This window comes from Manacus candei, unplaced genomic scaffold, assembly GCF_025592945.1.
Source record: "Manacus candei isolate 608988 ecotype Guabito, Panama unplaced genomic scaffold, ASM2559294v1 h1tg000024l, whole genome shotgun sequence".
Lineage (NCBI taxonomy): Eukaryota > Metazoa > Chordata > Aves > Passeriformes > Pipridae > Manacus > Manacus candei.
The window spans coordinates 6,035,017-6,159,512 of NW_026138072.1; the positions used below are offsets into that span (position 1 = coordinate 6,035,017).

Sequence of the window (124,496 nt, forward strand, 5' to 3'; positions counted from 1 at the left end):
ACAGGGTTAGTGATTTAAGACAAAAAAAAGCCTCTTTTCAGAGTCAGTACTGAAACAATGTGACACTCTAGTTTACTTTTAGGACAAAAAACCAAGGACTTGATCAGTTGGCTTCGTTTAATATAAAGGGTTTGTTTAATATGTATCGAATTTTAATATGACAGAGAACTTGACTTCTGGAATCTGAAGAGAATCAAAGTACATTTGCTCCTTGTATTGTGACAGTCAGCATTTTGATTTCTGGAAAAATCTGCAGTCACTCTGCTCAAGGTCTACTGAGAATTGAGACTAGTTGTGGTGACAAGGTGTCATCAAGCTTGGCACTTCCACAGTAGCTAAAGTTCTGCTCTTCTTTCAAGAAACCTAAAGACTTTAAAATACCTTTCACAAAAAAAGGTATGAGGTATTTGCCTCATATGTTTTACTCCTCAGGAAGACAGATTTCAATGAAGGAAGAAGTTTGTAGAGGAAGGAAAAAGCTACTGTTGTTCAAAAACATTCAAATGGTGAGTATTACATCATTATGAAGTAACAAGATAAAAAGCTTCTATCAAAAAATACTCCTTTTGTTTCTTTGATTGAACCATTTTGTCAAAAGCTCCAGAAAATTCCTATTGTTAAGTGTTCTGAGTTGAAGAAATTACTGTGTTAGCTCAACAAGAAGAGAACACACGGCTTAGAATATCTACCTTCTTGCTCTTTTGACGAATCAATCAAAATTCCACTCTCTAGTACTCTGAGTGCCTTTGTCTTGAGCCAAAGTATTTATAAAAGAATGCGCTTTTATCATGAGGTGCTATACCACACCTTGGAAAACTCAGACGGTGGGATTACAGACTGCTCTGACTCTCAGTGATGAACACACTACCAGATCCTCATGCAGGATCCTTTCATTATATTCCTGGACATGTTGCTTTCTGCTCCAAGTCTTTCTTTGGCTCCTGGCTCCCAATATATTACCCTTTTCAGCTTTTGTTTTGTAACTTCTGTGAGCTGTAGAAACTCCTTTGCTTTCACAATTGATAGATGGATAAAGTGGGCCAGCAGCTGGGCCCTCAAAGGGCACCTTGGGGGTCAGTCTCAAGAGGTGATGCAGCTGCACATGAGGCTGGGAGATCACAGAAAACCTTGTTGGACTAGCCAGCCTACAGCTCTGGGGCTCAGATAGACACATACAAGCACTAAAGGCTCTTCTTCATCTTGCTTCAGCGTACAAGCGCATTAGTGAGGAGATACAAAAAAACCAATTGGAAACAACGCAGATAAATCCTAGTTGCACACCATTTTGCAAGAACAATATTTTTAGCTTCAGGTCCAAAAGTAATAGTCCTTTAAAAAAAGCTTTCCTCAAGGTTTGCCTGACCAGTGATGTCAGAGAAGTATATTTCTTTGCCAGAATACTTAGTTCACTATATCCTCATCCATATGACACAGCAAAGCCTAGGAAAGTACCCTCTTCTCCTTCCAAAAGGCAACACTAGGCATTCTGGGGCACCTCCATGTGATATACCTGAAGTTACCAGTAATTTTTTGCAGAATTCAGCTACCAAGTAATTGGGAATGTCCTAGAAAAGGGTGAAGAGCAGAGGAGCACAAGCAATACAACTCCTTGTGCCAAGTCAAGCTATCTCATCTATTCAGTGTTGATATTTCACCTGTGACAGCGCTGGAGGCTTCTTCAAGAGCGCACCAGGAAAAAATTAGTTTTGTAAAAACATGGAGTGGGAAAGTGGGAGCAAGTTAATATATCTGCCATCAGATGTAGTCACAAGAAATAAGTAAGCAATCTAAATGCATCTATATCAACTTAAAACTACTTTATATCAGTTCTTTCCAGGGTGTGTCAGCTTCATATGATGAATTACACAATATTTTGTAGGAATAATCTCTAACAAAACCCCAGGGAGACATCTGGTAAATCTACAACTGAATAAGGTGTTACAAAAGTTGAAAAAGCACCAAAGAGTTATTGAAACCTCAGACCACACTAAACTGACTGAAAAAGAATGCAAGGCATATCATTATTGTTAAGAACTAGCAGCTAATTACTTAATGAAAATCAGACAGTTTATGTCCTGTGGGTACCTTCTAAGAGTGTAGGCCATTTTATTTTGTTCAAATAGTCTTTGGAAGAAAAGTGGTCTAGTTTTGTTCTGCGCTGTCCCACTTATGGCAATGTTATTTCAATAATAGCTCTGACAGATTGGTGGATGCAGTGAATCAATGCAGTTCTAAGGCTGTCGAAAGCCCTTCATGTTGCCTGGCAATTCAGAGAGCAGATGTCATTCTGCAGCTTATTGTTTCTTTCTCCAAGAATACAATTCGTGATTCAGGAAGTAAGACATTTCTTCTATGACAGTGGACAATTTTCTTAATGGTGAACAAAGAACCTCTCAGAACTTGTTTTTCTTTTATGTCAGACTTTGCCAGGCATAAAAAAAGAACAAGCATACAAGAATTTTATGTGCCAGAAATGTGAATTAGAAACTTCAGAGTGGAAAATGCAGTGTTATGCAGATGAGGGCAGGACTTTTCTACAAACACGTGCTTTTATGGTAAAAGAGGTAAGGTAATCTTTCTTTACTCTGCCAAATAAAACAGCAACCTCATGTTCTGCAAAGGTTCCCAGACTACAGATTACTTTAGAAACTTGGTGAGTACTTTAACCAGTTCTGGAAACAAGCCCCTTGTATTTCTCAGGAACACCCACCTCTCCTGCAACAAGATGAGTCAGCCAGCATCCAGGAGACTCATTCCAGGAATCTGGCCCACTCAGAAACTCAGGAAGGAAGCACAGGAGACTGACATTATCTTGATAAAAGAGAAAATAGTGGGCAAGTACTCCAGACAGTCTACACTGACCATTAAACAAAAGGCCCTAAAATTACCAGGAACTGCTCTTCAACTATTTTCCTTAATGAACTATACAGGTTACTAAAAGAGACTTCTGCCCCCACTTTCCTGTCACTGATATCACAGTTTCTCTCATTTAAGTTGTGCATCAGGCTTGTTTCAGACTCAACCCTTGTCACAACTGCGGGTGGATTTCTGATGCCCAAAGACCGGGCATTTGTATTCATCTCCTATCTTACTGCCAATCAGTCATTAAATCCCAGGACAGAAGCTGTAAAAGCAGTGATGGTAGCATCACAACTTGTGTTGGAACTTTCCAAACAATGAGTAATTGTCTGGACAACTGGCAACTTTAGGTTCAGTATTTCTCTGTCTGGTGGGACAGCAGGAGAGCAAACTGGCACAATGCTAGTGTCAAGACACACCAACAAGAGTCAGGAGCCTTCTACACAAAACTGTGTACAAGTGTACTCAAGTATGACCTAAGGCTGACCTGAGAGAAAGCTGAGCTAGTCATTTTAGGAGAAATATAGGTAATGCCCACTATCTTTCACTGAGGGACTGTAATCTCAGCTGTCTTTGTTCTCCTTGGATTCTCTAGTGGCATTTGATATCTACTTGGACAGGCCTTGAAGTAGCACAGAGTCCTTGGGATTGCTCTCATGACTGCCCATTGCTGGAGGTAGTATCTAGCAGATACTGTGCCTCTCACAAAATATTTTTCAGGAAAAAATAAGTATTCTGCCTGCTTCAGTCATTTTGAGCACATCACTTCATTGCTATGTTCTCTGCACTGGGTGCTGCCAATTGCCATTTCCACACTTACTGTTCCCTCTGTGAAGACAGCTACCTGGCTCAGCTAAAATAAGGGCACCAGATAAATGCAATAATCCTTATGAGCTGCTAAGGAATCAGACATAACAGATGGGAAACTGGTTTCTTACCCCATGGAATTCAGGGGGATTTCTGAGTTTTTCATATCCCGCAACAGAGAAACAGGACCTTTCAGGGATTTTTGTGAAAAATAAGGTACCTCTGCTCACTGTAGAATAGCTACTAATCCACTGGCTCAGACATTTGCCAAGAGCTGTGGAGCAGCCAAAATGAGTTCTCACTTTCCTTAATTCAGAGTAGAGAGCTGAAATCCCTCTCCCACATAAACACAGAGTATCAACTATTCCAGGAGAATTTCTGCCTATTCTGTATCCATCAGCTCCCTATCTGGGTATGAACAATCCTTCCTGTCCAAACCATTACGTTTCTTTGTAGAACATGTAGGTGTCCAAAATTAGCTTTTTCCAACAGCAACTGTGTCACTGGCCATGGAGGTCCTTCCTCCATCCTTTCCCCTTCCCCATGGCTATTGCTGAAAAGTGTAACATGCTACTAGAGAAATTTCTAGAGATGTCTCTCACTAGTGGTCAAAACTAAGAGCAAAACTCACTGGAAAATCCTGATCTGAACATACACAGCCCAGTATATGTCTCTCTCTTTTTTTTTCTTCCCCTCCCCTCCCCTCCCCTCCCCTCCCCTCCCCTCCCCTCCCCTCCCCTCCCCTCCCCTCCCCTCCCCTCCCCTCCCCTCCCCTCCCCTCCCCTCCCCTCCCCTCCCCTCCCCTCCCCTCCCCTCCCCTCCCCTCCCCTCCCCTCCCCTCCCCTCCCCTCCCCTCTCCTCCCCTCTCCTCCCCTCCCCTCCCCTCCCCTTCCCTTTCTCTTCCCAAACCTTCCCTTCCCTTTCTCTTCCCAAACCTTCCCTTCCCAAACCTTCCCAAACCTTCCCTTCCAAAATATTCCCCAGCCTTCCCTTCCTAAACCTTCCCTCCCAAAACCTTTCCTCCCCTTCCCTTCTCTTTTATCTTGTGGTGGGTTTTTTTGTGCCTTTATTAATGCTCAGAACACAAAGACACATCATAGCTGGAACCCACATGAAAACCTGATGCCCTTCAGCATCTGACTCTAATGCTATGACATTCAAGTGCAAGTTAAATAAAAGTTGAAATAACTGACTGCAGTAACGGAAAAAGGCAGGAGAGGGACAGTTAAGATTTAAAATAAAACCAACCAAAATGCCTAGCAAAACCAGCCATATTTGTTTGAAATAATTACCTAAATAAGCAATAATTGTCAGTGACAAACCCCTGTAAGAATGTCAGTGGGCGATGATATCTATGTGGAATTCTACAGAGAATGATGCATCAAAGGTGAGAGGGCAGACATGGGGACAGGGTTGCAAGCACAGTAAGGACAACAGCCTATTCCTCAAATCACAAAGGACAGCTCTCAACATGACCATTATTACCACTTGCAAAATTGTTGTTGTGCCAACAGAAAATCAGCTGGCAGCAACTGGTAAAATGATCATTCACCGCAGCAATTGACAAATACAAGTGAAAATGGATTTCTAACTCCATCGCTTGCTTGAAAGTTGCTTTGGGTAAGTCAGAGCTTTGTACAGACTTGCACTTCCTTGTGTGTGCTCTCCCCCTCTCACCTCTCCATTCTTGGAAAAAAAACCTGAGAGGTGTTTGTGAGAGTTGGCAGGCTGCCTAGCCACCCTTGTGAAAATGGCTTGGCAAATTTGAGTTGAGCACCAAAATGTTTACACAGGGACTGCTTCTACTTAATGAACTGCTTGATACCCATTGCATGCAATTTCTCCGTACTCAGGGTTTAACTGAAGGACCACATTCTGTATTTTGATAACAGTAAATCACCAACATGGAACACTTCAACACTGTAAAAATGTGGAATGTTGACCTTCATGATGAATAAAGCCCATGTGGTTTTAATACAGGAATGAGCAAAAGGGAGGTGAACAGCACTGAGGAATATCCTTGTGTTACGGACTAATATACTGCAAGATGTTACTTGCTCTGAAACTACAGTTGTCCCATCATTGATTCCTGGTTTCAGTTAGACTTTTACTGAAATTCAGTAAACTTTTCTTGCTTGCTCCTGCACTGAGGCAGACTGACCTAGCCCATTGCAAGTAATTTCTTTCTCTTTTTTTTTTAATCAAACTTGCACCAAGTCATTGGATTCCCCCCAGCTTTTGCCCACAAGACTAGTATGTTGTAGCTCGTGAAGTAGAGTCTTTCAGTCCCAAGTGCCATGACACTGATACATCCCTCAAACTACACATCATTGAGGGTGAAAACAGATGCCCCTGATGCGTCTTCCTTGCTCACCTTTTCTTTCCTCCTCCTTCCCAGTTTCTCACTCTAACCTTATCTGATTTCGAGAGCTGGGATCTGCTCCTGGGAGCTTTGCTCCAGGCACAAACAGCAAACCATTGTGGTACAGGGAACCCTGGACTATTATTCCCTTCTTCCCTTTACACATCCCTGAGATTGTGTAAAAAACTCACCTGTCATCCTGGCAGCTACCTCTGATACAGAACCCAGCTCCTGAACAGGCTGTCCCTAGCCATCACCACTGCTGGACAGTCTCCTAGTGCAAGGAGGAGACTCTATGGCAGGGCTTGCCATCTGCCCTGCTGCCCAGACCCGGACACAAGGAACTATTGGAGCATTAAGCCCACATCACCATTATCCTTGCATGATTAGGACTCCCACAGAGGCAGAACAGCACTGCTGCCAAGAGCCCTGCAGGCCAGACATCATGTGACCATATGCCTGGATAGTGGCTGAGTGTGGGGAATAGCTCCTCACTAAGAAACATGCTTATGATCAACCACTCTCCACACTTTCCCAGCAGGGACTGGCACTCCCAAACTCTGCAGCAAAGCTGCCCCATGGGTGCTCTCTCACATCCTTCAGGAGGTAAAATGCTTAATGAGCTGAAGCTGCTGAAAGCTGCTGCACAGCAGGGACACACCAGGCAGCTCCTACCAACAGGAGCCAGAGCACCCGGGGGGGCTGAAATGCCCAGGCAGGTGGAGGAGAGTGGCTTTTCTGCTATCACCATTAGGGCTGAATGAGGACAGTGGCCTGATTCCAAAAGCTCTGGACTGTGTGCTTTCATATTTGACCAGCTCAACCCTCTGCACCTGCTTTCCTGAATGGCCTAATCCTGCACCAGTGCTCTAGCAAGTGCATCAAAATACATCACCTCGCTGGTAGTGGTTAGCACCAGACGGGAGTATGGAACATTTTACTGCTTCAGACTAAACACTTAACAACAGGCTTAAATGATTTGTGAAACTGGACATTTGTACTGTGGAACAGTACTTTTTTAATGCACTACCTTTCAATGTGGAAAAAAAATAGCACTATGAATGGCTCCTGCTGCAAGAAACTACTCAAGGGAGCCTGCAAACCATTTTAACTGAATCAAATAGGGTGTTTTTTCTTAATGGAATGCCTCACTACCTTAGCAAAAGTAATGTGACTTCACCAATGGGTAAGTGTATATAAAAGCCTAATGTAACAATATTTTCAGAGTGGGGGAAAAGACATTTTTAAAGCTATCTTGGAAATGTTAAATAGAACATACTCGTAGCAATTAATTTTTAATGTTTTTCATCTTATTTCTTCTGAAATATATCTATTCCTACAACCAGCTGTTACGACCCGCCCCAGGAAAAGGGGAGGGGGGATAACCCAGGTTTTTATCAATAATTCCCTTGGGGTGGATTAGAGTGAAAAGACACTGAATAATTGGTATCTGAAAGCATATATTGATAAGGTTTATTTTAACAATTCTGTATCAACAGGTATGCTAGCATTTTGGGTGTTGTCATGTAACAATGTGACATAGAGATAACCTTTGGAGGGGGAGAAAATGCATAGGGGAGAGAAAGACAGGATAAGAGTAAGGGAGAGTAAGGAAAAAGAAAAGATGAGAGTGGAAAAAACATATATAGTCACCGCCCACGGGGTCCCACAATGACACTTGGTAGTTGCAGCTTCCATGTCTGTCAGTTGAAGTGGTGGCCTTGATCTGCTGGGGGTGAAGGAGGGAAGCCCACACACGCCAAGAAGTTATGAGTTATTATATCCATGGTTAGTGTCACCTGCCATGCCTCGAGCCTCCCACCTCTCCTGGGCCTGCGCAGAGTTTCTGTATCTGGCCTGGTTCTTGTCTTTCAAGATTGGCAGAGGGGGGCAATGGCTTTGATGGGCCATCAGAGGTCCTGCCTTTTCAGGGCTTGACACCTTCAGCACTGGAGGGAGGGATGGGCCCAACTGCCCATCAGAGATACAAAGCAAAGGTCAAAATCCTGCAAGAGTCTCCTAGAATGCATAAATCATCAACCATTTCAGTCTCTGACACCAGCTGACACAGAAAAACAGAGAACAGCCCTAAGGATATCTACACATATGATTTCCACACACAACCGCCTGGAGCAGAGGCGTTAAACTTAAAACCTGCTATAGCAGTCCACTCCACTTAGAACTGGCAGCTGGATGAGTTGCTTTCTAGGTAGTGATCTGTTCCCAGCCTTCCAGGGGAGAGTAGGAAGGACAAGGCTCATTAGCTCCCCTGGTAGGAGAAAGGTAATGGAAACCCAAGGGTATATTCTGCACCTGCGCTTCGTAGGTGCACGCACCAAAAGCCCAACATTTTGAGACTGCAGAGCTGGAGTAGGTACAGCAGTCAGCAGCTCTGCACAGGGAGCAGGTTGCACACAGCAATTTCACAGCCCCACCACTGCTGCCTGTACAGGAGGCTGGCTGACTCCTTGTGTTTTTGGACCACCCACCAGCTCAGGCAGAAGTGGAAAAGCCAATTGCCACAGCAGGTTTTCATTTTATGGCTGAGTTAGGCAGCTACCACTTCCTCTACACTGAGCAGTCACAGCACTTGTCCAGGATTCACTTCACTATTTTAGGTATCTGCTTTAAGACAAATCACACCTAGATCCCATCTTTCTCCCCTAGCCAGAGAAGGAGCTTTGACTACTTCAGATGCAGGTAGCGAGTTACTCAAACTGATCCCACCCTAGACATCGTTAACCTCCCTGCTTCAGAACTCAGGCACACAAAATGTGCCACTAAACTAAGGGGCAAGCCTGAGCTACCAGGCCAGAGATGACACTTTAGACATAAAGGAATTTGGTTAAACCTTGAGTAAAAAGTAAAATAGGGAAGTGCAAGGCTGTGCAGCCTCCTTGGTTGCCTGGGATGGTGTGCACAACTGCAGGCAATGTTTGCTGTGATCTCTAGCCCTGTTGTTCTCTGTCATCCCGTGAATGAAGTTCCCTGGACATTGGTTTGCTAAAATTTTGCTGTCGCATAGCCCAGAGCTCACATTTAGTAAGATTAGAAAATGTGTGCCTCCCTATTGCCCCCTTCCCAAAAGCAACTGTGTTGAAAGAAAGAAATGGTACTGAAGAGGTGTGATTAAAATCTAAAATCTCATCTCATGGATATGCTCAGTTGCTTCAACTTCTGTGTCCTAGCAGTCAGCAGTTTTTCTTTTTTTATTTTTTAATGGACAAAAATAAACCTTTTTACAAGGAAAAAAGAATAACATTCAAAAAAGTCAACATAATTTCCACAAAAAAACTCCACCAAAATTCCACTACAAATCCAAAATTTTAATCTCAATGACCCTTTTTACAAAGAGATTTTATACATTGACTGTACATATTCACAAAAGCAACAAACTAAGGCATATTCTCCATAGCCATGTTTATAAATTAAAAACTTTGAAAAGCTATGTGACTTATCTCATGTAAATCTTGTCAAGATATAGGCAGTTAAAAATTTTAACCGTTTGAATTACTTCTGCATGTAGTGGATGGTCAGTTTATACAGTTATCATGAGTATGAGCTAAATTAATTTCAAATCACTGCAACAAATACTCTGGTAAGAGCATGAAGCTTAAACATTATTTTAAAGGGCTCATTAGAAACCCAACATTTTGCTTATAATTAAGAAATGTTAAAGATACTACATTCCTTACATATCAAGTCTGAAAGTTCAGTATGTACACAATCTACAGTCTTGTCCTTACAAATAGGAAATAATTTATCTGTGTATCTCACACAAGACTAGTAGCTGAAGGGAAGCTGAAAGACTATTTTGATTTGGCCAGAAAAAGGAGAAAAAAATCCCCCGAACAGCCATCCCACACATACTGCTATCAGAATTCTGTATCCCAAGAGCTGCCATTTTGGCCAATCTCCTTGACTAATTCTCTTTACACCCACTCATGAAGTCCCCACCAGTACGTTGCTGTTTACAGCATCTCTCTTGAAATGGAATTGCTTGGGTCTCTAGAACTGGCAAGGCTGCTGTTACAGAGAAAACTAATTAAGCAGAAGAATTGTGCCCTGCAACGCATTACAGTTTGCAGAGAGAAAAGAGCTCTGAACTAGACAGACTGTCACACAATAAAAATATAGACATTTTTTTCGTTTTAGTTTTTGAATGAACTGTAGTGCTTACTGAAAAGACAAAACTGATCAAGAGACATCTGTGACAAATTTAAAAGCCTACACTGGCTTTCTTACAAAGCTCTAACCAGCTACTTTCAATCCAGAGATGCAGTGCTTGCTAGTCAAGTCTCTTGTCCCGACAGCAACCAATCAAACTTCTCCATCCACTACCAGTCTTCTATGATTTTGACTTAACAGTTTTGCAGCATATGGTATTAGTCTGTGCACAGGTCAAGCCTGTTTCACAAAGGACTGTTACGAGGTACTGAAATGTTAGCATTGTGCATCATTTTAATCCCCATAGCGCACATGCTTTTCAACAATCCCCTTCAAAGACAAATTTTCAAAAATGCTAACAACCGAAAACACAAAACCCAAGTGTGTTCATTAAAGCTCGATAAAAAAAATTACCTTCTTCTCATTGCTTTTCATTTCTCAACTGCAACAAAGGGCAACAATGTTTCTTTTCAGACTTCACAACTGGACTTCTGCCATTTTCAGACAGACACAAGAGTATACCTACTCACATACAGTAACATGATTACAGTAAAATCAAAAACCACAAAATAAAATAATGGTGAACATTCCATAAGCAGAATTTTAACTTTTGGTAAACATTTCTCTAGGGTAAAGGCAAAACTATGCTGTACAAAATCATGTTAACATCTGCAGTAATAAGCCTTGTTTAGCTTAGCCTCAAGCTTAGTGTGCGGTCAGCCTTAACTATGCAATTTCATAAAAAAATAAGCAGACGGAAGATTGTAAAGCTGTATGTCTTCTCTACTTCTACCCATTAGCAGATTCTTCCCTTGCAAAACAACATTCATGTGAAAAAAATTTACTGTGGCACTCAGCTGAAGGCAAACACACGTGTATGGGCAACAAGAGGTGTCAAGGTGACAAACGATTGAACGAGCTGCTTTCTTCTCCATGCGCAGCAAGCTTGAGCGTTGTCAGCTTACGAGGGGGGTGCTGAGGGCTCTTACGAAGGTTGTCATCCATCTGCAGAGAAATAACGAGAGCCGGATCTGGCAAGCAGTAGAATACAGATTATAGCATTAGTCTTATTTGTCAGGGCTGCCATCATTAATGCTGGTTTGGGATACCTTTACCCTCTTACTTTAGGACCAGTCAAAACTGGTGCTTTGGTTTCTTTCCTCTCCCAAATATATGCTTGTTTTAGAGCTGCTATTCATTCCATTACATATGGTGCATCAAACCTGTGGCAAATGGGTGTGCTTCTGCTCAAGTCACTTTGTCAAGATTACTGAAGGAAGCAACACTGCTACCTGTTCCTAAGAGGTAAAATTTTGTACAATAGCCAAATGCTGCTAGAATGGAGATCAAGAGTCAAACTGCTAACATCAATGGATGCTTTTTGTATGTTCAACACCATGCAAGAATAAACCTTTTCAAATCAGATATATTCTGGAGGCACTGAGTAAATTTTTATTAGTTACAGATTACAAAAAGCACTTAATAAAGAACTGGTGATAACAGTTTTTCAAAGACAGGTTAAAATTAATCTCTGAATATAAATAATTAACATTTTCATAGGCAATCAATCTAATGCCCTATATGTAATGTGGTCTCAAAAGTTTAGTTAGTGCAGAATAAAACACAGCATAGGGGAGATCTGTGGAGGCTGTGTGGTCCATCCCATTTCCTCAAGGCAAGATCGCCTTTACTTCAATCATGCCTGACAAATGCTTGTGTAACACATTGTTTAGAAGTTCAATAGCCACACTTCAATGCCAGAAAGAGGATCGATACCTAATGCTACAGAAGCTGATCATAGTTAATGATCTACTTCATGTACTAGTCTTTTTCAGGAAGAAATGCCTTCTATCTTTCCAATCAGAGTGTTCTGTCTGCATGAAAAGACTAAGTCTTCACAAGTATTTTTTGCCTAAGTTGTACAGTTTTCAGCAGGTGCTGAGTGACAGCCTTAGAAACAAAGAACTTAAGAAATAAAAGCAAGATGTAGAAAAAGCAGGAGTGTGACTACAGGTTAGTTACTACCGCATGCAGCTGGGAGCAAGGAAACCCAGTGATCAGTCTTAATTTGCAGGATGATTTCTGAATTTTGATCAATACATTTGCCTCCTCCTCTGCTGAGGAAAGATACCATCCCTCTATTGGTATGCACACCTGCAAGACAATGTTCTTTTGGCTGTATTAAAAACACTTTTTTAAGTACAAGGCTTCATTAATTACTCCTTCCAAGTAATGTAATATTCTTCCTGCCTCTCTACACAATGTAACTCAGTAGAAAAGAAGCAAAGTCCATTGTACAGTTGCAGTTGCCATGCAAGAATATCTGTGAACAAGTAACCACAAAAAGCAGAATAATTAGAGACTGAAGCAAAAGTAACCTTTTCAATCAAGTTGGATTCCTTATCTACAAGCTGTGTGAGTTTCTGCAGATTAGCATCTGCTGTATCCTGTCCAGCCGGAGAATGGCCTGGAGAGTGAAGGCAAAAAGACGAAGAGTGAAAAGGTATTTACAAAAGCTTTTAAATCCTTTCAAAATAAACACATATTGGAGATAAAGTTCATGCAGTATTTTCATGCAAAGAAGAATTTAAGTGAAAAAGCCAATCTGTGTGAGAAAAATAGTACTAAGCGTGAGCCATAAGATTTTGCCAATGCTTGACAGAATCTAAAACTGAGTATTTACCCTTGTTTTTAATTTTCAATCCTTTCTGCTGAACTTCAGAGGTTTCTCCACTTCCCACAAAAACGCTAGCATAAACTAAGTAAAACCTAATCTGCCTTGGCTCGCAGACGGAATCCTGGAGTACTAATCCCAACAGAAGTATACATGACAAAAAGGGGAAAAGAAACACATCTTACCTGAGACACTTAATCTGAAGTAGCAAGTTAAAATATCATCACAGAATCGACACAGATTGGTAAGCTGTTTCAAGTGCTCTTGTAATTGTACCCTGGGGAAGCACACTTTATAAACTGGTGCAAGGAAACCAAACACAAAGGCATCCAAGGTGGTAGGCCTAAAAAGTGACAAAAGAAAACATCGAAGTGACTGAGGTAAGACAGTTAAGACTTTTACAACTTAACAGTTTTCTGTGTATGTCAAACACAGCTCAGGACAGAACATAGCTCTTCTGTGATTCCATCTTTGCCTATCAACCTGGTAAACGCTTTGTAGCAGCTATCCACTCATTTCAGCACCTCTGAACTAGAGATGTGCTGGCAAGCTGAAACACTAACTTCAGCATTAAAGCACAGGCATGCTGTGACATACACTGATAAACAAGCCACTCTAAAATGCATTTCTGGCACCACAAAAGTCAAGTTATATGCCAGGGGACCAAGATCCTCTCTCATGGAGTTGTCCAATTTCAGCAACTAAAGGCACAGATCATCCATTTTAGGACCTGTTGGCACTATGTTCTTGGCCCTATCTGTTTCCTGCTCTGCATATATACCACAGGAAGTGGAATGTTCCCAGACCTACGCTCCCCTCCCATAGGGGCACTAGTAATACATCAAGCCTAAAGCATTTTTTGTACATACAAAGACAGGAGGTGACTGTGGCTAGAAAAGGGTTCTCTAGTGCACCTCACATTTTCTTAGCAGCTGTGGGCAGCATCTGCCTCTCTGTGGAAAAATGCTGGATATGGGAGATACCACATTGCCTCAGTCTGAAGATCTTGTTTGTGGCCTGTTTGCTCATTCAGATTTATCTGAAAAGCAGTGTATCAGACATGAAACTACTGTGCACCACTTTTAAAATTCTGGCAGGTTAAATAAAAAAGAGTTCAAGTGCTCAGAGAGTCATATGGTACGTGTTTTATTAGTCATTACAAAAAACCCCCAACCAAACAAAAAAAAACCAAACCACACTCACGTATCTCCAAAGAAAAACTGAGATGTTCCCAATCTCTTCGACAGGAGATTTAGGCACTCCTTGGCATCCCTGTATATCTGATGAAACACAAGACTGTCTAAGAGCCTTAGGTGAAGCAAGGCTGGTATGCACAGCACCATTCATCAATCGGCAGTGTGCTAGACTGTTTCAGTTTTTGCCTTTGACAGAACCAACTTACAAATTCTTTACTACACAACACATACCTGTGCTTCCACTTCAGTGAGACTGTAGAGTGGAGGCCCTCCCTTGGTCAGCAAGATCCTGTTCAGTGCTTCCCTGGACATCTTTCCAGGAAGATACAAACTCAGTGGGAAGGCAATTCTTGAGGCAAACCATGGCTTTGTCACACTGCAGTAATTTTCGGCCTCAATCCAGAAAGTGTGCAGCTATATCAACACGAGGAAAAATATAACTGAAATTTCAATGAGAACAGTAGACATCTCATAAAACTTGCCATATAAGACTTCTGTCAGAGAAGCAGAAGAACCAGGATTTATTCTAATTTAAGGCAATCAGGCTCCATAAATTTATATACTAATCCTTTGAGTGGAGTGTATAATTAAGGTGATAGCTACCTTCCAAATAAAGAAAAACACCAAAGATATGAAAAATATTATGCATCTGTATAATATTATGTATGTACTATGTACAGATACATACACTGTATACTGAAAATATATTACAATAAAAGTTGCAGACATACGGGAACAGGTTTGGAATTTCTTAAAATTTGGTTTGAAATTACATATAAATCTTAAAATAAAAGATAGTATGAAATGATGACTTTGAAACCAGGGTCAGCTGAAGAGGTAGCTTATCATATCATCTGGTCAGAATATTTTTTCTGTACAAACTGAAACCAAAGTCATTCAAGGGGATTCAATGTCTGTGGATATTATAGCTCTAATGTAATTACACTGAAATGGTGAGAGAATGTGGTCATGTGTTATTTAAAACTGAAAAATTAAACTACTGATGGGCATTTAAATCTACCAAAGTTCTAACTGAACAGTTCAAAAGCCTTCCAGCTGTGTGGCTCTCCTCAGACATATCAAATCTTATCAAAGCTTTTTCAAGAAAATCAAGTGAAACAAAACATGGCCACAATAAGCTGTTTCAGGATACTGTTTCCCCCCAAAAAAACCCCGAAAAACCACCAAAACCCCCTAACAAACAAAAACAAACAAAAAAGAAAACCCACCAAACCCAAACAACAACCAAACAAACAAAAACCCAAACAACCACAAAACAAAACAAATAAGCGCCCATCGTGTTGTCCCTCGTGTGTGTCCCCCCCCCCCATAAGTGTCCTTTTAAAATGTCTTTCATAAATTTACTATTATTACTTGACATCCCACAAACACACACTTCTTTCCTTTTCAAATGATGCTAGGCAGTATTTCCAAAAATTGGACTAACAAAGCAAATACATTCCAGCCAGGACTGTGGCAGAGAGACTTCAGTGTCTCTCATGCTGGGCACCTCTTGTAGCATTCAATTCCAAATATTCTGACCATTATAAAGTATTTATCAATATTTACCAGAGCTGGAAGCAGTTTCTCTTCAAGTAGTGCAATATATGCCAGTGTATCAGCTCCTTGTTTTGCAGACAATTCATAATCCGCATTATACTTCTACGAATTAAAAAAAAAAACAACCACACAACACTAAACCCAAAACCCTAAAAATAGTGTTACACGGAACCTTTCAAAAAAATGATCAATGTAAAGTTACTTCAAACTTAACAGCTATCAAATCAGTAAGTATAAAAACACTTTGGGGGACAGAAAGCGGGCACTCACTAGAATATCTTCTCTTATTCAGGCCAGCTATGTCAAACCTTGTTGCATCTCCCTTTTCCACTTTCCCATTCTTAGATCTTTGGGCCCTCCTATTCCCAAAATAACTCGTGCCTCCTTCCCATTTGTTTCCAAGCAAATATCCAGCCATACAGAGGCAATTTTTCAGTGCTTAGGGATGTAGCAAACCTCTGTTAAGTCCTCATCTTTATTTCTGAAGAAGTATCTGGCACTTCAGATGGTGTAAGCATAAAGAAAAAGGCATGCATTCCCATATTTTGCTTTTAATTAACATTTTAAAAGTTAAGGGACCAAATGCACAGCTAAATTAATCCAGTTACAGCTGACTGAGTTTTTAATTCTAACACTGGATTCCTTTAAGATACATTAAAAAGGCTGATAAATTTTGGGAGGACTGAGTAGATCTGTTTCATTAATTTATAAAGAAAGGGTCAGTACTGATACTTCAAGATGTAATTGTTATACTTTAACTCAAAGAGGGTTTTTTCCCCAACACTATGGAATCTTTGGTATTCAAATGAATACCAAATTCAAATTCAATTCAAATGAATACGAAACTTAACGTATTTGAATTTCAAAACAGCTATTTGAAATCTCATCTCAAATGCAGTTTTCAGATTCTGGTTTTTTTCCCCCCAAAGATTTAAAGTGTCACTACGGCATTGATCAGATCATCTGACTTTGTAGGAGGTGCATTTGTAATGTAAAAGCAGAATAGTGGTCTAGAGGACCACCCTGGAAATAAAAAGATGGTGCCACGGTTTACTAGACATCTTTATACTTCATGAAAAGAAAAAATCACACAGCTTTATTCTTTGGAAATAAAACATTAAGAGATCTACAAAAGGCAGTAGGTGTGGATCAAGAAATGCCTGCAGACATTTTTACGTTACAAGCTACAGATAAACTACACAGATTAAAAGTAATGCTGTATTATCTTTCAGAAAAAAAAACACTGGGAAATCACTACCCATTTAAGCAGTTAAACCTAGGCTGTGATATCCTAGGTCTAAAAAGTCATAATGGCATTAAAGATGTGATAATTACAAGCAGAGTGCTCAGCAACAAACTGCTCAGTTAAGGACAGGTTTTTGTCCTTTTCAATAAACATTTTTTCATGCCTATTTTTAATCTTTCACACAACTGACAATCAAACTTCAAACTGCAATTTCTTACCCACCATTTTGCAATTCTCATGCATATATGAAAAACAGAAAAGCACTGGGTCTGAACTGAGTTTCCGGACTTCGGAAGCCAGTATCAACGTATACCGCGGGGACCTGCAGAGTCACTACTAGGCAAAGAAAACAAATCTACCTGCTTTCTTAAGAAGTTTAGTATTTTTGCTGGCTGAGAAATCACCTTGTCTTCTGATATGAGGACTGGTATATCTCCTAGAGGGTATAAATAATACAGTCAACAATTTATATCACAGAATCAGCTGGCTTGCAAAAGACCTCTGAGATCATCAAGTCCAACCCTTGATCCAACTGCCGTGGTTACTAGACCATGGCACCAAGTGCCACATCCAGTCTCATCTTAAAAACCTCCAGGGACGGAGAATCCACCACCTCCCTGGGCAGCCCATTCCAATGTCTGATTACCCTCTCTGTAAAGAATTTCTTCCTCATAACTAACCCAAACCTCCCCCGGCACAGCTTAAGACCATGCCCTCTTGTCCTACTGACAGTTGCCTGGGAAAAGAGACCAACCCCCACCTGGCTACAACCTTCTTTCAGAGAGTTGTAGAGAGTGATGAGGTCTCCCCTGAGCCTCCTCTTTTCCAGGCTAAGCAACCCCAGCTCCCTCAGCCTCTCCTCAGAGGACTTGTGCTCCAGTCCCTTCACCAGCCTAGTTGCTCTTCTCTGGACCTGCTCCAGCACCTCAATATCCTTCCTGAACTGAGGGGCTCAGAACTGGACACAGTACTCAAGGTGTGGCCTCACCAGTGCTGAGTACAGGGGCAGAATCACTTCCCTGGACCTGCTGGCCACACCGTTCCTGATCCAGGCCAGGATCCATTGGCCTTCTTGGCCACCTGGGCACACTGCTGGCTCATGTTCAGCTTCCTGTCAATCCAGACTCCCAGGTCCTTTTCTGCCTGGCTGCTCTCCAGCTATTCTGTCCCCAGCCTGTAGCGCTGCAGGGGGTTGTTGTGGCCAAAGTGCAGGACGCTCCACTTGGCCTTGTTGAACCTCATCCCGTTAGAATCAACCCAACTCTCCAGGTCCCTCTACAGAGCCCTCCTGATCAGCCTTCCAGCTGATTGACACTCCCCCCCAACTCGGTGTCATCTGCAAATTTGCTAATGGTACACTCAATCCCCTCATCTAAATCATCAGTAAAACTATTAAACAGAACTGGGCCCAACACCGATCCCTGGGGGACACCACTAGTGACCGGCTGCCAAATGGATGCAGCCCCGTTCACCACCACTCTCTGGGCCCGGCCCTCCAGCCAGTTCCTAACCCAGCACAGAGTGCCCCTGTCCAAGCCGTGGGCTGCCAGCTTTTTCAGGAGTATGCTGTGGGAGATGGTGTCAAAGGCTTTGCTGAAGTCCAGACAGACCACATCCACAGCCTTCCCCTCATCCACCAGGCAGGTCACCTCATCAGAAAAGGAGACCAGGTTGGTCAGGCAGGACCTGCCCCTCCTAAACCTGTGCTGGCTGAGTCTGATCCACTGTCTGTCCTGTAGGTGCTGTGTGACTGCACTTAGGATGATCTGCTCCATAACCTTGCCAGGCACTGAGGTCAGGCTGACAGGTCTGTAGTTTCCTGGCTCCTCCTTCCGGCCCTTTTTGTGGATCGGTGTGACATTCGCCAACTGAATGAGTTCTAACATAACTAGAAAGCAATCAGGCACTTTATGTACTTTCCTTTTCTCAATACCATGCTCTGATCTTCCTAACATGTAGACATGAAGTTTTACACAGCAGGGGAGCTCCACCAAGGTCAGAAGTATGCTTAGTCTACCGTGGCCATCACTAATAACAGAACATAAAAAATGGCAAGAAAAAATCAGATTGAAGCCAATGTTTTCTGCTAGGTACTCAGTACTTTGAGAACCAGGCTACTTGTCTGGAATTCACAAGTTCATCTTAAGACAAAAATTCCAACTCAGTCCAACTGCCTCCTCAACTCATTCACCTCAGGGCCTCTTCCTTCCACTCCAGTTTTTTTCCTGCCCTTCCCCTCCAAATCCATTTTAACCACCTGTTTTGTCTAGCCTTGCTACAACCACTGCCCAAGCTACCACAGCATAACCATGAACTACTCAAGAACTAAGTATTTCCTTTCTGCCAGAACTTTACTGGAAGCCTTTACTCATGAGATTGCCAGATCAAAGTGTCTGTAACAGGGGCTATCTTACAGCACATTCACAACATAACTGCCTCAATAAGCCCAAAAGGATTGTGCTGCTAACTACTATTAAAGTATCAATAATCACCAACATTTACTATTTGGATTGATTTTTTAATGGGTTTTATGTATTTTTGCTATGAGGAAAGCCACCAAACTCTTAGCAAGTACACCCAGCTAGTTCTTGGTGTTTGCTCCTAACAGAAAACAACACACTGAAAAGCAAGAGCCAAAGGATCAACTTCTGTATGAATACAGTAATGGCTAAACTGATGATGTGGTTAAGTATAAAGGACAGAATACTTTAACTCTGCAGCGATGTTACCTCTGAAATACACCAAGACAATAACTTAAACGCTGAGCAAACAAGCAATGAGTAGGAGCATCCAACACAAAGAAGTCATCTCTGACACCTCGTATTCCATTTTTTCTGAGTCAACCACTCTAATTCAGCACAGTGCTAAACATCCCAGCTAGTGTAAGGTATACTTGTTGAAGCTCACATTGCACTTACAACTATACCAGCCCCTTAAATTATGTATAATTAAAGAGCTATTTCCACATACAAGTCTGGTTACTATCATTATAAATATGCAAAGTGCTAAAAACTTAAAAATTTGCTTTCAGTATACCATCAATTTAGACTGCCTGAAAGAGTTATGTACTTGGCACTACTGCTTTGTTGACGGCCTGCTGCTTCACCCATATACATTTTAATAAATTGAAGCACTTTACTTATGTCTTCCATTATTTTATTCCCACAAATTCATCACACTTGATCCTGTGAAGTCATTTAACTGGGACAGGCTGCACTCATTAGCACAAGCCCAATGCAAATACAGAAACTGGAACGTTTATCTATAGTGCAGCTGTAACTAAAAGAATACAGACTGCAAAGATGGTACCTTTTGGAGCTTTCCAGGACCTACTTATAGTATTCACTGTCAGGGGAGCACCAGAAAATTTGGCGTAAGCCTGCAATAAAGATTGGGAGAGACAAGGGTTAAGTTCTGTCACTATGGGTAAGAAAATTGTAAGACAGCACTTCAGAAGTTGTTTTAAACCTCTTCGGGCACTGAGGACCGACTAGCAGCAAGTGCGCGGAAAGGCGCGATGGGTTTCGATAGGGCTTCCTTGCCCTAACACGACTCCAGGGAATGCCGCGCATAGGCCCTGCAGCCGCCGGGAAGGGCTCGGCCCCCGGGGGAAGGGCGGCAGCGCCCTGGAGAAGGGCTCGGCACCGCCGGGAAGGGCGGCAGCGCAGCCTGCGGCTTTTGTGAGGCACGAGCCGGGCCGCGCCGCGCGCCGAACGCCGCGCCTCCCGCTCCCGGCCTCTCCCGCGGGAAGGAGCCCCGCGGACGGCCGTGCCGGTGGCAGGCAAGCCCCTGGGCGCCGCCGCTTCCTCCCTCCCTCCCTCCCTCCAGGGGCGGGCGGCTGCCCGTTACCATGACGGTGAGAGACTCCGGCTGCACGGACGGCAGCCCCCAGTCGCCTTCCCAGCACCTCAGCTCCATAGGAGCCGCCATCTTGTCCGCCGACTGTCCGGGGCGGCGCTGCTGCCGCCACACGGAGACACTCGAGCGGAGCGGGAGGAGGAGGCGCCGCGGGCGGCGAGCTGCGGGCACCGGCGGCACGGCGCTGGGGGCGGAGCGTGTCCCGACCTCTGCCGGGCGGTGCCACGGGGGCTAGGGGGCTAGAGGGGAATCACGGAAATCAGTTGGGTTGCAGAAGACGTGTGAGATCGGTCGGGTCCAGCCTATGATCGAACACCACCATGTCAACTAGACCATGAGTGCCACATCCAGTCTTTGCTTAAACACTTCCATGGACTGAGACCACCACCTCCCTGGGCAGTTCATTCCACTGTCTAATCACCCTTTCTATGAAGAAATTCTTCCTAATGTCCAGCCCAAACCTCCCCTGGCGCTGCTTAAGACTATCTTGTCCTGTTACTCCTTGCCTGGGAGAAGAGGCCAACCCTCACCTCACTACAACCTCCTTTCAGGTAGCTGTAGAGAGCGATAAGGTCCCCTATGAGCTTCCTTTTCTTCACAATAAAAAACCCCAGCTCTCTCAGCTGCCCCTCATAGGACTTGTTCTCCAGACCCTTGCCCAGCTTCATTGCCCTTCTCTGGACACACTCCAGCACCTCAATGTCCTTCCCGAATTGAGAACTATGTCCTCTCGTCCTGTCACTTGTTGCCTGGGAGAAGAGGCCAACCTCTACCTGGTTATAACCTCCTTTCAGGTGGTATCCAGGTAGGGGTCAACCTCTTGGGAAGGGACATAGACAGCCCCACAGCCATGACCCTCTGAGGAAATGCCACCCACTCTGCGGCACCATCGCTGTCCTCATGAAACACTTTTGGTACTGCCTGGCTGAACCCTTACCCTCCAACCCTTTTACTACACATAGTGGTGCTACTTTACACAGGAGCAAAAAAAAATTGTGACTCTCCATCAAATGTGAGGAGCAGTTGTCAGCAATTTGGCTTTAGAAACAGTGAACTCTGATCATATGTTACCGATTTTGACCAGGTTATAATGATAACCTATTCAGTGTGGGTTCTACTGTGGGCCTTTGAAGATCTCAAGCTGTCAGGCTGTTTGTTCCAGAGCTCATGGAGACGTGCTACAGCACATCTAAACACTAAGTCAAGTTTCCATTCCTCCCACACATGGAAAAAAATACCGCACACACTGACTTTAAAAAAACCCTGCACCGACCACCCTTATTCAGGTATTCTATGCATAAAGAGGAGAGTGAGGGCAAAGCTTCATTTGTCCTTCTTCCCTTCCAGATCTGTGATTTCAGATTCACCTGAAATTTGTGGAAGAAAGTGTCATAAGACCTATGACACATAAAACATATGATCTGAGATCATTTAGCTTCATTTTATGAGGAACATGGGAGAAGAAATACATATCCACTTTTTTTCTCAGTAAAGCATACCACTGGCAATATTAACAGTAGCTAATTTTTTTTTAATGGATAGATTACATTTTTCCCAATAAAGACATACTTAGGATAAATATTCTTAAGGACACTTGTCATATATTTTCCTCCCTAAAGGCACCGGCTGACTTCTCTATCTGTTCAGGTACTTTGCTTTGGCCTGTTCACAGTGACTCACTGAGATGCACATGCTCTGGAGAGAACAGTGGCTCCTAACAGCTGTGATCCCAAACATCTATTTCTATAAGGAATATTTTCCCCAGGGCTCATTAGTGAGGCCAGCTCTGTTTAATACCTTCATCAACAACCTGGACAAGGGGATCAAGTGCACCCTCAGTCAGTTTGCAAGCTCGGTGGGAACGATGATTTGCTGGAGGGTAGGAAGGCTCTGCAGATGGATCTGGACAGGCTAGATCAGTAGGCCAAGGTCTATGGTATGAGGTTCAAGAAGGTCCAGTGCTGGGTCCTGCCCTTGGTTCACAACAACCTATAGGCTGACGGCAGAGTGGCTGGAAAGCTGCCCAGCAGAAAAGGACCTGGAGGTGCTGGTCAACAGTGGCTGAATAAGAGCCAGCAGTGTGCCCAGGTAGCCAAGAAGGCCAATGACATCCTGGCCTGTATCAGAAATAGCGTGGCCAGCAGGACCAGGGCAGTGATTATCCCTCTATGTTCAACATTCGTGAGAATGTGCCTTGAATCAGGTGTTCAGTTTTGGGCCCCTACTACAGGTGCATCATTTTCATGCTGGAGCATGCCCAGAGAAGAGCAATAAAGCTGGTGAAGGGTCTGGAGAACAAGTCCTATGATGGGCAGTTGAGAGAGCTGGTATTGTTTACTGTGGAGAAAAGGAAGCTTATGGGGGACCTTATCACTCTCTACAGCTACCTGAAAGGAGGTTGTAGCAAGGTGTGGGTCGGTCTCTTCTTCAAAGAAACAAGTGATAGGACCAGAGGAAATGGCCTCAAGTTGCACCAGGGGAAGTTTGGATTAGATATTACGAAAAATTTATTTGCTGAAAGAGTTGTCAAGCATTGGGACAGGCTGCCCAGGGAAGTGGTGGAATCACCATCCTTGAAAATGTTAAAAAAACCCTATGTGGATGTGGCACTTGAGGACACATTTTAGTACTGAACATGGTGGTGGTAGTGGTGGTGCTGGGTTGATGATTGGACTTGATGATCTTAGAGGTCTTTTCCTAAGAAAAACCTAACCATTCTGTGATTCTATGAGCCACCTTATGGCTCTTCTTAAGGCAGGCTGAAAGAAGGCTTAGGAGGTAAGTAGGGAAGTAAGCTTTGCATTGCCTTTAGGCCAAATTTATCTCTGTGGCTTTGAGGGTTCCAGAGCAAAGATGAAAAAAAAGGCAATCTGCATCTTCCCTCCCCCATGTCAGGAAACTTTTCCTCTTGGTTGCCTAAGTGGAATTCCTATTACTGTAAATGAAAAGTAAATAGGTGCATTGAGGATGGATATATGACTTGACTTGAAAAAGTGGAGCTTCAATTTGTGTTTTGGAAAAAGCAAAAAGTCTTTTGAAACCTGTCTTTGAAACTTGTAGCCTTTGAAACCTACAGTTTTTCTTCTGAAAATGAGGCAAGATCAAACCCATAAGTGTTGACATAAATATGGAAGTATGTGGTTTAGAGCTGATATTTCATTTGCATTAGACTTCTATATCTTAAATGCCCACAAATCCTGATTTTTAATCATCCATATAATTCCATCAAAACAGTGAGTCTCATGATGCATATTAGGAACAAAACATGAAAGGTGAATTAAGCAGCAGGGATTCTGTTTTATTTCCCCTACCCCATTACTTGGAATTTGAACAAGTTACAGACTCTTCTGTAAAGTGCAATCTGTAATGTCTGCAGCTTCTCTGTATTCTGTATGCTTAAAATCTTATTGACTTACATAAAGTAAGCAGGTCAAACATTTTAATGTTTGAAGTTTTCTGTCAAATTCCATATGAAAAATTAGTCATATATTTATAACTTCCTTACCAAATGTGACTGGAATTATGAAAGTTTCTTGTAAACAAAATGTCCATTAATCATATTTTGATTCCTGATTCTTATTCAGGATATTAACCTCCAGTAAATTAAGCCGGAGTTTGTACTTCAGAGGATACACAAGAGTGAAAAGGCAATTGCTAGTATTCCATTGTTTTTATTGAAAATGTTGATTAGAAGGTCAAATAGCCCCTTCCAGACAGCAGATAAACATTGTTTTGTGAAATCCCTTAAAGAAGGCTATGCTTGAGCACAAAATCCCCTTCAGTCTGTAACATACTCCACGAATAAAACTCAACATAGAAATGAAAACTGAGAAAATTACAGTGACATTTATGTACTGAGTAAATTCTCCTAAACACGGACTTAAACTTCTGGTTTTGTACATTGTGAACTGGTTCCCTTCTGTCATATTGCATTGTGCCTCATGGTATGTTTGTGAACATGATGCTTCCTTGTGCATTCTTTGTGGGTAAGCTCAAGGAATAAGCAGCTGCAGAGCAAGAACAGAACATGGCTCTCACAGATCTAGCACTAACAAATGTATAATGCTACGAACAAAATCCTCCTCCCATAGAGTTGATCAGCACCAGTGCAAGAGACTCCTCTGTAGTTAAATCAGAAGTGATAAGTTATAATTACCTAATAAATATTTTTTTCAGATAAGGAAATCTTTCAAGAAGACATTTCAAATGTTTTGATAAACTCAATTAAAGTACATAATAAATGGCTGCAAATTACTGATAGTGTTCCCCTTACGCTTTATGTTGATGAAGGACTTTTTCCTAATAAACAGTACAGCAACATCAGTGCTGCTCTAGATCCATGTATTAGCCTCTGTAGGATCTGTACTGCCTCCATCCTTTAAGTTGGGGACAAATTCTGAACTAAAACTTCTTTCTAGGGAGCTTGTGGCACTGTAAGTCCTTCCTTGTTTTGTCCCATGTCCTTGCCTCCTGCTCTCCCGCTTCCAGCCTCCCTCTTTCTCCTGGTTCCACAGCACTCTGCACTTGATGCTCTGTTTTTCTCACTCCCCAGTGCAGCTCCTGGCCAGCCCTTTGACACCACCATGTCCTCCTGTTACTTCCACTGCAGGGGCAAGGATAGTGGGAGTGAAGCCGAGGTGTTTCTTGTTTTGTAGAGATATATTTAGAAGAGCAGTGGGGTGAGGAGGAGGAATAGCACCATGCTGGGACACGGTGGATGTGGTGAGCACCCTTCTGCCTGGTGACGGGCAGAGGAAGAAATGAACAACTGAAGGACTGGGTCAACACTGCTACATGGATAAGCTAAGAAGCTGGGTGTGTTATAGGGGATATACCATGTGGGGAGGACAGTTGGAGGGCATATGAATATAGGCCAGCCAAAGGTATTTGAAAATCTCACTGTGCCTGTGCTGGAGAGCAGCCCACAGCTTGCTCTGTGCAGTGGCACAGCTGCTCCAGCAGACGCTGCACAGCATGCTCGGCAGTCCCAGCCCTGCAGCACGCTGTGTCTTGCCTCACATACAATGAGCCCCCCAGGGGCTGTTCTCTGTGGTGCTCATTAGCTGTATGCACCAATCCTGATGTGACACAACATTAATCAACACTACTTTGCTCACTTAACATAAAATTTCCCTTCTATTGTTGCCCTACTTTTTATGATGTAAATAATACCAGACAGCTCCAACTTTTCCAATTGCATGTGAATAGCAAGCGGTGAGGAGACCAACCATGGCTTCCTGAGTTTCTGATGTGACAGGTTCATCCACAGGGCTGAGGCACAAAGGGAGGTACAGGACAGAGGGCTGTGCAGCAGGTTGGGAAGCCCACCATGTGCTGGTATTTCTCACTAGCTCCCTTTTACCTGTGCTGGTGTTTCTCACTAGCTCTTCCCTTTTATCTGTGCTTTCTTAACATCAGCATTGCAGAGGCTAGACGTTTTGAAGTAGAGGACAAACAATGGGATGATGACATCCTGAGGGCACACACAATGCTGAAAATTGTGGTAGTTGAAAGAAGAAGGTTGGGGTTTTTTAAAATTTACTTTGGTTACATTATTTGGTTTGGGGGTTTGAGGGTTTGATAAGACAAACAAGCTTCATCAGTGATGTCAAACTAGTCAGTCTGAGCACTGCCAATGCTCCTAAGCTCTTTAAGTGAAATAGAGGAGCAGATAACTCACTTTGCTAGTCACAGTCTTCTAGAAACCCAGTTTGCTCCAGTCTGCAATCTGCATGACCCCTTTTAATGCCATTCTTCAGTTAGGAAAAGTAGTGTGTTTAAATTCCTACCAAGACCAAGTCTACACACCAGAGCATTCTCATTTGTTTTGATTTAGCATATGCATGAGAGAGAATCTGTTCTAATATACTCAGAACCCCCTAACAGTTGAGACTCAACACCTGATCTGCTGAACAGGCAGAGAAACTTGTGAGAAGGCTTTGCAAAGACAATGGCTGTATTATTGACAGAAGACACATAAAGGTGTGGTTACACAGAAACATAGAGGAACATAGAAAAAGAGGTCAAAGAAGTTTTAAAATATAATGATGGTTACATTGTTGGAGGTGCCAGCCTCAAATTTAAGTGTCCTGCACTCAGCAGAACTGGATGAATAAGGCTGCATTATCTTCATGCTTCTAGAGCTCTCCTACTTCCCTCACCAGGCTGGTGGTTCCCAAATGGGCTGCTGCTGGACTCGCTGTCCCTCCTGAACGGACAGAACTCTTACTGGCTCTCAAAGAACACCCAAATCACTTCTGGGCCCACCTTTATGTGACTGGTAGTAAGCAGAGATGCTTATTAACAGTTGGGGTTGATGATCTTAAAGGTCTTTTCCAACCTAAATCATTCTGTGATGCTATGAATTCAAAGCGATTAAACACATTTCAATTTCCAGGACTCCTCCAAGGGCAGACTCCAGCCACGGTCCCCAACAGGTGTTGATTTTGGGGGCCATCGACAGGATCTCTGGCTGTGTCCAAGCTCCGCCACCCCCACCGATGCCAGTTGTTCCCGGCTCGGCCCCCGACGGCGCGCTACCGCATGGTCCATCCCAGCCCTTGGTCATCCCCGCCGCGGCCCCCGCCCGCCTCCCGGGGTAGCCCCGGCCAATGGTCCTTCGCCTGGCGCCGTCCGTGCCCGGCCCCGGGTCCGCCCCGTTAAACGGCGGCCCCGGCGCGGAGCAGCGCGCCCTCCTCGCCGCCCTGCCCGGCCCGCGGCCGCCATGGGGTGCGAGCGCGGCGCCGCGCTGCTGCTGCTGCTGCCGCTCGCCCTGCAGCTCTGCTCAAGCCGCGCCGCAGCGCCCGCCCCGCGAGGTAAGGGGTCCGTTCCCCCGGCTGCGGCGAGATCTCCTTTCCCCTCTTCCATTCGAGAGTGCTTGCAGCGTCCCGTCCTCTGCCCTCTGACGGGAGCCCTGGCTGGTAGGGAACGGGAACACCTCTACAGGTGCGAGAGAAGCCGGAGCCGTCGGGGCGCGCTCTAGGAGTCGTCCCGGCGTCGCCCCGCCATGCTGTGTCCCGCGCGAGTGGCGGTGGTGACTGGAGGAGGTCGCGTTGCAGCCGCTCCCCTGTAGTCAGCAAAAAAGTGTTTTTCTAGGGGTGCTGGTAGGCGTGTGGAGCGTCTGAAGAGCGCTTTTTCCGTTGCAGGTTCTCATGAATGAAAAGTGAATTGCTAAGCCGGGAAAACTCGCCGGGAAAACTCTACTACTTAGTAAAGTGCATAGAAAAAGTGATACTTCTAAGCCCAGCATTGCTGTGGCAATATTATGCACACAGTAGGTCAGGAGCCGCTGTATTCTAGAGCTTGAGTAAAATGGGTAGTATCACTCTCCAATTGTGCAGCCTGTGACTGGATCCAGCTCGGCTACTGAGAACAGCGGGTAGTATAACTTAGTGCCACTCCCGGAGCCTTAAAGCTGCTCCTGGTTCTCTCTGCGTTTTTAACACCTTCGTTTGCCTTACCAAACGATGTTTGAGACTTTAATCGTTTATTCCTTACTTACGCAGATCTAAAAGACAGCCAGTTAAATTCAGCTGCATTTCCAAAAAGCCTGTTAAAGTCCTTTATGATGTAAAAACGTTTCAGAAAATTGTTGCATTGAGAAGTTGGATATTGCCATATTTTAAAAAAAAAGGCAGGTTTTTAACGGGTTAGAGGCAGTAGCCAATGAAAAACCCCACTCAGCGTGTGATGTTTTCAACTTCTTGAAGCTGGTCAGAAACTATTGCTGGGGGGGGGGGGGGTAGGGTTTCACTCCAGGTGCCTAAGCCGTCATTAATTACCTTGAAAACTGCTGAGCAGCAGTGAAGCAGTGTTTATGTCTGCAGTTATTATGCTAGCTGTGACTGGAGAACTAACTTGGATGTTCTCAAAAAGCTGGTGTGACGTGGCAACACAGTTAAGGGAAAGAAGGGGTGTTTTAGTTTGAGCTCCATCCTCTCCTGTGCCACTAAATTCAGTCCTCCATGCTTCGTCCTCCTAGGGCTTCTCATCATGTCTTTTAGTTTTCACCTAAAGAGCTAGACTTGATGTTTTGGGGCAGATCTCCAAAGAGTGTTTTGCTACTGTCTCATGGTGTAGGTCATGTCTTGTTAGCATTTTCATAGGAAGGTGAGGAGCCCCCTTCTAAAAAACACAGAAAGAAGGTGGGGGAGAGAATTCCTGGTCTGTCTCACAAGTGGCCTCTGTTTAGCCTGGTGAGAATGCAAGCTTGTACTCAGAGGCGTGGTGCGGCATCACTCTCACCGCATGAATTGAAACCAGCTGCTTATGTCTTTCAGCTTCAGCAGTCCTTTTCTATCTATTTGCTCTCAAGTCTGCCTTTCCAGGGAGAGGAAGGAAGAGATTCTACAAAATATGAAATCTGAAATCCATGTGGATCTTTTTTACCTGTTCTTTCCAAACAAGCAATTGTCTCCCTAACACCTAAGAGTTGTCTCTCTGCCAACTCTCTAAGGATGTAAAATAAATTTTCATAACGCCATTGCTCTTCCACTAGCCACATTTGCTATCATGTGTGTAAGCTATGCTTAGATGGATCTGGTTACATACTGCATCTACATACCGTAGATTGTGAAGGTATCCCAAGAAAGGGTTTGATAACATGGCTGAGGAAATGTACTTTGTAGAATGCAACTACCAAACCAGTTTGAGTAATCATTTAAATATGCAAATTTCAAAAATTTCAATAAATGTTTTCCATAACATTAGACAGATGTTTCCCAATATTTTGTCATTACTTTTATAACATTTTTAAGTGCTTAACCCTTGTATACATTAATTAGTATCACAAGAATTGATATAAATTCAGCCAATAGACATAGAAGAACTGGACATAATGTATAGCTATATTCCATGCTCTCAAAGGCTTAAGTATTGTATTTCATTGCTCTGGCAGAGAAAACACAGCTGTATTTTTTGAATGGCTATGACTTGTAAAATGCTGTTGTAAAAAGCATTTTTACTGCATTTTACTGCAGGGGCTTGGATGAGTTAAGTCTTATACAGGTAGAGGCTGTGATCTGAAAAAAATCTCTCTTCAAAAAAAGATGCATTTCAGTCTCTTGAGTGGGTGGGCGCTTGGTTTGCTCTCCTTGCAGTAAATGTGATGAAGTATCCAGCCTTTTGCATCTGTTGTCTGGGTTACTGGAGCAGTAATTGTCCTGGGATGCTGTAAATGTGAACTGAATGAAAGAGAAGTCTTTTGACGAGGTCCATCCTCTAAGATGTGTTTCTTACTTGTTTGACTACAGTATTAGTAGTGCGTGCAAATCAAGTGCCTTACATTTTTTGTGTTGTGTTCTGAAAACTCATGAGAGTCATGAGATCCTTGGACTCAATACAAGTATAGACTTCAGTGGTGGTTTGTATTTCAATGGCTTCATGAGATAAAGGGAAAAATCTCCATTTTTGTCTTTTTGGGAATAACATTAGTGTGTAAATGAATGGGTGCTCCAGAATGAGCAATAGAAGCATCACAAAACCATGCTCTAAGTGAACAGGGTTTCCCACAGGTTTGTGGGTAGGTCTATGTGCCCATGGGATTGTCCTCCAAGTGCTCTTCAGTCTTTTCCTGCTTGTATTGTGTGGAAACTCTGGATCAGTAGGATGGCCTCATCACTTCAGTAGATGATGACAGCTCTGAGGTCATGCTGTGTAGACAAGACTCACCTGCACTGGTCCACTGTTTTTTCAGCCTAGGAAACTAAACTTAGTAGTACAACCACAAACTTGAATCAAGGTAAGGCACAATGTGCTGTCGTGTGCCTTTGCCATCTGCCTGGTGTTGTGGCTCTTCTCTGGTAGCAGCTCGATGGTATTGTGCTGGTGTGGGAGAAAAATATGGCCCAGCCATGACAGGCGTATGGAGTGGCAGTGGTATACAATGGCTAAGTATGCCCTTATATTTAAATGACACTTGTGCATATTCATTTATCAGACTTTGCAAGAATATAACGTATATACTACTTTAATTGCAGTGGGTTGAAACAGGAGGTAATCAAGAAACGTAATGGAATAGTTTAATGAGTTTGGAAACATCATGGATTTAGGAACATTGAGGAAAACCCTGGTTTGTTGTTTTAGCGTCATAAGGGACATTTCTGTCGTATGTACAAGTATAACCATAGACTCTTTGCTGATGCATTGAGGAAAAACTGAAATAAAAATTTGAAACAGCTTTCACTATGCCTTTGGAGTAATTTTTTTTTGTCAGACCTGTATTTCTTTGTTTTCTACGCTAGAGGAGAAAGATGAGTCTTATTTATATAATATATCTTCTGAAGAGTCAGTGAAATGAGAAAGAGGTTGTGAACATAATAATGCTTACCTGGCTTTTTAGCATTTTAAATGGTGCCCTGTAAATACCATTAAAGGATAAGTATTCCGGAAACCTGTCTGAAAATTTTAATGCTGAATCCTTTGTCTAATTGATACATGAATACAAACATCTGGATTTATGAAAGCAGAAATAGGTTAAAAAGCTTTCTGTTGAAGTGCATCCTCAGAAGAGAAGAATTTTAAGAGATCTACCTGAAAATATTTAAGCATCTCAATTTGAAGACTAGATATTTCTGTGTTAGTAAGTTATAAATAATTCCTTTGGAAAATAAAAGTTGCTAAAATAGTACCAGTTGCAACAAATTCTAGATGATATTTTGGTAGAATCGTAGGATAGTTTTAGCTGGCAGGGACCTTTAAAGGCCATCTAGTCCAAACTCACTGCCATGGGCAGGGAGCAACCAGGTTGCTTAAGATATCCCTTCCAGAGCCAGGAGTTGAACTACATAATCTTTAGACTTGATCATCCTATTAATAATTTTTTGGTTTATACTAATTTAGGTAGGTCAAAGCGCTCATATGAAAATAGAAAAGAGTGTGTGGTCTCCAGTGAGTGGCTTCAGACCACATTCTTCTTTGTTCATTATTATATTTAAATTGCTGTTCAAATTTGCTTCTTTTTTTTTTTTTTTCCCCAGTTTTTGATCTTCTTCCATATTCCAACAAAAGAGTGGTACCAAACTTCTTGCAACAAGCATTTGGGGATCCTACATTGAATGAAGTGTACTTGCTCTCAACCTTCAAACTGCAGCCAAAGAGCACAGCCACCGTTTTTGGCCTGTATTCATCAGCTGACAACAGCAAGCATTTTGAATTTACGGTAATGGGACGGATGAGTAAAGGTGAGTTGTTTGGAATATGTGTGGTAAAACTAGTGTTGGATCCATAGTTACTGGAGTGTCACAGATGGATGTTGACAAATGTGTGATTAACCTTTGTGCTTGAGTCATTCCTGTTGCATGCTATCACCTTTTACATCCCTTCTTACTCCTGTTTTCATTTCTTTCCTTCTCCGTGGTGCTGCTCTCTCCTGGCCAGGGGAAGCTTTACTGGACAATCAGCTGGTATCTCCACTTGGCTGTGGTATTTGCTCTGAGCAATGCTAAAAAAGAAGGAAAAAAACATGGAGTATGGAGAAAGGAGTCAATTTTGGTTGTTTTTTTTTCCTTTTCTTTTTTCCTTTTTCCCCTTGGGCCAGTCACTGGTTCTTATTACACAGGAATTCGAGGGACACACACACATGCTGCCTCGTGCATATGAAAGGCAGGTTCTTGTTCTGCTGACCCTGGAGGTTAGATGTGACTATGAAAGACAAACATTCCCAGCACTTACAGAATCTTTTGGGTGAATTAAAGTGTTTGTTCTCTATTGGAATCCGTTAATCAGGAGTCAGAGTCGAAACTTCAGCCGATTTTTAGAAATAGAGAGCTTTCACTAAACCAGATCTAGGATATACTCCAGTTTTAAGGTTCAGCAAAAAATTGTTGAATTATGTACATTATTGTTGCTCCACTGGCTTCACCACTGCTATGATAATATGCTACTGCAAGTGTTGTAATTGGGCAACTGAGTCCAATATACTGTGAAACTCTACTGAGAAAGTTCACTATATGCATAGGGAAATTATTCAATATGCTAAAGAAAAGCACGCCTTTTGGTTGGCAATTGTAAGGGAAGGAGTTAGATAAAACATTGGTAGTTTTATCAAAATCCTTCTGAGATCAGGGAATAAGAGCTGTGTGTGGGTTGACAGTGGGTAATACATGGCCACAAAGCATTATCAGTAAGTGTCATGCAATTCCTAACACTGACTGACTTATTTGCTGAATAAATGGTAGATAGCACATACTCCCTCTCTCCCTCTCTCACACACGATTATATGTGTAAATGTTGTACATATATATAGGAATGCATACGAATGTGTCTCTAAACGTAAGAATTTGAACATATCAAACTCTTCTTTTGATTTTCAAAAATACCTGCATGTTTGATGGTTATTGATACACTTTAACACACTTAAGAAGCTTTCTGATGGAAGGTAATGTGGCTTCTTTTGGTTTTGTTTTTGGTATACTGGTTTTTGAGAAGCTTCTCTGACAGGACAAACAGTGGCATATAGAAAGGCAGTGTGAAGCAACTTGTCCTGTCAGTGACTGGTGTTGAGTAGATGTAACATATCTGATGTAAAGGACTGACCAAAGAGAGGAAAGCTTTTTACAGCAGGACTGTTTCATGGATCTCTTTGCCTCCTTATTACCTTAGAGCACCTTGTGCAAAGCATATGCCAGTGTTTTCACTTGTGATTTCTCCAAAAGCGTCAAGGATTCCATATGGCTACTTTGTACAATAAGTTAAAACGCATCCAGGAGATTGTTGTGTGAGCTGAAAATACGGAGTGTGGGAGCTGTTTATGATCCTCTCAAGACTGGTCATCATCACTTAAATGATGAGCCAATGTTGGCGTCTCAGCAAAATGCACGGTCCAATTACCTACAGTTTTGGAAGAATGCATAAGTGCATTACTTCTTCTGCATGGTATTTCCAGTTATGCATCCAAATGTGATCTCAGGAGCTCAAAGCACGCCTTAGTTATCCTTTACAATGTTCTGGTTTTGTTGTTGTATACCTGATAATAACATCTTTACAATGCCTAAATGTTTTTAAAAGCACAGGTATAAATTACTGAGTAGTGGCTCAACTTGTTTTGGCTAGACCAATGTGCTTTCCAGAGGCAAATAGCCTCTGGAAAATCCATTAATTTCTTATCTTTTTTGAATGATTTCTGTATGGAGAAAACAGCAGTTAATGCATAGAAGTGTTGTAATTTACGAATTCTGTGAAGCAGCTCCTACTTCCTAGTAGAAGTGGTAGTTTAATTGAAAATCTGTTTCTTAAGCAGTACAGGTGACACTCTCATGAATATCTAAAATATTCAAGCAGCAAACATGTACTGCAGGGGTGTGGATGAGTTAAATCTTATACAGGTGGAGACTGTGATCTAAGAAAAAAAATCTCTCTTCAAAAGCCTACTCTGGTTTAACAGATGGATATTTGGCTTTGGCTGAGGAAAAAACGGTTGGTCCTCCTTCCAAGGCTGATTGCTCCTTGTCCTGAAACTATTCTGGCAGGGTCCATTCTCGGTCCTGCTTCCATCTCCTCTTTCTTTATCTAGGCTACTGTTGTGTTTGGTCACTCTGAAAGCAGGGCCCAGATCCAAAGATCTTGCCTTTTATATGACCAAGCATGCATAATATTTACATAAATAAAATGCCTGAAATCTACTGTGTCTTGCCTGATGTTTGAGTTTGCCAAGAAATGCTACCTTTTAGCAAGTTACTGGTGACCTCATGCACCTTTGTGGAAATCTCAGGTCTGGCAGTGTTTTGACATAGACAGCAGAGAAAACAATCTGATATTGATCACAGATGGTAGTGCTAGTGCTGAGGCTCTAGCACTAGCATAGATTTTAAAGATGGGGATGTACCCTGCCCCATTCATGCTGGTATAAATCTGGGGTTTTTTTAATCATTAAACTGAGCAATTAGAAAAATTGTATGGAGCATGTGTGCAGTAACTCAGGTCACCAACAAACAGAGGTATCACAACATCAAAGAAGTTACATTAATAGCGGGGAGATGGGAATATAATTTGTTAAATGAATAGAAATGGAATGGTTTTGGTAAGTAGGTGTTATTAGCTCCGAAGATAGAGCTTTTCCTTCGACTGTATCCACAATTTTTAGTTGACCTAGTGTCAGGCCATTTGTGAGCTTTCACTTGATGCAACAGTAGCAGCCTCCTGTGAACTTCAAACAGATGTTCACAAGAGCCAACACTTAACTTTTTGGATGCCTGGCAGCTGTGCAGCTTGACTCCTCATGCATGTAACTCTTACTAACAGGAAATAAGGGATGTGCAGGCTGGTGATCAGTGGGATCTTTGAAACGGGGTCTGTCTGATATTTTAGGGTAGTTATATGCTGTCCAGATGCACTCGGTTCCTTATTTTTGCAGATGTGCAGTCAGAGAGCCAGGGAGAGATTTTGTGGAGAGAACTAGCTAGCTGGTCTAAGAGATTTAGCTTGCAGATCCTAGCTTACTGATCCAATTTCCTTGGGAAAGGGATGGTTTTTCAGTATTATGCAGCAAATATTTTTTGTAAGAGTATTTGTTGGTTTGCTGTTGTGGTCTTTCACAGCGTGTTTTACTTAATAAAATGAGAATTTTTATTGGATTTTGAAAGCATTCACTAATACTTTTAAAAAGAGTTGAGAGGAGGCTTAGTCATCTTTAGGGGTGGGATATACCTTTTTTGCATGATATTTTATTTGTTATTTTATTTGTTTTTACTAATTTATACTCTATGGTATGTATTACTTTGCATTACATTATTTTGCATATTAGACATACTATGCATGTAGGAATTTTTGACATATTATGAATGTGTGAAGTACATAAATTTTCATGTCTTCTCCCATACAACCTCAACCAAGCCATCTACAGATCTAGGCACATTCCCACATCAAGGACTGGCTATGTCATGTTCTAGGAATAATCCCACTAGTTTAAACTAAAACCTACAAAATGTTAGCTTTTGCATAAAAACCTTCTCAATACGAGGAACATCACAGGACCTGAAATCCATTCTCTAAGGACCCCTGCATGATATTTTATTTGTTTTTACTAACTATTTGTTACGGAGAAGAACAGGTTATTGGCTTGGGATCATGCTTCCTTTGCTTTCTTTAATTATGCATTTGGATACACTGTTAGATGGCTTCACTGACTGCTATATGCATCACTGAGACTGATTTTTCTAGTTATACATTTCTGCTACAGAGTACTTCTAAGTCTTTAAGATATATACATGCCAAAGTGCTGACTGCAGGCTGCCTGCAACACCCTGTAACTTTACCTCTTGTATTTTGGCACATTATGCTCTGTAAAGTGACACTGGTTAAGCTAGTTAGAGAGGCCAGGCAAAGAAATGGCAAACACTGTGCAGGGAGCAATGCTTTACAACTAGAGTGTCATGCAAGAGTCCTGGTAGTGCTGCTCTGAGTTGATGTCCCATTTATTATTACATTATTATTATGTCTGCATATGGGTTGCATTTACAAAAGCTGACATTTGGTAAAATACTAGGGCAATTGCAGATTTCCACAGGATCTTCCTTGATCAGCCTTGGATGTCTGTTACCCTCTGACAGTCCTTCTGTGTATTTTGTCCTAGTGGTGCTGCGCTATCTGAAGAGTAATGGAAGGTTGAATTCTGTGATCTTTAGCAACATCCAGCTGGCTGATGGGAAGCCCCATGCTGTCATCTTGTGGCTGAGTGGTCTGCAGCAGGGATTGAGCACAATAGAGTTGTATCTGGACTGCCTGCAAGTAGGTGCCATTGAGGACCTGCCAAAACCATTTTCAATGCTGTCTGAGAAGTTGGTGATAGTTGAGTTGCGCATTTTCCAGGAGAAACCACAGGTGAGCACGAAACCCAGGAACAGGCTGAACACTTTGAGGGATCACCAGCAATCCTGGATCGCTGAATTCAGATCTCAGCCCTTGCAGCAGCCAAGCTCTGTACAATAGTGCTTCAGTAATACTTGACTATTAAGTTGTGAAATAAATGTAAATATAACTTCTGTGGAACAGGTGAAATCTTAGCTTACCTGAACCCCGTAATAATTATGCTATTTGTTTTAAACACAGTTTTTAGCTTTTTAAGTGAAAAACAAAAAATTAGCGCGTCCTTCACTTCCGTATAGGTGTTTTTTTGGGGACTGGACTTTTTGCAAGACTTAGCTGGTACAGTAAGGGCAGATTTTCATCAGCTGTTCAGTATGAGCAGTGCTTGACTGAGTATGGGGCTTTCCTCTTCGTAATAAGCCACAGGGACTAAAAAGACAAAAGAAAGGGCGTACTCTCGGGGTGCCAGAGTGCAATCCTCGTCTGTTTGACTACAACAGCTTTTCTTCTTCTGTCTGCCAACCAGGAGTTGACACAGCTTCCTGTCATCTCCCTATCAGCAGTCCAAGATAAACAGTGACTCCCACAGCATCTTTCATCATCATTAATCCAAAGTATGTAAGGCAGTCTGCCCCCTTTGTGTCATTGCAGGCTTGAAAATAAGCTTTTTTGTATGTAGAATAACTGAGGTGCCCACATTCCTGACATGAATGTATACCTGTTTGAGAGGAGGGGAAAAAAGACTGCTTTGGATTCACTTTAAAAAAAATCACATGCCACAGATATCTAACTATGTGAACTTCCTAGTATGTGAGATCATATGAATTAAACAAAAAAAAAATCAAAATAAAACCATAGCTATGGGGAAATCTTCAAAGCAAAGATTAGGGATTTTATACACTTCAGATGATGACGGATGACCCTTAAGTGAACAGTGTAGAAGTTCTGCATGCGTAGAAAATGGAATCTCTCTCTTAAAAAAATTAATTTACTTTGTCTGATATTTCCTATTTTTTTCATTGTTGTACCCCAACTGTGAGCTGTGTTTTTTTTGTGAGCTCAGGATACACTAGATGAGCTGAAGCTGGTAACTGGAGGAACCCTTGCCGAAGTGGGGAACCTGCAGGATTGTTTTCTTCAACAAATTGAGCCTGTACCTCAGTACACTGGTAAGACCTGCAACCAGGAATTAAAATTGTTCCTTACAATACCAGTGCAAGGAAGCTAATATGATGAATATTAAAAATGTGGAGCTTTATAGTCAAGTAATAAAAATTATTTGACTGAATTATAGACATGATAATTTCTGTCAATGTTTTAGAAATACCTCAGTTTGAAGAGAAAACAGTCACTGTTGCTATTGATAAAACAATGAATTGCTGTCCTAGTGAAGAAGTGATTAAAGAGCTTTTTAACCTAATTTGGAAGGCAAATTTTTGTGATGATGATCTGTCTGTGTCAGCTTAATAATATTTTAAGTATTCAAATTGCAGACAATTGCAGACATAAAGTAGTCCTAAATGTGATACATTCATACCGGCTTTATGAAAATAGGTAGATGGATGGCGTAGCAAGACCTGTCCATGTACTTATCCTCATGGCCAGTATTCATCTTTTGTTGAGCACTGGACTGTCCCCAAGAAGGGAGGAGCAAGGTGTAAAGAAGGGAGGAGCAAGGTGTAAACTGAAGAACATGTTTGTGCTACAGCTACAGAACCTGTATATCCATGTGGGAAGAGCCATTGCAAGGCAGCCACTAGTCCTGCCACAAGTTAGCCGAGGCTTTTATCATCGGCTGGAGTGGACATGTGATTTAAAACCAATTCCTTTTCTGCCTGTGCTGAGCATTATAGACACTGAGCTGGGAACAAGGAGGAAAAGAAGGACCTGAGGCTACTGTAATTCCTGCAGGTCCCCAGGGTCTGCATGCAATCCCCTATGTTAGGCAAGAGTGCTTCCTGACATCTGGACACAGAAAACGTGAGCTAGACTGCCCCATCTGCAACCCTTTGTAGTTCCTGTCCATCTGCCTTTCTGCTGTGGGTGTGAGGGAGAACGAGTTCATGCTTTGTGTGCAATGTGTTAATATGTGACAACCATGGGGAGAAAACTGAGATCAAGGTTTGAAATAGGATCCATGAGAGGTTCTTTTCTCTCACACCCTTTCCTGTCCCCCCTGCCAAACTCATACCCTGCAGTATTGCTGGTTTTGATAAGAATAGAGACAAGATACAAAACTTTTATATGAGAGCATCCTGAGTAAGTCACATGAATGTAGGCATCAGTGGTGTGCAATGACAACAAAATCTGGTTTACCTTTTAGATATGTAAATCCTCCATTGCATATACTTCTATTTTCTTGCTTCTTAGCATGCATACACTTAGGTAAAAAAACCCCGTAGTTTTATCCTCAACTTTCTCTTTTTCACTAAATCAACAGGCATTTGAACACAGAAGGGCAGAGTAATTCACTGTTTCCTTCTGCAAAATCTCACAGCTCTCTGAATGAGGTTCCAGGTTACAGCTGCTTTCTCATTTGTAACGTTTTGCTCAGTAATCAATAGTGCAAATGGTAGCAATACAGACAAATACTCTCTTTGTGGCTGCCTTCACATGGCTTAGCCTCTCAAATTCAGTTGCTTATAACGTTCAAGTGGAATTAGTATAATTAATAATAATAAAAGACAACTCACATGAATACCTTCGAAGTTTACATAACCAAATATACCAAAGGAAAAGGTTCAGATGTTCCAACAGCAATATTAGCTCAGCTGCCTTGTACTTTGTATGTTCTTCATGATGCCCTTTAATGGGAGCAATATATCAGATAACCACAGTTTTGCCTTCAGCCAGAAAAAGCTGGAATGCAAATGCTTAGCTGTATAGCGGTGTAAGACGTATGTATCTTGGTAAAAGTGTGTGCTTTCATATTAATTGGAAAATCCTTGGACCTGAATAGCTGTACGTGGCTTTCACTGTGTGCCCGATTATTGCTCACTGCTTTGGCAGCAGCATCCCCTCCATGTTCAGTCTGTGAGGCTGAGACACCTAAGCAGTGTAGATGAGAATATGATGATCAGATGCAGCTTGAACCCGTGTATTTGGATCTTCCTGTTTGGGTAGGAAAATAGATTGTAAGATGCGTTAGGTTTGGTAGATGAGATTACTATGCTGCATGTAATCATCACAAAATCATTCAGGTCAGAAGGGATCTTTGGGGATTATCTGGTTTGTGTAGGGTACCTGAACCTGAGAAAGTGTAAAAAAAATTAGCTATGTTGCACAAGACCAAAGATTCTTTTAACCTGTCTATTGTTAGAGACAGTATGTTGATATAGGTCCAAGGGCAAGAGTGTAAGGGAGTGGAGTTTTAGTGTGGTTTTCTCTGCATACTCCCCTATTCTCCAGCAGTTCACTTTATTCACAGTTCTCAACTCAGAGATGAAGTCTCTGTGTTTTGTACTGAATATGTTTTCTTCAGTGTATCTGTCCTGTCAGTTTTGAATGCACAGTCAAGATTGTCTCCTGGCAAGAAAGTTATCACGTTTGAGGAGATACCTCTTCCTGTTTACTTAGAACCTGCCTCTTCCTAATTCCACATGCAACTTGTATGTACAGCTTCTTTGGTGGAGGATTATAGACTGACAGGAAACTGTTCTCTTATCAGCCATCATCCATACTTTAATCATGGCTGGATCTCTGGCCAAGTAACCACAGTCCTCCGGAGTTCAAGAAGCTGGACAATGCTCTCAGGCACATGATGTGATTCTTGGAGTTGTCCCATGGAGGGTCAGGAGTTTGACCCGATGATCCTTATGGGTCCTTTCCAACTCAGAATGTTCTATGATTCTACAAATATCGTTCTCTTTCAATGACACTTCAGGATTCTGACTTTGCCAGATGGGGGCAAGTGTGTTCTTGAGCCAGTATTGATCCCAAGAAAGCTAGAAGAAATATCTTTGAGGCATTTCATGGTGGCCTGCAGTTAAATGTCTGTGCATTTGCCCTGCTTGGGCCAATTAGCAGTGCAGTGGAACTAGTTACCTGCTCTAAATCCAAGGTCCTGTACTTGAACAGGTTGCCCGAAGAAGCTGTTGATGCCCCATTAGGAAGTGTTGAAGGCCAGGCTGGATGGGGCTTTGAGCAGTCTGGTCAAGTGAAACATGTTCCTGAAGTGGCCAGGGAATTGGACTACATGATCTTTAAAGGTCTTTTCCAAACCAAACCATTTTATGATTCTGTACTACGAAGTCCTGGCAAGAAGGACAGGGTCTTTCTGTCTCTGAACTTAATTATTACCATGAAAGCTATTCTGTTACTCATATTGTTACTGACTCAGAGTATGGAGCTAGGGACTAGCTGAACTGGGGAGTTGCCTTAGTGACTGGAGTGTGGATGAGAGAGACTACATGGTAGGACCCGTTATCTGTACAGCTTGAGGCTGGTATCTTAACTTGCTTCCTCCTGGGAAGAGCCACCCTGCAAGATATTTTGGGCTGACAGCTCCTTTAAAGGCATCTCTGAATTCTTATCCCTGAACACTGGTCATTCTGCTGCAAGTGGGGCCTACTGGTGGAATTGGTTTTAAGTGGAAGAGAAAAAAATCCAACCAGGATAGCCATCTGTTTCTGCTCTGCTGTCTAGATTTGCAAATAGGACATGTAGTTCATGACAGTATAACCTGTTTAGTCCACCTTAACATTCAGCAGTCTGCAAAACTTAACTGCAGAATAGATCTGATTTTGATTGAGGTGCTAGCCAACAAAAAGCATCTGAAATCTTGAGAATTTTTTGCGGATCTCAGTCAATAATGCCTAAACCAGTCTTTGTTTAAAAAAAAGAACTAACAAGTAAAACAAGAACAGGTGTGTGCCAGGTTCCACTATGGAATTCTGAAATTTCCATGATATTATGTCCTTCCACTGTCCTCCAGATAAAAATAAGGCAAGGTTGGGACTAGAACAGAGGCAGGTTCTTGAATAGGTGATTCCTGACTCTTTAAACTTGTTCAGTGTTTTGATGAGAAAATCTGGAGTGAAGAAAACATAGTATCTGGAGAGTTGGACAGTTCCCAGTAGAATGTTTGGAAACAGCTAGACATGCTTTGAAGTACAAAACAATGAGGTAAACATTAAGAGAAGCATTTTTCATATAAGCTTTCAGTACTCACAAAAATAACATGTGAATAAACCTCCCTGAAGCTATTGGGCATAATATCAAAATATCCTGCCTACCTAGAGTGTGAAAGAGCATATATTTATAAAGTTTGTTTTTAAATACAGACTTAGAGAAGTAAACAAATATCTGCTTGAGAGAGGTACAAACTCAGAAGTAATTAACAAATAGAAGGAATTACAAGCTACTGTGCTAAACATGCTCTCTGCTTCTCCTCTGTCACTGGATCAAAATCACTATTTCATTTAACAGATAAGAATCTCTCGTGAAGATCTTGGATTGACTCTGGTTCTTCTCTTATGGCTCATTACAGATGTAACTGTTGGTCTGTCTTAGAGGTCTTTTTGTTACTTAGTATTGAGAAATGGTTTTGGTGTGCGTTCATAGAATCACAGAATATTCTGAGTTGGAAGGGACCCACAAGGATCATTGAGTCCATTTCCTGGTCCTGCACAAGACCATCCCCAAGAGTCACACCATGTGCCTGAGAGCATTGTCCAAACACTTCTTGAACTCAGTCAGGCTAGATGCTGTGACCACTTCCCTGGGGAGCCTGTTCCAGTATCCAAACACCCTTTGGGTGAAGAACCTTTTTCTAATATCCAACCTAAACCTCCCCTGACACAACTTCAGGCCATTCCCTCGGATTCTGTCACTGGTCACCACAGAGAAGAAGAGATCAGTGTCTGTCTCTCCACTTGCCCTCAGGAGGAAGTTGTAGACTGCAATGAGGTCTCCCCTCAGTCTCCTCCAGGCTGAACAGACCAAGTGACTGCAGCCACTGCTCACACAGCTTCCCCTCCAGACCCTTCACCATCCTTGTGACCCTCTTCTGGATAGTGTGTTCAGTTATGTGAGTCCATACAAACTCTGCACCCACCAGGAGCAAATGCAGCCGTGAAACTTGTGTGCAGTGTGATGAGCTGCCTTTCAGAAGAAAAGCCAAATGACTGTTGTAGTTACTAAAAGCACTGTTTTTCAGTGCAGGTGCTCTTGGTGGGTGGTCAGAGCTTTCCACTGAACTTGCTCAGAAATCTGGGTAACTCCACTTCAAAAAATGTCTACTAATCAGTTGTGGTGATGTGGAATGCACTTATGCAGGGTGTCTCCCCATTGTATGTACATATACTTCCTGCCCCAGCCTTGTCCTCGTCCCCCAGATGAATTATCACAGATATCCAGTCTTGAAATACTGAAATAGGGTTGCTGGTCTAGGGGGAACGAGTAACACTGGTGGCATTAATTGCCCTAGAGGACCTTGACACTGAAATAATGGTAGAGAAATCACAATCTTGTTTTTCTCTCTGTGGAGAGGTTTCTGCTTTATCTGTTTCTCTGGTATACATGGAGTTCAGTTCCAGAAAAGCCTTGAGTTCACGCAAATTACACTATAAAAAATTGAGATAAATACTGCATTTGCTGTGGTGATTCCTGCAGGGTTTAAGTAATGGTAATGTCTGTCCTCCTTGGCTCTTCATGGGGTTTCCGTCTTATATCTCAGAAATTACCACAGCAAATGAAGGAGAGTTATGTTTTGCACTCTTTTTCATTGCTGTTTCCCTACAGGTGATTATAGTAGGCAGCTAATGGGTCAGATGATGCAGATGAACCAAATACTGGCTGATGTGAAAGACCTTCTCAGACAACAGGTACTGTATAAAGGCTTCAGTGTGAAATATCCCAAGCGTGCCCCTTTGATAGAGTCAGTGCAGAATTCATGTGAGCAGTAAACTCCTGTGTAGAGTCCATTGCCTTGAAGGCTTGACACAATGGAGAAGAAATAACCATATAAGTCCTGGTACTCTGTGCTATGGAGAATCATTGAATGTGGGAGTGTAGGGGACTTGCTTTTTCAGATCCAGAAAATTTTGTGTCTTAAGGAACTAGAGCAGCCGTCCTAGCCCACTGTTAGATAGCAGTAGGTCCATTGCACAGAACTGAAATTGCATTTGTTTCAGTTTCTTGTGGGTATCAGAACTGGAATTGCTGGTGGCATCCTTTGGTTAAATATGTAATTCTTAAGGGTCCTGTTGACGAAGGCTGAACTGAAGTACGTCCATTATCACTATCCTTAATTTTATGGAGTATGAAGAGCATCTCATTTAAGATAGATTACCTATGTTGCATGGTTTGAGTGGCATCTTGGGGAATAATGGTTTTTCTTGCAGCCAGGTGCATACTGGAACTGCCTGTACCCAAATAATGTTTTTTTTCCTATATTCTCAAGGTCAAAGAAACAACATTTCTGAGAAATACCATAGCTGAGTGCCAAGCATGTGGTAAGTATTCCTGTTAAGGCCTCTAATTCAGATGAGATGCACAGTTGTTTTAAAACTGGTATTGATTGGGTTAGCTTTATGTAGTTTCTAAGAAGTATTTTTTTAAAAATACTGTGTCCAAAGTTCTAGATGTATTGAACACAAATTTAAAATAGATTTTCATTAGAGGAAAAAGCTTCCATAGCCCAGACACTCACTTATTGGGGGATAAAACACCACTAAACCAAAAAGTGTTACTCAGGCTGTACTGTCAATTCTTGCTCTGCCGCAAAGCTATGCCACATGTTCCTGTGGAAGGAGCCATTGTCTGCCAGGTATCTCATGCACAATCTTAGTAGAAGGACAGGGGAGGAATCATGTTCTGCTCTAGCTGGTATTGTCAGTCTGAGGAAGATCCTATGCAGTCCACCTGAAGTTCATCTGATTCTGAGGAGGCAGTCCCTGGTTAACACCAGTAAGACCCAAAAAGGTGGTCATGATTTTTTCTCTACGTGAAAGAAATAATTACTTTTCCAAATGCCATTGCATGACCCTCCTACATAACTGACAATCAGGACATGCATACAGTCATAAAAACCAATATACTCTCTTCCTGGGTGGGACGAAAGGTCTTAAATGCATTAGACCTTTTACTTGATTTCTTCTAGTCTGTAAACCTCATCAAAACTCAAGTTGAGCTCTAGGCAGGATAACCCATATGTGTGAGTGTCAAAGAAAAAGTCTAAATCCTGCATACATCCCTACCAGGGTTCGGCATCTGCCAGAGTCTCAGAAAACCTTGGGCTGGTCTCTGTGCACCTAAACTAATGTACATGCATATTCCTGCGGTGTTTGTGGGCTGCCAGCTGCTGCTTCCTTATTCTTCTTATTTGTAGACTTTCAGAGATGCTGCTGTTTCAGAGATGCTGTTGTGAAACCACAACCTTGTTTTTCTTATGAAGTGGTTGTGTTGCTGATTTAACCAGAGAAATGCCTTATACTTCTATCCTCATACTTGAGTCCCTTGGGCCATCTGAGATCACAGGCTTTCAGAGTTTTTTCCCCTGGCCAGCAGCAGATCTGTGCTGGGACTAACCTAGCAGGAGGACTCCCATGTGTAGCCAGGAGAAGCACGTGGACCTAAAAAATAGCATCAATTTCCCCTGGTTGTGGACACAGCAAGCTCCTGGGCCATTCCCAGTGTAAAGTCTCTTCGGCCACAGCACAGTGCAGAGACACAAAGTGTCTTGGAGATTTCTTCAGAATGCTTGCCAGCTGAAAGCCACAGTGGATGTTTCTTTCAGTCACTGAAACAGTTGTTCTTTCTGCATTAAAGGTTTGGGAACTGTGAGTTTTCCAACTCAGCTTCCTAGGCGCCCTAAACCCAAATGTGAAGTTAATTCCTGCTTCAGGGGAGTGAGGTGCGTGGAGACAGCAGAAGGATTTCAGTGTGGGCCCTGCCCTGAAGGACTCACAGGAAATGGAATTACGTGCTCAGATATTGATGAGGTAAAATAAAGACTTTCAGTGAATTAAAACCCAAACAAACAAATTTTTCATATATATCAATGCATTGCTAGTACTTGCTGTCTTCAGCATTTGCTGACTGCTTGCACAGTGAATATTAATTCATTCTGATTTGATTCTATATCTCTATTTTGCTGTTGCTGCAACTTTATGGAGGTTATATGTATAAAAACTTGAAATACTCTGGTTAGTTGAGAAGCCACTTAAAAGAATTTAATGTTTGGAAAAAAAGCCAAATTAAAACCAGACAAAATGAACTTTTGACATAGTTGTTTCTATTCCACAAGAAGTTGCAGTAGCTTGTGTTATAGGCTGCAGAAGCACTTGTCAAATTGAGCTTTGCTTCTTTAAATTGTCATGCTCCTGACACATTCGTACTCATGCCTTGAAGACCAAAATGTTCTCTTCAACCCAAACTGGACCCATCTTTTCAGCCTTACATTAAAAGTCTATGAAAGAAAATAAACATTTATTGTCATTGTTCCTTTTCCTTCTTTGTTTGTGTTGAAATCCAATAATGCTGACTTAAATCTATTTTTTTTCTTGTGCTATATATTAGAAGTTCAGAGCTTGCTTGTATTGAGGACTGAGTTAATAAATTTACAGTCTCTTAAATGATTAAAAAAACCCTGTGTTAACTGGAATGTAGCACAGAAATAACAAAACCACTTACAGGTTCACTGCAGTTTTTATGTGATGATTTTTGACATTACTCTTTAGTAATTTTCGTGGAAAAGCACCTGGATTTAGTAGACCAGGGAACCAGCACAATGAGGTCATAAACTGTGCCTGCGGATAACACAGTACTAGCAGTGTACCAGAATAATGATGTAAAACAGCAAAAGCAATTCCGAGATGTGCTTTGGTGCTGCTTTGATTTGCTCCTTCCTGTAGGCCATCACCAAGGAGGATGTCCTGTTTCTGTCTGTGAAAAACACTGGGGGGAGAAAGTGGGTTGAGTGTGGCCATTTCCTGAGCTGGAGGCAATGTGTCTTGTTTTGCCTCACATGGCATGAACTGTGTCTGCTGCAACAGAAGGTGTAGAAAAATGGAGGTGCAGCTCTGAAATGTGAAGGCAAGTGGTGAAACCAAGACAACTGTGGTATGAGTTTCATGCCACAGCCAGCTATGGTGAGAGACTGAAGCCAGCCTGGCTGGAGCCCATCAGTATGGGATAGGCTTCACCTCCTGAGCTATTTGCGGACTGAGGCAGAGCATGGCAATAGTCTCCTCTGCTCTTTTCAGTGTTGGAGCAACTCTACCCGTTACAGCAGTGATGGGAAAACAGACTGAGACTGGTTTATAGTGACTTGATATTAACATGGTTTTCTGTGAGCAATCAGGCTTTGCCACAGGAGGTTGATGTGCCTTCATCTTCCTGCCACCACTCCACATGACAGATTGGATCTCAGATTAGAAATAGCAAGGAAATTTTGCCAAAATGGTGTTATAGAGATACGGACTTGCTTACATGAGGTCTTTATGTGCTACTAAAATTACCACCTAGTCTGGAGTGGTTTTGTTCAACAGTAAATACCTACTTTAGCAGCTAGATTTTTACTTACAGTTACACAGGGAGAAATAAAGAAGCAATGAATGGCAACAATTTTGAATTGTCTAATTAGAGGGGATGTGTCATGTTACTTGTTTTCCTGAGTTAACTAAGACTCTGAAGGAAAGTAAATTTTTTTAAAAGCTTTTTAGTAATCTCTTCTGGGAGAGCATTTTTCCACTGAATGAACTATTTGTGCACTTCCTCGTACCAGGTATTTAAAAATAAGTTCATGTATGAATTCTGATAAAGACAAATCTAGAAGATTCCTCACTAAGAGCTGCCATCATTTTTTTCTGAGGCTGTTAGCATCTCTGTAGTACACTCCCTAATTCATTATCAGTTTAAAGACATTACTTTGCTGTGCTGGTTTCTGGTATCTCCGGAGCAGCAGCTCTGCTCTGTGTGCTGTGTACTTTGGGTGCCCTCTGCTGCCTGCAATAAAAAATTCGCAGCAAAATAAGGAGCACAAAATGTCTGTCCTAGGTTTTACATTTCCCTTACATTACTTACGGATCTACTTCTAGAAAACATTTCTGTCAAACACCCTTGGATATTAAACATATCTTTTCCTGCTTGTGTGTGTGTTTGGTTACAAGTTGTATGTCTCTTGTAGGTGAATATTGTCTGGTTCGTTCTTCCTCCATCTTGCAGATGTTCTTCTGTTAGCAATGGAAGGGGGGAAAAAAGCATATTTTTAAACCTCTTCTATATTTTTTTCTCATGTTTCTCATTTATTGTTGTCTTTGAGCCTGTCTAATGCAGCATGATGGCATGTTGATGTTTGCAGTACTCTTATAAATGTTACCTAGCAGCTAGTGTTGATGTTGGAAAGGCAGCCATGCGAGATGTGCTTTCCAAACTGGCACCCACCAGTTCAGTGAAATCAGTCACAGCTGTTCTGTAAGACTGCATAAGGCAATGAAGTGAATGGTGCCTTCAGGCCAAGGGTGATTTGTGGACATATGATATTTTGGAACAAGTGCCTCCATTCTCCATGGGCCTCCATTTTAGAAGCATGTGGGTGCTACTGACACATCCCTGCTTATCTGGTTCATGTTTGGTTTCCTTCTGGCTATGGGATTTGCACAAATATAAATGAAGGAAAATGCTGCTGCAACTTCTGTGTACCAAAAAAAAGCACAGGACTGTTTGGAGGGTTGGAGTTATGAGGCTTTCCTTATATTGTGGTCTGGAGACTTCTGGGGGGCTTTCAGCCTCCAAGGGGTCTGAACCTGTCCAGACAAAGGAAAGATTGAGGATGAGAGCTTAGGACATCAACTACAGGCCGTAGTAGAAGATTGCAAATGTTACTTAAATTACAGAGATAGCCAAAGACTTGCTGAGGTCAGAAATACCTGCAGAGATGATTTTCTCTGTAAGCTGTCTCTGAACAGATGACATACAGACATTGCTTGTAGCACTGTCTTTGGTGAGAGGGCTGTGGATTTAGTCAGAGTCTGGATGTTACTGAAGCACAAACATGTGCTCGGTTCATTTTTCTCATTGCAGTGCCGTTACAACCCTTGCTTCCCTGGAGTGCGATGTGTGAACACTGCTCCAGGTTTCCAATGTGAGACCTGTCCTCCAGGATATACAGGACAAACCATGCAAGGGATAGGAATCAGCTATGCCAAGAGCAATAAGCAGGTGAGTGGCAGCATCCCTGTGACAACTGCCATTGCAAGGTGCTGGTTTTATATCAGCAGTGCATCTGTATTTTACTGTAAATTTTTTTGCATGTTCCTGTAGCACCCTACAATAGGAACACTGTTTTTATCTAAACTCTTGTGGGTGAACCACAGCACATCCTAAAGTTGAAATTTTCTGTATCACAGTGTCTCTTCAGATTTGGACTGTTGTCCTAAGGGTGTGTCTGTGCCATTCTGAGAGCGGTTTCAGGACAGGCTATGTCTCTTTTCTAGTCTTAAATTTTAGTGTCTTTTCTTCAGACTTCAATCTCAGATTGACATTGTTTTTATTATTTGTTAATTTGGTTTATTGCTAGGTCTGCTTAGACATTGATGAATGTCAGAATGATGGACTTGGAGTCTGCGTTCCGAATTCTCATTGCATAAACACTTTGGTAAGCATCTTTTTCATTCAGCTTTAAAAAATTGATTGTTTTAAAACTTTATGAGGCTAGGATTGGATTTATACGTCTGATTGGAGAGCTGAATAATATAATTTGTTTCTTGGCTTCATACAAATCAAAGAATCCCTTCATCTTTTCCTGGCTAACAGTAAAAAATCAATACTTGATTTGTCATTAACACATCCATCTGAATTGTATTTTATCACTTTCCCTGAAGAATGGCAGGAGCTCTTCTCTCCATACTACCCAGTTTTTTGTGTTTGTGAGTATGTCATTGCAAGGAATAGCCTCTGAAAGATTAAAACTTTTCTTACTCTCATCTCTTCCCACCTGGGAACTGCTGCAGCAAGCTGTTCTCCTGAGTGCTCTCTTTATAGGAGTAATGTCTTCAATTCATCAGGTTATGTATATAGTACCAGATATCCCTCTAAATAAATGGAAAAGAGGAGAGCCGCAATTGGTACAATATTTTTAATATCCATAGATATTAAATCCAGGAGAGCAAGCATAGCAGAAGTAGGAATGGTTTGAAAGACGTTAGGATCCAATAAAAGGGGCATACAACCACATTAATGCTATGAAGCAAGAATAATGTAATCATAGTATCATTTAGGTTAGAAAATACCCTAAAGATCATTGAGTCCAACTGTTAACCCAGCACTGCCAAGCCCACCACAAAACCATTTCCCCAAGTGCCATATCCACTCTTTTTTTTAATACTTCCAAGGATAGTGATTCTACCACTTCTCTGGGCAGCCTGTTCCAATGCGTGACAATCCTTTTTGTGAAGAAATTCTTCCTAATACTCAATCTCCTGTAGTGCAACTTGAGCCCATTTCTTCTTGTCGTATCACCTATTACTTGGGAGAAAAAACTGACCACCACCTTGTTACAACCTCCTTTAAGGTCGTTGTAGAGAGTGATAAGGCCTCCCCTGAGCCCCCTTTTCTCCAAGGCTAAATGCCTCCAGCTCCCTCAGCCACTCCTTGTAAGACTTTGCTCCAGCCCTTTCACCAGCTCCATTGCCCTTCCCTAGACACACTCCAGCGCCTCAATGTCCTTCTTGTGGTGAAGGGCCCACAGCCGAACACAGAATTTGAGGTGTGATCTCACCAGTGCTGAGTACAGAGGGACAATCACTGCTCTGGTCTTGCTGGCCGCACTGTTTCTGATACAAGACAGGATTTCACTGGCCTTCTTGGCCACCTGGGCACACTGCTGGCTCTTGTTCAGCCACTGTCAGCCAGCACCCCCAGGTCCTTTTCCCCTGGACAGCTTTGCAGCCACTCCTCCCCAGCCTGTAGCACTGCCTGGGGTTGTTATGACCCAAGTGTGGGACCTACCAGTGGGCCTTATTGAACCTCAGACCATTGGCCTCAGCTCATGGATCCAGCCTGTCCAGATGCCTCTGCAGAGCCTTCCTAACCTCCAACAAATCAAGACTCCTGTCCAGTTTGGTGTCACCTGCAAACTGACTGAGGGTGCACTTGATCCCCTCATCCTGATCACTGATAAAGATATTAAACAGGACTGGCCCCAGTGTTGAGCCCTGGGGGACTACCAGCTGAATGTAATTCCATTCAGCACCACTCTCTGGGCTTAACCATCCAGAGAGCTTTTTACCAACTGAAGACCTCATCTGTCCAAGCCATCAGCTGTAGGTTTCTCCTGCAGAATGCTGTGGGAGACAGTGTCAAAGGCTTTACTGAAATCTAGGCAGACAACATCTGCAGCCTTTCCCTCATCCGCTACATGGGCCACCCTGTCACAGGAGAAGATCAGGTTGGTCAAGCATGACCTGCCTTTCACAAACCCATGCTGGCTGGGCCTGATCCTCAGGTTGTCCTGTATATGCTACAGTCTTTCTTCATAGCAAGAGAAGGGTTGGAAGTATCCTTCAGGTGTAAAGGTGGTCCTTTCTGCAGCAAGGTATTACTTAGGCTCCCATTTGTGTTCAGTGTTAGCTTTCCTTGTGAACAACCTAGATTTCTTAGGACTGCTTTCACTGTTCAGTATGTTTGTCTCTTTTTTTAGTATCTAGAACATCTACTGACACATGTTGTATCTTGCTGCATGACTAGACATGACTAGTCATCTTCAGGAAGCCATCAGGCCCTGTCTGCAAAGGGTAGGCACCAAGTGTCCTGCCATCTGTCAAAACAGAGCAATGTGGGGTTTCTAATCCTGTCTCCCTTCAGAAACAGTTTGGTCTGGAAGGGCTGCCTTAAAGGCTATTTTAATGCATACCTGGGCTTTATAAAGGACAAAATATACTGAGCAAATTCATCAGGCTTCAGAAAATACTATCCCAGTGTCCATTAGGATAAAGTGGACGGGTTGGTGTGTTTTATATAGGCCATACCATTTGCATGGTTCAAGGACTATTTTACTCTTCAGTCGTCAGTATATTTTTGTCTTCATCCTGAAAGTATGCAGGCAGCACAGAGTTAAAATTTGTAATGAAGTTAGGATTAGAGGACAAAAATAATGCCTGTCTGAGTAGTAAATAGATTTCTCTATGAGGATGGAACAGGACAGTCCTGACAGTTCCTCCAACAGACTTTGTATGTGAAGAATGAAGTTGTATGAATGACCTCAGTTTCTCAAAGGGGTAGATGCACATGTTTGTCAGAGCTCTGCCCATTTCTGTTCCTTGACATGTCAAAAAATAGTTATTCTCTATAAGGTAAAAAGATTGTTTTCTTTAATTAACTTTTATTTCATAAGTTACAAGTCTACAAATATATCAGACAGAGACAAAAGGCATATTAGATGCCTAAAGAAGACCTCAACTTATTGCATCTATCTGTTTATATCTCATATGATTATTGTCCCAGAACATAATGAGATTCCTTGGCTTAGCAACTTAATGCTCATTTACACGAGAGAGGGCACAAATATAAAGTATATATGTATGTGTCTAGGTAAACCACTGCAAAAAGTTATGTGGATGTTCTTATTTCAGTGTAAGTGAGGATGACTGTGTCTTCAACTACAGAATTCTTTTCTGAAGAAAACAATTTAGCTCAAATTGATTTAAAAACATGTAAGTTTAAAAAATGAAATAAAATAGGCCAAACACATGATGAACTTTCTTATCTCTCTTCGATTAAAAGTTGTGCCCAGTTGAGTTCAAATAAACTGATGGGTGTGGTTTACACTGAAATAATATCATCCAGTATGATTAATCAGATGCTACTTAGAGTTTTACGCAAAGTTTCAGCCACCTGGAAGTGGCTCAGAGTGATGCTGGCAGGGACAAGGCATCATGAAGAAGCTTTTGCTGCTACATGACTTTTCTCTGGCTTAACAAAAGGCTGATCTAAATAAGAATTGAGTGTGTGTTCCAGCATGCACTGTGGGAGCGAAACATCAGTTTCACATGGAAAATAAAGTTTGTTCACAGTGCAAGGGGCCTCAAGCAATGAAAAACTACTCTTGCACAGTGTAAGCAGTATGATGTGAATCTCACTCGTGTGCATGTTTTAAAAAGAAAAAAATTCCTGTTAAAAGGCTGGCTGCTAATTTTTTGTTCTTACAGGGGTCTTACCACTGTGGCCAATGCAAACCAGGATATACAGGAGACCAAATCAGGGGATGCCAGGCTGAACGGAGTTGCAGAAATCGAGCCCTCAATCCATGCAGCATCCATGCCCGTTGTATTGAGGAGAGGAGAGGAGAGGTGACGTGTATTGTGAGTTCATAAATTCATGTATTTGTCCAGTGAAAAATAGCCTTTTCTTGGCTGGAACTGAGAAAGTCTTTGTGGTCATTTTAAACAGTTGGATATTTTACTAGGTTGTGGCTCACTGGCCCAGACCAGGTATCTTGCCATTGGTTTGTTCTTGCCACCTGTCTGTAAAGCAGACATACTTGTGTATTGTATTTGTAATTAGGCCTTTGGGAATGGCTTTTGTAGACTTTCTGTAGCCTCCTCAGAAGAAACTGTCAAGTGTCACTCTACAGAAGACATCACAAGGACAAATTCCTCTCCTGGTGCTCAGCTACGTAGCTGTGAGTAGGGATCCTGTCTGCATAGTCAACATGCCTGTATTTGCCAGGTGATAGAGATATTTTTGCAAGTGAGATCACAGATTCTAGGCACAGGTAGGCTGTACTGTGCTTAATCAGCTGTGGGAGCAGAGGGGCACCAAGTGGCATATGAACTGCTATTGTACGAGTCTGACTGAAATATATTACTTAGTTTTTCCAGCTAGCAAGGGGAAGCAAGAGACTAATCCCATGTCCTAACTTTGGATGCTGTGCATACTTTTGCTGGCACTTGCTTCGGTCTCATTTTTAAGTACATCTATTTCAAAAAAGAAGAATCCAGGATATTTTAAGTCCATGCTGTAATGGAAAGATTCCTAGATACTTGTATTAGAGGCAAGTCCTTGATTTAAGGGGAGGCCAGAGTTTGACATGCAGTTTTATACATATATCTTTCACAGAGATTAGGAATTGGTTTGAAACAGTACCAATTGAATTGGCTAGGAGAAACTTGTGTGCAAATGCACTTCCTTTGCTGATGCCAACTTAGTAAAAGTCAATACAGTTTTCTCTTAAAACTTCCTCTAGTTCTTGAGATACTGAGCAAAACACAGTCATCCCATTGATATAGGAGAATTTGATCTAAGCAAGTAAGGAGATAAAATCAGAACATAAATCTGTAGTTGAACAAAGGAGGTTTAGAACTAGTTAATTCTAACTACAGCTTACACAGCTATAAAATGCAGGATATGTCGAGATGTACTGATAGAATGCAATATGTTCTGATCATAAAACTTAAACAGAACAGATTGGCTCAAGAGACTGGAAAATTACACGTACATGTTATAACTGTGCATGAGCACCAAAAAGAGTTCATTTAAAGGACAGTAACTGAGGGTCGTAGAAGACCCCCAAGACCACCCAAAGCTAGAATGACACATACTTTGTATAGGTGAAATTTATGATAATGATTTATCAGAAATATCATGAATATGTAAGCTATTTTGGGGAATTAAAATGAATATTAATGTATATATGAAATAAAAAGGGAAGGATTTTTCTTTGATGGTATGCATGATAGGCAGAATGATCCCCCATGCATCCAGCACTGTCAATAAAGAATGCCTGCTCTCTGAATAAGCACATTGGAGTCAGAAGGTTTTCTTTATTTTCTGAGATTTCAGTATCACCATCTAACCGTGGGCCCCTTGCTGAGATGCTAGGTGCATACTCTGTCTATTTTCTTTTACTCCATTTGCAGGTAAGGAACCAAAGTTAGTTCCTGGCCAGTGGCTCGAAGCAATCCATATTTTCAACTGAAATCATTAGGTGTTGCAGGCACATATTCCACTTGACATCAAGTTTTAGCTCTTTCTAGCTATGTCTAGATACAGAGAACTTGAAACAAAGATTCTCTTTCCACACTGAGAGATGCATTGTACCTCACTGCATTGTACCTCATTGTACTTCAGTGCCTGGCCATGATTTCTGTATGCTACTGTTTTCAAGATGGGTGTGGAGTTTCCCTCTTGAATATTTCTACAGTGACTCATTAACCTTTTGATAGTACTACCATGGTGTTTTATTGATAGTGTGGCATTGGCTGGGCTGGTGATGGTTATATTTGTGGAAAAGATGTTGACATTGATGGCTACCCTAACGAAGAACTCTCATGCACTGCTGAAAACTGCAGAAAGGTAAGAAATTCTTTCTTAATCCTCTAATAATTCAGAGCATGAAGGGATGAAGAGGAAGACTGGAAGAAACATGACTAGATGTATTAATCTTTTTTTCAAGTTATTGAATTCTTCTGTAAAGATTCTGTTTCATTGGATGAATCAGTTATTTAAAACAATAATAGAAAAAAAGCCATTCAAATTATGAAAGCATGCAGTTTACCCATAGAACACCAGACTTGCCTCCTTTTTTGTCTAGGACAATTGCAGATTTGTCCCAAACTCTGGACAAGAAGATGCTGATGGCGATGGAATTGGAGATGCCTGTGATGATGACGCAGATGGAGATGGCATTCCCAACGAGCAGGTGTTGTGTATAGATCAGGATGCAGGGGTCTGTGCCAACAGAAGGACTTTCCATTACTGCAGTGGGCAGTGATTCTGAAATCTGACTCATTAGTTGCCAGAGCTTGTTCCATACCCATCACTTTCAGTGACTCCCTAAATCCTGTCTTTTGCTTTTATATAATGCTCATTCTTACAAAACGTGAAACACCCAGCCTTAAATCCACCAGTGTATCTGCCATTATTATCTTGCAGCATTTAATTCTGGAACTTTTTGTGTACAGAACTTGTGTTCTTCTGAAACACTCTCCCAAAGCGTGGCCTTCAGGAACATTACTTGCATAATGTCTTTCTTTTTCAAAAGCAGGTTGATCTGACATGTTTCATGAGGGATCCAAACCCTACATAAATTAATGGTATCTTACCAATAACTTGAAAAAGCTTTGAATCATGTCCTCAATGCAGAAGAGGTTTCCATGAGGGTACGCAACTGCAGAACAGATCATAGGATAAATTCAAATTGTAAAAGCTCTTTTGTATTCACCCTGTATTCTTAGCAGCCAGCGGTTGTTCTACATTAAGATCCTTCACTGACTGCTTACTGCACTTCTGAGGAAACAACAAGGACACTTTATCCAGATTAAAAATGTCCACGTGGAGCTAGGGCAGACTAAGAATCACAGAAGGTTTGTCTCAGGCTGTTTTGCCACAGAGGCCCACCCTCAATTCTGGTAGCTTAAGTCATCTGATTTTATTAATGTTTATAAGGAAAAATGAATGTTAAATCCTCCTTTATCTGTAAATCTATTTGCAGGTTCAGCAACTCCAGAATCGAGTAACTTCTATTTTGTTGCTGAGTTATGTTCTTCCTCTGTGTATGCAATAGGATGTTGATATGCTAGGTGGGGGTAGAAATTTTACACGACTTTGAAATAAAGTTTTCTCCATATGCCTCCTGATGGACTTTGAGAGCGAATAACAGCTTGTTTGACAAAACAAACAAACAAAAAACCCCCCATCAAAATCCAAACAAAGACTTGTCATTTTGCATCAAAAAGTTCTGCTTTCCCAAGTGTTTCAGCTTTAGTTTGAGTCTGTACCAGAAGGGGGCACTGGCCTTTCACGGAGAGTGTCTGCAAACCTTGTCGGGGACTCCAAACTGCAGCTTTTGAGAAGGACCATATTAGAAACAGAAAGCCAGGGCACCAAAACAGGTTCCTCACCATGGATACATCCAAAATGAGAATCAGAAGTCAAAGTTGTAAGTAAAGCCTTATGGTACTGGGTGTTTGTGCTTAGGATTTTCTCAGAGTGGTTCGAAGCAGAGCTTTGAGGGAGCAAGTGAAGTCTGATCTGGAGTTAATATTCACATAAAATTTCAAAGTCCTCACACTAATAATTTTTTTTTGAAAGTAGAAATAAATACAAGGATTATATAAATCCACTAAAATAAGAATTAAATATTCAGGGCCTGGCTCATGTCTGATTCTGTGTCTCTTTGCAGGATAACTGTGTCTTGGCTCCCAATGTTAATCAGAGAAACAGTGACCAAGATATCTTTGGAGATGCTTGTGACAACTGCCGCAATATCCTCAATAATGACCAGAGGGACACAGATGGTGATGGGAAAGGAGATGCTTGTGATGATGACATGGATGGAGATGGTTGGTGATTTTTCACTTTCAGCTTCTCTGATGTTATTCAAAGTTGCCCAGAGTGTGTATTAGAGTAGGAGATTTCCTGTCACCAGCTGTAGCACATAGTCTTTCTCCATGAAACCTGTGTTTGGAATCCTTTTAGTTTACTTAATATATATCTTTTAGCCTGCGTTGGAAGCACTGAACATAGTAACAGATAAACCAAGCCGTGTTTTATGTATAAGTTGAGGTTGTTGGTCATTCAGCATTTCCTTAAAGGTATAAATGTGTCCCAGAGCATCCAGCTGCCGCCAGTAACTGATGCCCAAGAGCTGCATACTGTATTATTTTCATTGGTGTAGGAGGCTTGAAAGAAGTGAAAAAAATCAAAACCCTTCAAATGTAATAATGAAGATGAAATGTCCTATCCTGTAAGCTGTGATACAGGAACAGGATAGAATGAATTGTATCTAATTAATGAAGTGGGTGTGGTTGGGTGGAAAGCTATTCTTTAGTGAGATGTTTCTAACTACTATTAAATGAATGGATGCACACATAAAAAAGTTTTGCAGTGCAGGCTTCTAATTTCATTGCAAGATTAAGTAGTTGCTGAAAAGGAATAGTGTCTTTACTGTTCTTAAAGTTTATATTGTCCAGTAACAGCTACGGGAATTGTCTTTAACTAACATCCAATCAATTTTTCCCTAGGTATTAAGAACCTTTTGGATAATTGTCAGAGGATCCCCAATGAAGACCAGGAGGACACAGATAATGATGGTGTTGGTGATGCTTGTGACAGCTGCCCTACAGTGAGCAACCCAAACCAGGTCAGCAGGCAGAAAGAAAAAAATATCCTTGTTTAGGGAGAGGTCCAAAAAGATGCAAAGAATGAGACAACCCATGCAGCCATGGTGTTTATATTTTAATAATAAAGTATATCTAGGTATTCAGGGAAGTTTTATGGAGCCGTAGACTCCTCTGATGTGAGAAAGGGGAGGCATCAGTTGTATTCTCATAGCTTGGGATGTTGTTAGGACCTCTGCCCTGCCTGTATTTTCTACTGTCATGTTCTGAAATGTGGGCTGTAGTCCAGTGCCAGACTCCACACAGGGTTGTGATTTCGTTACACTCAATATATCTTTAATTAGGACAAAATCCCTGTGTCCTTATTTATCAAGACTTCCAATGCTCCTAGGTGAGAACTCATTGGAACTTTTCATATGTTTGAAATTCTGATTCTAATGACAAATGTTGGAAACTATAGAGAAACATAGTAGATTTTTAAAACTGCTTAAGAAATCAACCTTTGTTAGAAATGAGGGATACTTATTTTCAGTAGTAGAGGAATCTGTCTAGAAGTGTGCCAGTCAAGTATAACACTGTTTATTCACTGTTTTTTTTTTCTTGAATAAAACTGACTTTTTGATTAATGGATGATGCAAGCAAGAAAATATGTTCTGTAAAACCGATGTTTTCTCATGCTTTTATTGTTATGGCATTGGATTTGGTTGTGTTTTGACTTAATACTGCTATTTTAGTAGATGGCAGCTGATACTGGAACTTGTTCTGTTTCCTTTTGCAGTCAGATGTTGACAATGACCTGGTTGGAGATTCCTGTGATACCAATCAGGACAGGTAAGTTGTCTTGTGGCTTGTAACAGCAGCAGGGAAGTGAAAGAGGCTAGTCTTGAGCTGAAGGATGCCACTGATTCCTGGAGAGCTGTAATTCTTCAGACTAGCCTGGATTTAATTCCAGAGAGATGTTATTTCAAAATCAGTGTTATGATTTATCAGCCTTGTTGGTTCATTTCCGGGTAGCAGTACAGTTGTGGAGCCCTTCACCCTTAGCCCCATTCACACAGGCCTTCTGTGAGTTCCACTATCAGTGGCTTTCACACGCCCTTGGCATTCAGAGGAGCACATCCTATGACAAATTGCATCGCTTGTATGGAAGCAGTTTCTGCATAACAAGCTCTAGGGGTGGTAAGCCCTCCCCCGTGCTCCTCACTTACAGCAAGAGACAAGGGAAATGATAAATTCTGTGCTGGCACAGATTTTCACCAGCCACAGACAGATGTTTCATCCCAGAGCCATTGGTGGATGCTGCTCTCTGCAACAGGAGTTGCCAGAAGCCCACTTTCACCACGAAAAACGACATGCAGGGGTGTGAGAGTGGTGCTTGTTTTTAAACAATTCTGATTTCAGGTGCTCATGTAGTCCCCCATAAAGTTTCATTCACGCCCAACCTGCATGTTCATGAGCACCAAGACATTTGTGCACAATGTGCACATGGGACAAGGGACACCAGGTGTTCAGCTCATGCTGTCTCCTGGGTGCCTTTTAATTGGTGACACTGTGCTTGTTGGCTGTGCCTTACTTGCCCTTTAGGAGTGGAGATTGTTTGAGATCTTGGGCTCTGGTAAGTTTCCCACACCATGTTAGGCCTCTTTTTCTTTTCCTTATCTGAGTATTTCTATAGCTCCTGGCTCAGTCTTTGTCTTCCTGCCACCTTATCATACAGTCCCTCTTTGTTCATGGCCTCTTTGCAGTTCAGCCACCTGAGCGACAACAGCTTGTATTGCCCCACTGGTCTGCTTCCAGGTCCAGGGGTGCCACTGGTATGTTTCCTGCTCATGTGTCTATGCTGTTGCCTGTGCAGAGGCAGGACCTGATGCTGGTATGCCATTTCTTTTTGTTTCTTCGCTTGCAGCGATGGCGATGGACACCAGGACAGCACAGACAATTGCCCTGCTGTTATTAACAGCTCCCAGCTGGACACAGATAAGGACGGGTTGGGTGATGAGTGTGATGAGGATGATGACAATGATGGTATTCCTGACCTCTTGCCCCCAGGCCCTGACAACTGCAGGCTGATTCCCAACCCAGGGCAGGAAGATGATAACGGTAAGACGGGCCTTCAGGAGCCATTTCAGTTCTTAGGCACTGCATTCATCTCCAGGCATTAGATATGTGTAGCAAGATCCAACACAGTCACTACATGTGCATACACTCATCCCAAGAGGAACACCAACACACAAGGACCCTTCAGTCAAAGCAGAGGTCCTCAGGTCCCCTTCTCAGGCACTGCAGCCAGCAGGGCTAACACTCCACTTGCTTCCTGGACACCCTGATCCAGTGGCTAGGCCAGGTGTGACTATTTGCCTGCACCATAAATCCGCTTTCACTTCTCTGATGCATTCAGGTGATGGAGTTGGAGATGTCTGTGAGTCTGATTTTGACCAGGATACAGTGATTGATCGGATCGATGTGTGCCCTGAGAATGCAGAGATCACCTTGACAGACTTCAGGGCCTATCAGACTGTGGTGTTGGACCCAGAGGGGGATGCGCAGATTGATCCCAACTGGGTGGTTCTGAACCAGGTAAAAATACACTTTGGTCTTTCTGACCTGTCTGAAAAAGATCATTTGAAAACCACAGTAAAACTGGCTCTGTAGTTGCTGGATCTCTGGCAAACATCAGAAGTGGAAGCTGTTGGTTGGTAGACTGTTTTCAGGAGTAATAATAAAATAAAAAATAAAATTCTTTCTTTTAGCATATGATAGCTTGAAGCTTGATGCTGCTAATAATCTAAAATAATAATAAATAGCTTGATGCTCTTAATAATCTAAAATTACATACCGGCCAGCTTATTCTGGGTGGATTTCATTACTGCCAGAAGGCAGACATTAGACTTTTGTGTCACTCTATTAAAATATTTCTGTAGCAAACAATCCTTTCCAGAATTTAAAAGTCTGACCTTCTAAATAGCAGAGTATGCCATAGAATTATAGAGTGGTTTGGGTTGGAAGGAGACCTTGGAAGATCATCTAGTTCCAACCCCCCTGCCATAGCCAGGGACACCTTCAACTAGACCAAGTTGCTCAGAGCCCCAGCCAACTTGATCTTAAACACTTCCAGGGATGGGGCATCCACAGCTTCTCTGGGCAACCTGTTCCATCACCCTCACAGTACAAAAAAATTTCCTAACATCTAATCTGAACCTCTCTCAGTTTGAAGCCATTGCCCCTTGTCCTTACATGCTCTTTTAAAAAGTCCTTCTTCATCTGTCTTGTAGGCTCCCTTCAGGTACTAGAAGGCTGCTATTAGGTCACCCCTAAGCCTTCACTTTTCCAGACTGAACAAACCCAGTTTTCTCAGCCCTTCCTCATAGGAGAGGTGCTCTATCCCTCTAATCAACTTGGTGGCCCTCCTCTGGACTTGCTCCAACAGGTTGATGTCCTTCCTGTGCTGCAGACCCCAGCTGATGCAGTACTCCACTACTCCTAGACGGAGTCCAGTAACTGCTATTTACACTAAAAAATTTTAGCTTTCAGGAGGCTAACGTGTTCTGAGTCACAGGGAACATGCAATTTATTCCCGTTGCCAAAGTCTCTGTCAAGCCAGCTGGGATGTATATGTCTTCCTTACACCAGTCCTGGCAGTCAGTTTAATCCTGAACTCTGTGTTCAAACTGTAAAAGCTAAGCCTAGGCAAAGCTCTCTTCCTTCCACAACCCTCTCTCCTTGCCCCTCATTTTGGCCAGTTTCAGTGATTTACAGAAGACTGTGGGAGGGAAAGTATTAGAAAACCAGGATGGCCAATTCTACAGTGGGAAAATACAAATCTTTCCTGACTCAGGCAGGTCATGCAAGCAATTGAAACACTAGTATTTTGATTGTAGTTCCCATTTCAATTCAGAACTACAAGTTTTACAGATATGTTGTGAGCAAACAGAGGAGACTGACAGACAGAGTGCTAGAGGGAGGCCAGGCTTAGCCAACCCAGCTTGCCATGCATGCTAACCACCCTGAATTTACTCTTACAGGGCATGGAAATTGTGCAGACTATGAACAGTGATCCTGGCCTTGCTGTGGGTATGTACCCTCTTCTGAGATGCAAGTTTTACAGAAGAAAATGTAGCATATGAACATGTGTTCTGCAGAATTGTTTTTAACCTGCGTGTATCCTCAGGTTACACAGCTTTTAATGGCGTTGACTTTGAGGGCACTTTTCACGTGAACACGGTGACAGATGATGACTATGCTGGCTTTATCTTTGGTTATCAAGACAGCTCTAGCTTTTATGTGGTGATGTGGAAACAGACAGAGCAGACGTACTGGCAAGCGACTCCCTTCAGAGCTGTTGCAGAGCCTGGCATTCAGCTAAAGGTACTGGTTGTGGCTCCCAGCTGGGTACACAGTGGTCACTGCAGCCTGGCTGTGCTTTCCTGCCATGTGTTGGCCATGGGTGAAGCCATCATGCTGTGCAGGGGCCAAACCATCGCATGTCAGCCATGCTGCTTGACTGCAGTTCTCTATTTGCAACTTGTGTCAAAATGTCAGGCAGCTGCCACACAGCCCTTTTAATGGCACTGTTTTTTAAGGAACTTCATCTTTCCTTTCTTATCAGCTGGAGCATTTGTTTTCTGCAGTGATTGTGCTCTGACCGTAATTGGTCAGATTGCCTCCTTCTCCTTGGTCCAGGTACCCAGTTGCTTTTCCATGCAGGCAGTGGGTGCAGTTATACAACAGAAGTTAGCAGCTTGTGAGCAGCAGGGAGGGTATAGACCCGCTCCCCACTACAAAAAAACTTATGGCTCCTGAAAGTGTCATTTCTCTATGGTCATCATTGGAAAATTGTATTTCTGCAGGCTGTGAAATCCAAGACAGGTCCTGGCGAGCACCTCCGCAACTCCCTCTGGCACACGGGGGACACCAGTGATCAGGTCAGGCTGCTGTGGAAGGATCCCCGAAATGTAGGGTGGAAAGACAAAGTCTCCTATCGCTGGTTCTTGCAGCACAGACCCCAGATTGGTTATATCAGGTAAGAGAGAAAAGGATAGATAAGAGTACAGATACGTCTGCCTGAACTGTTGTTTCTCAACACCTGATTCAGATGATAATCTGAGAGTTTAGATTATGTCTGGTCTTTGCATTAATGAAGCCTTATAATAGCCTTTACGTATTCTAGGATAACAGAATTAATAAAAGTTGTCATTTAAAGGTTGTGAGCCTAACTAAGACGAGTAATTATCATGATGTGATAGATTTGAGATTATTCAGCATATATTCAGAGCTTTGTAATACATGTTATCTATTCTTATTTTGATATTTGAGAGAAAGAAAAAAGTTATTAAAAAAGCCCAAAAATCACCATTTGGGAGGAAACATCTTACTCTGCAACATCCAGCAGAGAAATGAGCAGGAATTATGCTTGCAGATCAAGCATAAAATGCAAAAAATTAACTGCTCTGGCATTGTCAGCTCAGGTTTTAGAACCTTATAATTAGAAAACAAATACAGATAAGTCAGTTGTTTTTCAAAAAAATCACCACCCTGCAGCTGAGATGCAGTAACTTGATGATATAATTACTCCACTTTTCTAGTGCAGAGCATCATCTTCAGTGGTAATTGGAGTGACCATGTTTGACTTTTATGGTAAAATGGATTAAGAACATTTACACTGTCTACTTTTGTGTCCCAGCCACAGGGCAGTAGTGAATAGATCTTGGGCAAGTTTTGTTTAGACCAAGCAGTTTGTCAAGCTGCTTCAGAAGCAAACATCTCCTATGATTGCAGTCTCTCCAGTCAGCCTAAGTAATGGCCCCTCCAAATGGGAAAGGTAGCAAAGTCAGTGTAGTAGAATCCTTCAAAAACTAAAGGCAGCCAAGCCTAAATGGAACATTTGCCAGCTCTCTGTCCACATCTTGCTGTGGTTTGGTTAGGCCAGATGCCACAGACCATTATGTGTCTAGAAAAGGTTTTCTGAGGCTTCAAGGAAGCCTAGGAAAAAATCACTTCAGCCAGCCTCTCCCATGAAAATTGGAAAGACAGCAAGTTCTATTTATATAGTAGATACTTTTGAAGTGCCTCAGCAAATCAGGAAATAAACTCTGGAACATACCAGGAATTGGGTGTTTTTTCTTATTTTATGGAAAGACACAGGAACTTTCTTTCCCTTCACCACGTGCTACTTTCTTGCATGTCTCATCAGCAGTATCCTCATCCACAACAAGGCCCTCCAGGCTCATCATCTTCTAAGCAATTTACCTAGTAAACTTACCCGAAGGCTGAGGACTTTTTGTGGACAGTGCTGCAACAGCTCAGCTGGCTCCTGCCCTCAAATACAGGGCATGTGCTTGGGAGCTGGCAGGTTAATCTCCTTTCACACAGCTATTTGGGAACTTGCTGATGGGTTTTTAACAAGAGGATGCTAGATCAGCAAAACTGTTCCTAGAATTAATCATACTCACATTTTTGAAGACATCTCACAGACAAGTTTAAGGTTCCAAATGGTTTGTTTGAAACTTTGCCTATTAAAAAAAAAACCACAAAAAAACCTCAGTTTCAAACTGTGTGAGACAATATCCATCTGGCTTTTTTCAACTGATCTAGTCTGGTTCTCCCTTTCTCCTATTATTATCGACTGTGGAAAATTTCAAGAGCTAAAGCTCTCAGCCTGATTGACTAAACATTCCAGGGCTTTTTTAGGATGTGTAGAAACTCCCCAACACACCCTCCCTGGCTGGATCTTGCCACCATGCAGCATTCATTTAGTTTCCAGCCTACAGAGGAGCTAGCTTAACTGCTTTTTCTCCCCTGGGCTAGACAGGAGGGATAACATGTCCAAGGCTAGAATCTCCATGGATAACAACATTTCTTTCAGGAATGTTGCAGCCTTAGAAAAGACCTAATAGAGCTTCTATTTGCTTTCATTAAGGGCAAGATTTTATGAAGGCTCTGACCTCGTGGCAGACTCTGGTGTAACTATAGACACCACAATGCGTGGAGGACGGCTTGGAGTTTTCTGCTTCTCTCAGGAAAACATTATTTGGTCTAACCTGAAATATCGCTGCAATGGTAATACAGCTCTTACTTCCTTTTAGCTCACAACTAGCAAGTGACCATGAAGAACTGGTAGTGTGGCTGTTGGATTAAGCCATTTTGATCCTTTCCTTTGCCTTTCATTTACAAGTTTTTCACAGCTGTGAAACACCTCCCCTGATACCAGCAGCACAGTGCAGCGCCGCTAGATGGGAAGTAATGCCTCAGAGCTGCTCCTCCCAGAGCTGCAGACTGTGCCAACTGAGTAGTATAGCTGTCATCAGAGAATTAGGAACATTATTTAAAACCAACTGACCGCGAGAGCTGTACACACACAATAAATACCTCAGGCCATCACAGATGTAGAATGCCTCGAGCTTTGAATAAAGGGTGAAATATACCTGGAGGGCCAGTGGGCTCAATCACTAGGCATCAGTGTCACTCATGTACTTGCTGGTTGCTCCTGTGTGTGCGAGGGGAAGATCATAAAATGCCTTTCCTCCCATGGAGGAATCCTTCTGACTCTGTGGGAGAGTGCTGTCTTGCTTCTCTTGGTGCAAGAGCCTTGCAGCTTAGCTCTGATCTCCCACTATGTAAAATATCTCAAACCTTGATCACTCCACACAGAAGCTGATCGTGTCAGGGTATTTCTGCCCTGGCAGCAGTTCAGCTAGATTGAAGCAGTTCAGCTAGATTCAGCTAGATAGTAGCATCAGTCCCTACCCAGCCTTCAGAAAACAATTTACCAGCCAAGTTGGAATAGTTTCCTTGTCCAGCTCGTGTAGGGGGCTGCATGGCCACTCTGTGGCGTGTTCTGCTGATGGACTCTGGTTCTTGGACATCCGGTACACTAGGCTGGCACTTGGAGGTCAAGGTTAAACAGGGGAACTTCTAGACAGCAGTGCTTACAATTAAAAATTACTTGATATACATCTTAAACAATACACAGTTTCCCAAAGCTGCCACTGAGTCATACTTACCTGGCAGTAAGCAGGCAGCAGGCTTTGCTGCAGGAGCTACAGAAGTTAATGAAACCCAGTCAAAAAGTCTCTGGAGTCCCCAGGTATCTCTGATCTCATTTCAGACAAGTTCCTACATTTGCAGAAAAGGCTTGAAAATAATTTCAAGCCTTAAAAAAATGTTCAACAAAAAGCAAAGGACTTATCCCTTTTTTTTTTCTATATACTGTGTTATGTTTATACAGTTACATCCTTTTTTGAGTTTAGAATTACCCGTCCTGCATCAGGGTGGAAATAATCATATTAAAGCTGATGTCATGCAGTTGAGTTTCACTGCTGTGGCTTCATTGTTGGCTGCAGCTTTAGCTCTGCAGTGGGCTCTGTGGCTCTCCAGATAAAATGTTCTGGGACCTGGCAAAGGCGGACTGCAAACAGCACTTCAAACAGAACTTGTAGAACTTGTAGCTACTCTTATGACATTGATCCATCTCCAGCTCCCTTCGCCAAGTCTCAGGTCAGGTCTTTCTGCTAGTTGCTATTTGTCCTGAGGTTAATGTTTTTTGTCCCTTCTTATGGCATGGGAAACCATCACAGGGAAGTTGAATTAGGATACATGAGAAATAGAAATGCTGACACTGCAAACATGTCTGGTGTGCAGAGCAAGACAACCACTTCTTTTGCCTTTCTAGTCAGCATTTATTAATCAAAGTTTAAGAGTGCAAGGCACAAAGTTTTCAAAAAAATGTAATCTGAAGATTGATAATACTCTGTTGTGGGCTGGCACTATAGCACTCACTGCCTTGTTAGCCTCTCTGTGATTTTCAGTGGTGTACAGCTAAACTGAAAACATTCCCTGTTCATTCTTAAGGTGTAAACAAAAGAGAAGCATGTTACCTAAAAAAAAGAGGAGGTGGTTTATTCATTAATTTAATGGCTCCTTGATTTTGTCAGAAGAGACTAAACTTCTGCATATTTTCCTGTTTTCAGACACCATCCCAGAGGACTTCCAAGAATTTCAAGCACAGCAATTTGGTGTTGGGGATATTTAAGAAGTAAAAGCAAACTAACATTGCTATTGCAAACAGTAAAACAATATATTTTAAATCCTTATATGATCATTGTTGTCCGAGTGCACATCGCAGCTTTGTTCTCATTGATGTGACTATGTCAGACTTTTTTTTGGTATGAAAGTGAAAATAAAAAGGAGACAAAATAGACCTGGGCTTCAGTTGTTTTCAAATTTGTCCTAAAATCTAGGGAGCAGCATGTAAATGGAGTGACACTTGCTTAAAACATTCTCAGGAAAAGTTTGAATCTATTGCCTTTTTGGATTCAGTATTAAACACGGTGGGCCAGAAAGCAAAATTTTGTCTACCTTGGATGTGTTAGAAACAACAGATTGCATCTGGGCATGAAGTGGTTTGGAGCTGTCTGGCCAAGCCAAGGGCTTCTTAGTAACTTTCCAGTCCTGCTAGGAATAGCATATCTCCTTTGGTACAGTTATTTCTCTAAAGGAGGTAGTATCTCCTTTAGGACAGTTTAATACCTTTGGAGACTCTGTTACCTTTGTCAGACCTCTTCTCAGAACTCTATTAGGCCTCCCATTCCCAGAAAGTATGAGTAACACTACTGCATCCAGTAAAAGCAAAAAAAGCTGCCTGCAGGGCGATGTAGTCACATCTTATGGCTTGCACAAGACTGAAACAAAAGAAAAAGACTACGGAGATAAATGCAGAATCACCTAGACGGAGAAAATAATCCTTTCACATAAACAAAGCCAGGCTTTGACCTGCTGTCCCCATTCAGAGCAGAGCTCTATTGGCAGGTACTGCAATCTCATGCAAATAAATTGCCAAGTTAAAACCCCAAAACACTGCATTAAGCATTAGTAACCATTGGAAAAGGACTGGAATTGTATCACAATGCAGTCTATAATCTGAAGTGCAGAAAGGTGTTGATAAAGTGTGCATTTCTACTACATTCTTTTTAAAAATGGAACTAGGAGAGGAAGGGAGGACAAGCTCCAAGGACCGCTGAATAGAAGGATATTGCAGCTTCTAGGATAGTTACTTTAAAAAGGACAGTGGGAAACAGCACTTCAGCCTGGGGGGAGGAGAAAGAAGGAAATAAAAAGGGAATCAGAAATAGCTCTGAGAAAATAAACACTCATAGCTCTTTCCCAGCCCAAGGATACAGGTGAAATGCTGAGTATAATTATCAGGTAAAAGTATCAAAACAACAAAAGCTTCCTGTTTTCAGTACAATAAATATACCCTTAAGGATATTACAAGCTATCAAAGGCTTTGACTACTGGCAGACTTTTCTGTGTGGGCTTGTCCACCATAGCCAATGTTTCTGGAAGCAGGGTGGCCCTGGGACCTGTCCCATGAGGGATCCCAGAGTCCTGCAGCAAAGAGCATGATGCAGGAGCATTCCTCTGGCTCAGTGCTTCACGGTGAAAGGTCCTCCAGTTTCAGTCCTCCTTTGCCCTTGGCTTCACAGCTTCACTAAACCCAACTTCACTCATCAGGTTTTCAGAGGACTGAAAGGCTACTTACTTTGGAACAACAGAGAGGCCATTGTCAAAATATGTTTAAAAAATGAGGAAAAAAATGTATTTTTCTAGCTGAACATGGGTTGTAACTGCAGTATTGTTCATTTATGAAGAACACACACTGTAAAGCAAATTTATGTCTTCCTTGTCACACATTTGCATTTCACTGATGGAGCCCCTTCTCCAGGCAGAATTCCTCTCTGAACAGTCTGGCCACAGACTGGGCAGAAGGCAGTCACTTGTACTGTGCTCACACACACACTGGTGCAGAAAAACTGGGGCCTGCAGTGCACACATTTTGCACAAGTGATCTCCTTACAGTGGATGCAACAGGCCTGGCCCACCCTGACCCGTCTTCAGCACATACAGCACACACCAGCTCCAAAAACATGATTGCAGCAGGCCTCTGAATCCTTCCCAGCCTCCAAACCTCTGCTCAGCCCTCCCGTCTGCAGCTGGAGCCTCTCGTCCTGCTACAGCGGCTGGGAGGGAGCATCCTGGGCCTCTGCCATAACAGTTGGCTTACCACTGTGAAGCTTGCCGATTTCCAGGCTCTCTTCTGTGCCATGGCCACTGGCCACTGGAGAATGGAAGGTGAGATACAGGCTCTGGCTCTTGAGCTGTTGTCAAAGGTAATTGAGTGAAGCTGTGAACCTCTTACCTCCCCTGGCAGAAAACATACTGGTTTGCTCTACTGGCAGCCACAGAAACAAATCGCAGCTCAGATAGCCACAACTTTTCCTTCGTTTCAGAAGGTGCTGTTGGGACCTTATGATGGGATGCCAGAGCTCACTATGTCTGTTGTATTGACACACCAAGAGCTGGGCAGCTTGCAAGCTCAGGAAGAGTGAAGTCCAGCTGTTGCAGACAAATATTTGCCTCAAGAAGATGAGAGCTTGGGAAAACTACCCCTCACATTCACATCAGGGATTGTGCAGTCCTTGTGTAAAAGAGTGTAAACTAGCTTCTCTAGCACCATGACCCCCTTCTGGACTATTGTGCAATGCAGACATAGCTCCATGTGTGGCCTCTGGCAAGTGAAGACAGTGCAATCCCACATCTTTAAAACTGAACATACAGCTCTCTCTCTTGCTCCCACCGCCTGTGCAGCAGCTGTTACTACTCTGGAGCTCAGAGTCCTGTAGCTCCTGCACCAGGGTCTAACATCTCAACAAAGGTTAACTCTATCCTGTGTGCTGCAAACACCATGGCAAACACACTTCAAGTGTTTCCGGTCCTTGAAGACCACCTTCTGTTTTGAATCCCAAGAACGGAACATCCTGCCAGGATGCTGTGGGGCTGGGTGAGGGCAGAGTGGGCAGACTGGTGAGAGGCTGCCAAGCAAAGACAGTCGGCTCTCACAACCCTTTGGCACCACTCAAGAACCCCTCTCTGCTTTGCACTCAGGTCAAAATGCATGCTTCTCAGCTACAGGGCACCAAAATTCTCTCATGCACCAGACCTGCACAGAGAATAGCAGCCACCACTGGACCCTTGGAAGCTTGGTCAGCACAGGGAACTGTGTCCTGGTGTGGGTCTGTTAGAGCCTCTGGCATGGGTGCCACCACTACCAGCAGGCAAGCTGAGGTGCTACCAGTACCAGCAGGCAGGCTGCAGCAGGCACATGCTGAAACAGGACATGGATGGTGAGAGGCAAGAAACCTCCATGGAAACAAAGCACTTTCCCTGGTGTGGATCTAGGCATGTCAAATCCAGCAGCGACCCACTCTACTGTCTGGGCAAGTGCAAAAAAAAAAAAATCAGACAGCTGTGTTTCAAACAAATGCACAGGCTTCAGTGCTACACCAGCCTTGAAGGTATTTTGTTTGCATTGTCAAAGTATCTGACACATCTCAAGGACCAGGATTGTACGAAACAGATGTCACAGACAAATCTATGCAATCTGTCATTGTCCAATATTATGCTCTGGAGAAATACAAAAATAACATGGACAGTGAAGTCTTGTAATAATAGTGGTTAAAAAACATCCAAATTCAGTGACCGAAAAGATCAACCAATTTACTTTTACTGGCTCAGTAACTGCTTAGCTCATATATTTAGATACTTTTTAAGTTTCTCCTAGACTGAATAGACTTTTCAACTTCTATGTATCACAACAATTAATTTCAAATGTAAGAAAAATTTTATTGGTCCATTAATCTATAACAATAAATTCACTCAGTATACAAAAGGAAGTGTCCGTAAAAACCATTAACATGCTTTATGAAGGTAAAGTTGTTAACTATTTTACAATGAAGATATTACAATTCTGAAATCTTTACCAATCCTTAAAAGTCAAACTGTTACAGTTGCTACAGATCACAACACTAGCAAAAAATAATTAAAACTAGCAAACCTCCACTTCACTGAGCTACAGCTTATTAAAATAAAACCACACATACATGCCAAAAGGTTCCCTTAAGATACTAAGAATCTTGAAAAAGACTAATTAAAATCCCCTCACTATTAAGAAAATGTGTTCATATTTTGACTATTTTGCATCCAGTTTTTGAACATGGCATATATGAGACTGAGCACCATGCACTAGTGGTGAACAAAAAGCAAGACAGTGAACCCATAAATTCCTACTTAATCTTTTCTCAGCTTGTATGTTACAAGTGGAATGATTTTCTCTGGAAGTTAATTCTTCTAGCTTTCAGTGTGCATAGATGTCAAATGACACCTAAGCACCCAGACTTGAATCAGCAGAGGAAAACCAAAGCTACAGTATGATCAACAATTCAGTATTTCCCCATAGCTTTCCAAAATTCTTGGCTTTGCACTGAGGCTTCTTTGGCAAAAACACGGCTGCAGTGCTGCACCTTGCAGCTCTGGTGAGCAAAAGCCCTGGAAGCTTTAAGCTGCTGGAGTGGTTTCAGGGCTGATGACTATGGCTCCAAACAAGTCTCTGCAAACAGCTGCACGCTATGCACTGACAATTACTGGAGACTGGCAAACAGGGAGGGAAGTCAATGTGGCTTGTATCTGAAATAAATTCCAACTTTTTAAAAACAACATTAATGAACAGGTATGAAATTAATCAAATCCAGGTTTGATAAAAAAAACAATCAAAACAGGATTTAAGATTTAAACCTACAGAATTTCTTTGGGCACTAGGAAGCAGTCATCATGCCAGTCTCTCAAAGTTTCTACTTCAAACCCTGCACAGTGTGTCTGCATCCCCATTGTGGAGCACTTGGGCATTCTGCCATCAGGATGTTGAAAATGCAGAGACATACCAGTTCCCAAGCTACATATCTTGTTATGAGTACAAAAAGCCAAAGCTTTCGAAGCACTTGACCCCTGGCATTCCCTTGTACAGTCACATGAAACACTGAATTCTAACTACTGTTTATGAAACTGAAGACACAAGTAAAATGTCCTGGTGCTGATTATGTATTTCCCTCTGACAAGAATTTGTAGGCCACTTCAGAAAACAAAGAAGTAGTTTTCACAGAGGAAAACTGATCCATAAACTATGATCATTGACTTTCCTTCAGTGCTGCAGGCTGTCCTGCTATGAAAAGGAAAGGATCGATAAGACCTGGCAAAAAGGTCTTGGCTAGTTCCTAACACCAAAGACATCCCATTGGACAGGCAGCAGATTGTCTGGGAGTGAAACAGGTTAGCAATGCCTTTAAAAAACAAATCCAAGGAGAAAAGGCAAATAAAATAAGATACAACCTGCAAGCAAAAGTCATTGCTTCTAAAGCCGAGAAGGAAAAATGAGAGCAAATTTTTAGCTGCAGATAATCTCAATTTGTCTAGCCACATAGGTACAGTCTTATGGTATTTTGCTTCATCAGCTTACTTAGGAGAAAAGCCTAACACTTTATAGTTTATAAAATATTTATAGCATGTTTTAAAAGCAGTTAATTATTTTGTTGCTGATCTGGTCAGCTGATCTGTGGGCTGCTACCCAAAGTACAAGCAGCACTATCTTGAGTATCCAAATTTTCCTGATGCATCAGCAAAAACCAGAGAAGCAGCTGTTTTGTAAGTGCAACGGTTACTTCTTTAACAGCATAGTTTTAGCCCAGAAATGGCTGCAGCAATGGCTGACAAAGCAGTTACACATGCACAGCTTATAATATACCAAAGCGCTTATAGATTTGTAAAAAGGTGCTAAACCACAAAATAAATAAATAAATAGACATGCAGTGTTCACGATTCTGCAAGGGGGCAAACCCTCTCTCTGGACTATGCATACTGCAACACTGCATTACACATTTCAGAGGAAAGTGGCCCAACCCTGCCAGGATCTATCACATTAGCTGGGCATGTACAAGCTGTTTGAACCTCATGGAAGTGCCTGAAGCAGAAAGCTAAGATTATCACAAACATATAATACCTTCAATGTGTAATTGCAGTGGAGTTCCTTACTCAGCATCCAGCTGCAAGGGCTGCCTGCACACTTTGAGGAACTACGTGGCAAACAGCAAGCAAGCATAACCATCTGCTTTCCGTACTTCCCTGATGTGGTTTTATTGTCTTGTTTTGTTAGACCTGCTACTTGGACTTAGAGACTTGCTCTCTGAGTCTGCCCCACTGATTTTACGCCAAAAATGAACCAATCATGGTTATGGCTCTTCATTGCCTTCATGAGAAAAACTAAAATTGTTCCAGTCTCAGATGATACTGCAGCGGTCAGGTCCCAAAAATCTTTATCATGGTAAATTTGAAAAAGTAGAAGAATGCCAGTGAAACCATTTCACCTTCCTAGCAGAACAACTGCCAACACAGTCTGTTTCTCTGAGAGCCTATTAAACGATAGCATTAGTTCAAATTTAACTAGAGGAAATGTAGCACAGGACATGTTCTCTAGTCTTCCTGTCTTTGCAAACTTCCTCTCTTCACAGAGTCCAAAACCACTAGGAGCCAGAAATGCTGCACCAGTTATGTCTGGACACAAATTCACCCAATAATTGTGGCACAAGGCAGGACAGACATGGTGCAGCTAACTGCCTCAAGAAGAGCAGTCACCTGCACCTTCAGGTATAGGGAGAGAAAGTTAACTGTTTACAGTTTAAATATAAATGTAAGCAAAACCTACTTGTTTATTTACAAAAGCATCAGGCTACTTGTGAGTTCTCCCAGTTACTTTTCCACTGCACAGTAATACCCGAAGCAGTCTTATCCCCAAAGGTTTGTCAAGCACAGATTATTTGGTCTTCCACATGCACCATGGGTCTGACTGTGCCTTGTACACACTGGTGTAATGTATGAGGCAGCATCACCCAGTCACAGGCTCAGTCCAGTTTCAGTGCCACATGAATTACTAGCTACGTACAGCAGTAGGTATGAAGGCACTTCTTGAAAAGGTTTTTTTAAAAATTTCATTTGCATGAACTGTTTGGAATATAGGGACTGGGCATTTGAATCCTTGACCCGAGCTGAGGATTTTATTAAGTAGTTGCACATGGAAGTTCACAGTACAGATTTTACAGCAAACACTAAGGCTGTAACATTTGCCTGGCCAGCAGGAAGTCTTGCCTTGATGAGGAAGTAGAGGCTTTGCACACCCAGGTGCACTAGTTACCAATTACTTAGAAAGGCCTGGAACTCCATCATTGGATCTGGGGCAACAACCTGGACACACAGGCCCTCAAAATTATTTTTGGGTTTTTTTTCTCTCAACATTTGCTCAGTAGCAGACAAAACTGTGTAATCGGACACTGCCCCACTCTCACCCTACGTATACCTGCAGATCTAGATGCTTAAGATCAATAGTTGGTAGACTGTAAGGAGGAAGGAGAAGCTCAGTGAGGTGAGTGCTGTGTAAGAATCAACTCATGCCTCACTGCAGACTTTCTGTTTACAGCCTTGTTTCCTCTGTGCAAAACCTATTTCCTTAAAGACAAACTATAGAAAAAAAGAGCACAAGGAGGAGCAGAAAGTCCTTATGTAGTTACTACATAAAATAAGAATTTTCATAAATAATTAAGAACATCCATTGGCCAAGATATGTATTAAGATCATCTACATTTGTGACTGGGATGCCTGCTATCAGAACCAGAGAACACTTACCATTCTGTGCCTTATAACTTGACATAGTGCATGCCTTCTTCTCTAAAGCTCCTTGCCCTGATTGTTCTATTACAAAAAACATGGCTAATTTAAAAAAAAGGTCAGTTTCTCATAGTACAACAGATATTGCACTAGAAGGCAAATCCTGCAAGCCTCTAGGGACCAGCCAAGGCAGGAGGAAGAGAGCCTGGACTATCTCAGTTGTAGCACACAACTCTAGCACTGGATCAAGATTGTTTATCAGAATAGCTGCTATGAGGTAGGTGGGACAACTGTTAGTTGTCATTGCACAGCCCATAAGCTCTTATCTTAGAGATGGGACAGATAAATGCTTCTAGATTGAAAATGCATTAACAAAGGCCTTTTTCTGCTGCAGAAGGATCTCCATAGCAAGACTCCAAATGCAGACAGAGATATACTGACAGGTCTCCATGCTAGCACAGCTCTTGGCAGGATCAGAATCTCCCAGCAGAAGCAAAGGGAAAGGGAAAAACCTGCCTCCCTCTCCAGAGTTACTTGTTGCTTTTCTGACTAATGTCAAAGCCAAGATTTAACTGCTTTTTTTAACTATTGGTGCAAACAAGGAGAAGAGCACCGAGACAGTCACTGCTGGACAAACTCCTTCCCTTAGATCTCATGATAGATGTATTTTGAGTCTCTAATCACAGGGCTAGGTGGTATAAGTATACAGGACTGCAAATCTGTAGATTTTGTTTCAGGTAACAGTGTACAGGGTGGGGAAGATCGCACCCCTAGAAAGCTCCAAGCAGGACAGAAGACCTGGTACACCATAGCAACAAGGCAGCTAAAAATGGTAATGAAAACAAGGGCAGAACTGAGATGTACTATATTAAGATTACTCACCAGGTGTACATTAGCCATCAGTTATTGCAACAGAACAACTAAGGCATGCAAATCTTTTTGCCACCTCATAGGCCCCTATGCTGTGTTTTCTTTGTTTTGCAGAAAGCATTGGGTGAAGATTTAAGGCTCAATCATATTTAAAAAACAAAAAAGAGAAACTGTTAATTTTGGTTAATTTTTGGTTAATTGGTTAATTTTGTTTTTATCCTGCATACTTCACACTGTATGGGGGTGTATGTGTATATATATATATATATATGTAGAGGGAGAGAAGACAAAATCTCTGGGACTAGCATAAGTCATAAATTCATCCAATATGAATGCAGATAACTATGTGAGTTCAACCTTATTCAGCATTTAGGGCATTTGAGCTGTTGTTCTACCACCAAATCATCTGCTTAGAGCAAAGAAAGGGTGACAAGGTAGTGTTTAATATTGTCATTTGTACTAAGGCAGTTCCTTGTTTGTGTCTCCTTGTTTTAATGACTGCTTATTCCGATTCCACTACTTGGAATAGGAGTTCTCCAAAGGAAGTTTTGTCTCTGTTAAAACATTGGTTGGCTAACTCCCATCCCAACAGCAAAATTAATATCAACAGAGGAGTGTAAAAATATAGCAGTTAGAAAAAATACTTTCCAACCAACACACAGGGAGAAAAGGAAGATGACACACTATAGTCCTTTTCCAACCAATATTATAAAATTAGTCATGGAAACAGAAGTGAAGATCCTGGGAGATCTTTAGACACAAGCTGAAACAGCAAGGTAGAAACGTAAGCAAGCACCCTACTTTTAAATTTAACAGCAACTGGCAGTGCTCCTGTAATTAGCATTTTCTCAACAGCAAACATTGTGAATAAAGAATGTACCGTATCTTAAATCCCCATGCAGTACACTCAACTTTTAAATGATCTGGCAAAGTAAATTTGGGCAAAATGAGAATTTGTGTGTATGACTCCCCTCCAGTTAATAACTGGACTAGATATAAATTGCATATAATACCCAGGTGCCTTTTAAAGTTATAATAGAATAAATACTATCATTGGTAGATTCCTTTCTCAATCTAGGTGTACAATAACTTAATATATTTAATACGTTGATAAACAATTTTTAGTAGATGCTTTGGCAGTCAAATTCTTATATATTCTCTTACTTCTACTGAAGTATTTAGATACGTTTTTGGAAAAAAAAATCTGCATACTACTTACAAGAATTATATGCTGTACAAAACAGCATTCCAAATCATCACTGCAAACTGTAAAAGATGTAGTTAATGAAAAAGTATAAAAAGGAATGCATATTTGCTAGAAGATACCCAACATTTACAGGAAGAAAGAAGATGCATCTGCACCATGATTTTCGCTTTTCTTGTCAATGAAGCCAGAGAAAGATTGTCAGTTATTTGAAAAGCACTTCACTTATTCCAGTTCATGCAAGAATTGTGTTTCCTACATACCACACGAGCATTATAAAGTTCTGGAAGAGATTTGTTCCCTTGGGCAATGCTTGTTCATGATAATAAAAAAAGGTAAAAAAGTCTTCAATCATTCATTTAGTCTGACTGAAAAGATACTAGCTGGTATGTTATGATAAATAGGATAGGTGTTTCCTCATTCCAAAAACAAAAAAAACCAACAAAAACAAACCCACCAAAAAACCCAAACAAACACGAAAAAAAAAACCAAACCCCAAATCAGAGGAAAACTTAGAATGACCTTTTGACTGTTCACACTGAGAACTCTCTGGTTGGGCAACAGAGTGGAGCAATAAGAGTCCATAAGTACAGACAGACACAAACCCAACAGGAGACCATCTTAATCCAGAAGATGGACCAGGTTCCACTGAAGAATTTTTCAATCTGAGCACTTTCATAACTGTTAAAGAGAAATAAAAAAGCAATAAACACACTATTCATATCTCAGACTGCAGAATCCACTACTTTTTGAAGTGGGTCAGAGACATTAACTAGGTTAACTCATACAGGAAGCAAGGGAGAGTGCCCTTTATAGAACAAGATCTGGCTCAAGAATGCCTGGGAAAGACTTGTGATGTCTCTTCAAGCTTCTAACATAAGCAGAGAAGACACCCTAATAGCAGAACCTCCTGTTCACATATCTTCTCTCAACGCAGAGACATTAATTACTCAACTTTAAAGAAATACACTTACTGGAACCAATGAGTTACTGTCATCATCACGTAGAGCGAAGCCAGGAAGAAAACAAAGTGGAAGTAGGCATAACTGTACACTGTGCCTTTCTTCTCATCATAAACCACAGTCTGGCCTCCTCTTTTTTCAATGTGATCTTCAGCATCAGCTGTAAGAGACAGGAAACAAGAAAGTTTTTGCAAATGTAATGAGTACTGAAAACAGCAGCTGTTCACAAAGAACACCACAAATCATCTACAGTGTGATTTAGGAAAGTGTAACTGATACAGAGCCTACACCATTTCCTTGCCCTCAAGTTATGGGCCTAAACCCTCAGTGAAAAACCGGACCAACACTGAAATCCTGCCTTGTAGCAGCTTCCTGGCCTACTGAGTACTTTTTGAGCATTGGGACCATTTAAATTGCTCTACCTGTATGATATTTTTCTGGCAAGTCCATGCTGATAACCTTGATTGTACCAGGTCTGCAAAAAGGACACTCCCTTCTTATCTCACTACCGAACTGCACTCGCCCCAGAGCTGCTGAGCCAAAAATCTAGCAACCAGTCACACCCATAGGCATGCAAAGAACAGAGATTACTCTTTGTATGTTGCAGTTTAAAGAATTAATAACTAGCCTAGTGTTTTTAAAATGGTGTTGTGACATCTCTAGCTTCCCTCTGTAGCCTAACTTTGAGCAATTCATCTGCTTCAGTTTGACATGCTACAGAATATGAGCAGCTCTCCATCCACAGCTGCATCCTTACTTTCTTAGCTTTGGCCTAAAAGCCACAAATAAGGTAAATTTTGCACTGAAAACATAATTACCATCTCCATCAGGTACACAGCAAAAGCAGCATCGAGCTACCTGTGGAACAGACAACAGGAAGAAGGTAAGAATCTGTGCTACAGCAAAGCAGAACAGTTGGGGAAGGAAGGTCTGTTGTGTCTATGCTGCAGACATTAATTTAGAGAAGTCTGGTTTGTATTTCCAACCAGCACAAAACTCAAATTAGGATTTGCCCAGTAGTTCACAACAACAGTTTCTAAGCTTCAGAAAAACCTACTCAGTAAATTTGAAGAAATGAGACATTCTTTAAGAATTACTCTATCTTTTCTACATAACTTTGGGTCCAATAAAGGAGCAAATAATTACGACAAAATGGTAGAAAAGCTATGGTAAAGTACATTCGTATTTAGGGACTTACCTCTTCAGATCTGCATACAAGTTCCTTTTAGGAAATTTCTTTACTAAGATGAAAGTATAAGGAACTTTTAAAACTCTGATGCTGTCAGAGACTGAAATGATTAACGATTTATGCATTCTAGGATCACCAGGGGACTTCTGCAGGCTGGGAAGAGGTGGCTGTTGGCCCATCAAAGCCCATCCCCCGCCAATCCTGAAAGGGAGGAAAAACCCTTTTATGTGCCCCTCACAGGAACTCTGTGCAGGCCCAGGAGATGTTGGAGGCTCGTGGCATGGCCCGTGACACTGTCCATGGATATAATAACTCATAACTTCTTGGAAAGTGTGGGCTTCCCTCCCCCACCCCCAGCGGATCAAGGCCACCACTTCAACTGACAGACATGGAAGCTGCAACTACCAAGTGTCATTGCTGGACCTCGTGGGCAGTGACTATACACATTTTTGCACTCTCATCTTTTCTTTCCCTTCCTCTCCCTTACTCTTATCCTGTCTTTCCCTTTTTCTCCCTTATGCATTTCCCCTAAAGGTTATCTTTATACCATATTGCTATAGACGATATAGATGATAACACCCAAAATAGCAACATACCTGTTTACCTTTGAAACAAAATTGTTCTAAAATAAACCCTACATATATATGTTTTCAAACACCGTTTATTCAGTGCCATTTCACTCTAATCCACCCTAAGGGACTTATTAATATAAGAACCTAGGTTACTCCACTCCCCCCCTTTCTGAGGCGGGTCACAACACATGCATGGGTTAGAAATCACAACTGCAGAAGCATAACTCAGAAATGTAATTATCTTTGCAAGATTCTGCTGAAATGGAGCCAGAATGAGCACAAGCAGAATGAATCAAAGAAGGAAGTTGATTTTTCTGCTTTATTTAAATGAATATTTCCTTTTTTTTTTTTTTGTTAAACTGATGGAAAAAGGAAAACTGAAATCAACACTGTCTGGTAATATAAATGGACAAAGGGTGTTGACCATTTAATAAATATATAAGTATTTTCTGCACCAGACCACAGTACAAGCCAGCATTATCTATAGTGCATCACCAGTGTTATTTATTCTGATAAAATCCTTCTCTGGGATTTATTTTGCTTGTGGTCTGATTAAGACAATGAACCCTATTAGGAAAATGCACTTCCCTAACTATTATACCAGTCAGTCTTTATAGTAAGAAAGTCTATTAACTTTGTTTACTTACATTAGTTCACATTATACAGTGCAATGTAGTGAGGTACTGGAATTTTACTGGACACTTTGGTATTGTTCATGCTTAAGTAAAACAAACCAAAGAACAGTCCAGCCTCAGAAATAAGGACTTTGCTTCTTGGAAGCTCACAGCTGTCTCTGAAGGATAAAAGATACCCCTGAACAGCAAAGATAAGGCCGCAATTCTAGTCTCTCTAAAACATCTTTGAAACCATACCAGTATCATAGATAAGTAACTATCTCAAGGCTGACTTCAAGGATGTCTGGATCAACAGATAAGAGGCAAGAATGCTGCAGAAATACAGTTGCTTTGCAGAGTTTTACTATAATTAGATAATTATATTAGATGGTGTGTGTGCTAGTGATTAGTCAAATCACGCTGTACCTGAATGCTCGAAGGGTATAAGAACCCTGTGTAAAACCACATTTGGGGTGCTCCAAGTTGGCTGGGACACCTCACGTGCATGAATGAATATTTACCCTTGCTATTCTAAAGTTTGTGTTCTAATTTCTCTCATTTGTCAAATGGCCAGTTGCATGCTTTCCCAGAAAACAGATGGCAGGTCTTTAAGGTAAATTGTCCAGCAGAAATATCAAGTGGCAGTTTTTACCTTGCATATTCCTGATTACCTGCACTCACTGGGTTCATAACTCACGAGAAGCCAAAAAGCTCATTCTTTTTCAAGAGACTATCTGAGAGTTTAAGCAAACCCCTCATTCTGTATCTTTTTCTACTCTGTGCCAAGCCTCACCTACACTGCCAGCCTGAGCTACCCTGGGATTGCACTCACATTCTGCAGCAAGGGTTGGGTTCCCTCAAACATTTTAATCAATTGCAATTAAGTCCTGGCACAGACAGAATGATGAAATTAGCAACACTGGCACACACCCCCCAGCCCCTTGTACACGCTCAGCTGCCTCCAGCACAGACACTGACAGACTCTCTGTACAGCAGCAACAATTGCAGAGCTGCGCGTTCGCTCTGGGCTGAGAGACAAAGGCCTTTTGCCACAGGGAAGGCAATCAGAGTGCAATTAATTACTCTTCATCCGTCATTTCTTTATATTTACATTCAGTGGCTCTTGTCGGGCTCGTTAATATGCAACAGTCTGGAACTAATCCTGTGGGCAAGTACTATGGCAGACAGATGGACCTTCCCAATGAGGGGCCACATCCCACAATGAGGCCTCCAGCCTTCCCACTGCTCCTTCCACAGGGCACAGACCCACACCCTCTGGACAAGACCTCTTACTGTGTAAGGTGGGCAAAGAAGGTGCATGGGTGTGAAGGGCGTCTGTTTTCTCTCCGGTGCTCCCTGTCCCATCCCTCAGCACAGGGCAGCATGGCACAGGTCCTGTCTGGACTTGTTTGAGGCAGACTGAGCCAGGTCTCGGTGGTCAGTGCCCAGCCAGTTGGTAGGCTGCCCTCCTGTAAGGGCTGGGTCTGGTACCAGCACCCTGTCCAGCTGCAGCATCCTGCCAAAGTGAGCTCCCCTGGCACCGTGTGACACCCCCACAGTGAAATGTGTTTTGCTTCCCTGTGCCCAGCTACTGCAAACACCAGGTGCCTCAGCAGATACTTCTGCATTTTTGAATTCTCACAAACACTTTCATTAAAGATTTGAAAAATAGAAGTTAAAACTGCAGAATGAAAGTAACGCCAATGCAGAGAGAGCTAGGGGGAGAGATTCATCTTCCAAACACACACATACATTCGAAGAGCGACACTTCCAAACCTAAGTAAGGGGTGACTGTTACTCAGCAAAACCCCACTCATTTTCTAGTGTTTTCTGGGTGTTCTCAGGATAAGGAGGCCAAACAAACAGGCAGGTGGAATGAAACGACCTGTACAGCTGAAACAGGAATGAGAAATGTCACCAGAGATGAAGTTATGGGCAAAAAGAAAGGAAGTACTTATGTGTGGAAATAAAAATGAGATAAGTAGTTGGGATCATAATCAGTTGGTATGAGAACAAAGGCAATCAGGACTGAAAACGCTCAAGAATGCCTCCACCTTTTTTACTGATAGCTTTCCAGCACACTCGTCCTTTAAATGAGAGGGCATGAGCTCATGGGAAGCACAAGATTCACAGGAAGTCTGCAGGATGTTGAATAAACTTCAAGAGCAGCAAATTATTTCATTATATAAAGGCACCTCCACCAAACCAGCAAGATCTACAGAAGGGCCAATGTGCAGAGGCATGTAGCACAAACAAGCTTCTGTTTACACCTAATTACAGATTACTGGCCATGAAAACAACAAGAAAAGCAGAGGAGAAAGTCTGCACAGAAATCCTGTGGGAAGTAGTAAGAACTCACTTCAGTTTCAGCTGTTGCATATATTCCTCTCAGTGCCTCTGAACTTGATCGTGTTGTTGAGGTCAAACTAGGAGGAAAAGAAGTTAGTGTCAATCTCCTGGGCATAACTCTAACCCCAACAGGGTTACTTTTCAACATCACAGCAAACATAAATAGCCTATTCCAATGTCTAAGCTAAGCATTTGCCTGGATGCTATCACAAAGCACTAAGTACATAAGTTCGTTCTGCACTAGTACAAACCAGCCTGGCAGATGGCCACTGGCCAGTTTATTCTGTATCATGAGTTTAAAATTAGATCACTCCTGAAAGGTGGTGAATTCACCACCAGACAGCACCAAACATCTTAGCACTCCAATTTGCAAGTCAGAAGAGATCTCTGCTGTGCACAACCAATGCTTTTATACTCAGTTCACAGCCATCACTTTGGCTCAGCATTTCTGTAGAGGCTTTGCCAGTGAACTCGCAGGTCTCTGGCAGCAGTCAGTTTTCAAAAGTAAATTACTAGTAACTGTTGTCAGTGTACCAGTTCCTAGAAATCACTTTCTTGCATGGCTGTAGTTGTCTGGGGGGAATCCTTTCTAGTTTCTTTTGATAGGAAACACTTCTTGCAGTCTTACCCTTTTAGGGTGTGTAATGCTTTACTGTACATGCTGAGCCTTGGTAAGCAATGCTTCAAAAACACTCCCCTTGAAGGCCTTCTTATTTCCCCAGCTGCATGGTACACTTCAGAGGCAGGCTACATGAATATTGTCTGCATTCTTGAAACACCTCCCTGAGGCACTGGAAATGCTCTTCTACCATGAACTAGATCCATGGTACATGGTATCCATTATTTTATATCAGAGTTAAACAGAAGACATATGCACATTTGATAACAGAAGAGTAAGTCTCTTGTTTTCACTTCAAAATTATGAAGGAGTTTCAGTATGTGAACTCTGAAGTGGACTGATTCAGAAGCAGAATTTGCTCAAAAACCTGCAGCAGACAGCCCCTGTCTCCTGGCAAGTTGTACAGCCAAAACACAAGATATATCACCTTTCAGTCATCAGCAACTTCCCGTCCCAGAGCATGACTTAATTTACTGATGTGAGCTGCAGTAATACAAGGTTAGCATCAAAGATACATGGGCACAAAGAGGGTTTTTTTTAGAGCAGATCTCTGGCAAATCTTGATGGCAATACTGTGCTCATCACTTATCCAAGGAAGCCCTAAACCCTCCCAAACAGTTTGTTTGTTTTAAAAACCCCCAAGAACTGTCATAGCCTCTGCAAGGAGGCTACAAAAATTTCAGGTAGATTTTTTAGGTGGATATAACTGCATAGAGCTTTTCTTACGGAAGCGTAAAGAGAGGATCAAAGAACCCTGGGATGAAGGACAGGTGAAAATTTTTTCCCTCCATTTCTAGATGTAAATTGCTCTATTTGATTTTTAATGAGATATATTTGTTTCAAAAGTTGTATTATCTTGTAGAACATTTTTGGCTAAAACATCTGCAATTCTGAAACCGAAGAGAATATTAACTTTCCAGCTCAGCTCTATGCTACATCTCTCTGTGATTTTGCATAAGCTCTGCTATAAGCCTTCGCTGTTTGGACCACAACACTGTATTTACAGTGAGGTAACCGCAAACCCTCAGACTTACCAAGAATATAAAATGCAGCCAAACAAAATCGTAGTACCCAAGCCAGTAACCAGGTTTTCATCTCTATGCAGGCCTTGACTGAATTCAGGTACACAGATTGTGATATTCCGATGGTTTTCATCCAGGACTTCACAAAACAGATCAAACAGAAAGAATAGTTTGCAAAGATCATTTCACTGCATTTCAAAGTAATCTTCAGACTGGCAGTTTTTAATGAAATATTTTTGTTATTTCAGATACAGGGTAGGTACATTTCAGTTGTTTCTATCTATCTTTTAAAAATGATCATACAGAAAAAAAAATCTGTAAAGCTGATCTGGCAGACTCTGTGTTTCAGGTAAAACAAAAATGCAACTTACTAGGGTACTAAAATTTCCTATTTGACCATAGCAGACTAAAAAGGAGAAAACACATTTTATGAAGTAAGAAATTAGAATTTGGAAGTCTGCCAACACTCCACAGCCATATAAGACCAAGATAGTACAGACCTGAGACCAGAAATTTTTTTGACAGAAAGGGTGCCTTGAGGACAACTATGAAATTCACACAGAGTGAAAAAAGGTGGTCAGTAGTAGCCCTGTTCTCAGAGGGATATACAGAAGACCAAGGGAAAAAAGGTGCACCAGTTCAGGCAATATCTTTTCTCGGCATCTAATCAAATCCTACTTCTAGATCCCTGAAATGAAACCACTTCAGTCCTTGATGTTCCAAGTTGCATCTGGCATTTTGATATCTTCCTGGAATAAGGAAAGGCAGAGAGTAGCCTGCAGCATTATCCCAAAGCAAGAGATTACAGCTGCACCTTATCTCAAATCAAGAGGTTTTTGAGTCAATGCTGCTTATGGCATCTCCTTTTACTTTCCAGCAGCCACAATGCATTCCCATTGAGACAGCACAACTGTTGGTAGGGACAGAGGGAAAAATGCAGTAAGGGCTACATCCAGGTTAAAAATAAACTCAGTCAGTTCCCTGACCCAGCGGGGGAGGATTTTGCATGGCCCTGCAGTGCTGGACAAACAGCTTTATCAGGACACAGAGGGGACAGTGTGGAGTTGAGAGCAAAAGAAGAGGATAACCAGTCTGTATGAAATACCTTGGCCAGAGATGTGCAGATTCCCCCACCTATATCCATCAGGGACACATCTGCAGCAAGGCAGGCCCACTGTTTAGCAGGCATTTTAGTGATGTCTGGCACTAAAAAGCCAAGGCATATTATAATAAGCACAGATTCAAGAGACATAACAACTTGTTTGCCCATCCTTTCTAAAGACATTTGCAACTCTTTTTGGGTGTTGCAAATACTTGCAGCCTGTATTTTCTTCAGGCCTTGTATGCGAGGTGTCCAATTTGAAAGACGGACAGTTTGAAAATTCCTTTCTTCACAAATGAGGGTAATGCTTTAACACTAGGTAAGTTCATGGCAAACCAGTGACAGGGCATGGGACACCACAGAAAGTGCCAGCATTCCATACTTTCTCTAGCTCATGCCACTGTAAAAGCTGACAGGCCAGTATGAGAGTCCTTATCACACAATCAAGGGAGGATGGAGCACCTCTGAGAGCAGATGACAACCATGAAAATTCTCAGTCATGGGAAGACAAGAAGGAGCATCTGATTCAAGGAGGTCTAAGAGAGTGTGCATGATGCATAGTCTTTGCATACAAATATTGCATACAAATGCAATAACCACACTTGCAATACATACAAGAAGAATCAGAGGATTCATTTAACTGCTTAAGTCTTTGTCAGAAGCATGAAACAACCCGAGGCCAATGATTTCTTTCCATACATACTTTCTTTCCCTTCTTTTTCTTTTTACACTGTGTCAAGACTTAGGAGTAATTCAAACACCTTCTAAATTCAACTTTATATTCATTCGAAGTACTGTTTTAGCTCTGTAAGTAAATCTTACACCTAAATATTGTCTGGTTTTCCTTTTTAACTCTAGAATACTTTTGTGTGTGTCTGTACCTATACAAGTGTGACAGAGATATTTTTTTCCCATCTCTCCCCTTTCTTCTTGGGAAGTGTCTGTGTAAACTTTTGCTTCCTGCCAGTTGACTTATTTTCCTCTAGTTATTGTTGTTTCAGCTATTCAACACTTACAGTTGAGCAATAATAAAGAAGGGTGTTTTAGTACTAATTCAAGCCAGAAAAGCCTTCTTTAAGTGAAAAGAATGCTTCTAGTCCAAATATGTGAATCTGATAGTTATCTGGGTAAAGGAAAGTTTAAGTTGTGCTTGTGAAGTCTTACTGTGGTTTCACAGTGTAAAGACCTTCAAACTCTAGGGAGTTCCATACTCCTGACTTGGAATGCCAAAAGCTAGAAGGCAAGTAGAGTTCAGGAAATCTGCTGAAGAACAGCATCATCTCTACTGCAATGTAACTCCAAGTCCTTTATTTGAATGTTTCCTCTCAAAACAAAATATGAGTGGTACTCAAGTTTTTTCTCCATTAGGAATCCAGTGCTAAGGTGATCTAGCACACTTTAGCACACTTTTTCTAGAAGAAAAAAAGTCATTTTAGTATATCCACTCTGATGGTCTGCACCTACTAACTGGACCTAGTAAACTTGTGGATGGAGCTGATCACCCAGCTTCTTCCAGAGGCATCCAAGAGCCATTTGTTCCAACTCTTTTCCCATCATGTGATCAAATACATTACATGTTGAGCCATGTCCTACTGTATGACAACATGCACTTGACATAGGAGGAATAGACTACATGACTTTGGGAAATTTTTTCATGGGAAACAGACTGAAATTGCTCTGATGCAACAGATGCAACTCATGCAAGGTAAGTTAAGCTCCCCTACACCAAACCATTTCAGGCACATGGAGAGTGCCAATTGCACAGTATCTCTGCTGCACAGATATATTTGTAGTATTTGCAATTTCTTCTGTGAAGGCCAGAACAGACCAACACTTCTATATCCTAGCACTCCTATATCCCCAAATTTTTTATTTCAGGTTTGCTAAATTCTTGCTTTTAGTACATGGCATGTCTAAAAGAATTTACGTAAAGTATCAGATAACTTACTAGTTTCTGGTGGCTTGCTGGATAGTGCTGAGAAAGTGAGGTACATGACGTAGCAGCTGATAACTCCTGACTGCAGCAAACCAGAGTGGGGCTGACCTTCACAAGAAAGATGAAAATAAGTTATTTTTGTAGACAGTTTAACAAAGTGAAAAAGAAATTAGTATCCTTCAAAGAACAGCATGCCAGTATCTTTTATTTTTACTTAGAGCAGAAAGCAAGGGTTTGAAGCAGTTTGGATACAGTTCCACTGGCCTGCCAAGAGAAAAAAGCCAGCTCGGCTGGCTTTTTTAGAAAGGCATTAGAGATTCCCATGTAAGTAAAGAATCACCCCTCTGTTTTTGCCAAAAGCACCAGCTTTTCAAAAGCTATTGACCAGCTGCCACAATAATTTTATTTGCCTGTAAAATCTGTGTTAGAGTCACTCTACCATTTTCGGGTCCAATGTATGCAAGATACTAACAGCACACATAAAATACACTAAAGTATGAAATATTGCTGTCAGCTCCTCCAGGCCCAAACTTTACAAACTACACAAGTAGTCAAAAGTAAACAGTAAAATAGTGCTGAAGGAGTTTGACAGCTTCAACTGCTAGCACTGCAAGACTAAGGTAAGTTTCACAACACAGTACCAGCCATCAGAGCATGAGCCTTCTTTACAGTATGACTACCTGATGGCATACCCAAAATGTCTCACACCTCTATAGTTTTAGCAGTACAGCTGACGACCAGCAACAACACTCATAATGTAGATAAAATGTCAAGAGCAGCACCAGTTCTGAACTATCATTAGACTTCCTCCCCAGACATGGCTCATGCCTCCAGGCACACAGCTGAAACAATACCAGACATCCAGGAGGAGGTCAGTGGACTCACGATTCTGGACACAGGGCGATATGGCCACCAGTGACACAAAGAGGCACAGGCCCCCGTTAACTCCAATCAGGACCTTGTTGTACATGCAGCCCTCTGAGCGAGTGTAGAAGAGAGCCATGAGGACCAGGGCTGCCACAGCAATGGAGTACAAGATGAGAGTGACCAAGGCAAGCAAACCGCTCCACACTTGCTTGTGGTTTGCACCTGCAGTCCTGGGGAGAGAGAAACAACCTTATCTTTGTCCTCCCTTCCCCAAAACATAAAACTCTAATAGCTGAATAGTTCATATCCTCAAACACAAAAGACAATGTTTATTTTCCTGAAGCATGTGAGCTCACTACACCAACACAGATCCTTGCCAGGTTCCTCCCACGAAACAAAGGGAAATGTTCCTTAGCATCAGTGTTTATATTCTGTAGAATCACGCTCAGCCCTTTCTGTAATTATAGCCCAGCACTGACACCCGTAACTCCCAGTCTCTGCGATCAGCCCATAAGCATATCTCAGCTCAGTACTTCAGGGATTTCCTCAGTGGCAACTTGGAATGTCCCAGGCTCAGCTAGTCAGTGGTGGTCTCCACGCAAAGAAAGCAGAGCCATACTGCTTAGCATGGCCTCTCTTCTGCACTTGAGTTACCTTGGTAGTTTTAGCACCCTTTCACTCAAAACCCCTCATCTCCATTTGGTTTATCTCAACAGTCTCCCTTAGCTAAAGCGTGGTCCATCTTGTTTTCCTCTCTTTACCTTCCACACACTTCTTGCAAAGATCACCAGGGTTTAAGAGTAGCAACTAGAAGAGTTGTTTTGACACGATGGGATTTTGGTGTGTGGAAAATCTTTTTAGGTTTGTTGTTTTGTTGGTTTTTTTCCTGGTGTTTTTTTGAAACATGACTTATTTTAAAAGAATATCTAATGTAGGGAGAGCTAAAGTTAAATGCTGCTGCTGGAAATCTTTCATCCACAAAAAACCAGCTACAGTTATTAGCACTAAAAATATTTGTGGCATAAGGAGCTCTCACCTCTACCTCCCCAAAAACAAGAATCTAACAAAGCCTAAAGATTTGTTAAAACTCTTTCTTTGCAGTTGGTATCCTAACTAGAACAAGAGAGGACTGCAAAAGTCTGTAGAGGAAGAAATGCGAGACAGAAAGGTGGAGGCAGGAGTTCCTGCAGATATGTGGGAGGACAATTTAAATATATTAAATTGATGAGAGGCTAAGGGCTTGGAAGGTTATAGTAAATATACTAAGTCAGTGCCCAAATGGGGTATATGTGAGTTGGTAATGGAATTTTGCGTATTTAGATGATAGGAAAGAAGTTCTCATGCTGAGAAAAAAAAATTGATGTGCATTAAGCTGATGCAAAAAAAGTAGGATTTATCACCTTACATCATTGCACGCAGTTTCACTATTACGTTTTGCAAATCCAGTTTTACTCTCTTGCACCACTCCACTTCTTAGCAGGTGTATTTTCATAGAAAATATAAACCAACTTTCTTTGTTCAACTGAGAAGTTTTGCATCCCAACACACTTACTGGAAGCCAAGCAATTGACGTAAAGAATAAATCAGCAGAGTAGAAGTGAACAACAAGGAAACATTTCCACTGGGAGAGGAGAAAGTAGATGAATATTGACATGAAAGTGTCTTCCAAAAGTTACATCCATGATACTTTTATACTCTTTGTTATAAGAAAAGTATTGGTCAGGAGTGCACCAGAATTTTAAGCGAATAACTACTTGCCCAACACATACCAATTTTTATTCCATTTGTGTGCGAACTCAACCAGCAGGATGAGCTGAATGACAATGAAAAGGCATCCTCCTGTTGCTCCTACGTAGCGCCAGGCTGCAAGGCAGAGAGGCAGAAAATAGGTCAAACTGGAGCTGCCTTTCCCTTGGATAAAATGGAATTATTTTCAATGTAGGGAAGCTGTTAATGCGGTTTGAATATCTGAAGCCCACAGACATAGCAAGAGATGAGAGATTTCTGATGAAAGGCCAGCTCAGTTGACTCAAGATTAGCTCCCTGATGAATTCAGCTTGCAACCTGCTACACTTTCAACACAATCACATTAGGACATCTATTGAGTTTCCCTAACCTAGAGAATTTTTGTGGAGACTATGAGTTACTATATTCAGACAGAAAATACTGAAACCTTTATTTGTGACTGGCAGGAGGGAGGTGGTGTGAAGGCATTGCACAGGAATTTAAACCCTGAAATTGCAAGGTACTGAAACCCAGCATTAAAAAGGGAAATTTCTTCCAATCCAGATCACAGCACCACGGAAAAACAAAGGTGGGGTTTATGTATTTACAAATGCTTTTCCAAGCCACTCCCAAAGAACATTTTGTATTCACTGACTAATTTTAAGACAGGTTGTTTGACTGCTTAACTGTTGATCTGCATAGACTGTATTTGTGTAGCTGTTTGGGTACTTTGAACAACAGATCTCTTATGTGCAACATCAGAAGCCTCTGAGGAAATACAGATACCTATTTTAATGTTTAGCTGTATATAGAGCTTGTACTGCTGTGCAGTGCATAGCCTATAAATTACTCCAGGTGTGCAGCTGATTTCAGTGAAGAAGGAAATGCATCAGCAAAATTCAGCCACATCCCTCTATTGTGTTTTCTTTTTGAAAAAAGCTTGTATCAGTGAAGTGAAGATGAGAACGGTCAGGGCATGTTTCCATTAGCAATTCACACAGATTATTTTTTCTTCCTGCACCATAAACTTATTATTTGAAAGCAAGCAAGCACACTGTTCTTCGAACATACAATATAAAAAAATGGAAGATAGCCTGTAAAAAAGTACATAAAAAATAGACAGAGAACAAAGTGGCATATGTGTTTGGAAGAAGTGGAGTAGGAAAAAGCAGACCACCGATAGAATAAATAATTAAGTAGCCAGACTCTCAGAATATCCCACTGCCACAGGATATTGCAGGATGTTTAATGGATCCATGACAGAAAAGGTTAGCATGGCCAGTGTGGAACTAACACTGCAGGCCATACAAACCTAGTGCTTGCATGTTTTTTAAGAAAAAATAAGCAATAAGGAAGAATGCCCCCCAAACAAACAACGCCAAACAAACAAAACCCCAAACCAAACCAAACAACAGTGAAAGTTTCTTGATAGGAGGGAAAAAAAAAAGAGAAGACAATAACATACAATTCCCAACTCATCTGTAAATCTCAAATTCAGAGACTAACTAGAGAACAGTTTAGCAGGAAGCACAGAATGTGGCTTTAGAGTGAAATATCAAGACATAGTACGGGGAATAAATCTTGTTATGCTGTATCTTCACACTAGGTTAGACTGCTGTTGAGAATCAGCACAAAAAGTTCTGTTTCTCCTTTTCTGTAAACACATCAGTTCTTGAAGACTTCTCACCATGAAAGGGGTCACTTGTAAGGATGACAGGCAGCCTTGCTTGCTCATGAGTACAAAGCATAGTACTGCTACATCTTTCTAATCCAAACAGTGTCCTTAGGTACTAACAACAAGCACATATAGCCATCCCACAAATTCACAGAGGAGAGGAATAGGGGCATCACATCGAGCCACGACCAAACAAATAGTAAGAGGAAGAGGCTGAATTATACCTGTCAGTGATTCACTTGCAGTGCTTTTTACCTTTAGTTTCCCAGAGTACTGTGCTCATAGTATGTCTGCCCACTCTATTCTCTTCCTCTGTATTACTCCTTCCTCTTTCCCTTTTAAACATCCTGGCTAAAGGAGACTGGTGTTGTGAACAACGTAATCAAGTCCTAGTGGAAGCAGACATCATGTGCAAACAATCCTTTGCATTACTGATCCTATTCCTTTCCACCTGTCTGGACTCAACAGCTTATGGGCTTTCAAGTATCTCTCTCATAAAAGAACAAATTCATCTCTGTACCACCAGGATTTTTGCTCCTAGCCCACAAGACTCCAGTGAGAAGCTCCCCTCCCAGCTGGCATTTAAGTATTGGGATAGTACCAGTGTGCTTGTGTGGGGCCAGGGTGCTTTCCAAAAGTGGAAATGCTTCTGACATGTCATCCTCAGCAGAGCACTTATACCATGGTCCACGAAGTCTAATTTTACTTTATTGGATTTATGCCACCAGCCTGAAAACTAACAACATCCCAAATTCTTTTGGGTCATTGCGAGTTTTCAGGCAGCAAACCCAGCACCTGGCAGGACATGTGCCCCCTTGAGCACTGGCACCTCCCCAGAGTACAGCATGAAGCCCAGCTACTGTACTACACTAGAGCTACCTGCACAAGCCAAACTAACATGCCACTCTCTGTCCTTGAGTGAATAATTTATTTTGCACCATTACAGTTCCCTATTTCTTAAAGAATTTGCAAGATAGCCCTGCAGTGGTATTGTTACCTACCCATTTGGCCTGCTCTTGATCAGAAAAAACATGCTCTTTCCTGCACACTCCCATGAAGACATGTCTGTGCGGGAAGACACAGTGTTCCCCCCAAAACAGCTCTGAATACTCTTTTTGCACCTGGCCCATACAGGCTTTACTTGAAGAATCATGGTGATACTCATGTTGATCAGACCTCTAGGATTTTTTAACCACCCACAAGATAGTACAGAACAAAGCAGCATAACAAAGTAAGGAGGACATACCATTGAGGAAAGTGTCCTGATCAGGAATGAAGAAGGCTCCTGAGCACATTGCTGCCAGAACTATAAGTTTAATAAGCCAAAATCTGGATCAGAGGAAAAAACAAACAAAAAAAATCACCTGTTCATAATAGGAATTAGAGGTCTTCAAATAAAGTACCACAAGAGATCTCTATTTAAAGCCCAACAAGAGGTAAAAAACCCCTCATTACCACTTTAGTTAGTTTTCACTTGACTGTACTATTTCTGACAATAGCAGTAAAATCAATTTTTTAACTGAAGGGAGTTTTTTACTCCTATGACACCCAAGTGGAAAGTTGGTGGCACAAACCTCTAAAGAGATGTGAAAATTAAGAAATCAAACAAAAAACTCACCCGTTATGAATGTATGCTCGGCAGCTTTTGCTGCTGTTAATTTTGATGGTGAACAAGAAGAATAAAAAGAAGAAACAGGCCATTCCAAAACAGACTTTGTACACTGCAGAGTATCCCACCAACTTCTCGCACATCTCACCCGCCTGAATACCCTTGCACATCTCCTTGTAGAATGGAATCTGAAAAGCAGAACATGTTATAAGCTGTTAGGACACAAGGCCCTCATAAACAAGCATGTCTATGTCTAGGCATCATGGACTTTTCACTGGCTTCTAACACCTTTCACTCTTGACACCCCTTCAGCCTGGATTTAAGGGTTCAGGGGTTATAACAAAACGTAAAACACAAGGTACTTAAATTTTCAGAACCTCCACTCCTTCCAGATGCTTTGGGGTACAAGTCCACCTCCTTTCAGCTCTGTTGGCTCAAGACATCCCTGTTCCTTACTGTTTATCCCTTCCCCCTGGGGACCTTCTCCCTTCTTCCCATGCTTTACAGCAAAAGACTCTGATTGCTTCAGCAATTCAGCTTACGTGAGACATACCAGTGGCTTGGGATGCCCCGGGTGGCAATGCAGACTGAAGCACACCCAAGCGCCACCAAACCTCCTCTCCATTACACTCTCTGAAAGGGAGTTGTGCCAGTTGCCCTGATTTTGTTTAAAATTAACAGAAAGGCAGGAAAATTCCACCCTTCTCTTGACTCATTAAATATTTGCCTTTGAGGCCTCAGTCTCACCACACGGGGAAAGCAAACAGCTGCACATTTTGGCTTCAGTTTCAGCACACGGACGTGAGGCTGGGTGCTCAAAAAACTAGGTCTGTGCGGCCAGGACTCACTGCTGAGGCACCTCTGTGCAGAACCTCCCCCCACAGCCAGGGAACCATTCAGCTTCACAAAAATACAGGCATTTAATTAGAAAACCACTGTCCATTTCAAAGAAAAAAGGGCCTCTGTATGCTTACAGCCCTCAGCTGAAGCTGGTGAGACCAGTTGAGCAACACACGAATCCCTCTGGAGCTGATTGGTGCTACCTGTACAAGTAATTGCAGGAGAGAGAAGACAACAAGTGGCAGGACACAACACGCACAAATAAATAAATAACTCTGGCAAAGGAAACCTCTTCCTTCAGCAGGCGGGTCAGTACACAAATCAAGGACAGTGAAAGAACAAACAGGGGTTGGGAGCAAGCCATTAAGCAGCATTCCCAGCTGGGTCGAAACCCCTCTGAGATGCAGGAAACAAGGGACAAACAAGTAAACTGCCAGCTTCCAGTCAACTGGGCTCTGAAACCCTGCCTCTTTCAGCAGGGTATGCATTTTCCACCCTGGTTCCAGGAAACAAACCAGTCAGGAGCTCTACAACCCTCTGTGCAGTTTCTCAAAGAGAAATTATTTTAGCAGCTCACAGCAACACTGAGTTGCTGAGCTAAGGACAGGAAACCTAACTACAACACAGAGCTGATCCCAGGTGAGATAGAACAGCTGAGGAGATAAAAAGCAGGTCTGAACGCAGCTGCATGGTATTACGAGAATGGATTCAAGCTGGGCTACTGTGAGTTGCTCTTTCAGCAAAAACTCAGAGATGAGTAGCCAATGCGTTAGAAACTGGACATTAAATGAGCAGCTGTAGCTAACTTGCATCCAAGAGTTTTCTGAAAGCTCCTGAGAAACTGTCTGCAGCATCAGCAACACTTTTCCCAGGTCTTGAAAGGCAGTGAAATGTCAGACCAGGCAAATGTACCAGCATTCAAAATGAGCAAATGGATTGACTGGAATAATTATGAGAACTATCAATGCCACTGTGGCAGTTTGAGCCACATTAGAAATCCAAAATTCAATTTCCAGGCTCCCCCACCCCTTCCCACAATTTATCCTAACACCAGAGAGAAACTTTTAGGCCAGAGGCTTCTATAGGGGAAGGGGAAAGTATATACATTTATTTACACAAATAAATATACTGTACAAACTAAAAGCAACTATATATATATATATACATTTACATTTCTGTCAGTCCTTTTAGCCCCTCCCTTTAACTTTAGTCCAGCCTTTCAAGGCTGATATGTAACCACTCTCTCTCTCTCTCGTGGGAGTGTTCTGGGCTCGAATGCTCCCCCCTCACCAAGCTCCAGCTGTTTGTGGCAGTTTTTCTCCAAGGGAAAAGTTTTTCAATCAGTTTTTCTCCAAGAAGATAGCTTTGAGTCTTTGTTCCTCGGTCTGCTGTGTAATCTCTCCCTCGGTCTCATACCTCGGTTCGTAGGCTGCTGCAGTGTAGCTTATCAACGTACGCATCCTGGAATCTTCATTCCTCCAAGTCAGTTTTCGGCTGCCCCCGGTCAGCTTCGGCTGGCAACTCCCGAGCTCTTGGCCCGTCTCCAATTTCACCTGGGATTCTTCTCCCGAGCACCGCGCCTACCTCCTCTGGCCCGTCTCTTGGCTCAGCTTCAGTGCTGAGCCTCTCCTCCACTTACAGCGGAGGGAAAGAAAAAGCCCCCCTCCACAGCTTCACTGCAGAAAAGGAGGAGGGAGAGGGCTTGGCTGCAAAGCCTGCCTCTCTCCTCTTACCTCAGGTGCTGTGAATTTCTTCTTTCACAGCACACACTCCAAATGCTGACTCCAACTCCGGCCCAGGCAGAGTTAGGGGGGCTGCAGGGCTCCCCTCTTGCCCCCCGGAGGGGGAGAGAGGGAGCCCAGCCACCCCCTGGCCTTCTCCACCTACACGCAGCAGACACCAACAGCAGAACTGCCAACCACTTCCAGTGCTGTGATACATGATTTTGAGCAGAAGCGAACAACATGGATGGTGACTGGCTCTCCAGGGAACACTGCCCTGGCACCCAGTCACCTCTGAGCCCCCCAGCCTCTTGGGGGGGGCCAATTTCAAACCATGACAGCCACAGTGATGCCAGGGCAAGCCAAAAGGCCACAGCAATGCCAGGGAAAGCAACTGGGCTGTCAATTAATCTTTTACTATTCTTTACTTATAAAAACTATCATTCAGCAAAGGTTAGAAAGACACATAATATCTAACTAACAATATTTCTGGGAGAATTACTTATCTGTTTTATATAGATGATAGTATTCACCAAGGGGACAGATTTCTGCAAGATCCGTTCTTAGTACTGTGATAGCCAATAAAGACCAAAGGAGAGATAATTTGCTTATCAAATTATATTTGCAACACTGTAATTACAAATTGCGATAAACAAAGTCCCAAGTTTCTATAAGTTTCAAGTAATAATTTCATTTAGTGTTTGTCTTGACTACCTCATGCATATTGATTGTATCATATACCTGTATATTCTGTGAGTTTTTTGCTAAATGTTTAATGTGAAAGTTTTCTCACAGCTGAAGCTGAGAGTTATCTCTACAACTAGTCATAGTTCATGTATTCTTAGACGAACAGGCACCTAAAGATTTAAAGTTCTATTATATTTACAGCTAAGGTTAAAAGAGCTATCTCTGCAGCCAGTCCTAATTCATGTACTCTTGGACGAGTAGGCGCCTAAAGACTTAAAGTTGTACTATATTTCATCCTTAGGATAGTGAGAAGGTTTTAGGCCTTTTGACCTTGGGAGGGTCTGTTTTGTTTCCTTGTGGGGGTGTAGTTAAGTTTTAGAATCTATTTAGTCTGTTTTTAATGTAGTCACCCATTTGCTTCACGAATCACAATTATTTATATATCACACAAACCATAATGTTATGTTACCATAATTAGTGATATGTTGTTATGTTATGTAATAAGAAAAAGAACTGAAAAAGAGAACAGAACTTTCTTCCAGTGGCAAGATAGCACATGCGCAGAAAAAGCTGACTACATCAAAAGGATGAAGTGAACAGAGCCGAGCTTGTCTCCTAGCAACAAGATACGCATGCGTAAAGCCTCTTGGCAACAAGAACAGAGCCTGCGCAGATAAACCTGATGAACAAAGGAGGGGATTTTAAAAGAGATAAGCAGCTCCAAACCTATAAAAGGCAGATTGGAAATTATTGAAGTGTGCCTTGGATGAGCAAGGAAAGCTCACTAAGTCACCCAGCGCTGTAATTTGCTTATTTGATTTTTATATAAATCTATAATAAAACTTTTTACTACGATATTTGAGCCTAGTGCTGATTTTACTTATAACAGTACCAAGCATGATTTTGCTTACAAGACTTACAGAATGAAACAAAAAACCCAAACCCATAGGATTTGATTGTCTAGCTAACTAAAAGCAAATTTCTGGTAACCATAAATGGCCATCTTCTTTAATTGCATACTGATGGGATTTTTGACCCTATATGTTCTTTTCTCCATTAAGAAGTAATTTCCTTACAGATCTGGCTGAGAGAAAATAGATAGATACACAAGAACAATAGCTCAGTTTGTGCCTACACAAATAAAGAGCTCAGCCATCATGTAGTATCCACAACACTATGCAGTAATAAGTGATGGCCACAGGAACAGTCCTATGGGACTGAATGCCCGTTTAGGAGATCTGTCACCGTAAAGGACAAAACAAGAATAATACCAAATGCTTGGGGATGCCAGCAGATAATAAACAGAAGTACAATGCTGAGGACAATAGGACTGATGTTTTTGTGAGAGGTTGGTCTACTGCTGGAAACAATTTATCAAGGCTTATGTGACTTCACTGAAAGATAAAAAAGACTAATTTTTTTTTAAATCTGTATCTCTGAAACATGTTCAGCTGCTGAGAAACCTGTCCACCCTATATACCATGCTTTCCATGGTGGTTTACCATGCTTTCCATTTGCCGGATAGTTTTCACAGCTGTTAGGTCACAGATTACATTTGCCATGATACAGTGAAATATCTACTTTTATACCTTTAAAAGCAACATAAGCTAAATTCTTTGGCCACTGAGTAGAGGACAAAGCATTCTTGTTGCAGAAACTCAGTATCCTATCAAATAACATAAGCGCCTCAGCTGCTGTACAAGCAGTGATGTCACCACAGCTAAGTCTGTAATTTTCCAGTGTGCACTGAAGCCCTTCAAGATGTTCAGCAACTTCGAGCAACATCTTCGAGAAGCAGGGAGAGACTGCCCTGAACTTGCTTTGCCCTCACTGCAAGCTGCAGGCACCTGAAATAACAGCAGTGCAAAAAGCAAGCCAACACAGCCACAGTGCATCCAGGCACCAGCCTGAGGGGGCTTGGCCACCTCAGAGTTTGGGTCTGTCTGCACCCAAACATGTGAGTGCAGGAGTGTGGGAAACAGCGCTAGGGGGAGAATAGGAAGAAAGAAGTGTGTAGAAATGGGCCTGAAAGAGAATGCTTTCATCTGGATGTCCTCATCCAAAGACGGAGAATATGGCAGACAAACTTTATTACGGAAAAGGAAGAAGCATGAAAAAAAAATCTGTGTAGGTGGAAAAACAAGAGCAAAAAGCCAGGTAAACATATCATGAGTGGCTGAGAAACTAAATAAAAAACTAAAAAACGCTTGGACCAAAACACATGTTATCTTGAATCTATGGCTAAATTCTTATCAGAAATAAACAATGGGCATCTGCACTTAAAAACTTAGCTTATTTTTGGTAGCAAATTTGGGGTATAACATACAATAATGCAGTTAAGGACCAAGACATAAACCTAGCCAAGGAAACAAGCCTGAAAGCACGTTCTGCCAGAATGTGTAACCATCCAGTACTGAAATGCTTTCACGCAAATGAAATGAGTTTCCCTGGTGTTTGCCTTCCTGAAAACATCTTTCTTATTTTTCCTTTCATTAGTTAAGTAGGATATTGATATTTTCAGACTGAAACCACTAGTTTTGAAATAGCTTTAACATTAAAAATTCAATTAAAACAACCACAAAATTTGAAAACACTCTTTTGAGAGACCAAAACAATTCTGTCTCTTTTCTTCTCTCAATTACCCTTTTGAAGCCTGTGAAATTCAAGGTTTTGCTCCAACAGACCACTTGTGAGTAAAGCTGTATCTGTTAAAAAAATCCAAACTTACATAACTGGAAAAAAAAGTAACATAGGGATCAAGGCATAGAAGAACTTCAAGTTGGGTTCTGCTTTGCCTAATTTTGGAACAGAGTCAAGTCTTTAAACCATTTTGTGTAATTGCATATTGGTCTTTTCTGTATTTTTGTCCCTACTGCTAGGGCTCTCATGTCTTGATTGATGAACCACCCCATCTTTTGCCTTGATACACAATATTGCTCCGCTAAATTCAATTTTGCATCCTACTATTCAAAATATTTTCCTGGTCAAAACCATAGGCTCTTTCCCTGCCCCTCCATTGCCTCTTGCTTCTTCCCCAGAGATCAAACACAAATACCTTGGTTTCATTGCAAATATTTCAGAATTTAACCCTTTAGGCCCCTCTCCCTTGGTGTCCTGTGGGCACTGGAATAGCTCAGGAGATGGGGAAGAGTGAAAACCTTAACAGAGAAGGAACATCTCCTCAAAGGACACTGTTCACTTCCTAAGGCTTACCACAGAAAAAGGATGTCCATAAAAAGGTGATGGTTAGATTAGGAACCAAGGTTTTGAAACAATACCCAAATACTTCACAGATACCCTGTCTTCCCAGTGACACATTGTTTCGTCTACCTGTCACCTTTGGTAAGGCTGTGGAAGCTGAGCTCCCTGGGACTCCTCTTTTTTCCAGCCACGTCATAGGGCACAGAGTATATCCTCAGCTCTGAGCTGGCTCTGGGAACTAAAAAAAGTCCTAAATGTCTTTTAATAGACAAAATGCATGACCACGGGGGTAGACAAATACTGCAAAACAAATACAAACATTTTTAAAAGGTCTCTGATTAAGGTGTCCATAAAAGATGTACATTTGCTGTTGCTTCCTTGCAAAATAACGCCAAAGGACCAAGTGCTACAATACCTTTAGAACTACTTTAGACTTGGGAATTTACAGCAAATCAACCAAAAAAAACCAAAACCCAGACCCTCTCACTGACCAAAAGACAGAGTTCTGTCATCTAAGATCAGCATGAGTATTTGAACTCTAAACTGATAAAGAAGACATGATTCCTTGTTAAGATTATGTCTCCATAAAGGACTGTACTACAGTTTGAAATTTTAATTTTTTTTAATACAAACTTTTTTTTTTAAAAATCTAATTAATTAAAATTCTGATTTCTCTCAAAAAAAGCCAAGAAGGTGAGGTCCCAGAAACATCATGCAAAGCATTTGCTTACAGTCTGGCTTCAGGAGCTAGGAGTGTTCCTTGATCCCACACTTTCAAAACCCAGTTCATCGCTGGCAAGCTGAGACTGGTTAGTTGGAACAAATATTTTCAAGGTGAGCTCTATTACAACTGGGCTGAATTAACTTCAGGGGTCTTTGAACTTTTAACAGCTATAAACATAATTATTAAATTAGAGAGCAGATAAAGAAAGCCTACTTTCAGATGGTCCATTTCCCATTCAAAGACTTCAAATGCTCTAAACTAAGAGGGTGATTCTCTTTCGACTTCACAGTAACAGCTATTCTTTGTGCCATTTCCTCCCACACTGAGCTTTCAAGACTATAAACTGTAAAAGAAATTTGGCAATACTGAAAAGCATGTTGTTGAAGGCTTCTTGAATCACTTTTCTGTTGGGTAAGGAGTATTTTTTTTGTTAGGGATACAAGCTGCATTAAAACCACATGACTGATGGAAAACAACTTTATGAAATTTGGATATGAGCACATAATTTGTCTCCCACATACTCCAGTTCCTTGGCTTATTCACTTTATTGCCAAGCTAAGTATCTAGTAAGTCAAAGAAACTCCTGGCAAGCAATTTCAGAACACACATGTTGAACAATTTTCAAGTCACAGCTCACAGGCAAGCATCATGTCTGCACTGGGTTCTCCTACAGGGCTGTCAACAACTTCTGGTGGCCTGGGATAAGAAGGTGGCAGTAGGATAATTCACGCAAAGTGCTATTAAATGAAAGAAAATTAGGACAGAATATACAAAGAGGGTACAAGGGGAAGAAAGAAAGGTCACTGGCAGCAGAGCACAGAAGCCCTCAAATTAGCCCACCATAAGCCCACTGGCTCATTTGTGTTGCAGGGAGAGAGTGCTGCCACCAGCTTCTGGATCTGGGATGCTGTGGAGGAAAGTGTTTCAGAGACAACCAAAAACAAAGTGCAGGATTTAAGCAGGGCATCAGCTTGTCCAGCAACCGATTCAGTGAGGAAACAGCCCTAATCATGCACCCACAGCACTCTCTTGGGAGGGGAACACAAAACAACTACATGCCTGCAGCGAGGGAAGCCTTCTGAACCTCCAGGACAAGCACATTCACAACCCTGAAGCAGGCCCAATGATGTGTTTGGTGCAGAACCTTAATTTTTAAGAACTAAGCCATGCAGCCATTGTTCCACCTGCTTAGAAACAGACTTACATTCTTGTAGTTGGTAGAGGGTGAGAGAGAGGACTTACACTACTCAGGTGGCTAAGTGGTGGCTTGTACCAAATATGTGGTACAACAGGTCCACTGTGTGTGAGCGATACCAGGCTAGGGGAGCATTTCACTTAGGAAAGTTATATTAAGATTCTGAAAGAAACTTGAGTTTTAAAATCTGGTTTTAGCCACAGCTCCTTTCATGCTTTTGAAGATCTTTAATTAAAAAGACAACTAGAGATTAACAATGTTTGCTGTTGTTAGAGGCCAATGACTCAACACACTGAAGAAAAGCCCTTGTAAAGGCTCTGCAGCACTGTGCTTTGCAGTAGTCTGTCATACAGCACCGAGAACACAGAATTAAAATTATAACACTTGAAGAGTTATTTTCTAATTTTCTGCTTCTGCTAGCAAACAAGCTGCCAGAGACGAACTCAACGTTAGACTGAACTGATTTGTTCTATAAAAAGCTCCCTAGTAAGCCTCTTGTGACACTACCTGTGCAGCAAACCTGCAGTGGGTGCGCTCCAGCGGATTTTTGCACAATAGGAGAGGAAGGCCTTGACACTTCCTGTTGTGAAACATACTCAGCGGGTGACAGGAAGAGGGTGAGCACGGTAAATCATCATGTCTGAGTTTGGAAGTGGATGGGTGGAGAAAATCAACTGCCTCTTCTGAGGAAGCGCCCCTACACACAAAGAATTGTGGAAGGAGCCCCTTTTCCTTCCAGAGGCAGCAGTGAGTTGATCTCTTACTTACGCGCATTTTCATTTCGTTAGCTACGGTTGTTGACATCATGACACAGCAGATGATAGTCACCAGGATGAAGTAAAGTGCGTACATGAAGCGGGTGCTGGTTGACTGTTTTATCTTTGGGCAGCATTTGCAGCACAAGGAACAAGCAGCAGTACCACAGCAGCAGGCCAACTGGAAAGTAAGACAAAAAAAACACAAGTCAAAAAACCACCAAAGAACTCCAGCTTCAGGTTTCTGTTGCAAAAGTTAGAAAAGGAGGCCGGGAGACTTCTTGTAAAATGCCAGAATTTCCCAAGTTCTCTCCTTCCAGCTGAGCAGCATTTAACTGGAAGCAGACAGTCTTGTTTATGAAAAGTCACTACTTTTAAGCACATCAGTGTCTAGCTTTCTCACATTTGCTAAGGATGAGAGACAGAATTCCTTGTATACTTCAGTTCTTTTCTACTCACAACTGAGAGTCCACCAAGACAAAAACTACAAAGCATACCAAAAAGCATGTATTCAACAAGGAAAAAGGTATGAACAAATCCTGAAAGGAATTTAGCTTGATGCTCATTACTTTCTTGCTGTCAACAGTATCATTAACTTTCAAAGAAGCTGGACTCACCTTCCCTGCCTTCTACTTTTAAAAAAGTGATATATAAAAATATAAATGTAAGCCTTATTTTTATACATTAGGCAGCACTGTCCTTGGCCAGGCCCTTCCTTGCAATAGGCAGCAGCTTCATATGGTTTCTGTGCTTAACCCACCAGCCATGACCACAGGAGGGTTTTTAGACACCAATAGGCAGCCATGAGCAGGGAACCTCACTGCTGCCAACCCAAAGTAGCCTCACCCTGCCGTACTCCCAATTTCAAGGGACTCCCTGTGGCTAGGTATGGTGCCTGGGGCTCGAGCACACCAAGGCTGCTTTTTCCCAGTGTTTCCTGAGCCTCTGGAGGGGCCATGGGAACCTTCAGAGGACCTTCTGCTTTCAGTAAGCAGTTGTACAAGGGGGATTCTTGCCAAGGGACTCAAAATGCACAAGTGCCACCTTTGTGTCATCCAGGCAAACTTCACTGGCTTGTATGTGCCGTCAGGTTCCAAACCACCACATGCTATTTTCCCCCCAGGACACTTTCTCTTCCAGCAACAATGACTTGTCTGATAAGGAGGAGGGGGTTTCATGTGTGTGTTTGCAGACACACATATCTGATATAACTCCACAACCAGACTGACTGATCCAAGAGCCCCAAATTGTTTTGATGAAGTGTCTTTAAAAGACTGACTCCCAGCTTATCATTTCCCTGCCATGACTACCTCTGCAACACTCCAGCTCGGGCTTCCTGCCTTCAGCCCCACAGAAAGGGGGTGGCAGACAGGTCCTTCCCTTGTTCAGCAATGTCTTCAGCTGGCAGAAGACACAAAATGGTGGCAGTCCAACCCTGCTCCCACACTGCTCTTCTCTCACTTCACTGCCGGATAACATGCCAGAGAAGGGGCCTCAAAGCACACAGCTGCTAAAACTGCTGCTGCTGCGAAACAGAAATCCTCCCCAAAACACAAAGCTCCAGCTGTGGGGAATAAACAGCATGGGCTCGTGTTGGCACCAAAGCCAGAAATTAAAAATACTATGTGCAAAAGTACACAGTGCAAGTATGCAGTGCAAGTATGCTTTCAAAATAGAAGGTAGTGGTGGGCTAAATATCAATTTTATTTTTTACATGTATTGAAATTGTTACCTTTTACAGCATCAACACAAGCCTGGGAAATAAGGAAGCTATGTCAAATTACCAATTAAACAAGCAAATGGAATAATAACAATTAAAAACAAATGCATACTAGAAAAGTATAATCCACCCACTTCAGATTTGGGGGGGGGGGGGGAAAGATTAAGACTAAAGGTCCTTTGAACCTGAAAGGATTTGATATCAGTCATATCCAAAGTCTCCACAATGAACTTCAACTGCTGGCCTTACCATAACATCAAAAACTACAGTATAGAAGTAAATGCAGCTTTGGCATTTGTAAAGGGAACAACATTTTCCTACACCAGGTGCTAGAGAGCTGTGTCAGTAATATCTCACCTACATCCAGCAACATGTCTGTTATTCTACTTCTGGGTCCCTGGAGCTGCTACTTAGAACAACAAATGCTTAAATAGAATATATAGTTCATTTATGTACTGTTCCACATTACTTAGACTTTAATGATAGTTTCTAATACTGAGCACATACCCTATAAGTTGCAAATTTTGGTCAAAAATACCAGTGTCTTCATCTTTTTCCAGATGCACCTCTTTAAACAGTCTAAGTAGCCATGGAAACCATAGTAAGTTGGTTACATTATTCAGCCACAGTCCCAAATTTGGTGGTTTGGGTTTTTTTATGATGCTTTTTTTTTCTTTTTCTTTTTTAAACTCTGGTTGTAACTAAATACATTCTAGACTAGGCCAAGATGAATTAGGTGTTATCCAAAAATAAATGAGAACAGTCTCTGTCCCAAAGAGTAAAATGCTGGCCACATCCTACTGACCAAAGAGGTTTCAAAGATGTTATCTTTGGGTGACAGACTTCAAAGCCCCCATATACAAAGAGTTCTCTATTAAAAAGTTGTAGTCAATGTACAGCTAAGTTACACAGATCCTCTGATGCTTTACTGCAGGTATGGCCCATCTCACTTCACCTCTGCCTTTTGACTGCAGCAATGGTCTTGCCCAGGGGCTCAAAATCCACTTCAGCACTTGAAGCACTTTAAGACAGTAACAAATTCTCATGTTAAAAAAAACAGACTGTGAAAAAAAAGCAAGTCATGTCAAATTTTTTACAGATTTAGCTTATCATTACATAAAAACTCCTCCAGTGAATGTGTTCTGCAGAAGCAAGATGCTGTGCAGTTTTTAGGACAGAGACAACCCAAAAAACAATCAAAGGTCTGTAACCACTGCCAGCTGGCAGGCCTTGAAAATCCACGTCCATACAGCTCCTTTGAAGTCCTCTGATCCTCCCAAGACCAGGGTCTTCAAAAGCCCATGCAATGGCATCTGAAAGCCAGGCTTCTCTGTCAGGAGTTTGTCATGCTGCAGCAAGTTCTGGCTTCAAGTCCATCTCGTCCAAAGGCTCCCACAATTCAGGCAACAAGCACAAGCCACCCCAGTTGCCCCTCTATCTTTACATCTCCTCACCAGGTGAACATCACAGTCTGACAATAATTACAAACACTACACAAATATTTATGCTTTCCACAAATCCTTACCACCAGCCAGCCCCCTCACACTAATCTCCCACGACTCCAGGTCTCCACACCATAGACCAGCCACCTGCTTTGTTCAGTGCTACACTTTTGGAGCTCAAGGAAGGTACGGTGCCAGCTTGCCTGAGATCCCAAAACTTTTAATCCTAGTATACTTGAAAACAGACTGCTCCAGGATTTGAAGTGCTGGATGATGGCTGACTTGACTGGTTTCACAACAGCAGCTGTGGAAAGCGGTGTGGGGAATTTTTCTGTTAAAAAATATTCAAAGCACAGTTTCACAGACATTTCTTCTGGTAGCCAGGCTGGCTTAACAGCCCCTACCTCCCCTCTCGTCTGCCAGCCACTCACTCATTCCTACCGCACACCAACACCTCACTAGCCTTGACAGTCCTATCTTGTGGTGGGGGTGACTAAATAAAGCAATCTACTGGCTAAAAAAAAAAAAAAAAAAAAAAAAAGGTAAGGAAAATGAAAAAAAATACATATCAATCCTTTTCAGTTGCTGATACAACAGCAGCAATGGTTCTACTATTTCATGTGAGGGCACAGTGCACGGGCAGGGGAAAAGTACGGGTGAATGTTTTGCAGCTGTCTTGAATGCTTTCACCCTTCTCTGAACAGAAGTTTCAGTGGCATTTTCCTATTGCCTCATTCAATTGGAGTGCAGTGGGTTCATGCCAATGCAGAGGAACTATAACTTTTACATCCACACAGAGAGGAGCAGAAGTAAGCAGACATGTAACACCCCTAGTTCATGCAAACCACTCTTCCAAGTACAGGCAGGCCTGGACATATTGCACACTCCCATCGTCCAACAGCCTGGGGAGAACCTGTGGTTAACAAGAGTTAGACAGTTTAACAAAACAGGGTCAAAGCAGGCTTACCAACTTGCACACAAACTGTTGGTTCCCTACAATGAATACTCCACCAACATACCCTTAACATCTGCCACACACTTTTCTGCAAGCTGTGATCCAATCTGATAAATCAGCGGAACAAGGTATGAAAGTAGTGTCAAGCACATGTAACTGTTCAGATACAAGAGTGAGAAGTAAGTGAACATGCCCTGCCTGCTGCTTTTGTAGAGATAGTGACATTTTAAGAAGGTATTTTCCACATATGTTTCCAAAAAGATCTCAAAGGTCTTAAAAAATACTTTGCTTAATCATTAAAACAAAGTGAAGAGTTTCAGGATCATAGCCCAAAATAGCCTATGGTATTTTTAAATTATACAAACCATTACTTATCACAATAAAGCACTTCCTTTCAGGAGATTTCAGTAGAAATGGTAAAAATCAAAGGGATAAGAGCACAAGGAGGAAAAAACCTTCACACTTTAATGAAATGAAGCAGCTTTTTATTTCTTCCCTCCTAACTGACAACCTGGCCAGAGCATCAGGAAGACTGCATGCCTTCCAGCCTGTCCACAGAGCATAGGAATGTGCCTTGCTGAAGCTTCTTTTCATGGGGGCCTAGAGCAGTTTAGTTTTTCATGCAGTGTTTGACTACTTGACTGCCAGCATTATCTGGGCCATAAGATTTGCAGATAATGCAGTCACTGAGCTGTTAACAGTGTTTATCAAAAACACCCAACCATCTACTCTCACAGCTACCCGCAGCATCCAAGCAGGCTGGACAGGCAAAGCAGCCGGTCCTGCATGAATGATATCCTGAACAGGCTACACATTTGTCATTGCTTGGGCTTCTGCTTTCAGGAAAGACTGTCTAGAATTTTGTTAGTGCACTGGTTCATGAAAACAAGAGACGTCTGATGCCAGGTGTCCCAAGTGTTAGGAGATGGTCTAAGACTATTATTGAAAACCCACTGCTGTTATGCATATGCATTTTCCATAGGCTTCTTCAACCAGTCACATGATTACACAGTGGTTTGTCCCTCAGAAGTAACTAAATTCACCAAAGAGGCCTTATTTTGTCCTTATTTTGTCTGACTTAACCGGCTTTTCACTGCTTCTTATTTAATATTCAGACTCACCATGTGACTTAAGCCAAGAGATTTTGTGACCAACATACCAGTGAATCAACTGATGACCTATTTTAAAGAGCATGTCTCACACTGCAAATTGTGCAAAATTAAAACAGACTTCAGAGAAAAGTCATGCTGGCCCAGATGTTGCCAGAACAATGTTTTTGAGTGAGGGTTTCCTGTCTTGAGGTGAGTTTCCGAAGCAAAGGGCTTGTGCCTTGCACTACAGGGTAGAACTATCATAAGCACCAAGCAGCTCAAAACCTAGGCAATAAAGCAGCATCTAGGACAGGTGGAGGAGGGCTAAAGAGCTAAAATGTGGCTGAGCCACTGCCAGGCACTGGCAGAGCTGAAGTTAAGCTGTAACTGAGAACGATTAGCTTCTGTCTCTGTGCTCAAACATTACTAAGTGGTGACTCAGCTCAGCATTGGAAAATAATGTCACTGCAAAATGTCTACACTCAAGTCTGCCTAACTGCTCTTCTCCTGATAATTTTGGAAAAATCAAGACAATTGTTTGGTCTGACCTGAACCACACAGTGTATCACATCATCCAACTCCTTAGTAGTATAGCTATTTTCCATTAGCATAGACCATCTGGATTTGACAGCAGTATGAGGCAGACTGTCTGTCCCTCTGGTTACTCACATCTGCCACTGAAAACAGAAAAAAACCCCCACCTTCTAATTTGTCTGCTACAGTTCTCCAAGCACTGGTTCTTGATGAGGCTTTTTTCATTGGCTTCAATTACCTCGTCTTTTCTCTCTGCTAATCAACACAAAAATCCAAAACATTTACCCTCTCTCTCATTTGAAGGCTTTAGGACTTCTCCCAGCACCTAAGTTGCCGAGGGTTTTCTTTCTGCATTCCTTCAAATTTGCCCAGTCCCTCCTAAAAAATCGTGTCAGCCTGACTGCAAAGTCCAGCAAGCAACCTCACTCCTCCCCCCCAGCATGCAGCTACACTCCACGCTGTGGGAGCTGCCTGCCCTCCACCCACACCTTGTGCAGACAACCAGCTAGATGGCTGTACTTACAGAGGTATATTTTACACTGGGGTCATGCCGTCTGGGTTACATCACCTTCGACAGGCTGGTGGAACAGCCTCTGCTCCACCAGCCCTTCCATCACACCTGTGTGCTTTTGGGAGCAGTTTTAAATGCACTCTCAGGTCACTGATACAAACAGACCTGAACGTGAAGATTCTTTGCATTGATCCCTTGACATTCTTCACTCAGAGCACACTCCACTGAGTGAGAGGTTCAGCTGTCCATTCCTATAATTTCATATTTCAATTTTCTCATCGGCAGGTAGTTTAAACTAATGTTGCAGTCACTTCTCTCACTTTCACAGCAGAGGAGCTACTAACAGAGCAACCGGAACAGGAAAGACATAGCAGCAAGGGCAAAGTATGACATTTGGGGCCATCGCTTCATACCAAGGGCAGATTTTCTCCAGGTTAGCTCTGACGTTCAAAACTAGGACTCTAGAGGAAGAATAGCACACATAGATACGATGTGGTGCATCACCAGGTACAGAGAACAAAATGCAGGGCAGTAACTGCCTAAGTCCATGTACCATGGCAGTGAAAAAGCAGCTAAATGAAATTTTCATGTGCATTGACTCAAAAGCGTATAGCTGGAACAGCTGCTTCACTTCTGAATGAACAGACAGCTCTGAGCTGTTCCAAAAACATGTTGTGTCTTTAAAAGATGGTTTCAGTGCTGAGTCCAAGAAGACTTTAGGGCAGGGAGTTAAAAAAAAAAAGACATTAACACTTCGTAAAAAGTGACAAAAGCCAATACATTGGTACAAAACATTCACTATTTCTCACTGCATTAAGAACAGTTCCTGTCAAAACTCAGTACCAGAGCGTACATGTCCTTGCATTTTGGATTAGTCCTACTGGACAGAAGGAAGAGCAAAACTCTACATTTTCAGACTGTTAACATTAATATGTTTAAACACTTCAGCACACACCGTCTCTAACTGCTGGAAGATTCAATCGCTAAATGATGATGACATTGCTGGTATGTAAGACTCCCTTCAAAACAGGCACAGACCTGCCTTCCCCACAACATGCCATCACAGACACACATTACAGTGTACCCCACAGCTCTGGCTGGCTCAGTCCCTCACTGCCTCATGCTGTAGCACATGCTGATGCTGAAGCCGATCTCTTGGGTGACCTGAACAAAGCAGCAGGTTAAATTCAGTCAGTTGATCACTGCCTAAAAATCTAGGCAGCTAAGCATTTAACATTACAAAACATATCAGGGCCTGCACACTTAAGAAAGAAATGGAAGCACCATTGAGAAAGAAGTGGAAGCACCATTGACTTCGGTCCTTGAGAAGAACACTGGAAATGACCTAAGGTCCAAGCATATTCACATGGCTAAGCTGAGAACACCATCCAGCATCAGCACATGTTTGGGATCACAGCAGTCACTAACTCCAGATGAGACCTTCAGCTTACACTGTAGTCATAGTTCAGGCTTTCATTCAGTTACTTCCCTGAAATAAGTATGTCTTGCACCCACAACTGTGAGTGCATCCACTGTAATGAAAGTTTCAATTACGGGAAAAAACATATCCTGGAATACCTACACTTGCAAAAATTAAAATAAAAGCAGCAGTTGTATTTAGGTCCTTCTGCAGAAAATAAGCTGGAATGAGAAAGACTATCTTCTACCTCTTATACAGTGACAGGGAAAGGTTTCCAACTGTTTTGCCAGTGGACGAATGTTGGCACAAGAAAGAGAGACCCAACGTTAAAAAACAAGTGCATAAATTTACTATAGTGGAAAATAGCAAAGAATTACAAAAGGATAAGCTTGGCAATGCACCTAATCATTACTACAAGGAGTGTCTACAGTGATTAAGAAAAATACATCACCGGTTACCCTAATACATCACCATCATCATCCAGACCCGCACATCAGCTGGGAACACCCAACCACAGCGAAGGGCTGGAAAACCACTCCCGGTAACTGGGAAATCATATGCAGTGTGTCCACTCGTAGGTGAGGGCTCTATCTTTGCTGTGAAAGGGTCCCGCTTTTAAATTGTTAAACAAACAAGCTCACATCACTTATTTAATGAGGTAAATATCTGGCTCTCTTTTCTCCTTCAGTTTCCCCTAAAGCCTGGCCAGGGCTCAGAGGAAAATCAAGGGAGTCAATTTGGACCAACTACTGTCTACATCCACAGCCTTGACTAGTTTCTAAATACAGAATGATGGATACATTTATATCTTAAATTTGGACCACCTACTGTCAAACAAAGCCAGCTGTCTACTTCCATGGCCTTGACCATGGAAAGACAGATACATTCATATCTCATTAATGAACAGATACAAATCTTCACTAATAAGCGGATACCAATATATCTTACTAACAAGCATACATGTTTACACAGGTGTAGTCTTATCATACTATGTATTTTACTAATGATTGTACAGAATTTTGGCTAATAAGCAGATACGTGGCTAAATAATAACATTAGGTTGGAAGGTCTTGCTTTATGGTGAACTTGCCACTGGCTGCCGCAAGAGAGGAGCCCCAAAGAGAAGATACAAAGTCTCCCTGAAACAACATCTCAGCCTTGGCCATACTGACCACCATAATTGGTCTACTCTGGCCTCCAATCGGGAGGCCTGGAGACACACCATCTATAATGTTGCTGATGCCTTTGAGAAAGCACGCAGGATCACCCTTGAGGAGAAAAGACAACACAGAAAGAATCGTGCCTTGCAGAATATACCACCTAAGGAGTCTTTCTGCTGTGCCTTTTGCAACTGGACATGCCTGTCTGTATTGGCCTTTTTAGCCACCAGCATGCTTGCAACAAACGTGGGTAGAGACCTTCCCAAATCTTCGTTTGCGAAGCCCAGCCATGATGATGATGAGGTTGGAAGGTTCATCTAGAGGTCGACTCTGGCTCAGGGCCTGTTTTCAGGCCTTAGCACTTCACCAACCTAGTGATGCAGTGGCAAATGATACAACAGTTACAGAATCTCACTGTCTTTTGGTCACTTTTCCCTCCCTTTCTGATCACTTTTGAATCCAGCAGCAAATTTTATCCAGCTACGGCAGGCCAATTGGGCCTCAGAGATATGTTCTTATAGTTTCCTTGAAAAGGAGCAAAACTTTTAGCAGAGAAAAATGATCTCTCAACCCTTAGGAAGAAAAAGGCTTAAACATGAGTTCAGTATTTATCAGAAAGGGAATCAACGTGAGGTACCAACCTCAGTGGACAAAGTTGCAGAAAAGCAGGTTTTGCTAATTCAGTTATTCAGGAAACCATTCGTTTAAAGCAGAAACTCCATGTTTCTGCGAACAGGGAAAATAGATCTTCCCCAGTCTGCTTTTCCTAACTGCATTTAAGTGGAGTACACTACAGTATTCTACATCTGACCTCAGACAGCTAGTTTCATCTTCTGTCATGATTAATAATAGCAGTGGCAGGGTGTGGAAATACCCACAGGTAAATACTCAGGTTAAACATACTAAACAAACCCCTCTCACCCAGGAAGACCATTTGCAGAAGGGATGTGTTTTGAGGAGCACCATGTGAAGGAAAGCCAGGAACACCACCATCATCATCCCACAGTACTGCAGCACATCACACTATGCATACTCCCCACAATGCTCCAGCAACCTCAGAGGACACACAAACCTGGATGAGGGTGACAGAACCATCCTTTTCACCATATAATAAAAAAAGGAGACCATGGGGATAGTACTGCAAGCTCCCTTCTCAACATGAAAATGCAAACAGGCAGTGCCAGAGAGGCAGGCAGCCCAGAGGACACAGGGGCCTCCCTCCCTTGTCCCAAAAGCTATGGGCCCCAGAAGTCATGAGGTCAGTCTTATAAATATAGATGTGCCTTTTTTTCCCTCCCTCTTTAAAAAAAAAATCATAATTAGAGGTCTGGGTATAAAATTAAAATCTGATACTCTAACTTGTGGCACATCTCACTGTATTTACTACATGATATGATTTCTAAGTGCAGAAGAGTATTAAGGACATCACTCAAGATTTAACAGATCTACAAAAACAGCTTCATGAGCTTTAATAGTTACCAGTTCTAATTGAAAAATCCATCTTCTTGAACAACCCAGCTACAACATACTGTCCCCCCAAAATGAATGTTAACGATCTCAATTACATTTATTTAACTCTGGAAAAAACATATTCATTGTAATAAAGATTTTCTGCAACAGCTGCTTTCTTTAACCATGATCTCAACTTCATTCTCCTGAGAATAACTACTGAAGAAAAGCCAAATGTAAAATCCTGTTTCCTGTCAATTTAAGCAGATATTTTTATGTAATCAAAAGCATTGTGGAGGCCCAAGCCAAACTGTATTCTCACTGCATTCTCAAAATAGATCTACCAATGAAACAGTAGCAAAAGAAGAAACATTAAGTAAGCTTATTACAGCTCAGAAACCTAAAAATCACAACTGTCTTCAAAACAAGGTTGTACATCGCCCAATAAAAAGCAACTGCAGAAATTAATGTTTATTAATGGCCAAGTTCCTTCAAAGAAAGTTCCCAGGGTCTATTTGGCAATGATATTTTAAATTTGGCAAGATTATTTTAAATAATTTTTGACTGCAAAATCAGCATAACCAAAGTACACTGAAGTCTGGCAGCTTGCTGCTATATCCTTTAACAACAGGAATCTGGGCTCCAAAACCTGAATGCATTTATTCTGACAGGCACCTTCAACTAGATAGATACCACAGTTTGACCCAAAACTGAAAGTACTAACCACTCACTCTCTTCTCTTCATCAGGAAAATTTGCTGGTATACGAATGGAGCAAAAACACATAGCCAAGTCATGTTAACTCACAACAAAACTCTGATATCAGCTACGGACATCCACCTACGATAACTATACTTAAACAGCTCAGAAAGGCAATGCCAAAGTTCTCAGGCAGTTCTAGGAAAGCAGATCCACAGAAAGAGAGAGGCATACACAAGGTGTATAAAGGGCAAAAATAATTCCCACAAAAGATCCTCACACTACAGGATATCAAACCCATTAAACTAGTATATTTTAGAAAAAAAAAGTAGGGACCCAACATCAGTGTTGTTTTTCAGAACTTGGATAAAGTTCTATCTTTTCTCAAGCAATTCTCCTCTGTTTCTAGAGACAGAGTTAACGTCATCTTTAGGGGAACACTGAGGGAGAGGCCAAATTCCTTCTTGATTTTCCAGCTTCATTAACAGTACTCACAAAACACTTGAGAGAGCTTGGTTGAGACAGAAAGAAGAACTTCTATTTCTTTTGGTTTTCTCGTGTATTAATCATGTTAAACAAACATCCCCTCATCAAGGCTGGAATAAATCAAGTAACAAAAGCAAAGACCATTTTTCATTTTTAAAATGTAATACTGCATGCTATTGAAACATAGGTCATGCCGTTTATCACCTTAGCCTATAAAAAGGTTCTCTACACTATGTTTGCTGGTGAAACTCCAGTAATATGCCATATTTACCATAGGTAAGTCTACATCAATAGTAAGTGCTTTTTTTTTTTTAGAATACATCTTCCCAGGGATTTTTGGCACTATGACTGCATCCACTTCAGGGCTTTTGCCTCGTCTGCAACAACATTAAGGAGTTCAGTTTATTTACAGGTTCCAAAGTGACACATCAGTGCCAATAAAACACATTACTACCAGAGATTACTGTGGGGGGTAGGGACAGAGGCTTTAAGAATGTCACAGAGGTCGGGCACAGTAAAGCTATGCCATTCCCCACTGAGCATGACAACAGTTTCATCCTCTTGGTATTAAATTACTTCTCCAGGAGCTACATCAAAAAAAGCAATGAAAACGCAACAGCCGTGAAGTACTGCAGTAACATTACCTACTAACAGCACTTCATTGAGCTGCTCCACAACTTGTTTTCACATGCTGCCAAAATGGATGTGAAACAGCAGGCAGGGAGGCCCCTGCTTCAAGAGGAATATTAGCAAGTAAAGTTACTACTCTCCCCCACAACCACCCAGTGCTGTTTGGAGAGGCATGAGGCAGGTCCCAGAGAACATGCAATTGAAAACAAGCTAAGTACTCCTACCATCCCGCTGAAGATTGAAAGAACCACAGACAGACGACCAAATCTAGCTTGGGATTTCAACCTTCAGGAAAGATATAAGATTCTTTTTTTCCAGGTGGTTCATACAGAACCAAGAGAATAATCAGATGCTGAGGGTGGGCAGGGTGAGCAAAGCAATAGCAATATCAATAGAATTAGGTGTTTAAATATGTAAAACAACAGGAATAAGTTCACTGGTTAGTCTGTTGCAGACAGGCAAAGTGATAATGAGTTTCTATTGAAGAAAAGGAAATTTGGGAAAATGAAGCACAAATAAAGTACCTGGAGAAGATGTTTAACATCACACTAGAGAGACACTGTTAGAAACAGGAGTCCTTCCCTTGAGTGCAGCCAAGGATGAGATGTGGAAAGGGCCTCACAATCACCCATCTCCTCCAAGCCATGGTCCTTTGTCCATGGAACTAATTTAAGCAGGAAAACAGGTGCACTGTGGTAACATATGGAGCACTGAACCCCCACCCCACGGATGCTGACCAGTGTAGGTCCTGCCCTGCCCTCCATCACCACTTGCTGTCATCTCTCACTCCCTCTGCCAGCACCTGAACATGCCGAATCTTTTCACAAGCCAAATTTAAAGGAGTTTGTGAAAGGGTTTGAGGACTGCCAGGAAGCCTGGGGCTAGGAGAGAAGTTAAGATCATTCCAATCCTTATATCATGGGGTTTCATCTCCCCACCACGTGGAACCAGTGACAATTACCCAACCGACTCTCGTAGGTCTAAGCGATCTGTCGCCCCTTTAAGAATTCCTCCTTGCCGTGCAGGGCTTTGGGAAGGTCCCTTTCCATGTCGGCGCCTCCACCCGCATGCCGCTGCCCTGGTGCGGACGCCGGCGAGCCCAGTGGCTCCCGGCTGCCCGCCCACACCTCGGGGGGACGCGCTGCGTCCAGCTTCCCTTCCGAAATACGAGGCGAATTCACCCAGGGAAACAGATGAAACGCCACTTGGAGCACTTGGCGAGCCTGGACGGGCACCCGCGCTCGCAGCCAGGGCTGCTGTTCCCCTCCCGCGCCAATGGCCCCCGGCAGCCCTGCTCGCAGGGTGGCTGCGGGGACCGCCGAGAGCCGCGGCCCGGGGGAAGCGCAGGGACGGACCCCCAGCCCTTCCCCGCCCCGACTCTCTGGGTGAGCGGCCAGCCCTCGGGCCGCGCCGGGCGCTGACCCGGGTCCTCGGGCCGGGCCAGGGTCGCGGAACCCACGGCGGGCCCGCAGCGCCGTTCCCCGCGGGATGCCTGCCCTGGCTGAGCCCCCCGCCCCGCACACCTGCCGGGCTCCCCGCGCCCCCAGCCCCTACCTGGCCGGCGCAGCAGCGGGCGGACATGCTGGCGGTGCGGGGTGACCCAGCTCCCTCGCTGCTCCCGCATGCGGAAGGGGCACGGCTGGGATGTCCTGTCCTGGGCTGGGCTGGGCAGCCGAGCGCGGGGAGCCGCAGGCGGGGCGGCACCGCCTCTGCCCGGCCCGGCTCCGCCGCGCGGCTTCCGCTGTCGTCAGCCCGTGTGCGAGCTCCGCTGCCCCGCTCCCCGGGCCGGCACGGGTGGTGGCAGCGGCGACAGTGAGGTGGGTACCTGCACGGCCACCCTCGGCAGGCTGCCCGGCTCCCAGCGACACTGCCGGGATCACCTGCCTGCTCATATAACACCTGGTTCTGGGTAGCTGGAATTTAATAAATTCAGTGAACGAGGCATTTGAATAGGAGGATCTTAAGAGACCAAGCATCAAATTGAAGTTTAACGCCGTGGTGCACTAACCCCGGATTCGAACTGCTGTGCCGCATCCCACTGCCCGCGCCTGCGTGGAAAAGCCATGTTTCCTCAGTGGACAGCTGGAAGGCTGTGCTTTCTTAACAGGAGCCGAGACCTTTCCCAATGCTTCAGAAACACCTTTTCCAGCATCAGTCGCCTCTAACCATGTGCAGGACTAAGCAGGAGCTTAGGATTTCCCAACGTCCAATGTGACAATAGGAATTTACAAAGCCAAATTCCGATAGGAATTACTATTGCAATGCCACCAATGAAGCAAGGAAGGTCTCCGTGGAAAGACTCCCTCACCTTGTCCACTTTGTGTCCTCTGTGTGTCTAATGCATTCTAAAAGATAACTATTTTAAACTTTGTTTCTAGTCTTAACTGCCCCTACTTAAGGAATTCAGTGCAAGTAAAAGCTATTAACCTGCATATGAGTACATATATATAGATAATTAGCAATTATCCAACGGATGGATTGCAGGATGTAAATCCCCTTCCTCTTTCCTCATGTGTGGAAAGGTGATGCTCTACCAAGTGGATCATATGATGAGTCAGCATTTCACAATTTGGTATGATACTGGGGACCGAAGAGACCAGTTTCCACAGGCGTACAGTTAATAAAAAACAGACAATGCACTTTGTTTTTAATGGTCCTCTAACAGCTGCATATAATCCGTTAGAGACAGGGTATTTACCACTCTTATCAGATTAATTCTGTCAACCAGATGGTTACTAAGCTGCAAAGGACACCAGTTTGCAGGTATCCAAGAGGACCCCAGCACAGTTCAAGCACTGATGTGGCTGATGCTCCTGCTTCGTAGGAGTAGCAAAAGCCCCAGTCTCAGGTAAGGACTCCTCAAATCAGGAGTGGGGCTGGACGCTCAGCACACCTTTTCCTTTTCCCAGAGGCAGGACTGCAGAGATAGGCTCAAGAACTGAACAACAGACAGGAAAGTAGTGTGGCCAGCCAACAGGCAAGGGGAAACCACTGGTGTTTTTAACTTTGAATCACAGTCAGCTTCCTGAAGCATGTGGTTAAGACGTGGGAACACATGGATCACAGCACAGTGAGAATTCAGCAGAACTGCAATCATCTTGTATTTCTGGTCCAGACTTCTTATATAATTGCAAGAAGCGGACTAGTCAGGCTTTGCTTAATTTCCACATCAGCAAAATCAACTCAAAACATGAAGGAGCATCTGAGGTTTAATTTAAAAATGAAACTATTTGCAAAGAGACTAGTGCAGGTGACATACAGGCATGGTGCAAGAATATGAGTGGCTGTACCATACGTCAGCATGTCTGTGATAGCAACAAGCACTCCCTGGGTGGGGAATGTCATTAATTCACTGCTCTGTGCAGGTCTGTTAATGCCAGCCAGCACTGCTATCACAAATAAATCTAGCTTCTGCACTAAAGAAAACAGCAGAGCTCTGTAATGGACTTTCCAATCAGTGAGAGCACCTCAGAGCCTTGGGATGTGTGCCTTGGCTCTTTGGATGAAAAATTCGTCACCAGAAAGGCTTGAACTTCCCTGCTGTGTTGCTGGCAAACATTACACAGGCTAATAGCAAAGCAATGTGCAGATGTTACTCCATGAAAAGAACTATCACTCTAAAACTATCCATGCATTTAGAGTAAGGTTTATCCATCAAACACACATTCTGAAATCAGAGAAGGCTAATCTGATTTACTGACCTGAAATCTTCAACCAGTAATTCCTGCCTTCAAGTGTTCTTTTTGGCAGGAGGCCTCTTCAAAGAGATGCTAATTCTGATTTAGTGCTTTCAAGTGACAGGGAATTCACAGCATCAGTAGGAAAAAGCAAGATGATTTGGCCTTGCTTTGCATAAGTCTAACTCTGTAAGTTAGACTTACAGAGGTTTAATAAGTCAGGTAGAGTAGGGACATGGAATGTTGCCACAGGAAGTAAGACAGCCAAGGAGCACCCAGGGATGGAGTTAAAACCCTGGTCTCAGTTCAAGTGCCAGGGAGTGAGGAACAAAGGCAAGTGCTCAGTTAGAAGTTGTAACTGTGTGACAGTTCTCCAGAAAACCCCTGGTCAGAAGCTAGTTGTGCCCAGGGAACAAGCCACTTCCTCACTCGTGTGTGCACAGGCAGGGTAGAGCAGAAAAACTTGAACTCCCAGGAGCATGTCACTTTGAGCCACTTACCTTCAGGCAGCCTCCAAGACATCCAGCCCATTTTCATAAACACCAGTGACCTTCTGTGGCACATCAGCTTTGCTCAGGTCACCAGGACAGGCATTATTACCCTCAGATCCCACCTGAAGTTTTGCTTGCATATGTTGCACCTTTACTAATCCCCAATTCATTTCCACATGGACTGTTGTTACAGAAGCAGAGGTTCTCACAAACTCCTTCTCTGAGAATGCAGTATTACTACCTGTAGTGAGAACTCAAAAGTGGTGATGCAGAAAGCTTTTGGACATAGCACAGAGAAGTCTTAACAGGAATGCTCAAGGACTCTGCTTCCTCAATACTCACACAGCATGAACCAGCTCAGTGTATTTTAGGATAATATTAAGAATTGTGCTGTTTTGTTCACACCTTCAGAAACAAAGCTACAACTCAAAATGATGCTTTCAATATTACATAATTTCAAGATTTTTCAATAATTAAAGGGTTTTGGTTTGTGTCAACTGGCAAAGTGAAGAGCACAAAAAGTCTGCATCCAACAAGAAGGAGAAATGTACCACTTGGCTGTTTTTCAGATGAAATGAAATATGGAAATTTTTTCCAAATGTAAATGCATGCAGAAAGAAAACAAAACCAGATTGTCATATACTGTGGTGGCCACTTACTTAAAATCAGTACTTTTTTTATAGTGTAAATTTAGACGTTGTATGCCTGTTAAAATAAAAAAAGCATGAAATTGCTTTTCAAGGAAATGTATATTTTGCTTGAGCCTAGCAATTAGACACAAAGTTATGGGAAGGAGAGGAAATATCTGTGCATGTGCATGCATATGCTCTGGAAACCACCACTCAGGTTCCCAACTAGACCTCTCACACAGCTAATTACCTAACTTCTGTGATGTTTGCTGTTATGTGTGGAAAAGGTATTCCAGTACAGGGAAGCATCATGCAAAGGTGTCATCAGACAGTAAAAATTACTTATTTATCACCTCTAGTTTTACTTGTGTGTAGCTACAAGACCATATTTGTCATGCAGTCTAGGTAGCTGCAGACCATAATAAACTCATGACTTTCTCAATTTTTTCCCAAGTATGCACCAGCACCTAGATTATGTACCACTTCTCCTCACATCCTCCTGCACAGCCAAGGGTTTCCAGAAGCCTTGACTTTTGGGCATCTTCCAAAAGCCACTGTATCTAGGAATTATGCCACGAGCAGCTGGCACAGCACAGTATATCCCAGCCCTAGACCTGACAAAAAGCAGGTGGGAATACCCAGGTACTTATTACTGTTGTGAGAGGATGATCACCCTCACCACTAGGCAAAGAGGGGTGGGGCGGGAAACAGAGCAACTGTAACAGCAACATGAGCACCAAAGGGTCTGCCAGTGCAAGGCATGAACAACCTGCAGCTATAAATCTCCAAGGCACAGTGATGACATAGATGACAGACTGACATCTCTGTGGGGCCTGACACACACGTAACTGGCCCTTCCAGAACATCAGGTTGACCACAATGCTAAAGGGTGGTATCTTCTACTGTATCTTTATTAGCATTCTTTAATTAATACAAATATTTTCTAGCTGGTAGTAGTTATTAATTTTCGAAAAAATTATCCATGCATTTAAGTATTCAAGTTTGGTTAGATCCTGGTCAAATGAAACTTATTGGACTTTGAAAAAAAGCATTTCATAGCACTTGAAAAGTTTAATATTAAAAATTCCACAAGGCTGGTATTTCCAGGCAAATTTGTTTTAAAAAACCTTTTGTTTGAGAACAGAGTTTAATAAACTGCTTGGTAGTTTTTTTCACTCCAGTGTTACTTTAGAGTGGATTAAGATCAGCACTGTTTATTAAGGAAATGCGCCAATTAAGCCTTTCTGAGGAGGTTAATTTTTGTGACGAAAGCACGAAGAGTGGTATTGCACAGCTTTGCACTGAACTCTGTAAGTGCTGCATTTGCACGCTCTTTGTTGACCCTTTTTAGCACAATGTCATGCAGTGCCACTTAAGAATGTCATTTTTTCCTGACCTCCCAGCCACTGGATGCAGTATAGCTTTTCCTGCCTAATCAGATTTTATTACGTGATGTCTCGGGTTTCTCAGTCACAGCTAAAATCTTTACCTTAGAAACAAGTGACATAGATATTTAACTTGGGTGACGCTAAGGAAACATTGTGCTGGGAGAAAAGGAGACAGCAGTACTTCCGAGCATATTTACACATTCCTGACACTCAGGTAACCAGCCAGCAGCAGGGATTCTGGTGATGGCTGGGAAGCACTGAGTTTTACTGGAGTTAATGAGGGACATATGGAAGAAGGGAAGCTTGCATGTCCCTGATTTGCCAGATAAAGTCAATATTAAGGATCTTATTAAAGAAGCTCTACAAGAATATTAAGTTAAACAGGCTCAAGCTGAGCAACAACCCAGTTTTCCACTCCTACAAGGAGCTTCAAGCTTGTAGAATGATGATTCTCAGAGAGACAAGCAAGCACTAGGTTAACATCAGACCATTTTTACCATATCTGCCTTATTTCTCTGTCACACGCAGCCCCTAGCATCAGGGAAAACCCATCTGGTTGTAAATCAGTATTTCAACTCCTACAACTAAATCTATAGATTAAAATTGGTTTCTACCATCATATATAAAGATAAAAAAACATGGTGGCACTGTCCTTCTGCACTGTTGATTTCCTCAGGATGCCTATGTGACATAACTAGAGGAAGCTCCTGAACATACAGGTAAATTTAGAGGAGTAAGAAAAAGACAGTTTTTAATTTGTCAACCCAGTTGTAGACTTCTTCAGAATTGCTAAATTGCAACAACTTTGATAATTACCTGTTAATTTTCTTTGACAGTGAACTTTTTTTTAAAAAATTAATTCACAGATGGCAAATTCATGCAGGACAGCTTAAGTATTCTTTGAGGGTACCTGCCTACCAGCCTGGCTCAAAGTGGAGGTTTCCCAGAACCAAAGCACACAGCTCACAATGTATTGTTAAAGTGTGCTTACCATAACTGTGCTGGCCATATAGCAAGCCCCTCAGAAAATCCTCATGCAGGACCTTCCAGCCTGTGGATTTGATTCTTTGGAAGGAAGAAATAGAGCCCCTCATCCCCCAGCCCCTTGTACCTTTATTTGAAAGGGTAAGAGCTTCTAAAAAGAAATAAATAGAAATTTTCTGAATAAGTTTCTCATGAATAGAAAAAAAAAATGAAAATACTAGAATTGTACACAGATATATGAGGCTAGTTCAAAAGCATCAAATCTGATATTTTATTCTAGCTCTGCTTGGGGAAGCTTGAAAATGACAAATTAACATTATGTGATGAAAAGTTTGGCCAAGTGGAGATCCCAGGCTAGCAAGAGTTGTTTCTGGAGTCTTCCTGGTAGTGGTGGGCTACAGGAGGAACAAGCTTAATTCCCAACAGGTCTTTGGTAAAATGAGGATCAACAGGTTCTCCTAGGCAGTGCTGTATTTTGGAGCCAAGAAAGACAGCAGCCATGCATGTCTTTTCCCCAGTCTCTCACACTACTGGATATCAGCAAGGTGTACATCAAAATACAGCCTGCCAAGAGTGTTCAAAGACCTCTGTGTAGTTCTCTGAGAAGTTTTTCTATCTCAACCTGATACACTATATGCAGACCTATCCCTAGTTTATACCGTAATTTCATTACAGCCTTGTGGAGAGAATAGCTTAACTTAAAGTTTACATAGCTGAGTTTAACATACCAGGGGGAATAGAGGGATTAAAAGAAAAGCAGGCCCAACTATAGCCTCTTCCTTCTCTCAGAGTACTAACAGGTCACAGGTGAAACACGCTCTGTAAAGGAATCATTATACTGGAGCATAGGAAGTATAAACATTTGTGCATCAGAAGAAATGGCTGAGTTAAGTGAGCAGGGTACATGCAGTAATTCAAGAGAATGAAAACAGTAACAAAAGCCAAGAAGACAGATAAAAGCAAAGAATTGGTAGTGCTGCCCGGAGTGCATCAAGGCCACACCATGTATAAAAGCACACCAAAAATGCAAAGCAACAACTTTATATTACAACTTAATTTGGCTCTGAGCCTTCTTTGTCAATACAAAAAGGCTGCAAGGATCACATAGCATTAGAATCAATCAAGAACCAAGGAGACAGATAAGAATGTGATAGCTAGCAGTCCTTCTTCTCCATGCCACATCACCACAACTAATCCTGGTATCTGTGAAAAAATGAAGTCAGTTTTGTTTAAAACAAAACTTTCTGTATTGTGTGCTCATACAATGAATTTTGCTACATTTATTGTGGCAGTAAAGTGGAAGAAGAAAACAAAGTTCCCATTCAATTATATAAACAATACCAGTAGAATGCATAGAAGTCACTCAAATTCATCAAATCTTGAGGTAAATGCCATCATGTTTGCAAAGAGAAGTACTAACCTTTCAGGAAGAAACAGTAGTAAGACATAATAAAAAGATGGTAAGGGCAGAAGAACTGTCTCAACTCAAGAGAGAAGGCATTTAGATTATGTTCCTGTTTGCTCAAGTGTACCACTTAGACTTTTGCACAAGCATGCACATTGCAGGGTCAAACCACTCTTGATTGTTGTGGTTCTGAACAGAAGCCAAATAGATTGTAGCAGCTGTATATTCAACAATTTGGTGTGATAAGAAACAGACTGTCAGTGCTGAAGCATGATTAGCACGATATAAAGCTTACAAACTAACCAAGTCATGAGTTAAGGTAAACAATATTTAGATGACTGATTGCACATGATTGCATATTATATTTACAAATCCCAAATATTTCCTCCAATGTTCTGACATTAATCACAAAAATTAAATCAAACTATCCAAAAGCCTGAGATCAAGAAAAAATATTGTGCTGAACTGTGCTTTAATCTTAGCATACTCTACAATGTACATACGTTTTATCTATGCACAACACCATCATTAAGAGCAAGGAAATTTTAGTCCCTGACACAAGCAGATTTATTCAGGAACTCAACTGAAAACAAGATTTACTGCACACCCTCATGGTATAGAACAGGCCCCAATCATACATGCAGTGCACAGTATGCCAAATGAATTGCTGTACGGGAGCTAGAAGGAAACAGTTCCTGAACTTGTATCATATAAGCGCTGCTATTTTTGAGCATCTACTGTGGCAAACATGTGACTTGAAGCACACAAGACAATAGCTTTGGTCACAAAATACCCTCTCACTCCAACACTGCTATTACAGAGCACTGCAACTGTGCTCTATACATTAAAACACCGACTGCCCATCTAACGCTGTACCTACTCTACAACTTTTGCCAGTAGGAGCTTAGAGGATTGCTACTGGTTCTGCTGGAAAAGGTTTCCTTCAGGGAAGGGTATTGTCTAGACAGATGGAGCATTTTACAAAGAGTGCTGTTACTCCCAACGCAGAACTGACAGAATATTTAAAATTGTCACTACCATACAAACTTTACTTGTTATACCCAATAGTTGGGATACCAAAAAATGCAGCATCTGTTTCAGGTGCTCAAGGTTTCCAGGCTTTGAAGACCAGTCAGAATGCTGCCATAGAAAAGTTCAATACAAAAAAGTTTACAGTACTCCTAACTCCTCTTCCCTATTCAGATTAACATGTTTTTGAACATATGCCTATGAGAAGTAGGACTGCAGTTTTCTTAATCCCCCAGCCTGCAATGAGAAAGATGATGATGTTTGATTACACAGACAATAGAAACTGCTGTAACTACTCTTAATGGATAAACATTTTCTCTACACTGTTAATTAGATCTTAAAAAATTTGTTTACTTTTCAACTGCCAACAGCCAATACAGAACACAATAGAGTACTGGGAGAGTAGTGATTCTCCTTTACAAAGCCAGCATACTCACACTGGCTTAAAGCAGGAGTTAAATGAAGGAACACACAAGGAAGATGATGATTGCTCTTCCTCCACAAGCCTTAAAATCTTGTACTAATACACTTGCCACAAACATTAGAAAACAGAACACTGAACGTGGTTTGCAGGTGGGAAAATGACAATAGCTCACTAAGTATCCCTAAGATCCACTGCACAATGCTGGACACACAGTTAAGCTGCATCGACAGTGCCTATGGGCTTGTTTTTCTCCATTGAAGAAGTTTGGTTACCCAGCAGACACTTTGCAACCCCACTACGCTGGAATTCAGGCAAAGCTGAGTCCAGTTATCTGCACCACGAATTGCTCAATCGCCACAGGCTGACAGGAGGGCTAGTATAGTTTTCCCAGTTAGATCTCCCTCCATCTCTTATGCAATCTTCGGGGCTGTGAAGGAAACAGTATTTATATGCTTTTAGATTGTTACAGGTTTGAAAAGAGATGTTGGAATTTCTCCCTAATATCAGTTACTGGGTAGCGTGCACCTACAATGAAAGGACATCCCCCCACCTTTTCCCGGGGTGGGGGGAGGCGGGGAGGAGCGACGTCGCGTGCAGAGGGGCACGGGAGTGGGCGAGGGTTGTTTTTAAACTGGCCGGTACCAGGCACTGGGGCCTTTCTTTGATGGTCTTCCTGCCTGTCACCCGATGGAGTCGGCAGCCACCTTTTTTTTTTCAATTCAGCCTCCGAGAAGAAGCCTTCCCCTGCCTGGAACCGTCGTTGGGGATCGGCCCCAGTCCTTCGCCGGCCATCACAGCAACCGC

At 42.1% G+C, this 124,496-nt stretch overlaps 3 protein-coding genes across 7 annotated transcripts; 1 reads left to right on the forward strand and 2 right to left on the reverse strand.

Annotated features, from left to right (window-relative positions):
• Positions 1–9,333: 9,333 nt before the first annotated feature.
• On the reverse strand, positions 9,334–20,876 carry MTX3 (metaxin 3). 4 transcript variants are annotated; one of them, XM_051788116.1, is made up of 9 exons: positions 20,721–20,876; positions 20,181–20,250; positions 17,231–17,307; positions 15,635–15,727; positions 14,297–14,479; positions 14,073–14,149; positions 13,055–13,212; positions 12,574–12,662; positions 9,334–11,200 (listed from the first exon to the last, which is right to left on the reverse strand). In XM_051788116.1, the coding sequence occupies exons 1-9, from the start codon at positions 20,799–20,801 to the stop codon at positions 11,090–11,092; spliced, it is 939 nt and encodes a 312-aa protein (XP_051644076.1). In that variant the 5' UTR covers positions 20,802–20,876; the 3' UTR covers positions 9,334–11,089. The 4 variants fall into 4 exon arrangements, with proteins under 4 accessions (XP_051644076.1, XP_051644078.1, XP_051644079.1 ...); XM_051788118.1 differs by having other exon boundaries at positions 9,334–11,226; XM_051788119.1 differs by lacking the exon at positions 12,574–12,662 and having other exon boundaries at positions 9,334–11,226.
• A 6,209-nt stretch (positions 20,877–27,085) lies between these two features.
• THBS4 (thrombospondin 4) lies at positions 27,086–66,781 on the forward strand. Its single transcript, XM_051788076.1, has 22 exons — positions 27,086–27,544; positions 31,706–31,909; positions 36,298–36,545; positions 37,594–37,699; positions 43,272–43,354; positions 43,933–43,984; positions 45,300–45,472; positions 48,555–48,692; positions 49,051–49,128; positions 52,679–52,831; positions 54,720–54,824; positions 55,063–55,170; positions 56,653–56,812; positions 57,494–57,612; positions 58,368–58,420; positions 59,496–59,689; positions 59,988–60,166; positions 61,612–61,660; positions 61,758–61,954; positions 62,437–62,609; positions 64,506–64,645; positions 66,556–66,781. Exons 1-22 carry the CDS (start codon positions 27,454–27,456, stop codon positions 66,615–66,617), a joined length of 2,865 nt encoding a protein of 954 aa, XP_051644036.1. The 5' UTR covers positions 27,086–27,453; the 3' UTR covers positions 66,618–66,781.
• Positions 66,782–72,719: 5,938 nt separating this feature from the next.
• Positions 72,720–115,531, reverse strand: SERINC5 (serine incorporator 5). Of its 2 annotated transcripts, XM_051788078.1 has the most exons (12): positions 115,220–115,531; positions 101,583–101,750; positions 92,456–92,634; positions 92,084–92,166; positions 89,207–89,300; positions 87,456–87,667; positions 86,583–86,678; positions 83,545–83,671; positions 81,902–81,968; positions 77,986–78,025; positions 77,180–77,327; positions 72,720–76,886 (listed from the first exon to the last, which is right to left on the reverse strand). In XM_051788078.1, the coding sequence occupies exons 1-12, from the start codon at positions 115,244–115,246 to the stop codon at positions 76,739–76,741; spliced, it is 1,389 nt and encodes a 462-aa protein (XP_051644038.1). In that variant the 5' UTR covers positions 115,247–115,531; the 3' UTR covers positions 72,720–76,738. The 2 variants fall into 2 exon arrangements, with proteins under 2 accessions (XP_051644038.1, XP_051644037.1); XM_051788077.1 differs by lacking the exons at positions 101,583–101,750; positions 115,220–115,531 and adding an exon at positions 93,000–93,358.
• Positions 115,532–124,496: the final 8,965 nt, after the last annotated feature.

Excerpts from the sequence above, each read along its gene's own strand:
- THBS4 (XM_051788076.1), top strand. The coding sequence starts at position 27,454 with ATGGGGTGCGAGCGCGGCGCCGCGCTGCTGCTGCTGCTGCCGCTCGCC. Across the intron at positions 49,129-52,678 it reads CTCATTGCATAAACACTTTG|GGGTCTTACCACTGTGGCCA; the intron begins GTAAGCATCTTT and ends TTGTTCTTACAG. Across the intron at positions 61,661-61,757 it reads TGATCCTGGCCTTGCTGTGG|GTTACACAGCTTTTAATGGC; the intron begins GTATGTACCCTC and ends GTGTATCCTCAG.
- MTX3 (XM_051788116.1), bottom strand. The coding sequence starts at position 20,801 with ATGGCGGCTCCTATGGAGCTGAGGTGCTGGGAAGGCGACTGGGGGCTG. Across the intron at positions 14,150-14,296 it reads TCACTGAAGTGGAAGCACAG|ATATACAGGGATGCCAAGGA; the intron begins GTATGTGTTGTG and ends GTGTTTCATCAG. Across the intron at positions 11,201-12,573 it reads AATCCAACTTGATTGAAAAG|ATGGATGACAACCTTCGTAA; the intron begins GTTACTTTTGCT and ends ATTTCTCTGCAG.
- SERINC5 (XM_051788078.1), bottom strand. The coding sequence starts at position 115,246 with ATGTCCGCCCGCTGCTGCGCCGGCCAG. Across the intron at positions 89,301-92,083 it reads TCAGGACACTTTCCTCAATG|CCTGGCGCTACGTAGGAGCA; the intron begins GTATGTCCTCCT and ends TCTGCCTTGCAG. Across the intron at positions 78,026-81,901 it reads ATGCAACAGCTGAAACTGAA|GTAGCTCGATGCTGCTTTTG; the intron begins GTGAGTTCTTAC and ends TCTGTTCCACAG.